Below are 110,357 nucleotides of genomic sequence, written 5' to 3'. Positions count from 1 at the left end.
TCCGCGCACCTTCCCCGCTGGCCTGGTCTCTCCGGACACACCACCATCCAGCAAGCCCTTATCAGATGAGCCCGGCGGGTCCAAGCCGCGCTACTCGCCCCGCACACGCGGCCCTTCGATTCCCGTCGCCGCTGGCCTCTCCGGCCCGCGCGCCAGCGGCGAGGCTCGCACCACCCATGCCGGCGCCTTCAGACACCTCCCCCCCATCATCAGCCTCAACGGGGTGCGCTACCTTATCTTCCAGTTCCCGAAGCTGCGGGCCAATCCCAGGGTGAAACCTCCAAAGCCAGTGGTACCAGGCCTCATGACCATTTGATGGCCCCAGCCGGTGGTGTCCAAGTTATTGGGCTCATGCAACAACCCCAACTATCTTGTTTTATTGGGAGTACAACTTGGTGTTGAACTTGAGTCTTGAGCTCAAACCTACCCCAACATGAAATTATGCTGTTTGTGAAGCTTTTAAGGTCAAACAAACTTTGAATATTGTTAAAGGTCAAGTGAATTGAGTCCTGGACTCCATATATTTGCAGCCCAACAATCATGAATCATCAGTCAAAAGGGAGAAAAAAAACAATCCTGAAACTGGACAGAATTTTGACTGGAATGGAGGCTCATTTTTATAAGCTGCTGAATTTTCTGTCAATGTGAATTACAACTGGTTCCACTGAAAAAGTGAGGATAGGTTCCTGCAACACTTGATGAATGACAAAAAGACCAATGTGGCTGTAGCACATCTGAAAATGTGTATCTTTTGAGCAGTACTTTACATGCAGGCAGTGAAACAAGAGGGGTATTCACAGTCAAATTTTACAAAACTTTGGAGCTAGATTTAAGACCTACATGACCAGAATTCAAGAATTTTGGTAAGATGGAAAGCAGCAGGTGATACTGATCAATCAATGCAATGAATCAACTTTTGAAAAAAAATGTTCATGAATACCTTAAAATTTGTCCTACAAATTTCAATTGTGAAACCCCCTAATTATAAAACACTCATGCTTGTATTTACCTTGATATCTGTGAGCCTGTGTCTCTAAAGTGACAACAGGACACAAGTAAGTTGGGTGGGCACTGACTGAATTTCTTGGGATAAAGAAATACAAGCAGTAGAGAGAGATGATCTTTTATTAAGATTTAATATGGGCCCAGCTCTACCTGGAAATGTAGGCTGCCAAATGTGCTGAAAGAGTGCAACAGTCTCCACTCACACCAAGGAAACGGTGGTGGGAATCAGAAGTAGGGTTTCTACTCTGCTCTGGTTTTTAAGGTCTTAACAAGAGATGGGTCAGCCTAAATGCACTCCAAACTTTTACTTCATGCACTCCACATTTTTGACTTTAGGGGGCCAGCACTCCAAAAAAGTTGGAGTGCCTTGATTTTGTACTCCCAAAACATGGAGTCCCCAGATGGGCACTCCATGTTTCTTGGAGTACACAACTGGGTAATCCAAAATTGACCAAAATAGGGGAGTGCAGCTAGATGCACTCCAAAAAAAATGGAGTGCAAGCCCAAGCACTCCACCTTTTCAGTGAAGGATTTTGGCTTTGCACTCCAGCTAGCAAATACCAAATGGAGTGCATTGGGGTGCACTCCAAGTCTCCTTTTCTTTGGAGTGCCCACAGCAATCACACCTCTCGATGAGGGGACTCACACGACCGGTCATCCAGAGGACTCATACCTCTCAATGACCGGCGCGGACCGGTCATCAGTCACACCTCTCAATGACCGGTGTGTACCGGTCAACAAGGGGAGGTGCTACTCTCGATGACCGGTCTTTACCGGTCATCGAAGGGACTCCCACCTCTCGATGACCGGCGCGGACCGGTCATCAGTCACACCTCCCGATGACGGGCACAGTCCGGTCATCGAGAGGACTCACACCTCTCGATGACCGGTCACCACCGGTCATCGAGGGGACTCACACCTCTCGATGACCGGTCATCTCCGGTCATCGAGGTGAGTCACATCCCTCAATGACCGGTCAGACCGGTCATCGAGGGGAATAACACCTCCTCTGGATGACCGGTGTGTACCAGTCATCGAGGGGAGGCGCTACTCTCAATGACCGGTCGGTCTGACCGGTCATCAAGAGGAGATGTTACTCCCCTCGATGACCAGCACAGACCGGTCATTGAGAGATGTGACTCACCTCGATGACCGGTCATCACCGGTCATCAAGTGTTATTACCCTCGATGACCGGTCTGACCGGTCATCGAGTGGCGTGAGCGGTGTGAGCCCTCTCGATGACCGACCGGTCATCGGGAGCATCGAGAGGTGTGAGTCCCTTCGATGACCGGTCTGTGCCGGTCACCGAGGGGAGCAGCACCTCCTCTCGATGACCGGTCAGACCGACCGGTCATTGAGAGTAGCGCCTCCCCTCGATGACTGGTACACACCGGTCATCCAGAGGAGGTGTTATTCCCCTCGATGACCGGTCTGACCGGTCATCGAGGGATGTGACTCACCTCGATGACCGGTCTGACCGGTCATCGAGGGATGTGACTCACCTCGATGACCGGTCTGACCGGTCATCAAGGGATGTGACTCACCTCGATGACCGGTCATCACCGGTCATCGAGAGGTGTTATTACCCTCGATGACCGGTCTGACCGGTCATCGAGAGATGTGACTCACCTCGATGACCGGTGATGACCGGTCATCGAGAGGAGGTGTTATTAGCCTCGATGACCGGTGTGACCGATTATCGAGGTGTGAGTCCCCTCGATGACCGGTCTGTGCCGGTCATCGGGAGGTGTGACCGGTCCGCGCCGGTCATCGAGAGGTGTGAGTCCCCTCGGTGACCGGCACAGACCGGTCATCGAGAGGAGATGTTACTCCCCTTGATGACCGGCACAGACCGGTCATCAAGAGGTGTGATTTCTGTGATTTCCCTCAATGACCGGCGGTCCGGTACAGACTGGTCATTGAGAGGAGATGTTAATCCGCTCAATGCCGGTCTGTACGGGTCATGGATATCAGGAGGATCAAGTGGGGTTTGTTTGTACATAGCCCAGTTGAAGTTGTAGGCACTCCAGCTCTGGCTGGAGTGGCTGGAGTGCACAGTACTGCACTCCCCTTTTGAGGAGGAGAAACATCAGGAATGGAGTGCTGGGGGAATGCACTCCAATCCGATGGAGTGAGACTCATGGGCACTCATTACATTTCCTGGCCACTGAAGTTCTTTGTGGTGCACTCCAAAGAGTCTTGAGTCCCCGGTTCTGCACTCCAATTGACTTGGAGTACTCTAGTCTGTACTCCAACAATCATTGGAGTGCACACTCCATACACTCACTTTTGGAGTGCTTTTGGGATTTTTTTGGAGTGCATTTAGGCTGACCCCAAGAGATAACCTGATTGATCTTTGAGGGTTGGAAGAAGGGAAGAGAAGTCAAGAGCAACAGGGTTGAGATAAACAAGGTCAGTGAAAGAGGGTACTTACTGTCAATTAGAGATTGCCGAGTGGACCCGGGTACTTGTGGCGGGTGCGGATACCTGCGGTCATTTTGGGCATATTTAGATACTCGGACTTGGACCCAGCACCCGTAGGGCGGGTACCAGCGGTACCTGTGGCGGGTATCACGGGTACCGCCTACGATTCAACCCTCTAGCCGGTCTATGCCGGCTTTGAGGGTGGTGTAACCTCTTGATGACCAACACAGACCGGTCATCAAGGGTGTATATACCCTCTCAATGCCTGACCTGGGCCGGGTATCAAGAGGGTGTATGTATACCCTCTCAATGTCCGGTCTGTGCTGGACACCGAGAGGGCATACAGTCTTGATGACCGGCACAGACAGGACATCAAGAGGGTGTGTGCATACCCTCCCAATGTCCGGTCTTAGCCGGTCATCAAGAGTTTACACCACCCTTGAAGCCGGCATAGACCATCATTGAGGGTGTATATACCCTCTTGGTGCCCGGTCTGGGCCGGATATCAAGAGGGTATGTCTGTGTGTGAATTCTTGAGGTCCGGTCTAGGCCGGACATCAAGAGTGGATGCCCTCTTGGTGTCCAGTACATACCAGACATCAAGAGGGCATACATACACCCTCCCGATGTCCGCTCTGTGCCGGACATCAAGAGTGTATGCCCCCTCGGTGTCCAGCACATACCAGACATTGAGAAGAGGGCATACATACACCCTCCCAATGTCTGCTGTGTGCCGCACATCAAGAGTGTATGCCCCCTTGGTGTCCAGCACATACCAGACATTGAGAGGGCATACATACACTCTCCCAATGTCCGCTCTGTGCCGGACATCAAGAGTGTATGCCCTCTTGGCTTCCAGCATGTGCTGGACACCGAGAGGGTTAGGTTAGCGGGGGCCATGATTGCGCTGCAAAAGGTCGTCCGCGACTGCTTGTCTCCAGACATTTTGCAGCGGGTACCTGGACGGGTACCCGCCATCCAAAATTTACATACCCGGACCCGCACACGGTACCCGCCGAGGGCTGGCGGGTACCCGCCCACGGATACCGGGTACCCCCCACGGGCGATCTCTACTGTCAATATCCTGTGGTGATACTGGGAGTGAAGTGGCCTCTGGTTAGTTATCCTGGGTTGTCTCTGGTGGTTTTTCTGGTGTGCTGAAGTCTGTGTATCCTTCAGCTGCATGTGGGATCCTGACTTCAAATGTTTTCACAGTTTGCTTACATAATTATATATGCAAAAGTGGTTGGAGCACCTGGTAGCGCTTAAATGTAACTTCTGCGCATGCGCGTCACAACTCAAGAATTCTACAAAGGAGGTACAAGTTGTTGGCGCGCCTGGTAGCGCTGCCATGTCACAATTGCGCAAGCGCACCATAACTCAAAAACTCTGAGAAGGAATATAGTTACAAATAATTGGTAAGCTGTAACTGGGGTTAAAATTGCATGAGAAAAAATAATCTGAAGTCAAAACAAAGATATCTCTTAAGATGAAAAAGATATAAAGGAGTTTTAGAATGAAAGGGTAGAAAAGGCAGAATTTAGGCCAGCTGCGCTGGCTCTAAGGCTGGCAGTATTGAATAATATGTTAAGAACAGTGTTAAATTTTGATGTTGATCTAACATGACAAATTTATTGGCATTTGAATTCAACTTGCAATGCTATACAAACCTAACCAAGCCTCCCTTGCCCGAGCATTCCCAGAAGTTTCAAATTTTTACTAAAGGTGAGACCTGCATTCTGTTTAAATAATGTTTACATCATTATGATTTGCTTTTGATTCAAATGAGGTCTAGGACTCAGGGCTATACTTGATTCAGGCCCCTTGGGAGAAGCAACAGGAGGCCATGCTGGCTCATGCGCCTGGTCGCGGATGAGGGAGAGGGGTTAGACAGATACCCTGAAAGTGAAGTGGTGTAGCCGCCTTAGACGCCAAGGCTTGAAATGCACGCTCCCCCTTCTCTGTGCTTTCACTGTTCCGGACTCCTGGCGAGCAATCTGGTTGCCGGCGGGGCATTGCCAGATGGCTGATTAAAATGAGCGTAAAGCCTGCGGGGGTGTCCGTTGCGCGGGTGGCAACCTTTTGTGCCTTTGGCCGCTGGGCTTGGGCCTTGGGCCGGCGGTGGGCTGTGGAGTTGACGCCCTGGGGGTGCGGCGGCGTAGCCGCCTTGTACTCTAGTTGTGTTTGATTACTGCCGAGTACTCTTCCGCCTGTGGAGAATGCTGAATCTGATGCAATTAATTTCATCAGAGTCATAATCTGCTTTGTCAGACAAACTGGGAATCACGGCCGTGGGTTGTTTTCTCTTGGGCTGTTGCATTGTTGGGTTAGGAGTCGGAACATAGGATGGGGCTGGGCTGGTGGATGCCAATGTTGGATGGGTGAGGGGATATCTGATATCCTGATTACATCTGACTTGATTGGGTCAGGGTTGGGTCATCAGGCCTACCCAAAAAGGAATTTGCCCGCCCAAACCCAAACCCAATTAACAATTGGGTCTTGCCGGGTTGGGTCGGAAATTGAGTTTATGACTATTAGGCTACCCAAACCCAACCCGAGACCCGTTGGGTCTTGGGTCTCTGTTGGGTTGACCCAAACCACTTGCATCCTGAGTTTGAAGTTAGTAATGCATGATGACTAACGTGCAGCCCTTGTCAGAATTTGAGCTTCAGAGTCTGCTCACAGTCTCTTTCCTGTTCCTGTCCCGTCATCCTATCCTGTCCTGTTGTCCTGTCCTGTTCCCTGTCCTGTCCTGTTCCCTGTCCTGTCCTGTCCCTGTCACCTGTTCAGTTAAATGTCCAGTACCCTGTTCTGTCCTGTTACCTGTCTTTTCCTGTCCTGTCCTGTCACCTGTCCCTTCATGTCTTGTCACTTGTCTAGGCCCCCTTTGGATCTTGTTGAGGGGGCTCTCTAGTTGTCTTCTTAAGTTTGCTCCTCACATTTGAAATAGAGTATTGAGTCTGATTCCCAATCATCCTCCTTTAAGTGCTCCTTGTTCCTATCAGTGACCCCAGATAGTCTCTCCCCCTTCGTTGCCTCATCTTGTTGAGCTGAAATCTTAACAGCCCTCATACGTAATGTTCTGATGAAATAATATTGCCATAATTTTCATAGCACAGAGTATATATAAAACTAGAGTACAAGGCGGCTTTTCTGTCGCACCCCCAGGGACACCCATCAACAAAAACTCACTCCCTCAAAGCTAAAAATTACATTTATTTTTAATTGCTATCCAGTGCTAAAAGTATTTGTTGGGATTCGAACTGAAGAAAGCAGAACAAAAGAACACAGAGACAAGCCTATGGGCTTGAGAAAGGACAGTGACACCAGGGATGTTTCCATGGCACTTGCATGCAAGTGCTTTCATGTAACTTTTTTGAGTGAACCTTCCGCTTCTAGGAAGGAGGTATGAAGTTGGTTGTAAGGCATTTGGTTCTCAGTATGATGTTATGTGTAACTTGGGTTGATATATAAATCATTCATCATCATCATGTGTTGTCAACATCAAACGGATGTCATATCCTACTTATCATGGAAAACTTGGATTGCAAGAACAGTTGGGAAAAATGTTATATGTATATTTTGGACTTTCCCAATTTTCATTGCAACACTATCTTCAGCCTCAAACCTACAGCATATGCAGAGAAATTATACAAAATAGATTATAGTTCAGTGATGAGAAATGATTTTGGCAACGGTGGGTAGTTACGGTACGGTTATTGGTAACGTAACAATATTGTAACAGGTTTTCTCTTGTTACCGTTACCGTTAACCGTAACAGAAGTGCGTTACAATATTGCACACCCAGGATGTTTGGCATTTGACATCCGTTACGATATCTGCCCGCACGGAGGGGCAGATATTGGACTGCATATAATCCAGAGGGGGCCATTTGCCCCTCTTTATCTTGTTAACCGGTGGTTAATGCGTTACACTACTAGTAACGCAAGTAACGCATCAAAAAAATCAGGCCTGTTACAATACAGGCCCGGGGTTACAACTAGTTGTTACTAGCAGCAATAACGCACAAGCGCAGTAACGGCAAGCGTTACGCTGCGCAGATAACGGTGGTTATCATAGCGTATCGTAACTACCCACTGCTGATTTTGGTTGTTCTGAGATGCAAATAAACCTATTTTCAGATATGATCACAATTGTTTCAACTGTATTGGTTTGAGTCACTTTAAGATCAGATCAACAATACCAATCCAAATTAAAGCCCTATCCCTTTGTAAATACCTTACAAGATGTGATTTCTTGAATCCAAAAATTTCAATGAGAGAAATTTGCAAGGATTGAGTTAATATAGATTATATTCCAATTCATCTTCAGGTATGGTTTGGAACATAGTTTAGATTCAGCTGCAACCAGGAGGAAAATATTGCAGAACTTAAGCAGTCTCCTTTTGTAAGTAAGACTTGAATTAGATTTTGATATCCACACACCCTCAAGTGCAAATAGAGACTGATAGAGTTATACTTGTTCAATGTGGGGAATTTATTTGCTCTCCATAGGAAGGAATTATCAAGCCAAGATACTCTGGGTGGGCACCTCCTCTCACAAATCAATTCCTCTGCATATCTATTATCTGTGAATTGGAATTTGGGTGTAATGGTTTTAAGGCAAATTTTTTATCAACAATATAATTCCTTCTCATGTTTGACCTCATGAAAATGAAATCTTTCATGCCCCCCAATAAGGCATGCAGGGATTTTAGACAACACTAGAGGCCAAGGCGGCTGCGCCGCTGCAAGGTTTAAAACCCTGAAGACCAAGAACCATCACATTCTATTATTCCTTTTGAGTAAAAGTTGAGTTAGGGGCCAGATGGAGGTGATAGGAAGGGTAATCTTCAGTTAACGTGAGGCAAGAATTGGTGATTCAGTGTTGTGCAGTTTGATTATGAATTGGGCAGTTTTGTCTTGTGATTTGTAACAAGTGAAACATGCATTGTGGATTTTGATCTGAAGAAATTCAATCTAGATAGAAAGCAGATAAAAAATTAACACATCCATTAGTGGATCAGTCAGACTTACATTTGGTGTGGGAAGGGGCAAAGTATAGACACCAATTAATGACCATTGCCTCTCATTTAAGTTCCTATGTGGAAAGGTTAATGAATGGGTTTTCACAGTATGCAAAAGTGATTTATGGAGGTTTTCCATACAAGAATCATCAGTTAAATGGAATTGCTGTCAATATTAAACCCCAGGCTCTAGAGGCCAAGAATCATTTGTCTCTGGTTCAAGCATCTGTGTGTTAAGTCCCCCAATCAGTGCCATCATGTGAGCCCATGTACAATCTTCATGAGCAATTTCTTCTTCATTGAATTGCCATTTGTCCTGTTGCTGAGTTGGATCAGCCTCCAGAGGGGGTACCCGTGACCTCCTCAATTCATGGCGCTGTTGGACGTTGTTCTTGTGTGCGGCATTTTTGACATGCTGTTGCCAGTCCTTTTCTTGCTTGGGGAAATACATAGCATGTAACACTCTCTTTGTGGGTTTAGTCTTTTGACAAGGAGGAATATGTGAGCCTGTGGGTCACAAACAACTGAAGTAGTGGAGAAAAGGCATACCTGGCTCATCAGTGGGGCCCATATCAGCCGCAGATTGATGATCTTGTGGTCCTGCGCGGGTGAATTTGTGAAGTGGGGTCTGAGTGGGTTGTTTTGGATGAGAAGCGGGGCAGAAAGTGTTTATGGTTTCACCTCACCAAGTGCTGGGGAAGGAAGCGTTACAGTTTCACCTTGCCTCACCTCTGAGGTGAAACCAAGGGTCTCTTCAAGGTGTTTATGGGGGTTGTTGAATGCAAGCGCCCTCCGCCCACATCCCACACCCCTTAAGGCTGCCCTCATGGCTCGCCCGACCCGGCTCGAAGGCTCCGATGGGGCCTTTCTGGGCCTACGCCTCAACAGGGCGGCGGTACGACCGTGGAGTCATGTGGCCGACTCCCGGGCGACCCCGGGGCCATAATCACCCCAAGGCGCCCCCCGTCCTGCCGGCGGCCAACCTTGGCAACGCCATGATGAACCTCAAGGGTCTCTTCAAGGTGTTTCTGGGGGTTGTTGAATGCAAGCGCCCTCTGCCCGCATCCCACACCCCTCGGGGCTCCCCTCATGGCTCGCCCGACCCAGCTCGAGGGCTCCGATGGGGCCTCTCTGGGCCTACGCCTCAACAGGGCGGCGGTACGGCCGTGGAGGCATGTGGCCGACTCTTGGGCGACCCCGGGGCCATACTCACCTCAAGGCGCCCCCCGCCCTGCCGGCGGCCAGCCTCGGCGACGCCATGATTGACCCGCGGGGCGCCCCCCCTGCCGAGGCGGCGTAGGGGTGCCAGATGGGGGCGTCCCTGGGGCGCGCAGGTCAATGGCAATCCCATGTTGCACATGAGGGCGTCACCTCAACCGGTGGCGCCCCGGTTCATGACAGGGGGCGTCACGATGACTGTGTGTCCTCATGAGCCCCAGTGGCGCCAATGTGGCGCCTGCACTGCTGGTGCGCCGGCTGGGCGCCCCGACTCTGCCCCGCTGTGTAGCGAATGAAATGCGCGAGGCGAGCGGATTGGGTGGCGCGGCATGTAGCAACCATTGTGGCAAACCTTTGTAGTAGGGGCAACCCGCTGCCTTGGACCATAGTGACTGGTACAGCCAGTACTCAACCCTCCATGGTACACACAACATACAGCATGGAGGGCGATGCCACCGCCACGCTGCTGTCTTGCGACTGCCCACACAGTTCTTGTAGACATACATACCCAAAAACTCAAGGTGGGTGAGTTGGTTGGGGTATATAAACCTGGGGTTTGGATTTTTCTAACCCCAGGACGTTCTCTGCCACTGCACTTCCAGCTGGCAGCTTGTCCTCAACCCCTCCGCTGTTGCACTTGCGCAGTTTGAGGGTTAATTCTCGATGACCCCCCTTTGCAATTGCCTTAAATGCGGTGCGCTGGGGGTTATCTGCCCAATACTTGCAACCTCTCTAGAAAAGGATGGGTATTGGTTCTGGTGTTGTTGTTTGACTTTCTTTTTTTTCTTGTTATTATTTTGTAGGGGAAACCCTTGATCTTTGTTTTTGTGATTGTCTGTCTTTAATAAACTTAGATTGGCTGCAACTCTGCCTCCGTAAGAGCTACCACATCCATTTGAGTCATAAATTTAACCTCTGCTTTCAAATGGAAGTTAGAGCAAGTGATGGACCAGAGTGAGTGTCTCATGATTCCTATTTCAATTTTTTGGAAGATTGAAAGGGTTGTTTGAAGTTTCTCCTGAAGATTGGTTTGTCTGTAAATATGTTTTTGTTTGGAGACAAATAACTTTTCAGTATTGAATCCAATTGGTAGATTAAAGTCCATTTTAGACTGTTAAACAGTTCTGGAAACCTCACATTTGGACTTAATTTGAAATGTGTCAAAATAAAATGAGGAAAGGCATGTATAAGTTTTGTCTGGAAAGCTAGATATCAAATCAAAAATTTGGGGAACAAGAAGCTCAAGTAAAATTTATTTTGAAGACATAAAAAGGCAAGAAAAGAGATAAAATTAAAGAAAGGAGAATTAAGCAGTCAGAAAATATGAACATATTACAACTTCTTCTGAGCATTTTCTATTTGTTTTTGTTGGCCAGCCACTTCAAGGGAGGGAGTGATGTGATTAATGTAAGCAAATACAGCATTAGACATAGCTTCAGACATTTGAAAAGAGAAACCTATACAAGTGTACTTGTCTGATGGAGAAGCTCCAGGAAGAGTCTGGTGTATGTGATCCCTGGACCTGAAAACACAGAGAGTAATACCCAAAACATGGTGCAAGTCCAAGGAAAGCTGAAACTTCCTAAACGTGAATTGACCTCCTACCATATCAAACCCTTCATTGGCCAAAATTGGGTTGTCTTTTGAGGCGGTCCTTGGGTTGAAGATGGGAATCCAGCAAACAAGAGTCCAATGGTTGGCATTGGTGTCAACGTGGGGTCTGTTGTGGAAGTTGTACAAGGTGAAGGTAAGAAAAGAGGCAAAGTCAAGAGCATTGTGAGGCATAGGATAATCCTTGTGAGACATGGATGGCAAGTTGTTCTTGATGAGGGTTTTGCGGCACGATTCAAAGACGCCAGGGGCAAGGGGTTGGAGCTGGAGTGAGATGAAATCACCTGCTTCTTTGATTGAGTTTGCCTCATCTTTAGTATTTTACTTGGCCAGGATCATCATCTTGAGGAGTTTACCAACAGAGCAATAACATCCAAACAAATTTTTCTTGCCATCCTTCCATTTGAGGCACGTTGTTTTTCACCCACTCAGCATAGTGCATCCTGTCAAAGAAGTGACCAACTAGTTTCTCCCAACCTTGAATCTCTTCTGGAGAAATTGAATCAAAAGGGACATATTTGAACTTGCAGAATGCCGGCTGACCGTGAGGCAAGGCAATGCACATTCTGTGAGTGAAGTGATGATACTGTTCTAGCGTTTCATTGCTGGTGATTGGTTCTGAGGGTTTGAGGTCTTCCTGGCGGCTAGGAGGCACAAGGTAGAAGTAGATGTTTTGGTAGTATTTTTGTCATTGTTGTTGGGATCAGGAGTAGGAATTTATTTGGTACCAACTTGTTCTGGAGTCTCACTAGTGGAGGCAGATGCTTGAAACAGGGCAACAGAAATTGCTTTCTTCAACACCCATTGCTTATTTTTTTTCCCTGGGAGCAACCTTTTGCAGGATGAGGTCCTGTGTAACCAAATTTGATACAATTTAGTTGAGCCTTGGCATCTTGAGAAAGATTTAGGTTTATAGAGAAAAAAAAAATGTGGGAAAGGGCCAGGACTGAATAGTTGCTCATTCCAACAGCAACCCTCCTCCAATAGACTGAGAATACACAGTGGTCAACCGGGCCTGAATGGATGCTCAGGACAACAGCATTGGCCACCTGCTCATAAACCAGCAATAATTTAAAGGAGGACGAAAAATATTGCTTACTCTTCCTCTCCATCGTCTGCAGATTGCTTGTTGGGTTGGCTAACGTTGGCACTAGGATCCTGGGTGATGAGCTGCGGAGGCACGGTTTTATGTCAGTTCTGCATTGTGGAATGAAGCATATTTTGTCTTTCAATGAAAGCTATGTGACAATAGTGGAAGGTTAGAAGAATCATATATATTGTGTTTCCACAAAAGCTTGGATTGGAGCTGCTTTTTTATTTTTTTATTTTTAGAGTTTCCCCACTAGTGGCAGCCAGCTGGAAATCCATATGGCTGCCAGCTTTAAAATCCCTGCCTGGTCCTCCACCGGAAATGTGAGCAATCAGGGTTGTTCCGCACCAAGTCCACCAATAAACTCAGACTCAGAGCTGAGCTGACCCAAGAATTCCGGGCCAAATGCATCATGCTCAGAATCCTCAGCCAGCCTGTCCAGTGTCAACACACACCATCACTCTTCAGTCGCACTGTCCACCAAATGTCCCCTCAGGCTTGAGCATATGTGGTTTTCCTTTATTCCACAATCCAAACATGTCCAATTCTGTGGTTTGTCACACCTGATATTTTATTTGTCACAAGCTTCAACTTTTCCACGGATACCCAGAAACCAATTGAAGTGCTAGTTGCGTACAACAAATCATCAAATGATACCAAAGTTGGACTTGCTCCTCTTCACTCAATATGTTACCCTGGCCAACACAAGAACGGTCAAATGGTCCTCTTAGTTTACAAAAGCCCCCAGCACTCGCTCATCACAATCAACACTCACAAAACAACCTTTGAGGAATTCCAAGATATGGTGCTTGCTTGTATTGGCAAGCACAAACCGCGACTGCCTCAACTGATTAATGAAGAAATGGGATCTGTTTCCCCTCGGAAGTCTTGGGGTTTGAAGATTGACAGCAATGAGTCGGCTCTGTTCCGCCAATTTGTCACATGGAAAACCAAAGATGACAAATTATACAACCAATGGCGCTGGGGTCTCAGTGTGACCAAAGAGGGCAACGGGGTAGTATCAATAGATCAAAAAAAAAAACCAGACTCAAACGTTTCTTTGACAATGGTATGATAACCCCAGGCCAGCTTTGATATCTCATTTTTGCTGAATGCATTCTGTGTTGTCCCTTAGCTTGCGAAAAAACACAGTCAAAACACCGAGATTGAGAGTCAAACAATTGAGTGCACCAATAAGGAAATCAACCCAATTGTAAGCCTTCTTTTAGCTAATATTGTCAGACATATCATCTGTTGATAAGCGCAACCACCATTAAGCGACTACTTTGAATACTGTGATATCAGTGATGTTGTTGTTGACAGCCTTCTGGTCTACATCTGTGTGGAGCAGCACATTGATTGCTACCAATTATTTGCCTCTCCAATAGTCATCACTATGCTCCAGAATCCAAGATATGCAGTCCCCGCTGGACTAATTGCCATCCTGTGTGATAATGTAGACAATTACCGACTCCACTTAGAAAGAAAACAACCCAGTGTGTGACCTCTCAGCATCCTTTTTTTAGTAGTATTGTGTTCAACTAGAGCCCATGTTACTTGATTCCAAAGATGTTGTCTCTTTGCTATACAATCTCAATCCTATTTTACAATTTAAGACTTATTAGCTCAATCAATCACTTCTTATTGTTTCTTGGTTGATTTAAACTTTCAGCTATGGAAAATAGATGGCCAATCAAGGAGTACAAGATAAATCCCAAATCAGGATTCTGCAGGGACAGCATAGCAACAATGATGGTATAGCTTGTAACAAAGATCTTGGGTGATCAGCCCGGCAAACAAATCCCTGATTGCCCATTCAGGTTGAGAGTATAGCTGAGTATCTGAGTTGCGCGGAGGTGAGCCTTCAGGGTGGCAAAGCAGAGCTCAATGGGATTGAGCTCTGGACAGTAAGGGGGCAAAAATTGGAGTTGAACTCCAACGGCATCACATAGGGACTGAACTCTATTGCCCCTGTGAATACAAGCATTTTCCAGAACAAGAACAGAGTGTACCGCAGGATATTGGTTCATTCTTGGAAGCTAAAATACCAGTGTGCACATCAGTATGATTGGCTTTCACTGAGACCCATCAGGAACAGGGCTGCATGACTCACCAAGTCCCACTTCAAGAAGTGCTCAAAATTGGGTCCATTGAACGTATCTTCTCTGACCGTCATAGCAAGCACACCGTCAATACCAATTGCGGGTAAGAGGCTGAACCGTTCGGCATTCTCTTGGACGGTCATGCGGGTCAAAGGGGTCCCTTTTTTGGATCTTGCAAAAGTTCTGAGCAAGTTGCGACTACAGATGGCACTCTCATCTGCGGGGATCTCTCATCAGTATTGAACTGTTTTCAGTTTGGGATCGGAAATGCAGCTCACCAGTAAAGACCAAGAACTCTGCTGGGAAAAACATCATCTCTTCAATCAATGATTGTTTTGTGACCAGACATTTGCGCACGTGGGAAGCATTGGCCTTCTTCAAGGTGAAGGATAAGTGGTTGACCAAGTTTGTATGGATGGCTTGGACACTCATCAAAGGATTGCCGTTATCGTAGAGCTTCTCTCGGATCTTGGATAAGAAAAGGCCTGGCTCATCTCGCACAAGAGTTATCATGAAATTGCAATCTTCCGAAGTAAGCACGTGGGGCCTACCGAGTTCCTCATAAGTGTCTGGGTTCCTGATCACACTTTGGGTTTGTTCATAGAGGACAATCCAACGAGTAAAAGAACGGGGAGAAATTTTGTAGCCAAGAGAATCACATATAAAGGCTTTTGGATGCCCTTGTAGCAACATCCTGACCGCGGTGACCTTTAATGTTGAAAGAGACTCAGGAGAAGAATTAAAATTTTGAAAAGCATAACTCGGAGTGGGTAAGAACTGACCTTTGTTCCCGGAGAATAGGAGACAAATCCCGTTGTCAATAATTTTTCTGGATCAAAATTGGGAGTAAAATCCCTGACCTGCCAATGGTGGCGCGCTTGAGGGTATGGCGACTGCGGTGGTGGAGGTGTGTGATAATGATTGTGTGGCAAGGCCTGAGGGCACATTGGTGTTGAAGATGCATGGTTAAGTTTTTATTAAACTTGAAACTCAGATGCTACTGTCATCACCAACATTTCGGGTGGATGACCAGGCAGGGATTTTCAAGCTGGCAGCCATATGGATTTCCAGCTGGCTGCCACTGGCGGGGAAACTCTAAAAATAAAAATAAAATAAAAAGCAGCTCTGATCCAAGCTTTTGTGGAAACACAATATGTTAGCTTCCTCTAGCAAATGGTGATTATTCACCATTAGGTCATTTGATCAATTGATCAAAATATTGAAAGGAAGGCAAGCGGATGCTTCAACTCACTTCCTTATATGTAGGTATGTTGAACAATTGCTTGTTTTTGCACTCTTGAAGCCAAAAAAGAAAGCCAGGTCCTAGCAATGACGCTGTCAGAACCTGATCAAGGAAATTTTTCAAAACAATATATATTGAAGCAAGGGAAGATTTTTGTGTCAGCAAATTTGAATGGTCAGAGTGGAAGGAGTACATACAAGGGGGTGAGATGAGAATGATTGGCCCTGAAAGAGACAAAGCATCATGGTCAGTTGGAGTATTAATTGATTGATCAATGAATGGGGAGGAAGCAAAGATTCTAAAGTTTGGAATGGAATGAAGAATGTTATACATAAACAGTTTCCGAGTCAGGAGGAGCTGTTTACCTGCGGTTGCTTGAAAGATAAGCTGTACGCGCGATCAATCAATTCATCAATTGTTTGCTTGTTTGATTGTTCAGTAGTTTGTTTGTTTGATTGGTTGAATTGTTTGCTTGATTGTTGCTCTGCAGCGAGAGAGATGAGCTACCAGTCAAGAAGGTTGATTGATTGGAGCAAGGCAGGGTGGTGATTGGGACAGCAGGTTGTTTCAGAAGTGCAGGTGAGGTTTTGGAATTGTGAATGCTGACACATGAAAAGACCAGTCAGGATTTCTGAGTTCCAGCGAACTCGAGTTCCTGCAAATCGCGTTTTCAGCTGCAACGTGGAGGGGGCTTGAGTTAAGCCATCTGAGCATCCTGAGTTCGAGGCACCCACTGTGAAATTTGGCTTGCTTCAGCAGGAAAGCAAATAAATTCAGGATCAATGTACCAACTTGCACATTTCAATTGCAGGACCAACATTGGGCACTGCCACTTAGGCTTCCACGGTGTGGAAATCAACCTGACAATTACCATCAAAAGGATGATGCATACAACGTTCTGCAATTTGGAAGACAAAATGAGGGAAATGCTGTTGCCAGGATACTAGATGAGAACAAATCAAAAACTTCAAGTTTCACATCTGCAAAAGGTGAAAAAGGTCTCTATGAGATGGAAAGCTGGACAGATGCACAGATTTTCAAGTTGAAGCGGGCAGTGGCTGTTGCATTTCAAAGAGAATAATGAGCTGTGTGATACCGTGAATACTCATGAGCCAAGATGTCCAGCAACAAAGTGTTTGCCTATTTCCATCAAACATATCAAATTTATGCAATTTTCATTAAAAACTTGAATTGTTGCAAATCCGTAAGGGAGATGACAGGAATTCCATGGTACTCAACACAGTACCAGCCTGCAAAGTGGGGTGCTTGGTGAGTGAGCAACTATGTACATATATGGGAGTAGACAAGATCAGTGGGTCTATGATTTGAAGTATGCCAGTTTCTGAAGCATGCGCCTGAAAATTGGCATTGGGTGAAGAGGATTTTGCTGTGATTTTGATCAGTATTGAAGCAGAAGACATGTTCCACATAGGTCAACTGTTGATCAAATACAATCCTTCAACCTGACAAGAAGCCCCACAGTCATGAGGAAAATGGGACATCAACAAAATCACACAGCTTTTGGATGAGTTGAGATGCTTTTGAAATAACCGTCCAGGCGCGAATAAAAATGAAAATCCAAATCACTACTTTGGGTTTGCATGAGAATAACATGATCTTTCACATACAACTGAAATGAAGCACCAAAATGCAAACAATCAACCTGAAATTGAGGCAGGGTGCTAGTGAAACAGAGGAATTTAAGTATCATTTTCCTGATGGGAAAGCTGGTGATACTCTTTTGGTGTGTGGCTTTTGCGGTGTTGGTGCAGTGGACATTTATCAAATTTGAGATGAGCTGAAAGTGGTGTGGCAAGAAACAATCCCATTCCTATACATGCTATGGATTTATGAGTCTGTAGATGGAATAGGTGCCCCCCTGGAAGTCTTTTGCGGAGGAAGGATCAGATGCTATCCTGGAATCAAATACAAATCCATGGCTTCAGCTCTTGGTCCTGATTTTCCAGTCTGTTTGGAGATGATTCCTTCAATCCAACTGCGGATTGGATATTGCTGAGGAGGGTTTGAATCACAAGAGGAAGATGTGAGGAGCTGGCACAATCAGCTTTGGATGCATGGAAGTCAGGCCACCGTCAGTGTGGTTTCTTTGACCAAATAAACTTAACACAAAAAGACAAAGCAGCTATGTTTTCATAGGCTTCTGACTGAACCATTCTGTGACAACACCATAGATTTTCTGGGGGGGATCTGCCCTGGAACATGCCAGCATTAAATGACCAGACACTTGTTTCTGACAAGGAGGGATGCACTGGTGTGTAAAATTGAAATTTGGTGTGGAACACTGGTGTTAGACATTGGGTGACAATATGTTGAAGGAGGGATATCCATTAACGAAATTCATTTCAGACAGCTGGGATATATGTCTTAAATCCCCCAAAACCTAGATCCATAGATCTACGTTATGGGCTGTTTTGACTCCAACAACAAAAAAATAACAGCACACGTTGAAATATGCCCAAAGGCCCTATGGATCTCCAGCTGTGCAGCAGGCGCAAAAGAGGAGGCTTGTGCAGCCTGTCCTGCGAGGATTGTTGTCCTGAAACACGTGATTTTTGAGGCGCGATTGCACGAGAAGCGTGCGCGTCTGTGGAGAGAGGGTGCATGAGGCAGCAGAGGCAAGCTGTGTGCCGCAGCCGCAGGGAGCTCTCACGTGACACCTGGCCTCCCGCCGCCAGCATCCAACGCCCCCCAACCCACAACAACACCAGCCTAACTAAGCCTCCCAAACAGAGGGGGGGGGGGACCCCAGGTCCTGCAGGGACTCTCCGCAGGAGAGGCTTATGACTTATGCCATACTTTTTGCCGGAGAGTTTGGGGCTTTTGTGGCTTTTGATGCCCTTTTTTCCTTTTGACCTCCACACAGCAAAAGCTGACAAGCCTCTGCTGGAGCCCTGAAGAGTCGATATAGCTGACCATCTTGGCTTCACATCCATGTCCTCATAAGGAGGCTTGGATGGATGAGCTGGATTGGCCGAGGCATATTGACCAGAGCTCGGAGAGCCTGGATCCTGTGGAATTGAATTGAATGAGCATACTGTTTTCCGAGGCCAGTCCAATCCACACATGTCAAACAGCCCAGAATACCCCAAAAACCATAAGTTTGGAGGGGCATGGGAGGAGAACGCTGGAACTTCCAGAGACGTGTGTAGCGGCCAAAGAGAGGGAAGAGTGAGGCGAGTTTCGTGATCCAAAGGGCACGCCTGGGGCCCTTTGGGAACAGGGTCCAAATTTGAATGGCACAAAACACCCACCAAAAGGCCTCAAACCGTCAGGCCAAAAAGTGGACATTAGTCCCAAGTCCCTCCTTCGGAGGTCGCGCTTCGCGCCAGCCCAGGCTGTACCAGGGCCCTCCGAAGTGGGGGACTTGTGTTAAGCTAGACGCCAACACCAAGCCCAGCGGGGCGTGCGCCAGACACACGCCCCGGACACGACCATATATAAGTACTGTATATTACGTACCGGAAGACGCACAAAAGGCAGAGATAGAGGGGAGAGAGGGAGAAGAGAGAGGGATTCAAGAAGAAGAGGAAGCAGGAAGTGGGCCGGAAGCGGCGCCGTCCGGTACGCCGGCGACGCCGCCAGTCGCAGGAGCAATCGCAGTAACAGTCGCAGTACCAGTAGCAGTCGCAGGAGTCGCAGACGGCCGGCCGAGCGCGGCGGCGGGCGGGGCCCGGCCGGACCCCAGCGGGCCATCCACGGCGGTCGGATTTGCCGCGAAGTCGGTCCACTGCGGCTTGACGGGCAACGGGTGATGGTTGGTTAGCGGCTGGTGGCAGAAGCGAGCGGGCAGGTGTTGGCCGGGCCGGGGGCCGGGGGACGCCGGCGGGCCCGGGGAGGCCAGAGTGAGGTGTGCGACGGCGGCGGCGATGGGAGCCGTAGTAGTCGAGGAAGAAGAAGACGACGAGGCAGGGTCGGCGGAGGGGTCTCGGAGGGCGTCGTCGTCGGAGGATGAGGGGGGCTGGGAGTCTGCGGGCGGGAATCTAGTGGGGAGCTGGTGTTGGTGCTGGTGCAGCTGTTGGTGGGGATGGTGCTGGAGCTGGTGGTGGGGCTGTTGGTGAGGGTGTTGGTGAGGGTGTTGGTGATGGTGGTGGTGGTGGTGGTGGGGCGGCGGGGGAGCGTTATTCGCGGGCCAAGTGAACGCGGGGGCGAGGTCGGGCTGAGGAGGCGGGGGCGGTTTAGGGAGGAAAGGGATATGGAGGGGCGCCCTCGGCGGGAGGCCGAAGCCGGCGGCCTGTTGCTGCTGGTAGAGATAGTTGGGGCCGAAGGGGGGGTCGGCGGGGCGGGGGAAGGCGGGGGCGGGGTCGGGTCTTCCGGCGGCGTCGTTGAAGAACGGCGGTCTGTTGGGGGGCGAGGGGCGGTGGAGGAGGGGGAGGTGGTGGAGGGGCGCGAGGGGGACGGTGCCGATCATCGTAGGCGCGGAGGACGACGAGTCGGGGAAGGGAGGGGCGCCGAAGAGGGAGGGTGCGCGATGGGTTGCGGGCGGACAGGGGCCGGCGGGCGGGGGGAAGGCGCCCAGGCGGGGGTCGCGGGGCTGGAAGCCGTGCGGGTGGTGGGGGAAGGCCGGGTAGGCGGCGGCGGGGCCGTAGACGCTGCTCGGGTCGGACGGGTAGGGCAGGGTGATCGAGTGGTCGTCGACCTCGATCACCGTCACTTCCTCGTATCCGTGCGCCTTGGCTCTGGGGTCGAAGCTGGTCGCGCTGGGCCGGAGCTTGGCGGCGAGCAGCTTGCTGTCGGCCGTCTTGTTTTTCTTGAGCTGTTGTGGGTGGTGGGGGTGGGGTTGAGTGGGGGCGGGGGGTGATGCGGATGATGATTTTTTGGAGAGGCTGGTGGGGCTCCGGCGGGGGTCGTCGGGAGGGGGCGCTTGTCCGGAGGAGGAGGTGGTGGACCCGGCGGTGCTTTCGCCCGTCGTGCTGGTCTCGGCGGAGGAAGCGGTGGCGGCGAAGATGCGGTTGCGGGCCTCGAGGTAGGCGGCCTGGCGCTCCTCGTAGCTCATCTCGTTGCGCTTGGATTCCGAGAGGCTGCAGTCGGTGGAGGAGGCGGAGGAGGCCGTCGAGGGCATCTTGGGCTGCCGGGCGAGTGCGCGGGACATGATCTTGAAGGTCTTCGGGGGTCCTTGCGGGGCCGGGTTGGGTGGGGAGGGGGAGGAGGTGGTGGGGGATGAGACGGCGAGTGGCTGGTCGGCGGTGGTGGTGGCTGGTGGGGTGGTTGGGTTCTGTCTGGCGATCAGGGTTTCCAGACGAAGGGTGGGCCTGAGTGGGGTGTGTCAGCAGCCTGGGCGGTGTTGGGAGAGGGGCTGTTTTGGATTCTTACCAGGCTGAGTGCGGTGTTCGTTCGATGTACATCTGGCCTGATTCGAGGGTGCGTTTGATTGCGAATGCGTCTCCGAGGCGGTGGACGAGCATGCGCTGGTAGGAGTTGAGTGAGTTTGAGAGGGATGAGCTGAGTGGCTGTCGCTGGAGACTGTTGTTTTTAGTTAGTTTTCTGTTTGTTTCTGTTTGTTTTTCTGTTTCTACTGACTTTGTTCCGATGAATCTGCCCATCTCGCTCTCTGCGGCCAGGAGGATCTGTCTGTCTCTGGTCGTTCCGTTGTTGATGGCTTCGATGAGTGTCTGGTCGAGTGGGCTGGGCTCGGCGGGGGGTAGGTTTTCAGTGGCCATGGTCATGGTCATGAGGGAGTGGGAGTGGGTTTTTTTTTTTTTTTTTTTCGGTTTTTGTTGGGAAGAAAGTGTCTGAGTCAGCCCCGATGGCTTAAGTACCCCACCGGACACTGCGGCTTACATAAGCACCACTCATCAAACTATAAAAAAACAAAAACAACAAAAACAACAAACCAACAACCAACAATGCTCAAGCGGACAATGACAAGCACCTGTCTGCTCACCGGCCTGCCCGCCAGTCTGCTGCCGACCGACCTCCGGGCATTCGTCGCCAAGCGAATCTCCCACCCCGCCGGGCTCCTCAGAGGTAAGCACTCACCACACATCAAACCACCACAAGAGGCTGACGAAGTGTCCATGCAGTCGTCCAGGTTCCGGAGCAGACGTGGGCCGTGCAGACGAACATCCTGATGTTCTCGAGCCGGGAGCCGATCGACGAGCTGCGCCGCTCGCTAGCCGCCGGGCACGGGACGCATGGCCCGGGAGTGGCGGTGGTCGAGCTCGCAAAGGCGGCTCTCGGGCGGGCGTACCTGGCCGCCGTCGAGCGCCAGGCCAGCCTGCGCACCCGCATCCTCGCCCAGCACGGCCTTGCCCCGCCGCCAGCACCCGAGCCGTACATGCCCGGGAAGGCCGTCCTGCTCGCCGGCCTGCCCGCCGCCTCCTGCCCCCTCCAGATCGAAAACACCCTCCGCAACACCGGCTTGCCCCTCCTCCCCGCCCGCGCTATGCCGCCCCTCGACCGCCTCTCCCGCGCCCTCTACTGGCCCCTCCTCGACCCCCCGCCCCCGTGAGATTGCCTCCCCCCCTCCCTTCGCAAAAAAAAAAAAACAACCGACTGATAAACCGATGGATATTCCAGATGTAGAGCAGCCATGGACAGCAACAAGACCACGCGCGCCCAGGTCCTCTACGCCCCCTCCGCCGCCACCGCCAACCATCTCGTCGCCGAGCTCAACCACCTCGTGCCCTCCTGGCTCGGCTCCCGAGCGGCCGCCGGCTGGAAGCTGAAGGCCAAAGTCCTCTACTGAACTACCACCCGTGTACACCACTATGTATCCTTCATTATTCTTCCGTGGGGCGTGGCCGCAAGCAGGCCTGGGGTACCCTGGATGGGTGCGTTGGGCACCCGGACCCGGCAATCCTGCCGGAGCACCAAAGCCTGACACCCGTGCTGCCCCCTCCCACAGCCAGTGCTGTCTGCCTGCGCACATCCACCGCCCCCGGCCGCAAAACAAAACGCTTCCCGACACTTGTTGCCCGGGGGGCTCTATGCGAGCGTGGTACCTGCCACAGCGGAGACTGTTTTCATAACCAAAAACAAGCACCGAGGAAAGCGTGCCGACGCCGAGCGGCCCCGGCTGGTGGCTCGGCATCATCCCCGGACAGGTCCGTGGGGATGCACACGACACCATAGGAGTCCGATCGCATAAGCATGAGGGTTTCGACTTGCAGGCCTCTGGGGTCAGACACTCGATCCAGCATGGGAGAATGTGCACACGGTGGCCGATTGGGCGAAAGCATGCCGAACTTACCGCCTCCCCCCTGTGTTGCCTGCGCGCTCCAATCACCCCCTTATGCGGAGCCACGATGCGAGTTGTTCGGCGGGCCGGCGGGAACGCCGCAGGCCTGCCATTCCTGGCCCGTCCGTGCGTTATCTCCCATGGAATGGCGCGGGTTGGAGGCCTGGTGTCCGCGATCCAAGACCTGCGAAGGTGGGGCGGATCAGGAGCATCCTGCTGCGCCCCACAGACCCGCAAACAGCTGGGGTTGATACGAGCAGGGGTTGGACTTGGCTGTTGCATGTTGCAGCTTGTGTGCACGATGGGCGGCTGGTTTTGCTACGAGCCCGAAAACACCGCCCTTGTTCACCAGCTGTGAACACGACTGGATGCAAAAAATAATCAAAGTGGCATTCTTGCTGGGCCAATGTGGGGACGAAGGCTCGCTTCGCGGGTTCAGTCTACCCCCGGGGGCCCGAAGTCTCGAGAGACTCTTTGCTAAGTTTGGTGGCATACTATGCGGGTTCAGATAGGTTCAGATATGCAGTTGAAGGAAGATTCGGCCGAAGACGGGCACAGGCCCAGATGCTATAGACGGCGACTTCGCAGCGCCGATGGCGGGCGGACTCGGGAGCAGGCGCTCTAATGTGGTCTATTGATTGGTTTGTTGCGATCGAGAAGGGAATTAAGCGCTCGCGAAGCACGCCGAGCAGGGAGAAGAGAACGGCCAAAATCGGGTGGGAGGATGGGAAAACACAAGCGGTCCGAAGCGAGGAGCGCAGATCGTGTGGATGGTGGGTTTGTGAGGAAAATCGGGAGGGGCGGAGAGGAGAGGAGTCGCACACACCGAGCAGAAAGAAACGGCCAAAATGGGGTGGGGAGACAGCAGGTCCACAGCGAGGAGCGCAGAGAGAATAATGTAGATGGTGTGTGTGAGGAAAAACACGAGGGGCGGAGAGAAAAAGGGTAGAAAAGTGTTGGTCTTGTGTCTATGTGTGGATCCCGCTTGTTCAGCGAGATCAGTAGCTGCCGTAGCCTCCACCACCCCCGCCGAATCCACCTCCACCACCGTAGCCTCCACCTCCTCCACCGTAGCCTCCACCTCCTCCACCGTAGCCTCCACCTCCTCCACCGTAGCCTCCACCGCCAACAAACCCTCCACCTCCTCCACCTCCGCCCCCATAGTAGCCTCCACCTCCTCCACTGTAGCCTCCACCTCCTCCACCACCTCCACCATAGTAGCCTCCACCACCTCCATTGTAGCCTCCGCCTCCCACAAAGCCGCCCCCAATGCCGCCTCCAATGCCGCCTCCAATGCCTCCGCCAATGCCTCCGCCGAGCTAAACACAGAAATGGACACACAGGGAGAGAGGGGTCAGCGCCTGAAGAAATCAGAAGCGCCTGAAGAAATCAGAAGGAGGAGAGAGCACGCACCCCGACGCCCACTCCGAGGCCCCCGCCGTATCCAGCGCCCAAGCCGGCTCCAAGGCCGGACGATGCAGCGGCGAAGCCGTTTCCGAAGCCGGTGGCGGCGTTCTCTGCGGCGCCATTGACGGCGGCGGCGGCGCCGGCGCCGGCGCCGTATTCGCGGCTAGCGGCGCCGGAGGACTGGGAGGAGGTCCCGGAGGACTGCTCGAAGGAGGACGAGCTGGACTGGCCCTCGCTGGCGTCCCGGCCGCCGCTGTAGCCCCCGTTGAACCCGCTCGCCCCGCCCCCGCTCGCGCCGTACTGGCTGCCCCCGTACCCGCCCCCGCCCATCCGCGTCGTCCCCACGTATTGCGGCGCCGGCAGCCCGCTCACACTCAGCGCCGCACACACGCCCACTAGCAGCGTCATTCGTCCGCAAACCATCGTCGCGAGCCGCTGATGCTTGGGCGTTCGTCGGCCTCGGAAATTAGTGAATAGATTAGATAAATAGGATAGATAAATAGGCGGGGCAGGCGCGAGGGAGGTGGCTGTGTCGGATGGGAGAGATGAGGCCGGCTCAAGAGGTGAAGATGGATGGGGATTAAGTGGGGAAGATGGATGGCGATGATTAAGTGGTGAAGATGGTGGAGGAAGCAGAGACGACGACGGGGCGGGGGCTCTTATACCCAGCCTGGCCAGCGGACACGCGACTCAGACGGTTCTGAGCGAGAGAAAGGCCATCGTCAGAGGAGGAAGGCGAGGCAGAGGAGCCAGGCTACGCGTGCCGCGGCCTGGGCCTGCTCGACGCCACAGCCCGGCCCATCGACTGCGCTCGGCTTCCTACGGCAGAGCGTTGGTCTCTGCCTGCTTCGTGCCGCCGTGGCCTCCACATCACCCAGACTCGTTTCTCAACCTAGCATCCACCCTCGACATCACACACTCGTCATCTTTTCGGCTTCCCCTTCAAAGGAAAAAAAAAAAAAAAAAAAAACAGGGCCAGACGGTAGACCACTCACCCCCGCCCTTCGTTTTTTTCTCAGGAAAGACATCCCGATGAAACTGGTCCTGAATGAGCAAGAGACAACACGCGTGCCAGCCATGGCGAGCTTAACAGATACACGATGCTCGCGCACACGATGCTCGCGCGGGCGACGCCGGCGGGGGAGAGAAAGCTTGCATCCATGCTGGTCAAGGACAACGAGTGCTCGGCCTGGCGAGAGGCAGTCTGTGTGTCCTTGCGATGTCGCGGCGGGACTACATACAGACGGCACATGAAATGCATCCGTGTCCTGAAGAGAAGTCCCCCAACATATCGCTGTCTGAGGAGGAAGAACATGACGCGGGGCCAGATACAGCGTACTCTTGCTGAGAAAAGTCAGGGTGTTCAAAATTGATAATGAATAGATTTATCAAAGTTTTGAGATGTGTTTGAAATGAAGAGAACCCTCAACTGTCACCCCGTCAGAACTTTGGACATGTAGATCTTATGATTTTATGTAGAAAGTGGTCTGAAAATCGATTTTGCACACCATAAGTGAAGCCTCCTTCACGGCTCATACACCATTGGATCTAGTTTTTCAGCGAATTACACATTTGTTCAAAGCCTTATCACGGTCAAAAGGGAAGTGGCGAGATTGGTCTGGAGTGGCACCTTGAGGGCACACAATATTGTCCGGGAGATACGTACAACAAGAGGTCAAAACCTGCGCTGCACATCCATTTCTCTTCAAAGGGGTACAAACCAACACGAAGAAAAGCGGACAATTGATCGGCTTTCAGAAAAGGAAAGCCAGGGAAACCGCAATGAGTACTTGCTACACTAGCTCTAGTATTATATAAAATCGTCAAAATATTGTGGGGGATTGGTTGTTTAGAAGAAACGAAAACGCGATTAATTCTATATGCCGTGACATGTATGACTTAAAATGGGGCCACATGAATTTGTCCTTGTATGTGTTTTGTTTCGGTGTTCTTGTTGGTAACGACTTTCCAAGCGAACTGAAAGACTGAATCTTTGTGAGAGGTGTTTTGCTTCAGTTTCCATGCGGAAAAGCGGGCCGAGTCGGATTCAAAACGAGCCGAAAGAGAGACTGAAGGAGCCCAAGGTCTTGTTATCATCCACCAGGTCTTCGATTAATTTCCGACGATAGACAACTGCGTTTTGCAAGTTTTTGAGGACGGTGAGCGTTGATTCGAAGTCGATACAAGCATCCCTATCGAGTGTTTAGCCGAGCAAATAATCAGCTTCCGAGGTTCGTGCAAGAGAAAATAGGTTCACATCTCGACATTTACGTGATAGATACTCCATGCTTCAAGGCTGCTGGGCCTTTTGATGGGAGGTCTTGGCGGCCCTCGTTGATGTTGGATTCGAGCATCACACCACCGATGAACGGGTTTCCTGCCTTCAACTGATCGCAGATGCTCTGCGCAACTTTGAGCTGGTTGCGGTGATTCTTTTCGGCTGACCAACGACCAGACATTGCTCATCAGACGAATTCCTGACCAGCAAGCATGGTGGGACTTACAATTTCCGTGAGAGCAGTCGATCATGATAGACGGATGTGCGAGGGGAAGCTGCTTTGAAATCGACTTGATGGCCTCGGTGACATGGCTTTCGGAGTAGTTGGGGCCCCTGGTTCCGCCCCGGAGGATGACATGGACGGTTTGGTTGCCTTTGGTCCGGATAATACTCGCCAATCCTTCGTGGTTCATGCCCACAAACGAATGCGGCGAGGAGGCGGACTTCATAGCGTCAATAGCCACACCGATCGACCCGTCTGTTCCGTTTTTGAAGCCCACCGGATGCGGCCTTCCGGAGGCCATTTCACGATGCGGTTGAGATTCGGTGGTCCGCGCACCAATCGCTCCCCACGATATGAAATCGGACAAGTATTGTGGACTGGTTGCCGTAAAAGTAAAAAAAAGGTAGTTGCAGGAGACACAATCCAAAGCTGCGTCAATAGTTGCGCCCCAGATGTGAGATGCAGAGCTAGTCTGGTTTACCTGAAAGTATCCAAGAGCTCGACAGCAAGTGGCAAGCCCAGCTCGGTCAAGTCTCTGAGCAACTTCCTCGCGGTAAATAAGCCTTTCTTGATCTGGAAGGTGCCGTTGAGATCTGGATCGTTGACCAATCCTTTCCACCCAACGGAAGTCCTAGGCTTTTCAAAATACTAAAGATCCCGCAAGAGGCTCAGCATTATCCTTGAAAACCAGGAACACTGGGCTTGGCTTACTGAACGCATCAAGATGACAAGGTCGGGGAACAAGCTCAGGCTGGCCTTCAATTTTCTGGCATATTCCAAAGCTTGCTCGGGGTCTGCGCAAAAGAGGCGGTGTGCCGTGAAAGTAACATCGACTGAGTGTTTTTCCCCCTGAGGCGTTATTATGGAATGGGAGTTTTTTTGCTGACCATGGATTGAGCAAGGGCCAACAACAACGATCAAGCGGTCGTCCTTCCCTGAAATGATTTTTGCACAAGCATCACGGGCCGCCTGAACAGTCTTTTCAGCCTTCAAGCTGAGTGGGATCTCCTGGGACATAGCTACAGGCGACGGTAGTTTTTCGGACTTGGTGAAACACGGTTATGTCAGTTCATATTTTGCCCCTCGGGATCAAATTTTACTCACACTGTCGGAGTTTTTACCGTCAGCACGTTTGTCAATGCCTTTGAGAGGGCTGGAAATTGACCACGGCATTGCTCCGCTCATAATGACGGCTGTGAGGTCTTGGAGGTTCTGAGGGCTAGAAATTTGTACGATGTGTGGGAATGAAATTTGCTAGGATGGTCGAATCTGGTGTGTAGGAAGCACGATGGCAGTATTAAGGATGATGAGAAAGGGTAGGATTGCAGGCGTCGCGACGTTCTTTTATACCTTACCAATGCCGAAAAAAGCCTTGCCTTCAGGGCGGCTTGCCTTGAGAGGGCGGAGTTCCCGACGAGAAGTGAAGCCGGAAAACACAGCATGGCGGGCTTACTAAAGGCTGGTAGACATCTGCTCCCTGCAAGTGAAACTCTGTGCTCGGGTATCGACATTCATCAAAGTCTGTGAGCGGAGGGGGGTGCCGAGAGCAGCACACGGCTTCAGGCTGTCCTGCAGCCCGGCTTGTCTTGAGGCAGCTCCGGTCGATCAACGTGGATCAGCATTCTCCGGGTGGAGTAATGCCGGGACGCAGATATCCAGTCTTTTCTCGGATAGCACAACGGCTGGCTTTAGATTGCCCAGCGCTGGCTGGCACCGAGTGCGGTGTACCCAGCGGAGAAAGTTTCGCGACCAGAGACGGATAGCACTGGCTCGTTCTCCGAACAAGCCGTCCCTGTAGAGACTGGCTCACACTCAGGACCCGGAGTCCGCCGCGGCGTAATCTCCGCCAAGGACTTTCATCTTGAACTAGAGCCGGTCGTAATAGTTTCCGAGCACTCGATCTCCGACTCCGGCATCAACACCTGATGCGACTGAGCTGTGGATCGGATGCGCTCGACGGGCGAATAACACTCGCCATGAGTCAGGAAACGTGCGCAATAGCCAGGTCGATCCGGCCTTGTAGTGTTGTTTGTCTGATCGGGGGGCGGAGTCGCATTTTGCGATGGAATCAAGCCAAAATTATGTAGCCGGAGGGCCCGAGGGGCGACGATACACATGACTGTGGTCTTGGCATAGTTTCCCGGGCTGGTCCCCTCTCGCCTCGCACCCGTCGAGTCCTGTTGAACCTCAGAAAGAAAAACACTTCCAACTCTGTGCTGGAGGCTCGAGTGGGTCCCTTTGGACCGGTCGAGTCCTACTCCTAACTCGCAAGGTAAATGGGGGGATCAACGTTCATCACCTAAGTGAGAAGCAACACAGAACTGGCAGGGGTGTCATCGTCTTAAGAGATAAAAGAACTTTTGAGTTGATCAGTTAAATGTGGGCACAGAAGCACAAAATCTTATAGGTTTACACTGCAGTGGAAGAGCAAATTGTCAACAACACCGGATGCGAGACTCGACTGATTGAGGCTGTGAGATTAACGGGTTAACAAGGTCGGCGCGGAGTGCCAACAGCATTTCTCAATGTCCAGAAGATGTTCTAGCTATGCATGTATTCAACTTCTTCTCAAAGGTTTGTTTGGCTCAGCCTCCTCCGCTGGGTCGGCAGTCGCCCAGTTGGCCCCAAGCTTTCAGAGCGATGATCACTGCATCACTAATCCCTCTGATCTTGCTCTCTGTTTTCAAGAGTAGTAGAGCCTCCCGGTCTTCAAATCAAACCCACGTGTCGCGAGCGGAGTTCCCGTGTCACAGCTGGCTCCGAATTATTGTCAAGCAAGATGTATTTCCAACTCTACCATTTTCATCTCCAGTAATCTTCACAAAAAAACCCCATCCGAATTAGACGATCTTGTTCCGGAAATCTTACCGTCAGAAGAGGATCATTCTGCTAGCTTGTAGACCTAAACGAAGGCGATTTCGATTTGCGTGGCAAAATGACGAGCTTGATTCCAGGTGACGTATCGAAATACAACAAAGATAGAAAATGCCGGCAAGTATGATGATATTCATTATCGACCTCTAAATTTAAAAGAAGATTAAGAAGCATTCGAGGAAGTAGCCCAGACTTTCGATCACGGACCACCTCCAAACCCAACGACCTTCATCATGACCAGTATCAGGCTTGTGAGGCCTATTGCGGATGTCGATGAGCTGTTTGGAGATGCAGTTCGGTTATATCGATCATCTCAATCATCAGCACATCAAAAGATACACATCCGGATAGAGAAATAAAAAAAAGGGAATGTTCAATAGTTCCTTACCTCGGTATCAAAAACCAGATCAGCATTAGGTGGAATTGGCGGACTGGCTATATAGGAAAAAATCATTATTATACTTAGAGTTACAAGAAAAAAGTGCGAGTAAAAAGGATAATACTAACCAGATGATTCACCACGAGCACCATACGCCATAGAAGAAGGAATGACCAGTCTCCTTCGTTCGCCAATGCACATACTAAAATTGTAAGATTAGGAGGGAACAAATAGCAAAACGAGGAAGCTCAAAGTCAGCTCCCCATGTGGATGTGTGTACAATTTATACGCGAACGCAATCACCCACTCTTTCAAGCCTTGATCCCATCCCTTGATGATAAAATTCATTGATGTTTGTTGCGCGTGAACAAGAAAGTTCAAGTCAGGAAGGGAAAAAAAGAACATCCGGCTGAGCTGAGAACGGTTTTCAACTTGCCTGGATAACCTGACCAGCTCCGAGTTTGAATTCGAAAGGACTATGTACAAAAAAAACATGAGCAAATCAGGCGTAACGGGGGCAGATGAGAATCACCTACTGGTCTGGGGTTTTGATGGCGTCGAATTGAATCCCATTAGATTTCAACGTTCCGACATATGTCATTCTAATGGCTCACCCGGAGCAAACCGACAAAACAGTCACTTGAATATTGTTCAGAAATAAGGGTTTGGAGAATGAGATTTTGTGGATAAACTGACGCCATTTGATCCCCATCCCTGGATTTCATCGGACAGGAGTCAGGCTGAAACGTCGTCTGAATCTCCAGTTTACTTGGCTTCGATTTTCGGTTCTGGATTTTGATTAACTGGGGCGGATACACACACAAGCTATGCAAAATCAGTGTTGTCTTCTGCGCTGCAAATTAAGAGAGGCTTGTGGAATTTTCCCAATGGTGAGGAGGGTTGGTTGAAAGGACTTACTTCGACCCGGAATGTTAATGGTGCATCTGGAGGAATATCATTCCCGGCTGATCACGTCCAGGGCAATTAAAAGAAAGGTGAACACGCAGTCAAAACGAGATTAAAAAGTGTATAGATAACTGACCACCACCATGTCCATAAGCCAACTCGGATGGGATTTTCAACACCCTCTTTTCTCCTTCACACATACTTTTTGAACAAAACAACACGCCGCTAGACAATCAACACCCAGATAAGAGCCTGATAAATAATACTTGCCATAAAACTTCACATACCCCATCATTCCTTGATCCCAACCCTAGCAATAAAACCAAAGTGTTCAGTTTTTTTTTTTTTTTTTTTTTTTTTTTTTTGAAATATCTCGAGAGGAATTCAGATAAAGGCGTCTTTTTCAATACCCACTTTGATAACCTCTCCAACGCCGAGTTTGAAGACGAATGGACTGTATGAAACAATCAATCAGCAAGTTTTTTTCAACTGAGGAGAGGTGGGTTACAAAAGAAAGAGAAAAATGATGACCTATTGCGGTCCTCAGCAGCGTCGAATTGTTTTCCGGTATCCGTTAACGTTCCTACATACGTCACCCTACGTAGACAAAAAAAAAACAATTAGATTATGACGATCAAAGTAAGGAAAAGGTTCTTATCAGAAAATGATAAAAACATCCATATGAATGGCCTTGTTGTGAATAATGAGGAGGAAAGAGATGCAGCCCTGATTTGAGAACAAATGGAAGCTTGGACCGGACAGGTAAAAAAAAAAACTGAGTGATTCACGCTAATTGGTCGTCGACTTGAGAGGTAAGCAGACAAGAAGAAGGTTTGAAGAGCGTTTCGACCTGGACTTTGGGAGGAGGAGATCTCGCAAAGAGTGAGTCCGATCGACGAAGATAATCGTGTTGAGAATCCAAACTGATCGTCCTGTCGACCAGTGACAATAGCAGCCAGCATGAACAGCACAGGGAAATTCTCTTCGCTCTTGCCATTCCCTCCAAAAAATTGTGGTATTCTTGTTTTCGATTCCTTAATCTTTCTTTTCAACCGTTTTTCGAGGTTCAAAATTGTCGTAAATTCATCTATCGATTCTTTGACGGTTATTGAATTGCTCTTCAAGGTGCCAAGCTCTGTGTCCCTCTAGGCGTGTGTTCTATGCATGGATACACACGGGGCATCAGCTGTGATGTTGTTGCTTCAGCGATTTGTGAACGTGGACCTACTGGGGAATCAAAGAAACCGAGCTGCATATACAAAACGAAGAAGATAACAAGTGTCAGGATGTGCGTGTACATGCAAACCAATGCTTCTCTTTGGTCTCGGAAAGGGAAACTCACTGTGGGTCTTCTTTTATGTATCGGTCACTCTGCTCGCAACTGTCATAAAAGTTGATGTATCCACTCTGGGACATCATCCTGTTACGGGACTGTTCCGCTGCGAGTCTGTGACAGTTGGGTCGAGTGCGTGACCGAGTCACACTCTTCCCATCCAAAAACATTCGCCAACCTGACTTCCCACCGAAAAACCTATCTACCTATTTACACACTTGGAGGACGGTATCATTCAAGGCTCAATCTCAGGATGTTTTCGTTCCTCGGATTTCCGACCAAGACCAATGTCAGTCATCACAGTAATCTACCAACAGATGATGAAAGGAGGACGACCGGGGAAGACTGTTCTGAAGCCCCGCCTATGTTTCCAGCCCAGAACTCGATCCAAAGAGCTACCACTTCCACCTCCACTGCCACCAAACATTCTCCAGCAGGAACCAATAATCATCCGATCTTGAGAATCGACTCCCCCGAGGACGACGACGAGAATGACCCGCAGGAGGATGATGACGATCACTCAGATATTCATGAGCTCGACATCGATAATCTCGCTCTGCCCCATTCCACTCTCAAGAAACCTGTCAAACCGCGTAAGAAGGTTCAATTGATGCCCGGGTTCAGTCAGCTGGATTGGGCTAAACTCAAATCTAGTGGGGCTAACTTGAGAGTGAGTTCCTTACATTCAATATCCTCCCAATTCTCTTCTGAAAAAATGAGTAGAGATACACAGCCAGCTGAAAAAGGGGTTTGGTCTGATTTACTCAGGGAGAAGACGTGACGAGCATACGCAGGATAACGAGGAGCGAATTGGCCGAACACAGGTCGAAGGAAGATGCATGGTCTAGTTTCAACGGAAAAGTGTACAACATCACGCCCTATCTCAATTACCATCCGGGAGGCGTGCGAGAGTTGATGAGAGTTGCAGGAAAGGACGGGACTGAGCTGTTCATGAAAACGCACGCTTGGATCAGTGTGGATGGGATGTTGGACTCTTGTTTAGTCGGCTTTCTCGTCAATGATTAGCGATCCCTTCGTCTCTGTCTTCACACCAATATTCCACCCTCTCTGCCTCTCGCTTTAGTCCCTCCTTGATTACCCACCAATCCCCATGATTCGGACATTATATCTCCTTAGAAATTGCCCTTTCAAGCCATTTTTCGCTCACCCTTGTTCATCCACATCTTTCGTTTTTCTGGAAAGTACACTCAATGTATCCCCCTTGTCTTTTTGGTGGACTATCCTCTCGCCACTTTTTCTTCTGACATCACTCACCAAAGTGATTTGACTTGCATCGTCATTCTGTCACTTGCCTCATTCCCAGGCTTCTCTAACGCCGCGCAATCGACCACCCAATTCAGATTGGCTCAAACAGCTTTTTTCTCCAGTGAGCTACGTAAATGAAACCGTAATTTACGTGGGGAACAGTCGGGGAAAAAAGATCCTGGCAGCAAGTTATATGCACCCAGCGGGCTTCGTCGCATAGATTTCTCAAGAATCGTCGTCGGTGTGTTGTATCTGAACGAATGTTCCGGCAATGGGTTGGTCTTGTTCCAGCCAATCATCGACCGAATCAATAGATCGCCAGAGAGAAGCAAGAATTGATGAGTCTTCATGATGTAGAAACACCCAGATGGGAGCAAGGATAGAGCTCCATAGAAAATCTAGACTTACGGAGGCCAGACTGGGAGATGAATTCTTGAGTATTGAAGCCGGCCCGAGAGGTGGTGGGCCGTTGGAGAGGAGCGGTGGATGCATGCGCAGGCAGGCCGGGACAGAGCAGGAAAACGTAGCGATGGGGCCCAGTCCCGGCCGGCGGCTGGGGCGGCATGTATGGCACAACAACCTCGGCGGACATCTCGAGCTTATATCTCCATGATATAACGCTGTCTGGAATCATTCGGACTTTGGTGGCCAACAAGTGCAGAAACGCTCTGGTTAAAAAACCCATCGATTTCATTCATCAGTAAGTATCACTCCAACGTCAGCGAGGGCTATTTCAGCTTACCGAGAACTTGGGTTCTTCCGGCTAGGTGCATCGGGATCAACGATCAGCAGCGTGAATTCCGAGGTGCTTGGGTGGGTGAGGTTGAATTGACCGCTGCCGGCTTGAGGGATACTCAGAAACACTTGAGGCTGCTGGAGACCGAGCTTTTCAGGAATACTTTGGCCCGGTTGGATGACTGTCTCAGACGGAAGAGTCCCCGATGGATAGGCAACCTAATTTATCATCCTCAACAAATCGTTTGGCTCCTCATTCATCTTGGATTTATGTATTCAGCATTGCACCACTCACTGACATCACCATCTGTGGATCGAAGTCCGCCAGGACATCTGGCACAATTCCATCGCGGACGAAAGCTGCATAAACCAATTTTCAAAGATAAGACAACCTTTAATTTACGATTATCCCTAAAACCTTGCGATAAATCGGATTACACCTTACCCTGTCTGATTCCAGAAAGCTCTGCCTGGGTTGGCTGGCCTGGCAGTGGCCCTGGGACGGGCGTCTGGGCCGTGCTGGATTGGCAAAGATGCCAGTAGAGAAGAGAGAGGATGATCACCTTCATATCTTCGGCTCAAGCGTCACTGTTCCCGGTCGATTTTACTTGAAGACTCAGGTAAGGAAATGGGCAGGGCGCTGCCAGGAGCTGCCGCACTCGTGGGCAACTGAAACACAAAGGAGTGATTACGATGCAAGGTAATACAGATAAATAAGGTTCTTATGTACCGATGTTTTGACACTCTTCATTCCCTGAAACAGGTTTCATCAATATTGGTGATATTTCAAGTGAAAGGAACGATATCTACTCAGGGACTTTTTTTTGGCTTGGTCGCAGGTATGATGAGGTTGTGACAACGCGCCGATCTGATCAATGGATTAATGGCAACAAGGGTAATTGTGAGATTTATGTGTGGGCGAGAATACATAGAGAAGAATGAGAGACACATTTTGATGCCTTTCAATGAACGAGACTTTTCGCTTCGTCTTTCGAATTTTCAGTGAACATGAAGATCCCGGCAATCGGGCCACCTGCAGGATGATGGACACCGATACACGTCGTGATTCAGCTTGGGTTCAACAGAGGAGGATGAGAGAAGAGGTTGACGAGGGAGGGGGGAGACTAACAAAGACCAGCATCGGCCACGAACTGGCGCAAATTGAAGTTGTATCGAGAGGGATATTTTTTATGGAAATCACGGATTGATTCAGGTGAGGGCTGGCCGGGATAAAGCAAGAAAGTGTATCGATGGAAGCCCGATGCTTCTGGTGGCGCTGGCGGATGGTATGGGCTGAGCATTTTATCGGGAAACTCCAGGTCGAAGTAAGGCTCATTGGGTATCAGCTTGACGTCGGTTGCTAGCATATGACGGAAAGGTCTTCCGTTTTTTTCCAAGCCAATCGTATTTTTGTATGAACAGGGGACGGGGACAGATGGAGCAAAAAAAAAAAACAATCCGAGCCAGTTAGTTCCGCTTGCCATCATGAGCAAGAAGAAAAAGGGGTGGAGAGCTGGGATGGTTTACCCGCTGGTAGCGTTAATTCTGCTTGGCACATCCGGATCAATCATGATAAATGTGTAATCAGAATCTGGAGACAAGGCTGAAGGATCATGAGGCGGCGATCGAATCCTAATTGTGGGCTGCTCGGCAGTCAAGGATTGGGGGACGCGCTGGCCGGGGTAGTAGACAGTCCCGAACGGGTTGGGATGATAGAGTAACTGGAAAGAGCCTTCTCCAGATCAGCGGCAGCTAAAAACAAAGGACAGACACACCCCAAGGGCTCGTCCTTCGAGCCCGACGGAACCACACTCACTCTCATCATGGCCACTGGCCTGAATTCGGGTAACAGGTCCGGGACGACGCCTCCGATGACAAATGCTATTATTAGAGCACAGATCCCCAGTCAGTCTTCAGGAAAGTCTCCGGGCTTGAGGATTGTAGTTACATACCGTTCATCGTATCCTTCAGAGAAGACGCATCTGGGACTTTCTGGGGCGGGCAGGACGGCTTGCCACAGATCGGGAATGGGAATAAAACAGCTAGCTGAATCAGCACTGCCACAGGATTGAGAAGCATCGGGGCCAATCGAATGTTCTGGGGAACGAGGTCGGACTCAGGCGCTAAGGCAGGAGAGGAGGAGAGGGGCGTGGACGGGAGTGTGTTGGCAGAGGTCTGCCTTAAAGCCTCAAAGAGACTCGGCGAAAGGCTAGGGAAAAACTTCAGTGATGCCAATCAAAGGGAAGTCAGAGGCGAGGAAATCAACACGACGCGTATTATAACTCCTATAAACCTTTCTCCTGAAATCTCTCCTCAAGACAACATGACCTGATTAACAGCTGGCAGTCATCACACCCGTGATCAGTGTTCTTCATTCGAGAAAATTGAAACAAATTCTTCGACTAAAAGTTATTCTTTCGTAACTGATTACAAGATTAATATCTATCATATTGTCTGCATCTGAAAATCGTCCCTTATCTATCGAGCAGGAGTCGACCGAGCTCTCACTGACTCGAATCCTTGAAAACTGCCTATCGATTCATCTATTTATATGAGCAAACTGGGTTTGACCCCTTTAAGTCCATCCTCCAATTAGCGAAACTTGGTTGTGAACATCAGCCGTCTACGGGTATGTAACCCGTGATGACTGGAACCCCAACCAAGTGAGGAAGCATCAAGCTGCCGAAGAATTGCTTCGAGTCTTGGTGGCAAATTTGATGTACATGTATCGATGGTTGTTCAATCAACCTCCAGAGAGACAGCCCTTGAAGTTCCGAGACAAGACTACTACATACAAAGCTTTGGAGCTTCTTCAAGCTCGAAGCCGACAGTTCGTGAAGGGGGAAGGATGTTCTAGATCTCGGCGCCCAATCCGACCCTCTTATCCAGGGAATCAAAACCAGCTTCTGACTTAAAATGCCTGATGGACTGTGGTTATCAAAGCATCCATCACTGTGGACCAAAAAAAACAACGACTTGAATTATTGCGCGAGGCTTTGGCTTGAATCCGTGGCGGCAAAGCGCCATGCAAGACGGACTTAATTCGAGGACTAGATTGCCATCAGGCATTATCAGGCAAGACAGGATGGGGGAATCCCAATTGCCTCGACCGTGGTGTTGCAGCGCTGCCATAGACCAGAGAATGTGAATCTTTCAATGCCGCGGTTTGACCTAGCTTAACACAAGCTAAGGGCGGGTGAAACTCGAACTTATGTAACACAAGTCCCTGCTCCTGCCTCCCGCGAAGGAGCTTTGCACGCAATAGGGGGTTTCAAAGTTGGCCAGATGCGACTTGCATGCACTTTTGAAAGTCGGTGTTCAAGTTCATTCTTGAACACCAAGTTGAAAAAGTGCATGCAACCCACGCTGCACTACACCCCCTAAGCCTGCTTGAATGTTTTTTTGGAATTTGGTGTTCAATAAAAGCCTTGAACATCAACTTGAAAAAGTGCATGCAAGTCGTGCATGGCCAACTTTGAATCCCCCTAATGTAGTTCAATGAGGTCTTTTCAATTGCAAACACTTAGAAACCAGTAGTAGTAAATCTTAAAAAGAAAACAAATGTTAATATAAAGAGGTCAAACTGAAAACAATAAGTGATAACCATTTTACCTAGGTTGAAGAAGTTAGTTTTTTGTCAGACTAAAATGAGATGTTCAAAATTGGATTGAATAGACAACTAGAAGGAAAATGATCAAGACACAAACTAGAACATAAGCATATGGAAAGATTCATCAGACAATAATAGAACTCAGGTACCTATCCTCCTCCCCCTGAACAATTTACCCCTGCTAGCAAGATAATCCGTTCTTTGGACACTGGGCTGTGAATTGGAATGGAAGGTGTGAGTGATCAAGACTTGAATTACTGATTTTGTTGGAGTTACCTTGCGTTGTAGCTTTAGCTTGGTGATGCGTGGTTTGGCTTGTTGACTTCTTGAGAATGACTAGTGGTTTTGGTTGGAAACTGAGGGATAGCAATGAGCAGAGAATTTTCTGGAACTGTACACGCGCACAAACACTTTGGTGACATTTCATCCAACACCTAATGTCGAGGTTCTTGACTCCTTGCCAGCCAAATGGCTTGACAGACCATACAAAGGGGGGTTTCAAAGTTGATGGCAAGCAACCTGCATGCTAACTTGACACAAGTCACCCACATCGGAGGGCCCTGGTACATCCGTTTCTCAGACAGACACCCTGCGGGCCCCACCTTTGGAGGCTTCACAACACAAATGTCACCTCCCGACACCCTCCCGATTCCCGATTCCTCTTGACCTCCATCAGAACGGGGATCATATAGCAGGGATGGTGTGTCAAGGAGGTAGGGAAGAGTGTCAAGCAGGTGGGGAAGAGTGTCAAGGAGGTATGAAAGAGTGTCAAGGAGGTATGGAAGAGTGTCAAGGAAGTAGTAAAGAGTGCCAGGAAAGTGTGGAGACGCAGGAAGGGATACACCCGGCGATTCCGGAATCCGGTACCAGAAAGTTGAAACCAGAGGATTTCAATTTTTGGGACATGTTCTTGCAACTGCTCAGCTTACGGCTCAAGACTCTATTTATATCCCAGCGGCATAGGCACAAATTGCCCAGGCAGGCTCGTGGTTGTGTAGTCCTGTGTCCCCTTTTCCAAACAGTATTAAACCTTTGCCCTTAAAATCCCTGATTCGACCAACATCATGCGTGCTGCATCACATTTGGTGCTTTCCGCCTACTGCACTTTCTACTCATCAATCTCAGTTCTGTTGGGATTGATCATTGTTCAATGTTTCTGTCTTCCAATGCTGAGAGACTTAAATGAAATCAATCGCACTCCAACACTTGCGAAGGGAGTAGGGTGTACGTAGCCAAAGACCAACCCATATTTTTCATTTGACCAAGAACATCAGAAGCTTATACCTTCAAGCTTCTTGTTACATCACTCACCCAATAAAATTTTACCTTCCCCAGCTGATATATACAAAAACCCTTGGAGCAGTTTGTCAGTAAAGAAATTGGGTAGCAGTGAGTATATATATCACAATTTTAAACCCCCTTGAATTGTACACCACGGGTTTGTTTCCTGGAATGCACTGCGTTGGCCCGGCGGCGGGGTCTAAAACAGGGCAGGCTTGACCTGTCCGTCTTGCATCTGACAGCGGGGGCAGGTCAACCGCTGTAAGACTCAAAAGGTGTTGTGAGACCCTTTTGCTGAATGGCGAAAGGTATGGATGAGGTGCAAACTCTGCCTTTCTGGATATCAGAAAACAAGACCACCAAGCTAAGCTTGGCAGTTTTATTCAGTGATAAGGATATGTTCAGAGATGAAGAGTATAGTTGGATTGTATGGTGGAAAGTTCTGAGTGTCTAAGAAACAGATGAGGAGTCTGAAATGGGCAGAAAATACTGATGACTTGGATGGGGCTTGAACCCAGGTCTGTGAGCAGAGGGTATATAAAGTAAAAAAAGAGAAGGTCAAGGTTTGAAAGCTATGCTTCCACCAGGATTGGAACCCAGTACCTTGAGAGGCTTGTGAAAGGTTTGTGAAATCAACTATGAGTGTGAATTGCAAGTAACTGTGATATGTATGTGTAATAAATAACTGTGACAGGTGAGTAGATGGATGATGGGAGCCAGATGGCATGAGGGAGGAAACAACTGGCAGGAAGAGGCCTCCTTATATAGTAAACTGAGAAGGGGTCTAACTTCTAGGGGGTTACATAAGTTTCATGTGTATGCAATATCAAAACAGTGGCCAACTTGTGGTTGAGTGGAATAAAAGGAAGGAAATAAAAGAAACAAAGGAATTCAATATGAGGTATTCAATATCCTATGCAAAGTATCCTAGAGCTGAGTTGTGTGTGAAATCATATGTGAAATACTCTGTGAACTGTCCCGGACTAGCATGTGAAAGGTGTGATCCGTGTATCTTCTGATCCAGTAGAGATATGAAGGTGGTTCCAGTTGGTGACTAGGGGTTATTTTGGACGTAGATTCCATTTCTGCCGTCCATTTGTTCCTATCTTGAGGCGTTTAGAGAGTACCAATAAAATTTTTGATTTTTCTCCTACAAACACAGGAATAACGACTACACCGCAGCAATGGGTCAGATGTACGTTGGTCTGACCCATCTGACCCAAGCGTAATGCCAACCCTGCCGGCCACTACATCGGCATTGCACTTGGGTTGAGCGGGGGTAACCCAACTTACCCAACCAACATGAGGCAGCCTCGGCGGGCAGGCCAACAACCTCAGCTCCTGAGGGACTTGTTGGCTTAACCAGTTGGTCAAGCGCGAGTCCACCAGGACTTGCCAGCCGGCCAGGGCTTATTTCACCTAGGCATTTCCTTTGCAACTCATCTCAGGAGTGCGCCTCCTTGATTATGAGGTCTCGCACTGATTCAAGTTACCAGACACTATACAAGAATTCTATCTTTCTTTGGGAGGGGTGTTGGGATTGCCAAGACTGCACAGGTGGAGAAACCTGGACCTGGGAGGGGATGAATTCTACCTTATCAAACACTTCATATACTAACTGCTTGGTCAGTTTTGTCCGAGCAGTGGAGCAACTGGAGGACTTCCCATTAGATTAAATAAATCTGGAATTTCAGATATTGCAGGGAAATCTGAAATCTGGAACTCTGGATCACTTTGGGGATTGTTGGGGACCTAGATTTCCCTGCAAAATCTGAAATATGTTGGCTCAGATCTGACATTCCAGATTGACAGGAAGTCCTCAGTCATCAAACTGATTTTTTCTAACAAGTTCCACAATTCTGAGCCGGCACTTTGCAGAACTTGTCGGACAAAATCTGTTCAATGACTGCTTGGACAGTTTCTTTATACAGTGACACTCCCCTCATTTCAGGGGCCGGGGGACCCGGCGCACTGAAGGCACCTTGCAAAGCCAGGAAGAGCACAAAGAAGAAGGAATAATGAGGCTTGACCCAAGCCAGTCAGGCTGGCATGAGATCTTTGGTAATATCAAAATAGGATATGCTGTTGAACATCATAGCTAGAAAAAGGTGGTGACGCTCTTGGCATACCTTGAATCTGTAGCTGTTTGCAGCCATCTTGTATAGAGTCTCATATCTTGTCTCTCCTACTCTTGTATATCAGATTGCCAAACTTGGGCCAGACTTCCCCAAGTCCAGCCAACTCTTTGTATAACTCCTACATATTACCGGGGGTCTCATCTGATGAGACTCATCCCTTTCCTCTTGGACACTTCTCTTATCTTTTTCAATTGTTTGTACTATTGGTTTCACACCCTTTGCTCATGTTCACTGTTCAATGAATCCTCTTCTGCTTTGCAAAATCAGCGCAGAAACTGTTGTACCAGGAAGTGTGATTGCATTTCTGTTGGAAACACAGATCCCCGGGACCCAGCCCTCCAATACCATTGGCCATATATTATTTGCAAGTCCTTTGCAGGGAGGGTGGTGGTATCTCTGGATACTGCTCCAGCACATGAGTTCAGTTATTTGAGATGCTGGCACAGGATTGCTTATGTGATGGCCCTTTTCCTACATGGTGGTCTGATCAAGCCTTCCTTGAAGGCCTTGGCTTCCACATACAACTGCAACAAGATGATCTGCGGAAAACATTATGTGAGTATAATCTGGCCTACTCAATCCACCTGAATCATCTGCAGAAAGCTGATTATCTGTCTTGTGATCACTCCTTCTAGGCTTTTCTTGCCCCTTGTGATAATATATCCATTGGTCATGAATCTAAATACTGTCTACTTGGATCATCAGGGGAGAATTTGAAGCACTCTCCAGAGAGTGCCTGACTGTAATTTTATGTTGTTCTTGGTCTGATGTCAGTCAGATGTGTATTAGGAAATGATTGATAAATTATTCAGAAGTCAATTGGAAGTCTGTCATAATTTCTGAGGAAGTATCACAGGACCTCATGCAGCGGTGGGTAGTTACAATACGCTACAATAACCGCCGTTATCTGTGTAGCGTAACGCTTGCCGTTACTGTGCTTGTGCGTTATTGCTACTAGTAACAACTAGCTGTAACCCCAGGCCTGTATTGTAACAGGCCTGATGTTTTTGGTGTGTTACTTGCGTTACTAGTAGCGTAACATGTTAACCACCAGTTAACAAGATAAAGAGGGGCAAATGGCCCCCTCTGGATCATATGCAGTTCAATATCTGACCCTCTGTGCGGGAAGATATTGTAACAGATGTTAAATGCCAAACATCCTGGGTGTGCAATATCTTAACGCACTTCTGTTACGGTTAACGGTAACGGTAACAAGAGAAAACCCGTTACGATATTGGTACGTTACCAATAACTTTACTGTAACTACCCACCGTTGCCTCATGCAATCTTGTATAGAACTGTTTTATTCTTCAAGGATAACTCAATTACAACCTATAATGAAATGATATTTACTCAATGCCTAATTATCAATCATTGCTGGTGAATTTATTTTGACCAATTTCTCTATGTGCAAGGTGTGTCACACAACTTAAATGTGACTAGCTGGGGCTTTAATGGCTTTCTGACCAGTTTTTACTTGTCATGGAGCTGTGAAAGTCCCCTCTGGTGATCTGTCACCCCAATGTACACGCGTACACAAAGGTGACATTGTCAAAATGGAAAACAGCTCACATGCATGTGCATGGAGACATTGGAAAACAAAAAACCATAAAACAGACTCACAAGCTTATATGTGTTAAGAAGCCAATTTGTTTAGCTGAAATCTGGTACCACAAACCTCCAAGCTTGACTTGAAACATACTTTCACCCTATTTTCATCCTTTGTTGACTCAATTATAGATGATACCTGCCTTTTTCAGGGAAATATGACAATTCAGGAAGGCCTTTCACATCATTCTTACCGGTGTGTATGTGTTGTTGATCTGAAAGAGGCCCAGCCTGCAATTTGTAACAACCTTTTATGCGCGCACATGAGGGAAAAATTAGCAAAGTGAAAACAATGAACACCTTCATGAGCATGTGAATAATATGAATTGAACCCCAAGAAATCATCCCAATCAACAAACAGGTCAAATTGAGTTATGATGCAATTGTGGCCATTGTGTCTTAGTGGTTTAAACTGTGTTCTGATTGAGTTCCAGTTGAGTTCTGCATGACTTCTTGATGATTTAAATCCAGGATCAGTTTCAGAACAGTTGTGGATGAGTGCAAGCATTGTTCATTATTTCTTACACTACTTTCGCCAAAAGCATCCAGCACCGTTCCGGAAAAAGGGTACGGTATGGCACTCTCTGGAGAGTGCGTCAAAATCAACCCTGGTGGATGGTATTAGCTTGCGCCTTGCGCCTTTGTCCCCGCTCTCCCCATTGTAGTCAAAAAATTTTGAACAGACCACATTCCTTGAGCCAGGACAACCACCCACTTAACAGTTCTGGACTTTCAAGACATTGCGTAAATTGAGATGCTAAGTTGTGGAGCATTTTTGACACCAGCCATCTTTTGATACTCTTATGATGCCCAAACCAGATTTGAGCAGGCGGGCCAGGCCAAGTAAAGCTAGCACCAAACAGATTTTCTGAAGCCTGGGGGCATATAAGACTGCAGGAATCAAGGATGGAACCAATCAAAAACAATAGTTATCCTGTTTTTTGACCATTATCACATTATTTTGTGTGTGTGTTTTTTTTTTTTTTTTTTTTTTGCAAAAAAAAAAGTGGTGTTACTGCTGGGATCAAGCAGGAGAAAATAGATAAAGTTATGTTTCCTCAGCTCAGAGTTATTGCACAATGCAGATAACTTTAACCAGGAAAAAAGTAAAAAAAATAGTTATGTTACTGAAATTGTTCCAGATAACTTAACAGCAGTAACTTCCCATTGTTGTTGGTGAGAGTAGGGTTGAAAGTGGGTTGGGTCAACCCTTTGGGCACCTTCCCCTTGTTGGGTCTGGGGCCGGGTTTGGGTTGGCTGACGCCTCCAAAACTGAAATTTAAATAATATTTCCACCCAAAGCAATTCAACTCAAGCCAAAAAAATGTAAAAAAACAAGCAAGATTTGGAGGACAAATGCACACATTAATCCTTGTTATTAATACCATTTCAGCCAGAAATGGGTTGACCCAAGCCCTGACCCAAGACCCCCCCAACCCAACCTGGAACCAAATTCTTCAAAATCAGGGTTAGGTTTGTGCAATGTTAACCAGTATCTGACCCAACTCACCCCAACCCAGAATTATTTACAGGTTGGGTTTGGGCACTGTTTTCCAACCCAAACCCAACCTGGTTTCATCCCTAGGTGAGAGCCCCGCAGGGAAGACCTGCAAGGTCTCTTTCTCACAGGGAGACTTGCACTCAAATCCCTGTGGATCATGTTGATCTTCACCAAAACATGGACCTTTTTGATTGTGTATACAAATCATTAAAAATTCCAAATAAAAATCTCATGAAAACATCAACAGTGGTCTTCAAAATTGAACCATAACTGTGTAAAAATAAATAATCAATGCAGTGAAACAGACCTAAATAAAAAAGCTATATTTGCCCTGATTTTCCACAGATATTGGAGTTACCACTCTCACATGATAAGATATAAATGGGTAGGCTGGTTTCAAGTGAGTGGAGGTAATATGTTGCAATAAGTTAATCAAAATATGAAAGTTGATGTTAACAATCCTGGAGCTGGATATTTACAAATTCAGGGTTGCATCTTCATAAATAGCAAACAGTTTTGATAAGGGATGCACTGTTTGGATGATATAAATGGGCAAATTCATAACACATGTCCCAAATTTTGACCCCCATCTCCACCAAATTCTAGAACCCCTGCGTGTCACATATCATCAATATGCCCATTTATCACACATAATGGTACATCCAAAAAGGGAATAAAGAGTTCATAACACAGGTGCAGCGTGTTACCATCAAGTGGTTGATATTTTTTTGAAACCTGTTAAAGCAATCTAACTGAGAGTGTGAAATTGAAATTGGATGATCTAGGCAGCTTGGACAAAATTGTGAGAAAACAAGTCCGGCTAGCCTGTCAAGGGGGGATAATATGCATTTTGGTTTTGCAGCGGGGGAGCCGCCTTGGCCTCTAGTGATTTTAATAAGGTTAGGGCGGCCTGGAGTGGCACAGATGCCTCATGCATGCCTTTGTCAGGAAAAATGATGGGTTTACAACATGATATGTCTTAAGGTCCTCTGTTAAGTTTGAGACGGGCACACGACCGGTGCAATCAGGCAGTTTTCAGATGTTGCGATAAAAATCGGGGGTTTCAGGGACTGACCCCGGCTGTCCGAGTCGCTACGGGATAGCCCCGATTATGACCCCCGGGTCGGGGTCCGGGGATGACGTCAGTCCAGGCGGCACCACTGGGCCCAGCTCGATATGTACATGCTCATGTGTTTTTGGTCGCAAGAAGACGACGACAGACGATTTCAAACTCCGAGATGGACCCGATCCCAGGACCAGATTGGTTTCACGTTCCCCTACCATGGCCGCTCAGTTACTTCCCATCGATCTTCCGGTTCCTTTCGCTCGTCTATATCGCCCCTATCATCCTCTTGTCCGTCATCGATGTCGGTACGTTTACTCTCTTCGAACTCCAAGCTCCCAAAAAGATTTTCTATTCTCTTTAATAGGGGTTTCAAAAACCAAAATTTTGATTTGCCTTCGATCTTGACATGATAATCAACATTCAGGAGGATATTTGCTTTTTAAACTGTTTTATAAACCATTCGGCAATTACCCGATGTACTCCTATTTTAAGCAAGTTGAGTATCACGAATTTACTTCACTGAAGCATAACGAAACCATCACGAAGAAAAAGAAGGGCAATGAAGTTGATGTTGATTAACTAGGCGCCACCAAGAGAGGATGGAGATTCAGAGCCGAATTCACCGCGTATGAAAGAGGGGAAGACGGTGAGAAGGGAGTGTACATCGTCGTCCTCAGAGGCGTCCTCGACGCTATCATCTCCGATGATCCAACCCACCATCAGACTCGACTCGGGCCCCTTTGGTTTGGCCAACGAGGACGAAGACAGCCATCAACCCGTCCCACTCCAACGTAGGAATTCCTCTCTCCGCCGCAGAGGCTCTAAGAAGAGCAAGAAAACCGACCAGGCCGAGGCTCATAGACATCTTATCGGCTTCGAAGGCCCCATGTTGGACTTCAAAAGCCCCACCGCTTCAGATGTTTGTCTCTACTCCTACTCTCGCTTCGTTTCGCTTGTTTTTTTTTTTGTGTGTGTTTGTTTGCTGACATCTCGAAATCGCTTCGTTCTCAGTACGAAGAATAGAACACTGCGATCAAGCATTCAAGGTGGATTCTATATCCGGCTCTACAGGGCGACCGGCCTATGTTGTATTGTAGATTTCAGCCCAAACAGATAATGTTTTTTTGTTGAATAGAGGACAAGGCGACTTCGCCGCGACTCTCTGACGTCCCATCCTTCTCTCTGGTACCAACCCAACTTACACACGTCCTAACTGTGGGAGTACGTGTATACAAGGCAGCCCTTCCGGGTACCGTAAAGCAGTTTGTCTACTTCTCCTTTAAAGCACTAGTACTAGGAATACCCCATTGCCGGCCGGCACCGTTCCGTAGAATTATTTTTTATACCCCAGATTGCAGTTATTGTAGCGGGTTCTCCCCTGGCTACTGCGATAACACGGGTAAAAAGCGCAGAAGTGTTTTTTTTGTCTGAAATCCACTCATGGATATCCCCCAGACCAAGCAGCGCTGTCGCTGACACCATCAGCACCATAACTTGACCCAATTCCCTTGAGAACACATTTCAATGGCTTGTCCCAAGGGACTTTCCTAGTAGTACAGGCTCTGGAAGTTGAAGCAGGATTTCACTGGGTCCCCTCAAGCGAGCACCCTGACATTAGTAACAAGTCCCTTCCTCCGGTCGGTGGCACTCTGCTCACCCTCAGCCCCGCAGAGGGACTTTGTCTGGTTTCTCTTTTTTTTAAAAATCTGGACACCACGTATATAGCTTGCCAACGGTGATGTTCTCGCTGCGCTACTGCTAGATATATAGAGCTTTGCGCGACGCAACCGCTGATTTAAAGAGGCTTCCCGATACTTGGCCGCATAATTTAGCGCGCTCACGGAAACTTTTCTTCGGGGATTTGCAAGCGGTCGTGATCCGCAGCCGTGCAAAAAAAGCCGCTGCGCTAACTACTTTTCCTGCAGCGCGAGTCGCAACATTGATTATCACTGTGATTGTCAAGTGACATTGCAGAAACACCAATTACGAAATGGGGTTGAGTTACAATAGCAGTCATGATCTAAACTCTATGTCACCGGCGGTAGTGACATGCTTGAGTGAATCTTTAAGTATTTGTCGACCTTTGTGCAGTCGAGCTTCTTTATCGAGTTTTTGCTGAGTAGTCGAATAATGGTTGTTCTGCAATGCATTCACAGCTTCTCTTTCATAGATCTCCTTGTCAAATGGTCTGCGAAGATGAGGACTGGTTGTCGAAGCAGCGGTGTGGATGAGGCCAAGAGCAGATTCTTCATGCCAAAACCCAATCAAAGCGATCGCAGCCTGCAAGCCCACTTCCTTGCAAATCACTTTATCAGCGCGTAGTACATCGAGTAAAAGTTTCTGAGCTTCGCTCTTGAATACGCCACCAAAATATGTTGGGTTAGCCCCATGGCGAGTGATTTGGCCTAGTAGTGGCCATCCTCCCGTATCAGTTTCTTTGAATAAAGCTGTGAAAAACCATTCAAGCAAATCTTCATGCTTTCCCCCCATCTCTAGTCCACCTAACCGTAATAAATTGTGATAAAGGCCAAGAGCTTTGACGATCCTGATGACTCGACCACGAAGGTCATCTGTAGATATGAGGTTTTTATTCTTCGTCAGTCTAATCTGGTATTCGTGAATTTCGGGCGCGCCTTCGGGCTCATCTAATCGTACGATCTTGGCGATTTGAATTGGTAAGCCGTCCAAGAGTTTGTATCCCATCAAACGCATATTCTTGATCTTATACCATTCTTGATCGATGAGTTTGATGTACTTTTGATTAACTGTTGCATATTCCTGACTATCTTGTATCTTAAGCCTCTTGACCGCGAGAGCATGGATATTCCACATATATTTATGACTGTTGTATAATTCCGCCAACGTATGCCACCCGAATTTATTTCCTATTGGTTCAGCTTTTGAGTGTTCCTCCAGTACGGAATTGGACTTTTCTTTCTGATTGACGGTCTGTTCAATTGGTTCTGGATACAACGAGAGTGAAGTTCGGATAAATTATCAGCTAATCAACTTGGCCGGAAGAGTGTCGCATTGATAGGAATGCGCTTGATCTCACCTTCGTAGGCATCGGCATCATTGACACTCCTCAAATTCACACTTGTTCCTGATGGTGATCCAATACTCTCAGTTACTAGCTCCCAAGGGTTAGATAGTGCTGGTCCCATCCCGCCCTCGGTAATTTGGTCTAAAAAGGACTTTTTCACATCAGCAGGGAAGAAACAAATGACACGTGCTGAGGACATACCATGTGGAGATATGAACCGTGCACGTCTATGTATAGGATCATCACGCGAATAGAAATAAGCTGAGTGCGGATGTAGAATACTATTGTGGATCTCCTGATCAGCAAGTGTTTTCCGTTTTTTACGCTGAGGTTTTAAAGATTCTGAGTGTTCAAAAGCATCAGGTTTCAATTCCGGAGTCTCTCGAACTCTGGTTCCGGTGATGAAGGGCGGCGTAGCCAATGCAGGACTAAAAATGTAGCTCAGTACCATGCCAATGACGATAATTGACCGTGGCCATTGTAGAGTCATAATCGGAGGGCGAAGACGAATAAACAATCAGAAATTGGCTCGGGTTTCCAGCGGAATTGTGCCGCCGTACGATGGAAGCAAGTTGGTGCTCAAGGGCGGACACTCCAGACCACAAAAGCCCCCCAATCCATCTGAAAACACGTTTGGCTTCGTGCTTCATCCCTCACAACATTCGAGATGTTTACAAAATTCCCAACCCAACAAAATGTTTTGTTGAAACAAGTATCACTTTTTACCCGACTGACCTGGCTCAAGTTGGACATGACTTCAGTTCCCCAGAGTAGGAGAGGGTTGAATAATCAAATCTTTGTGAAACCATAGGCCGCGTTGGTTGCTTCTATCAAAGATAGAGGCAGAGCAGCAAGCCACTTTGGAGAAAAATGTGACCTAACTCCTGGTTGTTATATTTTTGGGCTGTGATGGGCAAATGGAGGACTTCCCGTCAATCTGGGAACTCAAATTTTTCTAGATTTTGCGGGGAAATCTGGGCTTGATCGTCCCAAATCCTAGATCTGCCTAGATTTCCCTGCAAAATCTGGGAAAATCTGGGTTTCCAGATTGGCGGGAAGTCCTCCAATAGAGGAAGACTTCCCGTTGATCTGGGAACCCAGATTTTGCAGGGAAATCAAGGTAGATCTAGGAATTGGGAAACTTTAGCCTAGGTTTCCCCGCGAAATCTGGAAAAATCTGAGTTCCCAGATTGACGGCCAGTTGTCAAAGGTTAGGCAACGGCTGCTAGTACAGGTTGGACCTGACCTGCTGTGTGCTCATGTCTTCTTGCTTGAGGCAGGTGAAACACTGCCCGGTGCTCGCGGAGCAAGCCCCTGAAAGAGGGGCTTGTATGTGTTAGAGTTAGCGGTGGGCAAGATTACAAACTTATAAGCTAAGTAATATAGTTGTACGCGCATAACTAGTTCATCATCACTCTAGACCTAGTTACTGTGGCACTAAACTTGTACATATTCTATCACCTTTCTCTCTCTTCATCCAGTTTTGAGACCAATACCCGTGCCGTGCCTATGCTGATACAACATTTTCCTTGTTGTCAGGCTCACATTCTAGTATGTTATCACCAACTTGTGGGGTGAGCAGTTCCACTTTTTTGGTGGGAGAAATCACTGCCTTCGCCCCATCTTCCAGTGGGAATCAAACACTGCCGGTACCATTTGAAAGGCCTAGATCTAGCCCATGCCATACCCAAGCATGGATGAAGTAGCCAAATTACCATCCCAGTGGAGTTTGAAGAATGATTTTTTGAGACCTCCAACCAGCTCCAACCAGTGTGATGTCAATTTGTTGAGCTGTACCAAACCCAATACACTGCCATGATACTGAATTAAAACTGTACATCAAGTCCAAGGAAAGTAGTAGTTTCCCCAGCAAAATTGAATAAAAAAATACTACCAGGAAAGCAAGACCTGATGCTCACTTAGGTTGCAAGCCCCTCTTTCATAGGCTTGCTTCAATGCTTTGCAAGGTGCCCCCGGCGCGCCAGTCTCCTGGTCCCTGAAACCAGGGGATTGTGTTAGGCTAGATGTGGCTTGGGGGAGCTGGGTGAATGAGGCAAAATCCCCTCACATGGTGAAGAGTTAAGTGTTGCATTTTTCCGTGCAACACCCAGACAAATTGACACGCAGTCACTGCCAACGTTGCACAGTCACTGTCCATGCAACCCCAACCAACTCGTCTGGGTGTTGCAACACATGATTTGTCACTAAATTCCTCACCGTGTCAGGCAACCCCAAACCCCCAATGAAAAGCCAGGTTCTGTGGGTAGTAGCAGATTTAAACAAATTTTGATGCAAATTTCATACATTTATGTGATGCTTAATGCCTACCTTTATGGGTTTCAATTCAGTGCCCCTTCATACCAACTTCAATATGCCTACCATTTTGCAAAAAATGGAGAAATTTGTACATTTCATTACACACCTACTTGGGTTTCCAAGGTCCTGGAGCTGTGATGTTTGTATGTAATTATGGTGTTCAAAGTTGGTTTGCATAATTTTATGCATGCATAAATCATAAAATCATAAAATCTTTTTTGCAGGGGATATGACTGTCTGATTATGTGATACAAAATTTCCTCACCAAAATATTTTTATGATTTTATGATTTATGCATGCATAAAATTATGCAAACCAACTTTGAACACCATAAATAATGTTGCACCACATCATTGAAGTACTTGTTGTCAAAAGGTTTTGGTTTGAGATCGGTTATGGTGTTCAAAATTGCATAAGATTTTTTTACATAAAATCATAGGCCCTGTTTGGCACTGATATAAATATAGGTGATATAATCACTGGTTAATTCAATAAAAAATACAAAATTCAACATAAAGCCTCCAAATTGTTTTGTAGGCAACCTACAGTGCTGGTCTCTTCAACTGTGAACCCAGAATCCAAAAGTGATATAATGGTATTATGGTGCTGAAGATGGCTGAATCAGTTGAATCTGATTTTAAAGTTGAAGAGACCAGCACTGTAGGTTGCCTACAAAAAAAATTTGGAGGCTTTATGTTGAATTTTGTATTTTTTTATTGAATTAATCAGTGATTATATCACCTATAATTATATCGGTGCCAAACGGGGCCATAAACTGCAATTTTGGCTGGGAGATGTCACTTTAAGTTTTATGCACGCTGACATCTCCCAGCCAAAATTGGCTTTATGATTTTATGTAAATAGTGACATATGCAATTTTGAACACCATAGGTGCCTTTGCTGGTTTTCTTCAACTCTTTGTTTATTTCAAAACTGGTCATCTCTTGAATTCCTTTGGCTTGAATTTTGAATGCATTGTTGGCATGATGTTGGAAAATCTCCAATTTTTGCCGCCTTGTTACATAGCAGGATGGTAAACCCCAGCCCTTGGATTGAAGATGCGGAGTAAGCGGTCCTGTAGATGTTCCAGTTTTTCGGTAAAATGATCTTTATTATCAACTATGATCTTGATGTTGGAGTGCAGAGTCATATCCCTCGTAACCAGCATAAGTATGGGCTAGGTTATCCGTGTTGCGCTCCATAAGCGAATGGACGGACTCGACTCCTTGATGCTTGAGGGCTTCTGCCACTCCTCCGAGCTGTGGAGAATCGAGATCTCGGGCCTGGTTGGCTGCAAACAACTCAAGACAGAAAATAAGCGGGAGCAACCCTAACAAATAGGCTTTCTTTCCTTCATTGGCTCAAATTTCTACACATCCCGGAGGGCATGCCGTCTGGTAATAATGGTATTCAACCATCGGTATGTGATACATATGGGTACCGCATGTGAGGACTGCTGCAAGAGCAGGACCCGCTGCAAAGAGGATTAACAAGGAGCCGCACACAGAAATTGTAAGAATGTAGCGGACGGCTTGGATTGCATGCTGATGTATTTTACAAGGTTTAATCCTAATAAATTGAAAAAAAAAAACTGCTTTCACTGCCAGGATTCTAATCTTTTCATTTCGACACCCGGCTGGTTAGTGACTTTCCCAATTTGATGGACCCCAATCAGGCGTTTGGGGTCATGAGATTCCAAGAGAGAGGTGACTTTGGAGACAGACTCTTTCGAGACGATGAGAACCATCCCGATTCCGCAGTTAAATGTGCGGCACATCTCGAGTGGAGCTATGTTGCATTGGTCCATGGCCCATTTGAACGGCGCCGGAAGCGGGTAGGACCCGGCGTCGATTTCACATCCGAGTCCTGCCGGCAAGACCCGGGGGACGTTTTCTAGGAATCCGCCGCCCGTAATGTGGCTGAGTCCTTTGATCAAACGGTCTTGAGATTTGAGAATCGGTAGGAGCTGCTGAGTATATAGCCGTGTGGGTTCTAGAAGAGCAACTCCAAGGCTTTGATCGGGCTGCCAAGGACACGGGGATTCGTAGCCCAAGCCTGACCTTTCAACGACCTTGCGAACCAGGGAAAACCCATTGGAATGAAAGCCGCTGGATGTCAGACCGATCAGGACATCCCCGACTTGAATCTCCTCCAGCCGAGGTAAAATGAGGGATCGCTCTACCACCCCCACGGCAAAGCCAGCCAAATCATAGTCGTCTAAGGAGCAAAAAAAAGGTTAAATAATCATGGCTCGTTTTTGCTAAGGCTTGGTTGTCGTACCTTCACGATACAGTCCAGGCATTTCAGCCGTTTCGCCGCCGATCAAAGCACAGTTAGATTGTTTACATCCATCCGTTATTCCCTTGACGACGTCTACTGCCACGTCGACCTTGAGATGATTGCACGCAAAATAGTCGAGGAAAAAGAGGGGTTCTGCTCCCTGGACCAACAAGTCGTTGACACTCATTGCGACCAAATCGATTCCTGTGCGCGCAAGTCGACAGTAAGCGCCTTTCTAAGCTTTGTGGATTAAAAGCAAGGATTTGGGAAAATCGAGTAGATTATGAATCAATGGGCAACTTACCAACTGTGTCATGTTTCCCAGCTTTTTGCGCAACAATGAGCTTCGTGCCGACGCCATCGGTACCACTGACGATGATAGGATCCTGGTAGCCGACGCTTTTCAAGTCGAAAAGTCCACCAAAACCGCCAATAACAGAATCGCATCCCAAGCGGGCGGTGGCCTTAACCAGCGGTTTGATCCGTGCAACGAGCTCGTTACCAGAGTCGATTGAAACGCCGGAGTCGAGGTAGGTTAAGCCATTCTTCTGTTCCGGTTGCGACGAACTAGTAGTTTTCGGCTTCAGGGCCCTGGGTAGAAAGATGTTAGTTAAAATCCACGGAAAGCTCATCCTTCTCGGCGTGCTGACCTGTGGGCAATGTCTTTGCGGTACGTCATTCCCTCAAATTTCACACAACTGACCGCTCGATAGGCCGTTTGCGCTGCCATCTCCAGAGTCTCCCCCGTCCCATTGACCGCGAGTACCCTCCCGCCTGTGGTACGAAGTTGACCCGATTTCTTCGCAGTTCCAGCGTGGTATACAAACGAATTGGTAGGTAAAGCAGCATGGTCGATGGTGATTTCCAAGCCTTTGGGATATGAGTTGGGGTAACCTGGCGAGGCAATAACAACAGTAACCGAGTACGAAGCTTTGAAGTCGATTTTGACCGAATCGAGTCGGCGATCACAACAGGCCTGAAAAATTCTGTAATCAGTATTGTGAGAGTGACTCCGGGCTATTGTCAGTTGCACATGAGAGAGCCTGACCTACCATAAATACTTCAGCCAAATCGGTATCGTCGGACAACAAACTCATGACGGTCTGCGTTTCCGGATCTCCGAACCGGACGTTATACTCGAGGACTTTTGGGCCTTGCTCAGTAATCATGAAGCCAGTGAATAGACACCCAACAAAGGGCATGGCTGCAGACAGAGAATCACATGCGAGTTAGCCGCAATGGAACATGCGGACGATAAAGAGAAGGATTTGAGCCCACCATCTTTCCGCATCCCGTCGATAGTTTTCTGAATTATAGACTTCAAGGCAGTTTTCATACGTTCCGAGGATCCTGTAGGTATGGGCGCATATGCCCCCATCCCGCCGGTGTTTGGTCCCGTGTCGCCTTCTCCGATACGTTTATGGTCTTGAGCTCCGGGGAGTAGTACAACAGTGTAACCGTCGCTGAGAGCCAGCACACTAATTTCTTCGCCTTCCAGATATTCCTCAATCACAACCTCGTCGCCCGAGTCGCCAAATATCTTCTTCACCATGACGGCTTCTAGGGCTTCCAAAGCTTCTTGCTGGGTTTCTGGGATGAGGACACCTTTTCCCGCTGCAAGTCCGCTAGCTTTGATGACCACCTTGTAGTCGATTGAAAGGATATGGTTTTTGGCTAGCGCGAAATCAGAAAAGTTGGCGTAGCGCGCCGTGGGGATGCTGTGCTTGGACATGAAATCTTTTGAGAACGCCTTGGATCCTTCCATCTTTGCTGCTAATTTACTCGGGCCGAAACATGGCACCCCAATCTTTCGGAAGTCGCCTTCTATTCCATGGACCAGTTCTTGTTCCGGTCCTGGGACTACTAAATCTATCTACTCCCAGCATACGTTAAGTCGTCTTTGTTAGTGCATTGATAATCTCGGTTTATTTCGTAGTTGCGCAGAACTGACTTCGTTCTTGGCCGCAAAATCAATGAGTTCTGGGTATGATTTGTGCCCCTCCAAGTTTTCGCATTTGGGGTTCCCATCCGTACCTCCGTTACCTGTGGGGTTTTTTTTTTTGGGGGGGGGGAGGACAAAAAAAATTGCATATGTAGAATGAGGAAATGTTAAGTCATACGACCATTTGTTTACGAACAGGAATCAAACCAAAAACTCACCAGGTGCAAGGTATATCTTGGTAACCAAATCAGATTTTGCCAATCGTTCGGCCAAAGCGTGCTCCCGTCCACCCGAGCCGATAATTAGGATTTTCATCAGGGGGTCACGTGTTCGTTCGTCTGGGTGGATACGGGGGATATGAACAAATGTGGGTATAATACCAAAGTAAAATGGTATATTTGTATCAGCCACCCCTAAATTTCCCGAAAGGTGGCGACCTTCTGGCTTTAGGGCTAAGGGCTTTCGGGCTGCGGCTGCGCCGGTGCCGCCCTGAAAATCCATGGCTCCAAGTGCAAACCACAAGTGCGCCGAGTCTATGTACTCGCGGGCGGTGTTTTTTCTCGGCCGCAGCTGGCGCATACACCCTTGTCTCCTCCGCAAACAAACCTGGACATCAACACTCTTGAGGATACACCTCCAACTGCAGCTTAACCTCACACTACCTTAAAAACGCATCCCAGCTGAAGCAAAGCAGCCAACTTTCACCCACCCCCACAAACACACACACATACACTTTTCGACATGGGATTTGGCGACGGAGGACGAGGACGAGGTGGTTTTAGAGGCGGCGGCGGACGAGGAGGCGGTGGTGACCGTGGTGGCAGAGGGCGAGGTGGGTTTTCCGACAGAGGCGGACGAGGTCGAGGCGGAGGAATCGCTAGTCGAGGCGGTCGAGGTGGGCCTCCTGGACGCGGTGGCCGTGGAGCACCACGAGGCCGGGGTGGTCCTGGCGGTGGTCGGGGCCGGGGCGGATTAGGAAGTAAAGGCGGAGCTCCCAAAGTAATCATTGAAAAACATCGTCACGATGGCGTCTTCATCGCCAAGGTTTGTCTCGAACATTTTCTTTTCAAAATTTTGCGAGCTGTGTACTAACTAGCACGTTGCTCACCCACTCCCTTCCAAAAGGGGAAAGAACATCTACTGGTCACCCGAAACCTCGTTCCCGGAGAGTCAGTATATGGAGAGAAGCGAATAACGGTCGAAACCCCTTCAAGTTCCCCAGACATGCCGGCCGAGAAGATCGAATACCGAGTGTGGAATCCGTTCCGATCTAAATTGGCCGCCGGTATCCTTGGGGGCTTGGACGACATTTACATTGCCCCCGGAAAGAAAGTCTTGTACCTTGGAGCGGCCAGTGGTACTAGTGTCAGTCATGTCGCAGATGTTGTCGGCCCTACCGGAACGGTCTATGCCGTCGAATTCTCTCACCGAAGTGGACGTGATCTGATCAACATGGCGAAGAAGAGGACAAATGTCATCCGTAAGTGCACTGCGACCATCGTCTATGATTCCTCAGCCGCTTTTTTTGATATCATTGTCTTTCCCTATGGATTCGATTTTTAGCCATTGTCGAAGATGCTAGACACCCCAACAAATATCGAATGCTTGTTGGAATGGTCGATGTGATCTTCGCAGATGTAGCCCAACCGGATCAGGCTCGAATCATCTGTCTCAACGCCCACCACTTCCTGAAACATGGCGGAAATATCCTGATTTCGATCAAGGCCAATTGTATCGACTCGACTGCTCCTGCCGAGGCCGTCTTTGCCAGTGAGGTCAAGAAGATGCAGAGCGAAATGATCAAGCCTCACGAGCAGCTCACATTAGAACCTTACGAGCGAGATCATGCCATTGTTGCTGGTACCTATCTTAGACACACTTAGGGCCTGTACCATACAAATTCTGATTCTTTTTGGTTCTGAGAAAATCGTTTTTTATTCTGCGCTTTTCTGTTTATTCACAAAACTGATTTCTGAAAAACCAGCTTTTGATACCCTGCATCTACAGAAAGCTGTCCCATTTTGTCCTTTCTGATGTCTGGTTAGTCAAATTTTGTGTCCCCATTTTCTACTTTTGATTCCTCTTTTTTCTATCCTTGTCCTCTCTTTAATATTTCTGTCCTATGTTTCAATAAAGTTGGCCTCCTTTTCAAAAATTCTTGTCCTGATATTCATTTTTTGTCTCAAATTAACCTGGACCTGCTACAAGAAAAAATCATGCAACTGCTGCCAGTTGACATACAGCACTTACCAAAAAGCTTGCTTCGAGGGGGGCACCAGGAAAAAAAAATAGTCACTTGATGACAAGTGACATCATGCCAGCTCCAGTGGGCTACCCACCATCTACCCATCATCTACCCACCGTCTACCCACCATCTAACCAGTTTAAGAATTTCCACAGGAGATCCTAAGTTTTTGCTGGGCACCACTGATCCCCATTTCTGGTCAGCTGATACTCAGCTTTAGCTCCCAGCTTATGCTCAGCTTTGGTGCCCAGCTCATGCTCAGCTTTGTTGCCCAGATCAGAACCAGTCCTTGCCCAGCTTATTTTCAGCTTTATTCCAGTCATGGCTCAGCTTAGACTCAGATTAGGACTATCATTGGCCCAGCCAATGCTCAGCTTTGGACCAGTATTGGCTCAGCTGATTTTCAGCTTTGGATAAATCTTGGTCCAGCCAATGCTCAGATTCTGAGTCTGACCACTCCTGTAACAGCTTATGCTCATCTGTGGACCAGCCTTGGCTCAGCTGATGCTCAGCTGTGGACCAAACTTGGCTAAGACAATGCTCAGCTGTGGACCAGCCTTGGCTCAGCTGATGCTCAGCTGTGGACCAGCCTTGGCTCAGCTGATGCTCAGCTGTAGACCAGCCTTGGCTCAGCTGATGCTCAGCTGTGGAACAGCCTTGGCTCAGGTTATATTAATCTTTTGAATAGTCTCAAAACATCTGATACTCAGCTTTAGAACAGCCTTGGCTCAGCCAATGCTCAGCTTTGTACCAGCATTGGCTCAGCTGATGCTCAGCTTTTGAAATGTTTTGGCCCAGCTGGTGCTAATATTTGGAACAGTATTGTCCCAGCTGATCCTAAGCTCTGCACAAGCCTTTTCCAAGATGATGCTCAGCTTTGGACCATTTTTGGCTAAGCTGATGCTCAGATTTGGAATATTCTTGGTCCAGCTGACACTTGGATTTGTTTCACGCTTGGAATATCCAATGCTCAGCTGTGGCCCAGGCTCAGCCAATGCTCAGCTTTGGCCCAGGCCCAGTCAATGCCTACTGCTCAGCTGTTCCTGGGAAAAAATTAGGATCAGCTGACTGTGCCACATTGAGTGCTCTGGTGCAGTCCTGCAAGCTCTACAAGTGCTGGTGGAGCAGACTTTGAGCAGCGCTGGAGTAGCTCTGGAGCAGAAACCAAAGCTGCATCATGTCACTTGCCATCAAGTGACTATTTTTTTTTCCTGGTGGGGGGGGGGGTCAATTTTGAGTTTTTCTGCTTTGTATGCCTTCCTACCCTGTATTGAACCCAGTATGACTACAGCTATTGTGGGAAGAAATTGCAACTTCTACAATTTTGTGATTCATGGGCTGGGAGCTGGACCCTTGGAATCCTCTCCCTTTATAGGAGCTAGGGGCTTTGGCAGGTCTGTGGCCTGCTGCAGCTGGCTCCAGCAAGCAGGTTGCAGTTGCTCCAGTGGGGACCCAGCAGCCATTTCCTATCCTGTATAGCCATGTGTACATGATGCAAGGCTGAAGATTACAGTGGTGTAAAAAAAATCTTTCAAATGGGAGCGGTCCCAGGAAGCAAGCTTTCTGGGATATGCTGTATGAGATGCCCCAGGCAGCACTGCCTAAACTATCAGTAATGTGTACATTCTGCTAGTTTAGCATTGTTTAGTTCTTGTCACAATGCTGTTAGTGGTAGCACCATTATGACCACTACATTACACCAACAGGTGCTCAAAGTAATACGTCAAAAGTGTAATATTGCTATTATGGTGCGGAAGATGGCTTACAAGCCAATTGAATCTGATGACAATATTAGCCCGGTTCAGATTAGGGGGGTTCACATTAGCCTGATTTCCAAATCAGTCTACAAACCTTGCTAAAAATCCACTGGCTGCTCATGCAGGGCAATGCAAGGATATTCCAGAAAAGAAATAGAGTTTCCAGCAAGACCTCATCTTTTTTTTTAAAAAAAGTGCAGATTTGATTTAACATTGTGCACTATGCACATTCATCTGGCTGACAAAAGCCGTTGTGTGGTAACAACCAGTAAATATTAATAGAAGGAAAGAGTAACAACTGATTTTCTGTGAGGGTGATACTATAAGGAAATTTGAGAAGAAAAGAGAAAAGAAAGAACAAGAAAAAGGATGGGGGTTTTGAGAAAAGAGGAAGAAGAGAGGGGATTCAGAGAAGCATTGACACTGAAGTTGAGTGGAGGTCATTGGAGGGTTCCTTTAGTGTTTCCTCCCCGCAGAGACCTCAGCTGTAAAGGCCTTGCTGAAGGGAATGCTTATGCAGTATTTTTTTAAGTTTATGCAGGAAGCGTGCATGAGATTCCAAACCATCTGTGAAAAGCAGTCAAAATCAGGCTCATGTGAACCCCCCTATTGGATTTTTGATGCTTGTTCTATCACAGCTCCTGTTACAGTTTTTCCGCCCTTTTCAAGCTGCCCAGATCGTTCTGGAACCAATGTTTCTGAGAGTCAAAAAATTTGGCCAAAATTTATGATAAAATGAAAAGTGGGCTCAAATGTGAACTAGGCTATTGATGAGACCAGTAGTTCATCTTGCCTGTCAAAACTGGATACCTGATTGCAAATAGCGTATTTACTGGCTGATTTTTGATTGGGCAATATTACACACACACACACACTTAGGTGCTGTTTGGTTAGATTGTTATATGTCACGAATCTTTATAAATGCCTCTACTTATGAATAAACTCCGCCAATAGCTCCCGTGTGCATGGTGTAAATTTGCCCTTTGTGATGTATAGCAGGGCTTTATGCAAGAAGCTGGCTCCAATCATACTTCCCACTGTTTGAATAGTGGGAAAACTAAAAACCGTGAAACTGTTCCAGACTGTTCCTCAACAGATTTGGGAACATCTGGGTGCCTGGTCCAGCTAAGCTTACATGGAATACCTCAAGTTCAATGAATAGCCCGATCGATGTCATCCCCAAACGGGCCAGTCTTTTAAGCAGATTAGCCCCCTCGCCTGGCATCAGGTTTTAATGTTTTATCATCAGAGTCACAGCCAGTGATCTGCCTTTGTTCAATGGAGCATTTTATGGGCACCTCTCAGGATGAATCAAGGGCGTGGAGTTGCTCAGGTGGCGTGAGGCTGGAAATTGCATGAACACAAGCTACACAAAGGATGTTTTCTTGCGGCGTAGATCGAGATCGCAAGAAAGCTGGAGAGCCGGCATCGGAGGTGGCTGTTCCGGCTGGATATCGGGAGAGAGCTGTGTCGGCCCGCAGCCTCACTCTTTCACCAGGTCACGTTTCTTCTCAAACCAGGTCTCGTTTTTGAGCCGGGCCCATTCCTTCAACCGGACGACCAGCGAATCCAAGTCGTCTATCGCCGGCCTGACATCTACCACAAAAGGTGTTGCTGTTAACTGATGTTACTATAGTCGGCAAAAGCCAGGGGGGGGGGAGACCAACCGAAATGGAAGACAGGATTGCCGTCTTCGTCGGTCCCGCCGTTGTAGTAATCGATCACGTATCGACAGAGCTTCGATTTCTCGACCTGTTGGGCGTCGCTATTGCGCAGATGTTCGCGAGAGATCGACCAGTCGTGGCGGTCGAAGGGTTTGACTGGGTTGTAAAGGTTGGGGAAGACCATCGACAGGAGGATGTTGAAGCGGGCCTTGGGCGAGAGCTCGTTCGGGCGGCCTTGGAACTTGACCAGGGTGATTTCGGGCTGTGTGCGCGGGGGTGCTGTTGTTTCTTCTGATCGTTGTTGCTGCTGTTGGATCGGGGTGGTTGATGAGGATGGCGGATGGTTGGGCTTGAAGAAGTATCTCGATTCCCACCGTAAGACCTCGTTCCAGACGGCCTCGTTCATCCAGTTGTGGATATCGACCATGATCGGGATGGACTCTTCTGGCGTCTCCCATCCCTTCCGGACGAGTGCATTATAGAACTGCTGTGGGGAGGGATACACCCAGGTTTCCTTCTCCCCGGCGGTACTCGGGTCGCTCTTGTGGGCTGGACATGAGCTGATGTTCGAGCTGTCCCCGTCCTGGGAGGGTGGACGAGGGATGGATGAGAATGTGCGTTCGAGTGAGAGCTTTGTCCTCTGTCCTGGTGCAGGTGTTTGGGCGAGTTCTGGGATATTGTTGCTTTCGTTTATCTTTTCGTGGGCGTCGTTCGTGTTGCTGCTGTTGCTGACTTGGTGGATGGGACATTGGCTGAGTCTTCCGGCGTCCTGCTGCTGCTGCTGTTGTGCTTGGATGGGTGTTGACTGTGAGCTGCCCATGGTGTGGTGGATGGTGAAGGGCTTTCGTTTGTGGCGGAAGATCGAGATGGAGCTGGCCAATCAGGGTGGCCGGGTTCTGAAACAGCACCCAAGTTTCACATCTCCGCAAACGCCCTCCTTGATGGGACCAAGCTGCTGTCAAGTAGTTTCCTGCAGTCACTAAAAGCTTTTGTGAGCTGTGCACTCAACATTTATCGGATCCTGGAATTCAAGTTGAGGTTTTGATTACATTTTGCTCTGAGCAAAACTCCATAATCATCACCTCAGCTTGACCTGGATGAGAAATGACAGCCTGAGCTGTGTTGGGCAGGAAACCAAAACTTCACCAGTGCTCTCCACTCTAAAGCAGTAACTCACAGTGGAAAACAGCTTGAATCATTCAAGCTTACATGAGTGGAATCACAATAGATGGATTTTCCCGTCAAGATCTGCGGAATCTAGAGCTTTTGGGTCTAAACCAACATTCATTTCCTCTTTGACCCTTTAAATTTAATCAAAAAACCCACCTTTCATTTCTGCCTGTCATTTGGTTAAGCTTCAGCTTCTCTTGCATTTACTGTTGTGAGAATAAAAGCTGGTAAGCCGGTGGAAATGTCCGCTAACCACCTTCTTCAAGAATATTAGTGTCCGGGCTGTGTGATTGTTGGTGACTCGGCTCCGCACTGCTACTATCTGCTAGCCTTCAGCGCTCCTCTCTGAGCCTGATCTATTGCGTAATAATCCGCAAGTGAATAAAGCTCTGCACTCCGTAAGCACAGAATCCGCAAGTAACTTCTGAAAGTAAAGATAAGGTCACAAATATATCTCCTAATACTCTAGTATGTTGTGATGCTAAAACCGGGTTGGGGACCCAAATTGTCCGCACGGGTTTGCGGAGGATGCGGGCTGCGGATTCCGCAAGGCTGGCGTGGAGCGGCACAGTGCGGAAAATGTTCATGAGGCGGTGTGCGGGGCTATGTCAACGGCGCGGCGGCGGAGCTGGACTCAACTTAATCAGGCCTGTGCGGACTGGATAGTATAGGCTGTGACCGGGGGAAGCCGTGGCAGCCAAAGTGGGCTATGTCAGCGGGCGTAGCTGGGGCAGAGGCGGCGAGTGGGATCCCGGCATTGAAGGCTAGACAGGGGCAAGGAAGCTAAGGCAAGAGGAGTCCGACGGTGGGCAATGACGTGCGGCGACGTTGACAGAAGATCCGTGTGAGAGCGGAATGGGCGGATGACGTGCGTGGTTGTGGGAGCAGGGCTTGGCGTATGGCATGCGTGAGAGGCAGGCGGAGGAGGGTGGTTTTCTTTCTCACATTGTTTTTTTTTTCCTTTTTGTACGGAGGGGAGGGGAGTTCCCCCCCCCCCCCATCAATCCATCATCTCAGGTGGTTTTTTTTTTTCTTTTGGGGACGGGCTTTTTACTTCATTCTGGTTACTCTGATACGGATTCTTTACGGCGGAGTTGTTTTGACTTGCAGAGTTGTCTTTTGTGTATTTTATGGCGGATTTTACGGTTTATTGCGGCTTTTCTATGTGTCTTTGAAGTGAAATGATGAGTAATCCGTAAGATGATAGGATAATAGGATAAGGAAAGAGAAGAGAAATCCATGGGCCCTTTTCCCTGTCCTTCCCTCCACGCACATCGCCGTTCCCACCTGATCCTGCACATCTGACACTTTCCCGCACTAGTCCTCCAGCTCCGCCAGCTCTTCCGCACGTCACTCTCCCAGACTCCGCTCATCTCCAATGCTTGACCTCCCACCGTCCTCTGTCCAGCCCCCCCCAGTCGGTCTCTCACCACCGCCTCCACCCCGGTTCCACCCACTGGTGGAACCCGCTTTAGCTGTTGTGGCTCACCCACTGACGCGCCGCTGCTACCAGTCCACGTGTGTAGTCCGCCGCAGTCCAGCCCTGTCTTTTCCGCTCCAATCCGCAATCCGTGCATTCCAGTCCGCGCGTGACTTTCCGTAAGCTTTCCTAGCGTGCTTTTCTGACATCATCCTCAGTGCTTATGTCACCAGAAAGCACTCTGCCTGGGCCGCTCTTGTGCATTCCCGCCCGCGCTATCCCCAAGTGGACATTCTACCACGCTCACCTATATAAATCACCACACTGTGTTCTTGTGTCTTTACCTCTGCTCTTAGGTTAGAGCCCAGTGGTTATCTTTCTGTGTTTCTCATCTACTGATTCACTGCAAGTTGACTATAGAAGTATGATCATGGTGGTCTTAATTCTTCAAGTTTCCCTTTTTCAGTATCTTCACCATAGATAATGTAAATCTGGAATATCAGATTTTGCAGGGAAATCTGAAATCTGGAAACTGTGGATAGTTGGATTGGAAACCCAGATTTTCCCAGATTTTGCGGGGAAATCTAGGCATATCTAAGTTTTGGGATGATTCACCAGGGAAGCTTTGGGGGCACTCCTCAGGGAGTTTCACAGCTCAATTTGGTGTTAGTTTTGGTCTGAACTGGGGCAGAAGTGCTCACAATGTGATGTTAAATTGTTTAATTACTGGGCAAGAACTATAGACCAATCTAATTTGGAGTGAAATCAGGTAGCTCTTGCATCACCACTTTTTTAAATTGGGGCAAGCTGCCTTCATCAAGTATACATCATGCCTGAAACACAACTGCCTAGAATTGGATAAAAAAAATATCAGAAGTGCAAACATGTTTAGTATTAGCACAAGTGCAGGAGAACCTTTATGCTGTGTGGGTACATGAGGGTGACACAGTTCATAAACCACTCAGCCCCAAATGCCCCTCTGGTCTGAAGTCAGAGTGTAAACGGGTTGGGTTTGGGTTGAAAAACAGCACCTGAACCTGACCCAACATTTAGCGCAGGTCGGGTTGGGTTGGGGCAGATTTTAAAATATGCTGCCCAAACCCAACCCAATGTCATACTATTTTGGGTTGGGTCCGGGTTGGTTTGGTTTGGGTCTTGGGTCGACCCAACCTCAAAGCCCCAAACTTGACTGTTGGAGGTGTCATAGTCGGGTCGCAGGCTGACCCAATTAGGAAATAGGCTGCTTGAACCCAACCCAACAATTTTACAAGTCAGGTTGGGTTGGGTTCGGGTCATGTCATTTTCTTTAAGAATGTGCCCAAACCCAACCCAAAACCCAACAGGTCTTGGGTTGGTTTTGGGTTGGCCTGAACCATTTACACCCTGAGTCTGAAGAATGTGTGATTGTTGTGTGATTTGTAACCCTATTGTATGTGCATACAGTAGGGTGACAAATCTCACAGTTTTCAGACCAGAGGTGATTTTTTCCCAAGTAGATGAGGGTAAAATTTAAGAAAAATTCATTGGTAACTGCCCTGATGGACTATGATTTGTCACCCTATTGTACGCATGGACAATAGGGTAACAAATCACACACCAATCACATTCTGTTGAGGCCACAGCAACAGGTACATGAGAGTGAAATGGTTCCAACACCATTCAGATTGATGTCACCCTCAAGTACAAATAGTGTGTGAGTGGTGCTTTAAACTTTAGTTCAACTTTGGTTACAGACACTTTGTGTTCTGTGGTCCAGTTTAGTTACTACTGAGTTACAGAGTTCCAGCTGAGTTATGGACACTTCATATATAGTTGTATATCATTTCATGTTTGATTACATATTGTGTTTTGAATAATGCTTTGATCTTTCCTCAAATTTTCTAGTTTCGTTATGTAGTAACTTTATTTTAAACTTCACACCAAACTGTAAAAGCTACACCCAACTTTAAACAAAACCTTGAAATTGACTTCCGCCCAGGATGTCTTTGTGTCACAACCCAGCGCTTGGCCGGCCCCTCCCTGCCCGGCCCATACTGGCAGAGGGCAACGGCCGATGCTCATGGTCTGTGGATGGTAGGGTAAAGAAAACACTCCGGTTCTGAAAATGAACTCGGTATTTCTCTAACCCAACTTTTTCACCCCCTACTGGAGGAAATTGGCTCCGGGGGTGGATTTAGCCTTGGGCCTCATCTGACATCTGTCAAAATGCACCATGTGGAAAGGATATCAAAAATATGGAGTTGACCTTGTTCAACAAAACCGGAAAAATTGACAAATCATCCAAGCTTTATTCAAAACACTATATGGTGTTGCAAGCCCGTCTGGGCACTCACCAAAGTTTGGCCGAAAAAAGGCCAAGCGCGCGTGGCCAACCCTAAAGCCCGTCTGGCCGATCCTCAACCCCGCCTGGCACACTCCCAACCCCCGCTTGGCACATTGCAAAGTGGGCGGGGTTTGGCACAAAGCCCCACTGGGCCAATTTCAAGTGAGGGTGCCACGCACGCCAAACGATGTGCTGGCCATCAAGGAGAGAAGTTTCCCTTCTCGATGGTTGGTCTACAAACTGGTCATTGAGAAGGGAAGACTCCCTTCTTGATGATTGATACAAGTATTGACCACCGCGAAGGGGGTCTTTCCTCCCCAATGACCAGCCTACAGACCGGCCATCAAGAAGGAAAAGCTCCCTTGTTGATGTCCGATGTGTGATGTCAAGAAGGGAGAACATTTCCCCTCCTTGAGGGCACATCGTTCTTGCCTTTCAAGGCAGAGACAAGGGCGGGCGTCTGATGACCGGCGTGTTGCATGCCAAGTCACAGATCCCATCGGCCCAGAGCTTGATCTCGGCCAAGCGGGACTTGGCTGTGTGCCAAGCTCTGCCCCCCGCGCAACCTGCCCAATCAAGCCCGCTGGGCACATACCCAACCCCCGGAGGCACTCGGCCAAGCGGGAGTTGGGTATGTGCCCAGACGCACTTGCAACACCATATGTGATGTAGTAGACATTGCACCCAGTTATGAAAAAAAATCAAGGTAGGGCACTCCCCAGCCCCCCAAGCTGCCCTGGTGTCAGGTGACTGAGCCCAGATTTTGCTGCAAAATCTGGAAAAATCTGAGTTCCCAGATTGACAGGAAGTCCTCCACTTTGGGGAAGGACCCTGGAAACCCCCGATAAATGAGTGGCATGAAAATGTATGAAATTTTGCATTTTTTTTGCAAAATGGTACGCACAAAAATGGTATGAATTGGCTGTGAAGCCCAAAAGGGTACGCATGAAACACCACATAAATGTATGAATTTCCAATGAAATTCAGGTAAGTTGGCTAAAACCCCATTCCCCAGTGCCCCCCGATGTGTGAATTTAGGCAAAATTGAGGATTTTACATGCCACCCATTTATAGGGGGTTTCCAGGGTCCTTTTGGGGAGCTTTGGGGACCTACATTTCCCCGTGAAATCTGAAATCTGTTGGCTCAGCTCTGACTTTCCAGATGTACAGGAAGTCTGTCTTGGGGGGCTGGATCCGACGGCGGAAAGCGCCGTGCAAATCCAGACTGTTTCCGCGCAGGAATTCACCATCAGGGAACAAAGAAGGCAAGTGAGAAAGAGACAATTGGGGTGTCAATGAGCTCGACTGTGGTGGCGGAGCGCTGCCTTGGACGAGGAAGCAACCAATCGGATCGGCATGTTGAGCAGAAAAGACGCCCGTTCCTCTGGAGGCCAATCCCAACCCTAGGAAGTCCAGCCTGACAGGATCCGACGGGCGAGACCGGCCGATTCCACATCGGAAGTCGTATGTTTGTGAATCGCCGGCCCAGACCCAGTCCTTCCTCCAACACATAGATGTTCTCTGGATGTGTCCGGCTCGAGTAAGTCCTGTTCTTCAGGATTCTACTGTCAGCCTATCCGTGCATCCATAAGCAAAGAAAAAAAAACCCGGCTGGGGCGCGAATGCTTTGATCTTGGACTTGCAGGAGGCTCTACCTACCATCGTTGGGGTTCTTCGCCTTTCTTTGTTTTGAAAGACAAGCGAGTAAAGAGCCATACATCCCTTGCCCGATGGGTTCATCCAGCGAAATCTTGGAGAATTAGAGTCAGATCGGCACGATTGATCATATCGTTTTCCATGGGACATATCCTTTCCAGATTCCGATCCAAAATACATAGCAAGCTTCTTTCGTCTTTCCGCTTCTGGTGGTGTAGTTGTTAGCCCTAGCCGAGGTCTAAAGACTGTGACTACAGAGGCTCTGTGTTTCTGAGCCCGATAATCAGTGCTTCGCCTGTTTTCATTCATCTGGATTGACACAAAGCTGGCTTACACGTGTTGGTATAGAGCTGGATTGCGAGCGGGTTGATCAGTGATCAGAACCTGAGACCATGACACCGGTCCAATACTTTGACTTGCAATCTGAGGACTGGGCACTGGTTAGATATCCATATGGGGCTTGGTTGTGTCAAGGAAACCTGGACAGATACCGATCATTCAGCTTGGTCATAGTCAGAGTACTTCCTAGTCGGAGTCATCCTCTGATTTGCAAGGATCTAGCGGTCAGATTTACGACGCTACGCTCACCTCACAACTCACGTCGACTCATAAATAAACAGGAGAGCAGTTCTTGGAGTGCCTGTGCTAAGAAACCAGCCTGGCTGATCGGACCCAAAAAACGACAAAGTAGGGGGTACATCTCGTTTTGCATATTTCTGGATAGACATGAGCCAGGTCTTAGGGTATATTACATCACGAGTCGTATTCATTTCTTGTTTTAAAAAAGAAAAGGAGACGTAGGCTGGAAGCACGGGGAGGACGGAAGAACAACTGAGTTGGGAGCACACAACACAAAGGAAACTTCGCCCGGCGGGCGGGGTATGAGATGTCTCAGAGGAAACACTTAGGATCGATCATCTTCGTCTCGTGGACTCAAGAAAGAATGAGAAAATAAAAGAAGCAAAGACTCGAGACTGGAGCGGAATCGGATGAGCTGGTGTCGGGGGGAGATTAAACTCGCAAACCTTGACAGGCAACCCGGGCCAGTAGCTTAGTAGCTATTTCCAGCGAGATCACTTAAAGTAGTACGCTTTTTTAATCTCAGTTTAGTTGGCGGCCGTCATAGTAAAAAATAAATGGGGGCGCGAGAATGAACATACCTTTAAGGGGGTTGATGTCAACCGTCTTCAAGACAACTTTGCCATCTGCGTCCTTCCCAGTTTCTGGGTCGGTGTTGACGAGAAGACCATCGCGATCGATGATGATCGGGTTTTGGTCGCGAACTTTGCAGATATCTTCAAAGAAGTTCTAAGAAGAAGAAAAACCCAACAATCAGTTTGGTGAATTGGACAAGAATATCGAAGAACGTGAATGTAGAAAGATAATTACGCGGCATGGAATGTCAGAGTCCTTTCTGAAGACAGAACAAGTGAAGATCGCCGCATCACTTTCGCCGGCCTTGACGTCCATCGTGTTGTCGATCTCGAATCGTGCATAACGCAAGGGTGATCTGGGGCTGGTCGTAACGTTCGTCAGAGGGACGAAGTTGGAGAAAGTGAGCGGGGATCGGACGGTGACTGAAAGAGACGAGTGGATGGCTTCCAACTGCAAACCCCAGCAAAACAAAATTATCAATTTCTTGTCCGATTATTCAACTCAAACATAAATCGTCGGTTTGAAGATTTTGTCTTACTCCGACGTATTGCTTTTGTTCTTCGAACGATTTCAACATCTTAGCGAAAATGAATTCGATCGATGTGAGCACTAAGTTACGGGTTTGTCGACTGGTAGGTGTATAAAAATGATTGAGACCACATGTTTGGAATGATAAATATTCAAGCAGCTCTCCGTGTTTGATCTTGATTGATATCAAGAATGGAATCGAGTTCTCCCTTCAAGTGTTGGAAAAGAATAGTGAGAGTGTTTATAGGTACTGACCTGAGGCACAACAAGGCGCCGATAGAGCTAGCGGGTAAGCCCTCGAGGCACAATTCGACGATCTCCACGGGAAGCTGTTCGAAGGTTGAGTACTTGGCCATCTTTAGATAGTTCTAAGCTGTTGGCGAAGAAGGTGTTTTTTTTGGGTACGTGTAAAAACCTAACAGACTTTTTGAATGGAAGAAAGCAGGGTAAGGGGGAAGTCAGACACGAATTCTGTGGGCGCTTAAAGGACAGGACCGCACCAGCAGCAGACCTCGGGCTTTTGATTGGGGAAGTAGATGTTCCTGGCCGATGTGAGTTGGGGGAGGAGAGAATTGAAGTTGAGACAACGGCTCAGTGTGTTTGGCTGAGGAAAACCCAAGGGCAGCTGATGGTAGCCGACTGCCCAGTCAGCAGCCCAGACCCCTTCTTTGCCCAACTGGACCCCCCTCAACCCCGAAACACACCCTCCAGTTTGGAGCGCTTCCACCGCACTCTGCAGGCCGATGTCGGCACGGGGGGCGGCACATGTTGCAAGGAGAAGGAAACAATTGATTCCACTCAAAGAAGCGCTGGTCCGTACATCCATACATAGATTCGAAACGCTGAAAGCGTAGGAAATGGTAAAAAAAGGACGTGGTCTTCCGGGCTGCAGTGGAATGGCGAAAATAGGAGACCATCAGCGGCTCCGCCGGGTCAGCTCCATGAAAGCCTCCCGCCAGCTCACATCTGCAGGGTCCCTCGGTATACATAATCCCGTTTTTCTTTCGGGGCTCCATCGGTTGCGACCTCTGGACGGAAAAGACTCCTTCCCATATTGCCTGACGCCCACCCGCACGCCCACCCGCGGACTCTGCGCTCCAATAATCCCGGTCTTGTGTGATGACACTTAGAGTGAGACCGCTGTTATGCATGGTAAACTGGTCCCTCTCTTTCCTTTTGATTCCATCAGGACTGCGACTGATTCTTGGAATCATTCCCTGGATGTCTACGTATTCCTTGGGACTACTGACCCGCTCATTCGCATGGCTTGGGTTGGACAGGTTCTTTTGGCCGGATGGTTCCACTTTGGACTGTGCGTTTCTCCAACCTTCGATTGGCGCCAAACAACCAGGGTCTGTTACACGCTGGATTTCAATCCCGAAAAGTCCGCCGGAAAGTGGCCTAGGGTGTGTTCATCGGAGAGAGAACTTTTTTATTCTCATTCCATGGAGCTGTAGTGCTGACAAGGCCGAGTTTTCTCTAACTTGTCCCGGGGGTGGAACGACTTTTTGTTTTCTTCTATAGACGGTCGCGTTGATTAAAGCGAAGTGGACTGCGATGGTCGGACGCCCAACCAAGTCGAAGGGGAGCCACGGAGAGAATCAACACGCATGTCCCCTCTGTGAGCAACATTACGAGCCAGGAGCCGACAAAGTGGCCATCCTACGGGGCTGTCCACACCACTTCCATCCAACCTGTCTAGAAGAAAACTTCAATAAACAAGTAAAGGGCCGTCGTCGGATCAATCGTCTCCCGTTCATTGTCGTCTCCTGTCCCCAGCTCGGCTGTAGATACCTCTATCGAATGTACTGGCCGAACGAAAAACCTTCTTGGCTCAAATTATTCTTCACGAAACTCAAGGATTCGCTCAAGAGACTCTTCGGAATCAAGTCAACACCATACAGACCTCCAAAACGTACACCGTTAGCGGTCGATTCTGTGAAATTGTAGCCTTTTCTCCTGGTAGTCTTTTCTCCTCCTACTACATACGAACACAGTTTTGCCAAATTTAAAAAACTTGAGAATATGTTAAGGTTGCTCGTTCTTTATGTGTGTCCAAAATGTCTTGTTATAACCTGATAAAAACTGTCCAGATATTAGGGGGGTTCACAATAGAACTTTAAAAAACCTTTGGGGCTTATGATAAGGCCTTTATCATCTCCCTCTCAAGATCAGTCAAGTTCAAACTGGATTTCAGTGTCTTGATCAATATTAATTCAACATGGTGAGTTTTATTTGTATGTAGATTCAACGGTGGAAGGCTACAGTGCCCCGCATCTCTTCTCAACTACCCCGCGCCCGCAAACTTTTTTTTCCCCCCGTGATTTTTTGACCATCAACCCTATAAATCCATACAACACATTTTTGAGCTCTGTGGAGCTTGTAGAAAAGGATTTTATATAGCACATCCCTTGGGGATGTCTCCTTCAAAAGTTATCATTTTTTGGGTGGTCAAATTTGGAACACTTGCCTATATTATGGGTTTAAATGTGTGTACTATGGGTTTATAAAGTATGTTTTATGTACTTAATGAACTTATTATGTATATAAAACACTTTAAACTATATGATTACGGCATTTGGCAAGTGCAATTGGCTGAGTTCTTGCCGGTGGGAATTGATCTTTGTCAGTATTGCAAAAAAATTGTTCATCAGCCCGTTCACCCTCATTGGAAATCTCAATAAGAAAGCTTTGATTGGAATTCAATTTTTGCTTTTTGATCGTGCGGCCAACCTTCTTCCTCAGCATTGATTCACATTTGCGGCAGGCTCTTTGTGCTTTAGAAGCTTTGCTAGCAGGCGCCATTGTGAGTTGTTTTTTTGAAGGTCTCTTGATTTGCCGAAGCCAGGATGCCAGGAGACCTCACAACAACCATGATAGGGGGGTTCAAAATTGAATTTTATAAAACTTTAGAGGTCAATTTAATGCGTTTCTGAACATAATTTTAAAATTTTGGCAAGATGTCCAGAAAAAGGTATGACTGGTCAATCAGTGCAATTTATCAACTTTTTAAAAATATGTTCATAAACAGGTTAAAATGGGTCCCAAAGTTTTACAAATTTTAATTGTGAACCCCCCTAATATGTACACTTATGTAATAGGGGGGTTCACAATAGGATAAAAATAAAACTTTAAAGCTAATTTTAAGGCCTTTATGAACAATTTTTTAAAAAGTGAAGAAGTTGCTCTGATTCTCAGGGGACACCCAGTCCTGCACATCTTGCCAGATTTTTAAAAATTTGTTGATAAAGGCCTTAAAATTGACTCTCAAATTTTATTTTTATCCTATTGTGAACCCCCCTAATATATTCAAATATGTATTACAATGTATGTATAACACTTATTTCTCAGGCTAAAAGTTCTAACAGCTGTTGTACAGCATCATTTTCCCCTAGAAACATCAGAAATCATCAGAGAAAAGCCCCCGCGCCCAATTTTTTTTGGATTTTTCTCCCAAAAAATTTGGAACACCCCTGTAGGGGTAGTCGAGAAGAGGTGCGGGGCACTGTACGCTGCGCTACAAAAAGTCCACATACAAGCGCAGCGCCGCGGGTACGTGCCAAAGCGCCATAACCTGCTGCGCTACGGCTAAACGTAGCTCGGGAAAAAGCGCAAGCGCAGCGCAAATAGCGGCGCTTTTGCTACCAAATAGCGGAGCGCAAAAATGCTTTGTTTGCACTTTCTGTGCGCTACATATGATTTTACGCTACAAAAGCGTAGCACCACAGCAGCCTCGCGGTGCTACGCGCGCTTTCACGCTATAAAAGCATAGCGCCGCAGCAGACCTGCTGCGCTAAAGGGACAAAAGTGATCCGGAAATTGTGGAAGCTACCGACTTCCCCCGCAAAAGAATAGTGTAAAAATAGCGCTTCCAAAGCGCTATAAAATTGCATTGTTCGCTTTTTGAGCGCACTTTTGCGCTATTTGATGGCTAAAAATAGTGGCTATAGCTTCAAATGCTAAGCGCTTGGCCCAACAAGCGCAAGCGTAGCCACAAAAAACTGCAAAGTAGCGCAGCGTAGCCAGGCCAAAAAGCGCTGTGCTTCCCGTAGAAAAAGCCTTTCACTGTTGAGAATCTACTATCAGAGTATGAACCTAATTCTTGATCAAAAGTCTCTGACTGCTTCTTAGAACATGTTCTGCATTAGTGGTTTTACACTACCAGCATGTCTCAGTTTTGGCAGATTGTGTTAATATTATGCAAGAAATAGAAATACACAGTTTCTTTCCATACATACCATGGTGAGTTCAGGTCCTTGCTTGCTGAGTTGTTGTTACATGTGTGAAGCATGAATCAAGTGTCCCTTTTTTCTGGTTGCATACTGTGTTTTATAAGAAGGAGAAAATATTCAATTCACAAAAAGTTGCTTTGTTTGATTGGCATTTATTTCTGTCATACAATCACATGCATCTGATTAATTGAAGTTGCTCCTACTGTAGTTCAAGAAAACACGCAAAAAAGATTGTGTCTTTTGTTTGATTTTGGAATTCCTTGGGAGGTTGTTATTGATCTGAAGAGAAATGAGCAATTTTTTCCTTTGTTCCACTTACATATAGCATTGATTAAAAATTGGGTCCCGAACTCCATGCAGAAGTTGCGGGAGGGGGGATGCATTGATGTGTCCAGATGGAGCAAAAGAAATGCGTTGTAGGGGAGTCGAACCCCTGACGAGGCCACACGACCTTGGCAAGGCCCCAGTTTACCGCTAGCCTAACAACGCTGAGGTCCAAGCAGGTAAGTGGGGTTTTCACTCCTTCTCGCACGGTGACGCGTGACGCGTCTGAGTGAGCTGACACGCGCCCGCAAGACGACGATTGCAACCGAGAACAACCAACGGCACGATAACTCGCTTGGACATGTCCCCTCTCTCCCAGGACCAGACCGTCTCGGCTACCTATGTCCACACCGAAGGCGCGGTCTCGTTGGCCTACTCGCCAGACGCAAGGTGTGTTGCACGCTCCCCATGTAGATGTATTCCGCATTCGAGCGCGCCTACTGACTCCCCAAAGCGTTCTTCTGATCTAGGTATCTTTACTCCGGCGGCGCAGACGGGATTCGGTGCTTCGATCTGACGCAGTCGGTCGATGCCGCAAAGACCATCGAATATCACAAGGACCCCGTAACCGACTTGGATTGTTCGGTGAGATAGACAGTACGCTGCTTCATTCACACAAGCTGAATAGAATTGCTATCTGCCTCGCACAAACAGTTCGACTTTCTTGCCTCCTGCTCGGAGTCTGGCGAGACTGTGCTGCATGAGCATGCGGCGTCATCAGACCAAACCCCACCATTCAAATCCCTCATCACCCGGACCTCGCTAGCCACGCGATCGATCAGATTCTCTCCCAACCAAAGGAAACTCGCAGTAGCCTCAGACGAACTCTATATCAAAATCGTCGATGTCCAGGATCCGCTGAACTCGAGTCTTTTAACCGGCCACACCAAATCGATCAAGTCCCTCTCCTGGTCGCCTGATTCGACTCTCCTAGTCAGTTCTGGCTGCGAGGGCGTCTTGAGGATTTGGAACCTCCCAAAACAAAACCCGTCTGGCGAAATCCCATGCTCGCAAGAGATCGATAATATCCTCCCACCGGTCATACCGGAATCTCACAAGTCAATAGAGGCTGTCTGGCATCCATCTGGCAAATATTTCGTCGCCCCGAGTCGGGAATCCGGACTGGCGATCCTGACCAAAGCTGGGCCGGATAATCTGTGGAAGCGTTCGAGGACCGTCTGCCAACCTGAGGAGTCCAAGCAAACCAAGCCGATTACTTCTCTAAGGTTCTCTCTGAACGGCAAATATCTTGCTACCGGCTGTCAAGACGGGATAATCGTCGTTTGGTCGACTCAGGCTTGGACGGTCGAGAAGAGTATTCAACCTGAGGCTGATTGCCCGATCACCGCCATCCAGTGGCGTCCCCAAGCCAATTCCATCGTGGCTGCGAACCAGCTTGGACAGGTCATCAACTGGCACGACGTCGTCCCATCCACCCAGCCTCCTCCCTTTAATCCTCCCTCGCTAGCAGAACCCACTCGCGACGAGGAGCACGGGGATGCTGGTCTGCTTGGAGAGGACTTCGACCCTTTCGAAGGAGAGGTTGGTTACGAGAACGAGGACTGGGTGATCGATGATCTTGATACTGCAAAGAACACTCACCGGTCAACCACAGCCACAAAGCAAAATTCATCCACCCATTACCATCAGTCTTCATCCCGAAACCCCAATCTCACGTATCACGTCTCTGCCGGTCATGCTCAAGAAGCTTTCCAACCTGGTGCGACTACCCTCAAGCATCGCTCTCTCGAAACTCGAACTGCCAGGCGATATCTGGCGTTCAACTCACTAGGCCGAGTGCATATACTCGAGAAAGAGGAAGAGAACATTGTGACGGTAGAGTTCCATGACCAGGGTCGACACAGGGGATACCATTTCGCGGACCTGTTCAAATTCAATCTGGGCTCGCTGGGTAATCTGGGTCTTGCCTTTGCATGCAGCGCGACTCGGTCGAATCCATCGGTGGTCCGATATCTGCCCTTCGAGTCCTGGACCACCGGAGGCTTCGCATTTGGGGGCTCGGAGACGATCGGGGTGGATGAGGAAGCCAGCTGGGAGTTCGAGCTCCCCAACGCGGAGAGCGCGACGTGTGTTGCTTGCGGAGGATGTGCCAATGAGGACGGCAAGATCGATCGGGACGGCTTGGCGGGATCGGGCACGGTGGCCGTGGGGACCAACCTGGGCTACGTCCGCCTGTTCTCAGGAAGTGGCATACAAACTTACGTCTGGAACCTGGGCCAGCAGATCGTCAGCTTGGCATGCAGCCATGAGTTTATCTTTGTCGTCCACCGGCCTTCGATCCTCCCCCAAAACCATCCACTGAGCTACACCCTCATGGACAGTAGCTCGTTCGAGATCGTCCAGGAAGGCACCATCCCACTCCCCAACATCGGCGTCGTTCTCTCCTGGATCGGATTCAGCCATCCGCATTCAATTCCTGCTTGCTATGATTCCACGGGGGTCCTCTCCTTCTTGGACAAGGCCCGAAGACCTCGCCAAGGCCGTTGGGTTCCTATGCTGGCCACAGCCTCGCTCAAAACTGAAGGGCAGTTGGATCGAGTTTACTGGCCAGTTAGCGTATCTGACTCTCAGCTGTCTTGTATTGTCTTCAGGGTATTTCTTTTTCTTTTTTCTTTCTTGATGTCAAAGATCTATCGCTCTTACTAACGGCCAGACGTTATTTTGCTTCATATGTAGGGAGGCGAAACCCAGCCCACTATTCCAGCCCCAATACTCCAGCATGTCCAACTCCAAATGCCACTCTTAGAACAAGATTCGCCGCAAGGTCAACTCGAAGAAAGGTGTGTTCCGCATTCGTCTATCCAAAAACATTGTTATGAGTGCCAATTCTTACGCGTACATTTTCCTTATTTTAGCTATCTACGTGGCTCTTTGATCCATCATCACCGGGCCGATCTAGCCAAGCCGGAAGATACGTTGCTGAGCTCTGAACTGAGTACCAACCAACTCGAGCTAGAGAAGCAACTTTTGAAATTGATTGAGACTTGTTGCAAGGTTGAACCGGAGCCGTCACTACAAAAAGCGCTGGACTACTCGATTTGTCTGAAGAACATGAATACATTGGAAGCATCGGTGAAGATCTGCAAATTCTTTAATCTAGCCGGATTGCAGGAAAGGGTTTCCAAGTTACGCGATGCAAGAGAGCTCGAAAACGATTTATCGGACCCATCTGGCCTCAGTAAACGGAAGTCGAAGTATGCGCATCTTGAAGATTACGAGATTATCGCCGAATCCAAATCGTCATCGAAGCGGAAAGCGAGCGATTCGGCCTTCAACGATATCTTCCTGAGGCCGTTCGAGGCTTCGTTGTCTGCTCGTCCCGCGAGGGTCTTCAACCAAGCCGACATCTTCAAAGCCCCGGCGCCCGTCCGAAGGGCCGACCAGGTCGCAGCTCAGGAGGAAGGCGAAGAACCCTGGAGAGACGAACAACTCGATCTAAGCTCGACTCTCGAAGTCACAACCGATTCTCTCATGCATGATGCTGATGATGACCTTGGAAGTCTGAACAGTAGCATCAAACGTCCCAAGCTTAGTGAATATAGTCTCAACAGTCAGGCCCAAAGTACCCCCAGGGAATGTAAGCCAGAGCTCACACAAGTTACATACCTCTTGACATGCAACTTAGTCTCGTGTTAACACTCTCTTGTCTTCCCCCCCTTTTCTTTGTAGCGACCAATCCGTTTGCGAAGAAGCCGCTCCGGCCGGCAAGCACGAACCAGTCGAACACGAGTAACTTATTCGGGACGAAGACGCCGGCGACGCCGGAGCTGAAGAAGCCGGGCAAGTTCTTCGACCGGGTGGATGAGCGGAACGGCGTCGCCAGCGTCGGCGCCAAAAATAGCCTCATCAACTCCAACGTCAAGCGCAAAGTCAAGCAATCTACTCTGTTGGATTTTGCGGCCAAACCCGCTCCTGCGCCGCCAAGAGACCAACCGAAAGACCAGTAAAAAAGGAACACAACCTTCTGCTTGTTCCCCTTTGTTGTAAATTAGTTTCCGCTTACTTTTGGTAGTGTCCTTGACCTCTTCAACGATTGTTGGTTGGTCTCTCATCAAACAGGTTTTAGTGATATTATTCAGGGAGAGTTAGATGTTTGTGGATGCATTTTTATTTATTTTTCAATGTCTCCATCAGACTCTTATGGATGAAACACCCAAAAAGTTTAGATTTTTGCAGGGAAATCTAGACTCTAGATCACCTCTGGGAGGCCCGCAGATCTTGACCGGAAGTTTAGGGTATGTAGCAGATAATTTATAAAGAAACATATTAAGTTTGGAGTTTAGATACAACCTTCCTGAACTGCGCTTAGCCAGTGGATTTCACAAAAGAATGATACACGTAAAACAGAATGTTGCCACTCGAGAACAAAACCATTAATCAGGAATTTCTAAATGAGGAAACATAGTCAAACCAAATAATTAAATTAGAAAAATTGAAGTACGATTGGTATATATCTTAAGTAAAGTTCCTATAAATTTATTAGCAAAACAAACAAGAGAAGCGCTTGATGTTTTCTCGATAATTAAACGATCCGATTTCTTAAGCTAATTTTGACAGGCTTTCGGCGTTATGGATTTCTGTTTAGCCGAATCGAGTGTTGACTTAGCATCCATATCAGGGTTCCTATAGGTCGAAAAGAGCTTATCTGTCCAAGTGAAATATTGGCCGTAGTTGCAGTTAAAATACATGTGATGGAGAGTGTGATGGGTTGGACCGTTGATGTGATTTTCTAATCTATGACCGACGATTAATTCTGAATCATGAATCTTGACAGAGCAGGTTATCGTTGTTTCATCTTCATCAGTTTTTGGGTCCGCACTCACGAAAGCCCCCAAGAAATACACGGTCCAACACGAGAGATAGTCAAAGAGAACTCACCAGGATGGTCCAAACGATAACGAAGAGGAAAGCAAAAAGGTAAAGGAACCGATGGAATGGAAAGATAAAAACGAATATGTGGTGAGGCACTGATTGTAAGAAGCCATCCAGTGGGTGGAATGCGTAAGATGCGAAGGGAGTCGGTATCACCCATTTGTGATGGGTCTTGTGAATGTGTTTATAAATGAAGGGATGATGTTCAATTCTGTGGATAAGATACTGAGTCAAAATATTGAAGCAACCGCAAAATTTCAGCTGACTGAGTAATTTTCCTGTGAAGTAAGGGAGACTTGAGGAGCAGAATCACGCTACTCACCACTGTAAAATCAGTAAATATTAAAAACAAGAAGTAGCTGAAGATTAAATAGGACCATCCGCCCCCGAAATCATAATAAAGAGTCCTCCGAAGTGCGACTGCGAGTTGCTTGACTGTGTCATCGACCAGAGGATATTGCGATAGAAGGCGTGTGGGTAGCGCGGCTCCAATCTGGTCTTGGAATTTCTCGGTCAAATTCAAGTAATCGAGCATTGGCTTGATCAATGTGAAGCACGAGACCCCTTTGATGTCCGAAACATGAGTATATACTACTTCGACAGTCAAATATTTCAAGAGATCAGCTCATCCGTTATGAAAAATCCCTATGAGCGGAAATGTTTTGAGTCGAGATATTGTAGTGCTTTCTTCATGAGGAAGGACGTGGGGCTCTGGATCTAGGTAAGGCAACGATCTGAATATGTTGGGGGAAGGAAAGCTTGCTGGTCCCCAAGAACAGCTCAGTTTCTGATGCGGACTATGGCCCATTACGAGATAACGGTTGACGAGTGATGGCTGGTACTAGTAGAAGAGTGGGGAACTCAAAAAAATGATAGTGGCTATGTGAAATAAGGAGAAAGTAGCTTGCTCACACTTGCTATGACCACGAACCTGAGCTAAATGGATAGGTAAGACCAATATATCGATCGGACCAATAGCTTTCAAAGCACACAAAATTTCCATCTTGACTTGGTTTTTTAAGTACTTGGGATGCTTTTTCAGTCGATGATCGAAGATGAAAAAGTATGACACTCTAGCGATTCCACGTCCCCAGGGACAGAAAAGTGAGAAGGACGTTAGGCTTAGTGTTTACCAGGAGAGGGAGGTGATGGCCCTCCCAACCATGAACTGACAGAAAAACGAAGGAACCCAAAGACTTACGCGCTGAGAAAGAAGTACATGAAAGAAATTCCAACAAAGATGATGACAAAGATGGAGACCGCTTGTCGAAATAGGTGCTCTCTTCCAAATCTACTTAGGCATCGGCGGTGACAAGCTCCGATATTGGACTGGTTCCGAGTTGCTACTGTTGTTGGTGGTGTTTTTAGTCCTGTTTTTGGTGGTAAGGGGAGATCGGTTCTTTTCAAGTCACGGAGATCGATTGGGAAGATTCTTGACCAACAACAATCCAATACAAGCTGATCTGCTAAGTCCAAGATGATGTCCATCGGAAGGATTGTCTTTTCCAAGAAGCTTTCACTTCAAACATCGTTGGATTTCCAGCGCGGAATATCCGGTGGCGGTCACATGATATCCGGTAAATACCCGGAATATCTGGTCGGATTCTCGGATTGGGCTCCCCACTCTCACGCCCATCGGGCCCTGTCTCGCACACATCTCAGATCATGGATGCAAAGCTGCCAACTCTCTTGCATCCATCGGGCCCTGTCTCGCCCACATCACAGATTGTGAAACTACCATAAAACCCCCAGTTGTACGTGCGACTTGCACCCAGACAATGGAGCACTTCCCTTTGATTTACACAGCCGTGTAAAGTCAGATTTGGCACTTGTAAAGCCAGATTTTTACACCCTGGTTTTACACGCACTTTTCAGGGGCTAGATCAAACCAGAACATCCCTCTCAATGGCCGGTACAGACCGGTCATCAAGAGTACACAACCCTTCCGATAGCTGGTCTGTACCGGCCATCCAAAGTACACAACCCTCTTGATGCCCGGTACAGACCAATCATTGAGGGGACTCAACCCTCCCAATGCCCGGTACAGACCAGCCATTGAGAATATGCAACCTTGATGCCCGTTCTGTACCGGTCATTGAGAAGATTCAACCCTCTCAATACCCGGTATAGACCGGCCATCGAGAGGATTCAACCCTCTCGATGCCCGGTACAGACCAATCGTTGAGGGGACTCAACCCTCCCAATGCCCGGTACAGACCAGCCATCAAGAGTACACAACCTTGATGCCCGGTCTGTACCGGTCATCAAGAGGATTCAACCCTCTCAATACCTGGTATAGACCGGCCATCAAGAGGATTCAACCCTCTTGATGCCCGGTATAGACCGGCCATCAAGAGTATGCAACCCTCTAGATGCCCGGTCCAGACCGGCCATCAAGAGTACACAACCCTTTTGATGGCCGGTATAGACTGGTCATTGAGAGGACACAGCCCACTCAATGACCGGCCTGTACCTTGAGAGGACACATCCCTCTTGATGGCCAGTACAGACCGGCCATCAAGAGAGAGGGAACCACCCTCTGGCAGATCTGTGCCGGTCATTGAGAGGACACAACCCTCTTGATGACCGGTACAGACCGGTCATCAAGGGGGTACATCTGTACTGGCCATTGAGAGGCTTGAGTCCTCTTGATGACCGGTGTTGTGTCCTCTTGATGTCCTACCCACCGGTCATTGAGAGGCATGTGTCCTCTCAATGACTGGTACAGAGGACACCTCTGTACCAGGCATCAAGAGGACACTGTACCCTCTCAATGACCGGTCCGTACCGGCCATTGAGAGGGGTCTGTACTCTTGATGACCGGTCTGTACTGGCCATCAAGAGGGATGTGTCTTCTCAAGGTACAGGCCGGTCATCGAGTGGGCTGTTTCCTCTTAAAGACCGGTCTATACCGGCCATTGAGAGGGTTGTGTACTCTTGATGACCGGTTTAACAATGAGGGATGAGGCCCGAGTTGCTGGAATACCTGGGGTTGTAAATCTGGCAGGTATTCTGGCATCTCAAGCCTGCGGAAAAGCTTCTAAAGCTAAACATTACAAGGTGAGTCAGATCTGGCTTTACAAGTGCCAGATCTGACTTTACACGGCCGTGTAAATCAAAGGGAAGTCCTCCAATGAAAATAAATGAAATAACAACAGGCCATGAACGGGTGAAGGGGCTTCTTTTTTTTTTTTTTTTTAAGTGCAGATTTGATTTAATATTGCGCACTTTGCATATTCAACTAGCTTACAAATTTAACTACGTAGCAGAACCACACAGCCTTACAATTGAAAATAGAGGGGAGAACTTGAACGGGCTTTCTGGAAGTTTGCCTTTGAGAGTTTTTTTTTTTGCTATTTATTTAGGGACTTGGAAAAACGACTCCCGTATTTTGGGAAAACAACTCCCATACGTCGGCGCGGCTATTTTTTGACCAGCGCTCAACATTGACCTAGACCCTTTTTTTGGGAGTTGTCAACCCAAAATAATTTTTTTCTGGGAGTTGTTGTGCTAATTTTTTGTATTATTTTTTAGGGTCTTGGAAAAACGACTCCCAACTTTTGGGAAAACGACTCCCATACATTGGCGCGACCATTTTTTGACCAGCGCTTGACGTCAACCTAGACCCGTTTTTTGGGAGTTGTCGACCCAAAATAATTTTTTTTTGGGAGTTGTTGTGCTAATTTTTCGTATTATTTTTTATTATTCTTAATATGTGTAAATTTTTTGTTCCACGTACTAGAGACATAAAAGTTTGAGAGCACAGAGATTTATGCATAAATTGTACCCCCTGAATTTCCTAGCAATAGTGTGTCATCAGAACATGTCATATAAGGGGTGCGCGTGGGGCTTAGTAGGAAAATGACCGCCAACCATATAACTTTTTTGTTGCACACCCAAACAGTCCAAAACTTTCAGGAATCTTTCCATGATGCATATATTTTGTGCTATAAAATTATTAGCAATAGTGTTCCATTGTACAATGATGTATAAGGGGTGCGCAGAGGGCTTAGTAGGAAAATGACCGCCAACCTCATATCTTTGAACGGGTCTATTGTAGAGCCGACAGGTTAAAAACAGCTGTCCTTGGGGTACAACTCAAAGGCCACATCACTTACAGCACTTTTCCAGTCGTTGTGCCTCATCAAAACTTCTAGGTCTTCTTGTGGTGATCTGTTGAGGCCCACTCCCCGCACTCTCTGAGTTTCCAAGATGGTGCCAAACCCAAAAGCAATCACCTTCCCAAGGAGTTTGGAGTGATTTTGTTCATCAATGTAAGCGGATGAGTTCCCTATTGGAAGGGTCAGGCTTGGCTTGTAGAAAAAGTGGAACCCGTTGGCACCCTTGAGCAAGCGGCCTCCAGCAAGATACACCTTGTCCTTATCCAAAGTTGTTGCCCTGGAGCCGTACCCAGACAGATCCACTGCGCAGTTCGTCTCCCCATCTGTAGGGTGTGTCACCACCATCAAAGACAAATAATGGAACAGACCATAATCTTGGCCTGCTCTCAGATCATTTCCACTCTGTGCATGCAGTAGTCCAAGAATTGTTGAGCACATCACTTTTAAACGATTCAAACTTAAAGTTTGGGAGGAACTCTTACAATTTCAATAATATCAAGTGGTCCCAAGGTGTACATTGGTCGGGTAGGGGATTTCTTTTGTGGTGTCAACATTCTTGCGGAAGTTGGAGGAAGTAAGACCAAAAATGCACAGTTTTTATGGGCAGGACGTACTTGGCCGCTTGCCTTGACGACTCGGTTCAGCAATTGAGCACCCACTATTTTTGTGCTCAGTTTGACTCACATGAGGTGTCCACTCTGTGTAGCCGGTGCACAACCTCCTGAGCTATCTTTGTGCTCAGTCTAACTCACATGTGATGGGAACTCTGTAAGGCATGTGCACACCCACAAACAGAACACTTGGACCTTGATTCCGAGGACCACTTGATCAAGCAGTGGCAGCATGTCAAGATGGAAGGGGCAGCATTTTGCCGACGCTCACTTGTTAATCTTTGTGATGTTCTGCCCCAGTGGCACATGTAAGCAAGTTCGGCCCCCATTCCCAGGTATAACGGCCGGTGCTTGCTTAACATTCCTTGCCATGTTGTGCCCCAGAGGTACTTCCAAGCAAGAGTGGGTCACAGTTTTGGCTACTTGTGGTCTAAAGGCGGAGATCACAGAGTTTCTGCTATACTCTAAAAATAGCGGAGACCACATGTCTTTTGGGTTGAGCAATGGACCCAAAGCGGCCTCCATTCCCGGGTATAACGGCCGGTGCCTGCTTAACATTCCCCACCATGTTCTGCCCCAATGGTACATGCAAGCGAGTTCAGGTGGCAGTTGCGGCTATTGTCTAATGTTTGCCAATAACATCATCTCAACATTTGCTGGAGCTTTATTTGTATTCCCACAACATGTCATCCGCACAGCTTTGCACCTGAGCCAATTGTGGGTTTGGGTTGGTAAGATGGGCCAAAAGGGAGCCTCACGGATCCTATCAGCCCATAAAAGGTGGTGTTGATGTTGCGATGGCCCCCTCACTCACCGATTGGGTGAACCAAGATTCTGTGAGCCAATGAATAAAATGAATGGAATATATGAACTGAGTTAGAAAGGAAAACAAAAAGAGGAAACTTGAGCTTGGGAGTTCAAGATGGGGACGGGAGCTCTTGAGGTTGAAGTTGTGACTGTGGCTTGAGTGGTTGAGGTTGAGAGGGCAGGAGCAGGATTTTTTGAGGGCGAGGCAGGCATGTTTGAGGTCGCGGCGGCGGGGGGTGATTCTGGAGAGGGTTGTGGGGTGGAGAGGGCTTCAGAAGGCAATGAGGGCAGTCAAATATTCACCTTGGATAATCTCCTGCCAATAGGCTATCAAACAAGGGTCCAAATTGTTAGCAAAGCAAGCAAACCAATAAACAGAATATGTACTTGGACTTACAGGTACCTCATCCTTGAGCTCAGAAGCTGTGTCTTTCCTGTCGTTGCTTGAAGAGGAGTCTTGATGAGCCTTGCTCCCAGAGGGTTCTTTTTTGATTGTTTGGATGAAGACCAAGAGTGATCAGCATGCCTGGCCTTGCGCTTTCCATTTGCTGAAGAGGCACCTGAGGAAGACAGGCAGGGCTGGTTAGGCAATATTAAATATTGAAGGATATGATGGGAAGGAAGACGTACCCTTGGCCCTCTGTTCCTTTGATCCGTTGGAGTCGCAGATGCCTTTGAGATGTTGAACGTCCAGTTTATGTCTGGGCCCATCTGGAAGAGCGAGATTGGTTTTGGACAAATGGCAGCCCAGGCCCGCAGCATGCGTTTACTTGCAAGAGCCATCAAACCATTTGTCTTCCAGAAGGTCGAAAGGGATGATGTCGATGAGGTTGCACTTGACAGCTGTTGCCCGGCAGCCGTTGCATTTTGGGTTGGACAGGTTAACTCTACTAGGGGCAGCCAGTGACTTGTAACAGATCCATTCCAATTTGGTAGTGTGCCAAAGCACACTCTGTTATAGGAGTGTGCCAAAGCACACTCTGTTATAGGAGTGTGCCAAAGCACACTCCGTTATAGGAGTGTGCCAAAGCACACTCTGTTATAGGAGTGTGCCAAAGCACACTCTGTTATAGGAGTGTGCCAAAGCACACTCCTTCATAGGAGTGTCCCAAAGCACACTCCATCATAGGAGTGTGCCAAAGCACACTCCATCATAGGAGTGTGCCAAAGCACACTCCATCATAGGAGTGTGCCAAAGCACACTCCATCATAGGAGTGTGCCAAAGCACACTCCATCATAGGAGTGTGCCAAAGCACACTCCATCATAGGAGTGTGCCAAAGCACACTCCATCATAGGAGTGTGCCAAAGCACACTCCATCATAGGCTTGTGCCAAAGCACACTCCATCATACGAGTGTGCCAAAGCACACCCCCTCATTTGAGTGTGCCAAAGCACACTCTGTAATGGGAGTGTGGCAAAGCACACTCCATAATGGGAGTGTGGCAAAGCACACTCCATAATGGGAGTGTGGCAAAGCACACTCCTTAATGGGAGTGTGGCAAAGCACACTCTGTAATGGGAGTGTGGCAACGCACACTCCGTAATGGGAGTGTGGCAAAGCACACTCCGTAATGGGAGTGTGGCAAAGCACACTCCGTAATGGGAGTGTGCCAAAGCACACTCCGTAATGGGAGTGTGCCAAAGCACACTCCGTAATGGGAGTGTCCCAAAGCACACTCCGTAATGGGAGTGTCCCAGGGCCAAAGCACACTCCATAATGGGAAATGGAAGTGTCCCAAAGCACACCCTGTCATAGGAGTGTGCCAAAGCAAGCCCCGTTCATAGGAGTGTGCCAAAGCACACTCTTTCAGCACATGCTGTTCATACAAGTGTGCCAAAGCACACTCCATCATAAGATTGTGCCAAAGCACACCCCATCATAAGAATGTGCCAAAGTGCACTCTGTCATACAAGTGTGCCAAAGTGCACTCCTTCATAGGAGTGTGCCAAAGTTCACTCCGTCATAGGAGTGTGCCAAAGCACACCCCATCGTAGGCGTGTGCTGACGGAGTGTGCTTTGGCACACTCCTATGACGGAGTGTGCTTTGGCACACTCCTATGACGGAGTGTGCTTTGGCACACTCCTATGACGGAGTGTGCTTTGGCACACTCCTATGACGGAGTGTGCTTTGGCACACTCCTATGACGGAGTGTGCTTTGGCACACTCCTATGACGGAGTGTGCTTTGGCACACTCCTATGACGGAGTGTGCTTTGGCACACTCCTATGACGGAGTGTGCTTTGGCACACTCCTATGACGGAGTGTGCTTTGGCACACTCCTATGACGGAGTGTGCTTTGGCACACTCCTATGACGGAGTGTGCTTTGGCACACTCCTATGACGGAGTGTGCTTTGGCACACTCCTATGACGGAGTGTGCTTTGGCACACTCCTATGACGGAGTGTGCTTTGGCACACTCCTATGACTGACGGAGTGTGCTTTGGCACACTCCTATGACGGAGTGTGCTTTGGCACACTCCTATGACGGAGTGTGCTTTGGCACACTCCTATGACGGAGTGTGCTTTGGCACACTCCTATGACGGAGTGTGCTTTGGCACACTCCTATGACGGAGTGTGCTTTGGCACACTCCTATGACGGAGTGTGCTTTGGCACACTCCTATGACTGACGGAGTGTGCTTTGGCACACTCCTATGACGGAGTGTGCTTTGGCACACTCCTATGACGGAGTGTGCTTTGGCACACTCCTATGACGGAGTGTGCTTTGGCACACTCCTATGACGGAGTGTGCTTTGGCACACTCCTATGACGGAGTGTGCTTTGGCACACTCCTATGACGGAGTGTGCTTTGGCACACTCCTATGACGGAGTGTGCTTTGGCACACTCCTATGACGGAGTGTGCTTTGGCACACTCCTATGACGGAGTGTGCTTTGGCACACTCCTATGACTGACGGAGTGTGCTTTGGCACACTCCTATGACGGAGTGTGCTTTGGCACACTCCTATGACGGAGTGTGCTTTGGCACACTCCTATGACGGAGTGTGCTTTGGCACACTCCTATGACGGAGTGTGCTTTGGCACACTCCTATGACGGAGTGTGCTTTGGCACACTCCTATGACGGAGTGTGCTTTGGCACACTCCTATGACGGAGTGTGCTTTGGCACACTCCTATGACGGAGTGTGCTTTGGCACACTCCTATGACGGAGTGTGCTTTGGCACACTCCTATGACGGAGTGTGCTTTGGCACACTCCTATGACGGAGTGTGCTTTGGCACACTCCTATGACGGAGTGTGCTTTGGCACACTCCTATGACGGAGTGTGCTTTGGCACACTCCTATGACGGAGTGTGCTTTGGCACACTCCTATGACGGAGTGTGCTTTGGCACACTCCTATGACGGAGTGTGCTTTGGCACACTCCTATGACGGAGTGTGCTTTGGCACACTCCTATGACAGAGTGTGCTTTGGCACACTCCTATGACGGAGTGTGCTTTGGCACACTCCTATGACGGAGTGTGCTTTGGCACACTCCTTTGACGGAGTGTGCTTTGGCACACTCCTTTGACGGAGTGTGCTCCATCCTATGACGGAGTGAGCTTGGGCACAATCCTATGACGGAGTGGGCTTGGGCACACTCCTATATATAACGGAGTGGGCTTGGGCACACCCCTATAACGGAGTGGGCTTGGGCACACTCCTATAATGGAGTGGGCTTGGGCACACTCCTATAACGGAGTGGGCTTGGGCACACTCCTATTAGAGTGTGCTTTGTCACACTCCTATTAGAGTGTGCTTTGTCACACTCCTATCTATTATAGAGTGTGCTTTGAGATACAGGGTATCCTTGATTTCTTACTGGATATCTCACTCACGATATCTGGTAGTGGTTGAACGTAAGTGTTTGACCGGACGCAAAATTCTTTTGTTTTGTTATGTATTTGGTAGGATTTGGTATGTAGGCCACAAATCTCGATTTGCCAGTAACCATCCAAGCCTATCTAAGCGGGCTGGCTCGGCCTGGCTCAGCTTTGGAATCCAAAGACAAAGTTTGCATTGGCAGATAACTGTATGTATAGAGATAATCTTGAGGGGAGGTTATGCAGACTGCAGGAAATCAAAAAGGAAAATTCCACATGCCATTTCTCTAATGCCTTACATCAAGCTCCATTTGGCAGGCATGGACTTGAACTTGTGTTCATTGCTAATGGCCCAGCCCCTGGATTCAGAATACATATCATTGTAGGAGGAGAGAAGTAATCTGTACGGCTGTGTGGTGCTGCCTGGTTCAACATTGAGGATTGAACAACTGCAAATCATTCCCACAGAGTCCGTATATTTCCATGTTTACCCCTGTGTTCTAGGTTTCTGTCAGCAGGGCTACTACATTAAGTAGAGCCCAGCTAACTTTTTATGTTAAAATAATTTGAAAATAAATTGCAGCGCAACAGCTCCTCATAAGTAAAAGGTAAAACAAAAATAAATATTGTATTAAAATGTAATATTACATATAAGCACCGGCGCAAGAGCGCCGCGCCTTAGAAATGAAAAATAGAGACCAAACCATCTATCTCTAGCCCCCCAAAAGGTGTGTACTTTAGTGTACTTTACAAAAAATAATGGGCTAGATCACGAGGTAGCCCTAAACATGACCAAGATTGTGCACGCGTGGTTCTGATAATAAACTGCGCGCGTGCTTGATCTAGTACTTAGAATTGAGGTCAGGAAGCTTGGAAGATACCATGCTCCGCGACTTTGCAAGAAGAAATGGATAAATAATCTTTGACCTAGATCCCTGGTAAATACCAGGAGATCTAGAGCCAAATAGTTTAAAGAACCCTCTGGGTTACGACCTTGGGGAACCAAGCCTATAAGCGTGACCAAGGATCGGTGTGGACTTGCGAAAATGGTGAGCACACACGATTGTTATTGCAGACACATTAAGACCGATAAGGCTATTTTGAGACTCCTACAATGGACTCGTGATCAATAGATCACGAGTATCCCAGAAAAAGTGTGCAACATTTGATCCATCCTGTGAATAAAAAAGCCCAAGACCTACCCTGAAGATAGCAATGAGGCCGCACCCAAGTTAAGGGCCAATATGATCCGGAGAATCTAGCCTTGGCCCCTGACTAACAACCGTGCCTTACCAATAAAAAGAAATAGAACTATGCTCTGATCTCGTGCGCAGAACCAGACAAGATCATCAGCGTAGCCCCGGCCAATAGGCTGAGGGACTTGGGGACTAGCGAAGAAGTTTGTTGCAGACTCTTTGACTCCTAGGAGACAGAGAACAATATAAAAGGTGGGCCTTCGAGCAAGTGAAGGCCTCCCAGAATCGTCAACCACTTCATCGCACTGCCAGCCTCGAACCCGTCTACTCAAGACTTGTTTGCCCGCTAGCTCTCCGCTGAAAACCTGACCCAATTCCCTGTTTTTTCCTAAGGATTCCCTCCATCGAGTGAGTCCTTTGTTTCTTTTATTCTCTATTGGAGCAATCTCCAATACTCCTGGGAACTGTATAGTTCAAACACCCCTGCTTAGCAGGCCCCAGACGTACAGGCACCTAAGCACCCCTGCCCAGCAGGCCCTGTAGCACTCCGGAGGGCACTTAAATACCCCACGCGCTCGTGGCCCCTCCGTTAAACCCCATCTAAAAATAATAATATTATTTTTTTGTATCTTGCGCTCCTCTGAGCGCTACTGAACGCCGTCGCCGGTGTAGCTAGAAGAGAAGTATTTCTCTTGGCATCACCCGAGCCTGACAGTTTCCCTGTTTTTGATTTTAAGGTGGGTCTGACCCCCGCCCTCCCAAGGCTACAATCAACTCTGTTGCAGCAATTATGCCTTGGTCTTGGTTGGGAGGTGCGGAGAACCAAGTATGTTTTGAGACCTTTTCAAATTAACATTTTAAAATGGTCCACATCCAACATTTGTTATCTTCACCAGGGGTGGTATGCGGAATGCCAGGTTGTGGAGGAAGTCATGAGGAGAAGCACTATTGGTGAGTTTCCATAAGAAATTGGCAAGATTTCAGGACTCTGCTGGCAGCCAGCCAATTATTGTGAGAGGCTGAAAAGTCTGGGTGGGGGCGGCTTTGCCGCTGGCCAAGGCAAGCCTCCACTGACCGCACCCTCCTGCTGGGGGAAACAATCCGCCACGGCAGAAAAACTATTCATGAAACTCCAACAGTTACTTGGTTAGCTCGCGAGTTGGTAACGGGGCAATCTCGTGGAAATCAAGAAAGCAGGCAACAGTGTTGCTATTGAGCACTGAGTCAGAGTACAAGGCACTTTCAGATTTGTGCAAAGAAGGACTATGGCTACGCCACATTCTCACGGAACTTCACCTTTGTCCTCACACAGCTCTACCTCTACCTGTCAATAACGAAGGAGCAGAAGCACTTGCAAACAATCCTGAACATCACTCACGGACCAAGCACATCAACGCTTGTTATTACTTTGTCCGGGCATGTGTCAAAGACCGCAAAATTGAAATTTTCCACGTCTCCACACACAACATGCTTGCCAATATGCTCACAAAACCGCTCCCGCATGTCCTGCTTGAGAAACACAGGACCATGTTTGGCATAGTTTAATTCTATTCTTTCCTCATATCTTTCTCTTTGTTTGTCTTTCTATTCCATCTCAGGTTTTCAGCAAGGGGGGGTGTTGAGGTGGCTCATCTTGTAGTGTGCTTCAATCTTTTGTGTCATGTACATATCACAGACTGTGACATCCTTTTCCTCTTCTCTCAGATCTCTATATAACCTGGAGCAGCAGTGTTGGTCAAATCCTTTTCCCCATCCTTCCAACACACTCTCTCCGCTCGTCTTTGCTGCTCCAGGTCAGTATCTTCTTTCTCTCTCTCTTTGTTTTCTCACTTCATTCCTATGTTCAAATCAATCCTTCCAACACACTCTCTATGCTTGTCTTTGCTGCTCCAGTCTGTTGCAACACCCACAGTCATCCCATTTCTCATATCCTCCTCCTCCCATCATGAGTACATTAGATACCTTCAGCATCAAACTAGTCACTGAGAAGCTGGATCAAGACAACTTAACTAGTTGGCGTTGGGCCATAGTAACCACCCTTGGCTACAAAGGTCTGGACGACTGCATCCTTCTCAAACAAACCGACGAGATGAAAAAGAAGCCTGAATATCAACAGCAAAACAAAATGGCTACCAATTTCATCAGGATGCATCTTACGACTGAGAATCTGGAGAGATTTGTACCAAACATTATGGACTACAATGCCACGAAGCTCTTGGACACCATTGAATCCCACTTTGTTGCCAAGAGAATGCAGAACGCGGCGAGCGCGATGGATAAATATTTTGATATTCACTTCAACAAAAACAACATGGACAAGTCAATTTCAAACGTTTGCCACGCGTATCAACATCTCTGTGAAGTTGGAGCTTCCAAGTTTGGCAAGCGCGGACTCACTGCAATGGCCGTCGTCTTTGCACTCTGGAAACTGACATCCTCCTACAATACGTTTCTAAAGAGGCTTGAATATGTAAATAGAGAGAGAAGTAATTGTAGATTGCATAACCAAAGAGAGAAACCATAATGTGCTAGAAATACAAGGTATTTATAGGACACATTATGTAAGAGAAAAACATGACAGATGACAGAGAAGAGTGTGAGAAACCTAGATGACTCGTCGAGATATGTTGTGAGTGTTACTCATGACGTGACTGTAGTGAGACGCAATCTGTGGTTACGTAATGAGCTACAACACCCCCCCACTCAACAAGATGTCTCCCTGAACTACAAGTTTTTGATTTTCATGAACCAAAGGACTGAGGTTCTTTGTGAAAATTTTGGCAAATTTTTCCTTGTTGGAACCAACACTGGGTAGTTACGCTACCCGTAATGGTAGAGTAACGGTAACATAACAATTTTTGGACCATTATTGTTACCATTTATTGTTTTTGGGGGAGGATTGCCTTCAACGCCTTCTTGGCCTCTGCGAAGTCTCCAGTCAAAAGGATATCTTTGCGAAGCCACATCATGTTGAGCTTGGCTCATCTTGTTGTCTGCTTTGATCTTCTTTCCTCTCTGTTCATCACCTATCACACACTTGTTACCGGTTTCACAGTTCATCACTCAACTACATAACCTGAGGCAGCAGACAGTGGAAAGGCTTTCTTCATCCTTTCCAACTCACTCACCATCTTGTGTCTGCTGCTTCAGGTCAGTTCTCTCTTTCTCTTCCTTTTTCCTTTTTCATATGAAATACAACATCCTTTCCAACTCACTCACCATCTCGTGTCTGCTGCTTCAGTCTTATATATTTCATCAGGTTATGAGTCCCAGTTGCTCTTCCTAGTAAAGCGCAACATCCAGCACGTAAAACACTCAGACAAAAGTGTGTTCACCTCAACCAAAGGATCACCCAAACACTCGCAATGGCAGACGCCGCCGTTCAAGACAGCCCGGACAGCTCATCGTCCCTGAAGGTCGCCGGAATCCCGCAACTCAGCGCTCCGGATCCTTCCTCCAACTACCTCAACTGGAGTTTTGTGGTAACCGTTCACCTCGGCTCCCTCGGACTCTCCTACCTTCTCAAACCGGTCAAACCCGAGGAACGACCAGCCAGGTGGGCAAGAGACAACGCCGATGTCTGTTCATTCATCGCTCGAACTGTCCATCAAGACAATCTTTGACTCATTAGAGCCTTTCCCAAGGATGCAAAGGCTATGTGGGATGCTCTGCAGGAAACTCACCTTGACTCAACAGCTGGTGGTCACATCTACTGGCTCCGCAGGCTAGTCACCACTTGTATGACCGGTGATGATGTCGAAACCCACATCAAGGAAATGGCTCTCAGCGCCGAGAAACTAAACTCCTTAATCACTGCCGACAAACCCCTCACTACCGATGACATTCACGCCGCCTCGCTTCTCGGTTCCCTCCCGGTAGATTGGCTCCACTGTGTTTTGTCCATGCTGAACGAGGACTCAGTCACTTCAGCTCGCATTGTGGCGGCACTCAAAGCTGAAGCTCTCCGTCGCAAATCTCATATCGAGGAGGATCTGTCTATCTCTGCTGCAAGGGCATCCCCTTCCACCGGAGGAAGATCTTGTCTACCCTTCAACGACTCACTCTTCTGCTCATTCTGCCGTATCAAAGGCCACGAACTATCGGTCTGTAAGAGCGCGGCCAAAGTCTTGGGTGATCATCAACGCGGCCGCAGGTCGAACACCGAACCAGGCCGTCGCTCTGACTCCGATAAAGGCTCCTCCGTCGACAATCGAGACAAACGCTCCACCTCTGGACGCAACCACCCAACACCCAAGCCGGCCGCCAAGGCTGGTCTCACCTCCGTCGTTGAGCTCGGCAGCGACTCATCCTACAAGTCGGACCGCTCCGACTCTGAATACGCCAGTGCTGCGTCCGGACTTGTCGTTCCAACCACGGCTCTTCAGGTGTCGGTCGATGCCAACATCAACTCCGGCTGCTCCATGAGTATGACCCCGTATGCTGAGGACATCTCTCACATCAAAGCTACCTCCACTCCAGTCCGCCTTGCCGACAACTCGGTCGTCTCAGCAACCCACAAGGGGTATTCGACCCTCCCTCTGGACATCACCAAGTCCGTCAAAACCCTCGTGGTTCCCGATTTGCACAAACCGCTCCTCTCCGTCGCAGGCATGGTCAATGCTTCTCTCCGAGTCGTGTTCACCCCGGACTCCTGCGAAATCTACGACGTAAAAGACTTCAAAGTCTTGGGCTCCATTGTCGGGCAGGGATACAGAAAAGGGAACCTTTTCTACCTTCCCTCGGCGGAGGTGACGTCCAATTCCGCCTCCCTGGTTCCCGGACAACTGGCTGATAATTCTCTTTTTGGGTATCACCAACGCCTATCTCACATAGGTCTGAAATCCCTGCGTCGATTTCTCAAACTACACCACATCAAGCCGAGGTCAATGAATGAGGTCGATGTTCGCAAATGTCCGGTATGCATACAATCAAAGATGCACAGATCGCCCTTCACTTCCCGTTCTCCCTATCGCTCCAAAGTCCCCAGAGAGCTCATCCACTCCGATGTGGGCTCGTTCGAAATCGCATCCCGCGAGGGATATAAATATTTTGTTACATTCATAGATGATTTTTCAAAGTCTCTTTCCGTCATGCCACTGAAATGCAAAAGCGATGTTTTTCGCTGTTTCAAACTTTTCAAATCTTCCTTTGAAAAGGATGGCCGCTTTACCATTCGCGCGTTACGGTCAGATAATGGCGGAGAGTATCTCTCCAAGGCCTTTGAAAATTTCCTTCTTGATTCGGGCATCACTCATTCTCCGGGTCCACCTCACTCTCCCGAGCTCAATGGTGTTGCGGAGCGGGCAAACAGGACCATAGGCAACCTAATCCGGTGCCTTTTAATCAGCTCCAAACTCCCGAAATCTTTCTGGGTGGATGCTCTCCGTCACATTCTTTACTCCATCAACTCCATCCCCTTCTCCACCCCTACTGGTTTCCATTCACCTCAATCTCTTCTTGGTCGGGACTCAGTAGTTATTGACTCCCTGCATCCTTTTGGCTGTTTGACGTGGTATAAGGTTCCTGAAGCAAATCGTAAGAAACTCGACCCAAAGGCCCGTGTGGCTCTGCTTCTCTCATATCTTTCGGACAGAAACGGTTACCTTGTATGGGATTTGGAACGGCGTCAGGCGGTCAAAACCCGTGATGTGTTATTCGACGACTCCACCTTCCCATACGACTTTTGCAAGGTGGGGCCATCTCCGACGGTCACGATTGAACTACCCTGGCCGTCCTCTGAAGCTCGCGCTCCGATGCCGACACCTGTTTCATCTCCGGTCCCTGTTTCTCCTCCAGCGGCCCCTGCCGCCGCTGTTCTACCCACCTCATCCATCCTCGAATCGCCACCCCTGGACATACCTCTCCAGCCCTGTTTTGATCAACGGCTAACGGCCTCCATACACGCGCCACTGAACAGACTGCGTGAACGGACCCCGTCACCCGAGTTATCTTCTACTGACTCAGTTTCATCTGACGGTAAGTCTGCCCTTTCGCCGGTCTAGCTCCCATCGCCCTTTCTTCGCCCTGCTTCCCCTCCGTCCCTTCTACCATCCCCTCCGCTTCTTCCCGTCGCACGAGCTCCTCCTGAGGTCATCCCAACCCCGTCATCTCACAGGTCTCCCTCTCCGGCGGTACCTCATGCTCCTCCGACCGCAATGACGCCTCCTCCAGTCCCTCCGACTCAGTCAAACCTCCCACCCTCACCACTCCCGGCCCCGGTGCCGTCGAGAAGTCTTTCCCCGCCGCCAATTGGCCCTGCCTCCGTTCCCCTTTCTCCATCTCCCCCTTCATTACCGTCTCCGCCGCCGGTCAGACGTTCCAATTGTTCTCGACAGGCTCCGGATTGTTACGGACACTGGTCCAAATCAACATCGGCTCCGAGCGACGTTGACACACCCAAAACCTGGTGTCAGCTCCAACGTTCTCCGGATAAAGATAAATGGATGAAAGCCGCAAATGAGGAGTTTTCCTCACTCCTGGGGATGGAAACATGGAAATTGGTCCCGCGACCGGAAAAACACCGCATCATTAAATCGAAGTGGGTCTTTAAAGTCAAACGCCGGCCGGACAAGACCATTCAGAAACTGAAAGCTCGCCTCGTCGCCATGGGCTATTCTCAGATTCGTGGCCTTGACTACAATGAAGTATTCTCGCCTACTCTTCGCATGGAAACCTTTCGTCTCATTTGCAGTCTTCTAGCTGTGCGTCGCTGGAAAGGACGTCAGGTGGATTTCAAAACTGCATTTCTCAACGGTCATCTCGACGAACCAATTTACATGGAGCAACCTGTTGGCTTTGAAGACTCGGCGCATCCTGATTATGTGTGTGAAGTTACGCGGTCTTTGTACGGACTAAAACAGTCCCCCCGTCAGTGGAATCAAGAGCTGCATTCGGCTCTCCTTGATCTTGGAATGGAACAGTCCAAGTATGATCCCACTCTATACTTTTGCCTTGTCTCCGAGAAACTTGTTTGCGCCGTAACGGTGCACGTTGACGATCTCACGGTGGTGGGTGAACCTGCTCAGGTTGATGGGCTCATAAAATCCCTGGGTTCACGCTTTCAGATCGGTGCCGACAAGGATTTACATCATTTCCTGTCAATCAAGATCACACAGGATGTTGAAAATTGCCTTCTGTATCTATCTCAAGCACATTACATTGACAATTTTGTCTCTCGCTTCCTGCCCAACGGTTCAACTCCGACATCTACTCCCACCAATTCCTCTTTCAAAGACCTGCGCAAACGCAAACCCAGTGATCCTGCCTCCTCAGGACCCTATAATCAACTAATCGGCTCGCTGCTCTGGGTTGCTCAATGTACAAGGCCCGATATCTCTTTCGCCGTGAATCGACTTTCCCAGTTTCTCAAAGATCCCTCCGATGATCACTGGCTGGCAGCAATCCGCATACTCCACTACCTTTCCACCACCAAAAACCTTTGACTTCGCCTCGGCGGCTCAATGGTTTTCAGTGGTTTCTCCGACTCAGACTGGGCCGAGGATCGCGAGGATCGCCGATCTACCTCAGCATACACATACCGCCTCGGTGAGGGGTCTGTCTCGTGGAAATCGCGCAAACAAGCAACCGTGTCTCTGTCAAGCACCGAGGGTGAATATAAGGCACTCTCTGACTCATGCAAAGAGGGCCTATGGTTTCGAAACGTCCTCACCGAATTACGTCTACGTCCTAAACACGCCATTCCGCTTCACGTCGATAAAGAGGGTGCTGAGGCTCTTGCAAACAATCCCAAACATCACTCAAGAACCAAACACATCGATGCGCGTTATCACTTCGTACAGGAATGTGTAAAGGACTCAAAGATACAGATTCTTCACGTCTCCACACGAGACATGCTCGCCGACATGTTAACTAAGCCGCTCCCTCGAATACTCCTCGAAAAACACCGTCTTATGTTTGGGATAGTCTAGATTTTTTTTCTCATGTTTTCCTTCATTTCTTTTCTGGTTATGTTCATCTCTCAGATTCTCAGCAAGGGGGGGTGTTGAGCTTGGCTCATCTTGTTGTCTGCTTCGATCTTCTTTCCTCTCTGTTCATCACCTATCACACACTTGTTACCGGTTTCACAGTTCATCACTCAACTACATAACCTGAGGCAGCAGACAGTGGAAAGGCTTTCTTCATCCTTTCCAACTCACTCACCATCTCGTGTCTGCTGCTTCAGGTCAGTTCTCTCTTTCTCTTCCTTTTTCCTTTTTCATATGAAATACAACATCCTTTCCAACTCACTCACCATCTCGTGTCTGCTGCTTCAGTCTTATATATTTCATCACATCAGGTTGCTAACACAGCGTGACATAGTTGAGGGAAGTAGGCTCCCGCGTCGACTGCTACACACATCTGAAGCTTCCAAGAATAATCTCTTGACAGCACAGGAGCTCCCAGCAGCTCCCAGATAGGTGCGGGCCATGAAAGCCAGTGTGGGGTAACTCCCCTGGTTTGCCTTTCAATAATAAACAATAAATGAGTGTATGCAACACTGCTGCTAAAAAGGCAAGTAGATGAAAAGAAAAGAAACTAACTTTTCACCATTTCAAAGGAGTGTTCTTGTGGTCTATGGACCCTTGCTTGAATGAAAGGTTCGGGTTGAGGTACGTCTCAATCTCATTGTCCTGAGGGGTTGGTTGGTGTGTCATCCACGAAGCGAGGCGGGCCATGAGCGACGTGGGTTCAAGAGCAGCCGGTTTTTTTATTTCAATCACATTGGCATCCGTCGCATGTGTGGTGGCATGTCTTTGTTTTTCCTTTTCAAGTTTGAACCCAAGAGTCAGAGGATGGGTTCACCATATTTGGTACGGTTACTACAGAAGAAGAACGCCTTGAACGGCGCGGTGCAGCCGTGGATATATCATTTCATTTCCATATCCATCAGTTACAGAATTGGCCAACTTCTCTGCTCCCTTGGGTTGTGTTGAGTGGGATTCTAGGACCATGGTATGTTTTTACAATGAGTGTGATACGGGTGCGATTGTAAGCAGTTACACCTGCTATAATTTCGGAAATTATCGTTGGGTTAGGGCTGTTTCACTCCTGGATAATGGGATAACAAAATATCCAGGGGTAGAGCACTGTACAGCAGGGCATAGCACATTGAATCAAATTGATTTGAATTTGATTCAAGTCAAATAATGCCTGGGCAAATTTAAGATTAAATATTTGAAAAATTTTGAATAATGGCTCAAAGGGGCGCGTAGAGGGCCAATGCAAGCTTCTCGGGGGCTCAAAGGCCCCAGATGAGTTTGCACAGGCCCTCTACCAGCCCCTTTGGTGCAACACAAAAAAAAATCTGCCTCTGGCACTTTGAAAATTGTGTCTGCCACTACAAAAAGTGCGTCTGCCACTATGAAAAGTGCGTCTGCCACTTTGAAAAGTGCGTCTGCCACTATGAAAAGAGAGTCCGGCACTATTGAAAGTGCGTCCAGCACTCTTAATAGTGAGTCTGCCACTATCAAAAGTGCGTCCAGCACTATGAAAAGTGCGTCCGCCACTATGAAAAGTGAGTCCAGCACTATCAAAAGTAAGGATGGCTATAGGGCGGGCTGCCCAATGGGCCGCTCAAACACGGCCGGGTTTGGGCTGGTTTTGGGCCGGATTATCCAAATGATTAGAAGGTTTGGCCCAGCCCACCAGACCTGCTTGCTAAACAGGCTGCCCATGGGCTTGGGGATTGGGGACTCGGAGTCCAGACACTGAATGAGGAATCTTCAGAATCAGTCACGAATCAACAAATACAATCAGTGAAAATCTAAAGACTCCAAGTCTCCAACCTCCGAGCTACACAAACCAGTGGACCCAGTTCAGCTACAAGGTTTGTCAGATTCAACCCACGGTCAACCGTTCTTCCCACTTCCCCTACACCAAATGGCGAATTCTAAGAAGAAGACAAACCCCAAATTGTCCAAACAGTCCAATGACAAAGGCAAAAGGAACCACATTTGGGTCCCCAACAGATTTGAACCAGAAATACCAACTCCCGGCCACGGCCCTCAAGCTCATTGGCAGCTGCCTACCACCAAGAGCCCAGGCTCACAAACAACAGGCGCTGCCAACAGCGTGAATGGATCTCAAGATCTTGAGGGGAGCTCAGTCAAGAGGCGTAAGCTCACCAGCGGGGTGCAGGAGCACTTCAGGAAGGTTGGCAATGGTCAGTACTGGACTTTCTCACCCAAAGTTTCTGCAGCTATTGATATGAGACTGACTATTTTACATTGTTATTGATCTTATTTAGGAGGTGTACCAAGGGCTATATGCAATTATTGCCACAAAAAACTTTCAGCAGCACCATTGTCAGGAACAACCCATCTACGAGGACATTCTGACTGATGTATTGCAGAAAATGAAGCGGTCTTTCAACCTGGGCTTGTCAGCTTCAACGGCTTGACTAGCAACCGGGCTTGGGTATTTTCTCAAGATAAAAATTGAGGGAAATTTGCAAAGGCAATAGTTGAACACAAATATACCTTTGCAATGGCCAACCACAAGGGATTCCAAGAGTTCATGCAATTGGCACAGCCCAATTTTTTCATTCCCCGACGCAAGGCCGTCCAAACTGATTGCATTAGCATTTACAACAAAATGAAGCAAGCTGAAATGGCGAAGATGGTCTCACTAACAACTGACATGTGGACTGCTTTGCATCTCACCGGTTATATGGTAATAACTGCCCACTTCATCACCAAGAAGTGGGAAATAACCAAGTGAATCATCAGCTTTTGGCCCCTCCCGCCTCCGCACTCCGGCCACGCAATCTCTGAGCAACTCTTCCACGTTCTGAATGAGTGGGAATTCTTGAACAAGCTTGGTTTTGTAACTCTTGATAATGTGGCAAATAATACCTCTGCTCTGATCCAATTGCAGCAATTGGTTAAAGATTGCTCCACAACTAGTTCAACTCCTGCTACAACATCGCCCAACTTCCATGTTTGTTGCTTGGCCCACGTTATTAAACTTGTGGTCAAGAATAGGCTCAAGGTTGTAGGTACTGCAGTCAAGCTACTCTGCACAAGTGTGCATTACATCCATGGATCGTAATCCCGGATGGATGCTTTTGACAAGGCCCTTGTTTTGGTTAATCTCAATGAATCAATGAAGCACCCTTCAAAAGATGTTCCAACAAGATGGAATGCAACCTATTTAATGATCAAGTCCTTGATGCCATGCAAGTCAGCCTTCCAGCAACTTGAACTTGAAGATGAAAAGTTCAAATCTTGCCCAAGTGAGATTCAATGGGAAGAACTGAAGGAAATCCAGCTATTCCTCGAGCCATTCTACCAAGGCAAGCCTCAATGTTTTTTTAGAGTTCTACCAAAATTTTTACTGACACGTCTTGTTCTCAATTTTTCTCTCACTTGCAGCAACTGTTGTACTGAGTGGGACCCATTATCCAACCATCAATCATGGATACCGGGTTATGACAGCCATTGAGAAGCAGCTTATCTACTACTCCAAACCTTGCACCAACCCCAGTTAGAGATGGTCACTTCAAACCCGCTGCGGGTATCCGCTATCCACTGGCAGGTATCCACCAGAGTGGGCGGATACCCGCCAGCGGATGCGGATGTCTGAGATTCCGGCAGAATCCAGCGGGTACCCGTGTATTCCAGTGGGTATCCGCTCTCCCTAGGGCATGGGAGCTGCGGCGGTTGGCAGCCATGAAGCCGTTCTATGTTGCTGTTGATCGGGGGGAGTCCCTCCTGGTCGACAGCAACATACAATAGTCGACCGGGATGAGTCCTTCCCGGTCAACAGGCATATGTATCGAGCAGTTGACCGGGAGGAGTCCCTCCCGGTCAACAGCCATATTGAGCAGTCGACCGGGAGGAGTCCCTCCCGGTCAACAGCCATATTGAGCAGTCGACCGGGAGGAGTCCTTCCCAGTCAACAGCCATATTGAGCAGTCGACCGGGAGGAGTCCCTCCCGGTCAACAGCCATATTGAGCAGTCGACCAGGAGGCGTCCCTCCTGGACGACAGCATTATGCAGCAGTCAACCAAGAGAAGTCCCTCCCGGCAACGTTGGGCCGCTACGCTACACTAAGCTACCGGGCCACTTAGCATTAGCGTAGCGGCAAAAAGCGCCCGCCCATTTTGAGTAGCGTTAGCGCGCTGTTAGCGCCGCTACGCTGCGCTACATTTCAGCGGCGCTAACAGCGCGCCAATTGTTTGTTAGTGTTAGCGCGCCGCTACAGTCACTACGCTGCGCTACAGCGCTTTTAGCGTAAAAAAAGGCCTTTTTTCAGCTGAAAGCACTGTGGCGCACGGTAGCGCGCTCTCTTTTGCGCCCTGCGTGTGTAGTGTTAGCGCAATTGCGCGCATCTGCGCTAACGCTACGCTAACAGCTAAATTAGCTGCGCACCCTTTGCGCGTAGCCTTAGCGCAGAGAAGGCGCAATTCCACTAACGCTACACTAAAATTTAGCGGAATTCCGCTACACTACGCCACGCTAACGCTATGTTTAGCGTAGCTGGCCCACCGTTGCTCCCAGTCGACAGCCATATAGAGCAGTCGGCCAGGAGAAGTGCCTCCCGGTTGAATGACATATGTACCAGTCAACCAGTAAGCACGTTTTGAGGGGCGGGTATCTGCCCCAGAGAGCGGGTACCCGCTGTTGGATGCGGATGTTGGGATATGGGTTAAAAACACCGCGGGTACCCGGATGCAAAGTGACCACCTCTAACCCCAGTGAAGCAGAAGATCAACTTTGCAAGATGGTGAAGCCCATGAAGGACAAGTTTGACAAATACTGGGGTCCGGCAAAGAAACTTACAGCTATCGGACTCGTTCTAGACCCTCAATATAAAATTCATTATCTCCGCTACAGCCTTGAGCAACAGTCACTTGTGCTGTCTGAGGTGGATGCTTTCTTGGGAGAAGTTAGGTCCACGATCTTATCACTTTGGAAACAATTTGTTCCGCCTGAATCACCTGCCTCCAAGCCAGCCACACAAGCCACTTCAACTGTAAAGGTTAAGAAGATCAATGAAGATCTCTCCAGGTTCAACCAATACATAGCAGGCACGATTGGCGGATATCAAGTCAATGCTCCCGGGGCTGAATTAGATTTGTACCTTGAAGAACGTAACATCTTGTGCAAACCCAACTGTGAGGAAGAGAATTTCAGTGTTCTTTGCTGGTGGGAAGGGAATTCCTCTTGATTGCCATCATTATCTCAATCTGCAAGAATCATGCTCATGATTCCTATGTCATCCATTGCCTCCCAGTTGGCTTTCTCTACGGTGGACGATTATTGGTTGCGTCTTAACAACAAGACAGTTGATGCCTTGTTGTGTACTCAACATTGGATAAAAGCGGCTTGGAAAATAAATTCTTAAGACTTTATTTTACGTTTTGTTCTTGCGCAACAAATCCCCCCCCCTCCCCATCATTCTCCGCCAAAAGATTGTAATTGTAAAATTAACCTACCAAGCTGGGATTGCTGAAATTCTGGCCCATGGGCAGCCTGCAGGCGCCCATGGGCAGCCCAGATTCCCAGAGCCCATGGGCCGGCCCATTGCCCATCTGGCCTGTCCACTCAGCCCGCGGGCCGCAATGGGCCAGCCCATGGGCTGCCCGGACCCGCCCTATAGCCATCCTCAATCAAAAGTGCATCCGGCACTCTGAATAGTGGCCATCCTTAATCAAAATTGCATCCAGCACTCTGAATAGTGAGTCCGCCACTATCAAAAGTGCGTCCGGCACTATGAAAAGTGTGTCCGCTATAGGACTCAAAAGAGGTTGTGAAACCCTTTTGCTGAATGGTGAAGGGTATGATGGAGGTGCAAAACTCTGCCCTTTTGCTATCAGATAACAAGACCCACCAAGCTAAGCTTGGCAAGTTATGATCAAGTGATAGGTCTGGTCTAGTTCCAGATGAATTTGTTTGATGACAGGTACGTGAGAGTTGAGAGTGAGTTCAGTGGTTATTTGCAAATATGAGGGTTGTGGTGAGGTATAGATGTGATGGTAAGTGTGAAGGTGGTATGTAAATAACTGGGTAATCCTGAGCTGAAGGAAAAACAACTGGGGCGGAGAGAGCTCCTTATATAGACAAATGTGAGGAATTTTAGCTACAAGGGGGACCCTGGATGAGGGATTTTACCTTGTGGGCTGCGTACAAGTGGTGTCAGAAGATACTAAATACAGGTAAAAAGTGGGGTGAGGAATGAAAGATGATGTCTTACTAATGCAAGGAGTCAAGGGTGAAAGCGCTGCGCTTCAAAAAGCGCAGCGCAGCGGTTTTGGTGGCCGCTGCGCTGCGCTGAAAGTAGCGGCCCCGCCTGCTGCGCTACCGCTTTTTGGGTCTGGCAAGAAGCAGGGACCCGCTACTTTCAGCGGTAGCGCATCAGAACCATCGCTGCGCTACCGCTTTTTGAGCTGGCCGCGTAGCGCTCCCCCGCTGCCAGCCAAAAAAGCGCAGCGCAGCTGTTTTGGTGGCCGCTGCGCGGCGCTGAAAGGAGTGGCCCCGCCCGCTGCGCTACCGCTTTTTGGGTCGGGAAAAAAGCGGGACCCTGCTATTTTCAGTGGTAGCGCAGCGGGACTGGCGCTGCGCTACCGCTTTTTGGGCTGACCGCGCAGCGGTTCCCCGCTGCGCTGCGCTAAAAGACCGCTTTTTTGTAGCGCAGCGCAGCGTTTCAGCCTTGAAGGAGTGCATAAACAAAGCAGGGAAATGTCAAATACAGGAGTACCTCATGCAAGGGGTGCGTGAGTGGTGTCAGACTAATGCAAGGAGTGCAGAAATGAGGTCAGAAGACTGCATGCAGCTGCAAGGGGTACATAAATGAAGTGGGGACATGTCAAATACAGAAGAAATGGGGTTAGTCCCCTGCATATGCAGTGGAGATAAGAGGGATTGAAAAGAGCATGTGTTTGGCTGGGGCTGAGTATGCGTATACCTGGCAGAGGTGACTTGAGGGTTGTTACAGGTTGATGACTGGAGCTGACCGTGTCCATGAGGGTCCAAGAGGGTGTAACTTCCAATCCAGCGGGGTTCCAGTGACGCTTCCAGTGGTGACTAGGGGTAAAATTGGCCATAGAATCCATTTCTGAGGTCCAAGTTGGCGGTATCTTGAGGCCTAGTGTCAGTAAATATATGTATGAGGAAAAAACTTTTGATTTTTCACTTTTCCGTCTACCCCACTGCCACTATGAAAAGTGAGTCCAACACTATCAAAAGTGCGTCTGGCACTATCAAAGGTGCGTCTGGCACTCTGAATAGTGCATCCGCCATTATGAGATATGCCTCCGGCAACATTATAAGCACCTTTGGCACCATGATACTTTTGACGGATGACCCCCTCAAAATTATATGGCCCAGAAATGGGCCAAAATAATTCAAAAACACAAAAAATGTAATTTTTTGGTGTTTGTAATGTATTTCAGAAGTTTTTTTGTCAAGTATCTCCAAATACTTGAATATTCAACGAATCAGTATCTGAGGGGCCCAAAAAACGCGTCAAATACCACCATGCTATGCCCTGCTGTACAGCATCTAATAACACATTATCCAGGGGTGGATAAATGTACAGCATCTGCTTCACTGCAGTAACACACTTTCCTGGAATATTATCAATACATTATCTGTTTCTGGCGGCCAAAATTAAAATGTGCAGTTACGTTACGGGTGCGCCAAGAAATCAGACATTACTGATAGCAGTATTAACATAGCCGGGTGGCAACTCAAACCCCTACATTACTGAAATAGCGTGGATAACGTTACCCAGTGTTGTTGGGACCCAAGTGACAGAAATTTTGTTTTTGGAGAAAGCCTGGTTTATGATGTAGAATTTGTGATCTGTATGGCGGACGCGTTTTTTAGACGTGTCATTCAAGCTGATTTTGACGGTGGCCTGGTTGTTGCATTTGATGTTGCCCACATAGGGACTAGACCTGATATTTGTTTCGCTGTTGATTTCTTGGCGCGGCTCTCTAAGTGTCCTTCTACTACGCACTGGACTTGGCTGAAGAATCTCATCAATTATGCTGCGACAACGAGGACGCGTACCCCAACTCTCCAATCGCGGAAGGACAGCCCTCCTCTTCTGGGTTATGTTGACACAAACTGGGGGGGTGAGTTCTCTAGATCTAAGTACGGTCTCATTATTCTACACTTTGGTTGTCTGATAGCTTGGGTCTCTAAGAGGATCACAACTGTAGCATCTTCAACAGCCCATGCGGAATATATGGCCTTAGGAAATTGTACTAAACAAATACTTTGGATTCGTAATTTACTCTTTGACATGTACAGCGTATGATACCGCGATGTAACTGAGAATCCCGACAACAGAAAGGAATTCAGAAGGGAGAGTACCAGATCCTTCCGTGTTCGTTAATGTAAGATTCTCACAAGGTAGTGGTGTGGTACTTCGCGTCACCCCGTCCCAGTGGTCCTCAAGCGACTTATTAATAAGTTTAGGTTGACATGGGCTGAATCCTGAGTCGGTTCTGATGATGGAAAGGCCTACTATGTCTGTTAATGAACACTCCCATTTAATCCGAATGGTGGCAGACAGGTTCTTCTCCAATTGTCTCAAAATTGCCTCATTGGGCGCTGTGAAAATCCCATTGTCTACGTGAACCCAGATTGCCCCGCCATTGGATTTTTTTTCAATAATGTACATGCTGGAGTTGTATTTAGAGGCTTTGTATCCAAGGCTGTCTAGCGTCTTTGCAAGGTCGCGCCACCAACATCTCGCGGCCTTGTTAGTCCCGTATAGTGCTTTTTTGAGATGGCAGGCATGGCCGGCAGGAGTCAATAAGCCTTCCGGAGCTGAAACCCATAGATCTTCATCTATTGGAGAGTTCAAGTAAGCGGCCACAAAATCAAAAGAATGAACAGGCCAGTCATTCAATGCGGCCATAGAAAGTAACAGGCTCATGGAAACAAATGTTGCAGTGGGTGCAAAAGTCTCACCATATTGCAGGCCAGCTATTTGAGAATAACCTTGTGCCACATAACAAGCCTTATACCGGTCCACTGTTCCGTCCGCTTTTAGTTTCTTTGTAAACACCAATTTTGCAGTCATGACCTCTGTTCCTTCTGGTACCTTCACAACAACCCAGACACCCAAATCATCGAGATTGTCGATTTCCTCATTGAGAGCCAATACCCAGTTTTCACTTTCAGAACTCTTGACCGCCTGCTTGTATGTACGTGGAACATCAGCAGCAAATACCTCCGGAACAGATAATGAAATTAGATCCACCAAAGCATCTTGTTCCACCGCCATATCCTCATTGCGGAAATTTCCCAGACGGAGTTCTGACATATCTGCTAGGGAAAATTGAGGGGCAGAGGCGTCCTTTGCAGCAGGGTGATGACAAAAGGTGGCTACGTCCAAATTAATAAAAAGAGTTATATGGGGGTATCCAAAAGCACCAACCCTTGGAATGAGGAAGGATAGAAACCACATGAACCGGTACGGCGCGCTTGTCCAGGTTTTTTTGTTTCTCCGCAGATAAGTGGATTTACGCCTTATTGCTGAACACCCTGGCAGTATCCAGCAAAGGCCTGTGCCCAAAAAATGTTCAAAAGGAGTAATATCCCCACTTGCTCCATTAGGAATACAATTCAAGAGATAACAGGCTCAAACAAAAGAAAACACCCAGAACCGCTTGTCCAGACCACTACCAAGTAGAAGGGTACTGTAAGGAGTGGAATCTCCTTCACTGTTGAAGTGGCTCAAAAGGGGCACAAGGGCACAGTTTCTATGACCAGGGACTGTATTTCAGAATGAGCGGGAGCTAGCTCAGAGAGATGTGTCAGTCTACAGGGATCTCTCTATACAACTGGTGAGAAGAGGGAAAAGAGTGTATAAAGTGAAAGGGGATAGTGGCTTACCTAGATCAGAGAGATGTGTCAGTCTACAGGGATCTCTGCTGAGCTAGGGAAGGAACAGGCTGAGACTAAGTATCAGGAGGATTATGTAATCTACTGATGACTATGTGACAGCTTTGTGAGACCCCAAAGGAGGGGGCTTACAGGTACGTCCCATATCCTGCAAAGTCCTGTTGAAATGTTCTATAGTACCATTTTGATAATTGGAATTGTCTTTGTTGCTGGTCAATTTTATTGAGTAGCAGTGTTTCTTGACAACACCTTTCCTTTGAGGGCTGGACGACTCAAATAGAGTTCTGGACCCTGATCTTGAGGAGCAATGTGGGCTCAAATTGTCGGAGCGCACGCGTTTGGTTGCTCTGGAAGACAATTGTGAAGACGTAGCAGTTGTGATTTGGACTATGTTGATGAATTTGTCATCAAAGTCCAGATGGAGCTGCCTGATATCTACTGGCCCCAGGTAGCGACTTGGGGTGGTGATATTCTTGATTGCCGTTCTCATCCGGGGATTCAGCTCCAGCCTAAACCTTTGTTTGGCTAGTCTCTCCTTGCAGTTCGTCCAAGGCCATGTGGTGAAAACATTTTTGGTTTTTTTAGCTGGGAGGAAGGCAAACCAGTCAGCAGAAATGAATATAAAGTAGCAGTCAATCAGCCTATTCCACTGACCAGCAAGTTGTGCCATACGTGTGGTCACCTTCAGTGAATGCTTGGAGTTTGGGGGGTCTGGATCAAGTGCTGAGGAAACATAATCAGATGTATGGCCTACAACCCACGCATGCAACCAATTCCCAAAAGTATTCGGCCCATCTAGATCCTCAGTGGTTTGAACAAACGGGGTGGCCCCGTGGGTGGTTCTTGTCAGTTGATAAGATTGGCGGCCAAGATATTTTGATACTGTAAACAGAATCATCTCGCAATTGTATTTTTTTGAAACACGATTTGCCTGATTGCAAGTTGATCAGGCAAAACATCCGAATCACAATTTGAAACATTAAAAAATGTACCTGAATCACCCAGGCATCCAAGAAATCTTGAACATGACCTGATACTTGAGCCAGCAAAACAGTGGTCTGCAATCCTGGAGGACCAACCCTAGAAGAGGCCACCAGGAAAAGAAAATAGGCAGTTGGTGACAAGTGACATCACATCAGCTCCAGCCAGCTACCCACCATCTATCCAATATCTATCCAATATCTACCCCAATCTCCCAACCATCTCCTCAACTTCCAAAATTTACCAAGGATGTCCTGTTCAGTTTTTGATGAGCCCAACTGATCCTCAGTTCTGTCCAGCTGATACTCAGCTTTGGTACCCAGCTCATACTCAGCTTTTTTTCCCAGCTCATACTCAGATTTTTCACGCAGCTCACTCTCAAAATTGGAATAAAGCCTTTTGACCAGTCCTTGCCCAAGTGATGCTCAGCTTTTTACTAGTCCTGGCGCAGCTGATTCTCAGCTTTGTACCAGTCTTTGCTCAGCCTTCCTGTCCCATCTGATGCTCAGCTTTGACCTAGTCCTTGACCAGCTGGCCCTGAGTATCAGCTGAGCCATGCCAGGGACAAAGATGGGCATAATCTTGGAAAGGACCAGATACAAAAATCAGCTAGGCTAGGGCCAAAGCTGAGCATCAGCTGAGCCACCACCAAGGCTGAGAATCAGCTGTGCCAGGGACAAAGATGATCATCAGGTGGCCAGTGCCAAAGCTGAGCATCATCTGAGCCAGGGCAAAAGCTGAGCATCAGCTGAGCCAGGATAAACGCTGAGAATCAGCTGGGCCAGGGCCAAAGCTGAGGATAATCTGGTTTTGTCACATTGAGTGCTTTGCTCCTGAAACCTGTCATGTGGGCCCTAGATGTTCTGGTGGAGAGGAGCAGCATTGGAGCAGTGTTGGAGCTGAAATAAAAGCTGCATCATGTCACTTGCCATGAAGTGATTACTTTTTTTTCCTGGTGGGCACAGGATGCAGCGGCCACCCCACTATCGTTGTCTGCCTCAGAGCTGTTGTCAAGCGCTAGCTCAGATGGGGTGAGTAGATTGGATTAATCACCAGCTTTGGATGGTCTATCCTCCTTGGCGTCTGCAGGTAGCTTTCGTCCAGCTGCCTCATAAAGCTCTGATACCCAAGCCATACCGTCTTTCTGAGCAATCTCCCCCTTGCCTCCTGAGTAGTACATGTAAGCAATCAGTGTATGGATTGTTACAATTGTAGAAAGGGAATACTTACAACCAAAAAAGACATCACAAGTGGGCTGTGTCTTCCAGAAGCAAGTCCAATTGGATGGCTTTTGAATGGGTAAAGATTTGCCTCTGCACATGAAACACTTTGTCTCAGCTGTCAAGAGAAAATGTGACTGATGCAAGGCATGAGGTACTTACAAGTATTTGTCAATCATTTCAACAGAAACCTTGCGTTCAATTGCCTTTATAGCCAGCAGCTTACGTTGCTCCATGTGAAACTCAACAAAGAAACACCAATCCGCATCAGACATTGCACCTTTCAATCTTTCCTGAGCCTCAGCCACCAGATTGCCAATCGAGTCCTTCAGGAGTTCGGAGTAGGATCTTGGTGCTGGGAGGACTTTGCGACTGTCTTCACCCTGGCTTCAATCACACTTCTTGTTCTTTCTGGGGAGTGGATCGGATACACCTTTGAGAGGCAGGGCTGATCTCAGACCTTGCTGAAGGGATGGGGCAGGATTGTTGCGAGATTGCTCATCTACATGAAGGAATGGGGCAGGATTGTTGCAAGATGGATCATTAGCATTGGGGGGAAGAATTAGGGAACAAGACTCATTTGCTGCCCCCTTGAGTTCGGTAATAACACCTGATCGGATTGAGGCGGGAAGAGGATGGTGACAACCATCAGCAGCAGGAGCATTCTCCTCAAGTGTAGGTTTGGGAGCATTCTTCCTGGGAGCAGTTGCAGCTGTTTGAGTTGTTGAACCAGAGGTAGCTGCTTGTTTCTTGCGCTATTTCTTAGGTTGTGGCTTGGCGGATGGCCGAGGTGGCGGGTTGCGAGGCCAATCGCCCACCGGGTCAAGACTACTGCAAGTTGGCTCAGGAGAAGGATAGATAACACCACGGCTTGCTTTGTGATGGTGATCTGTGATTGGGCCGGGCGCACTGTGAGGATAGCAAGTGCCATTTCCCGAGTTGCTTCCCTGGTGATAAAATGACCTACAGGTAGAGTAAAAGTAAGCTTACAATTGTCCATAGGATTTCGCGTTCCTACAATGTGATATGATAAATCTGAGGATATCGAAATATTCAAAAAAAACACAAGAGCATACTGGTTGTGTGATGGCCAAAGTGCTGAGGAGGGTTTTGTGAAAAAGCAGTGGTTCTTTTGATATCACGGTAAAAACAGGGCTGAACACCTGAATTACTGGGCAAGAGCGAGCAAAAGGACACTGTTTGTTTTGGGTTTCCGGTGAGACGTGGGGTGTTTTCTTGATTGCTATACATGGTTTGTAAAGAT

The 110,357-nt window shown here is 48.1% G+C and overlaps 19 protein-coding genes across 19 annotated transcripts; 6 read left to right on the top strand and 13 right to left on the bottom strand.

Moving 5' to 3' along the window:
* Window positions 1-16,417: 16,417 nt before the first annotated feature.
* On the bottom strand, window positions 16,418-20,830 carry PtA15_16A292 (uncharacterized protein; the record flags this gene model as incomplete). Its single annotated transcript, XM_053163968.1, has 4 exons — window positions 16,418-16,453; window positions 19,439-19,699; window positions 20,330-20,494; window positions 20,603-20,830. The coding sequence occupies 4 exons, from the start codon at window positions 20,828-20,830 to the stop codon at window positions 16,418-16,420; spliced, it is 690 nt and encodes a 229-aa protein (XP_053027940.1).
* A 217-nt stretch (window positions 20,831-21,047) lies between these two features.
* PtA15_16A291 (uncharacterized protein) lies at window positions 21,048-21,398 on the bottom strand (the record flags this gene model as incomplete). The annotated part of the gene is made up of 2 exons (XM_053163967.1): window positions 21,048-21,201; window positions 21,259-21,398. The coding sequence occupies 2 exons, from the start codon at window positions 21,396-21,398 to the stop codon at window positions 21,048-21,050; spliced, it is 294 nt and encodes a 97-aa protein (XP_053027939.1).
* Window positions 21,399-21,599: 201 nt separating this feature from the next.
* PtA15_16A290 (uncharacterized protein) lies at window positions 21,600-22,426 on the top strand (the record flags this gene model as incomplete). The annotated part of the gene is made up of 3 exons (XM_053163966.1): window positions 21,600-21,705; window positions 21,762-22,185; window positions 22,258-22,426. 3 exons carry the CDS (start codon window positions 21,600-21,602, stop codon window positions 22,424-22,426), a joined length of 699 nt encoding a protein of 232 aa, XP_053027938.1.
* A 1,490-nt stretch (window positions 22,427-23,916) lies between these two features.
* PtA15_16A289 (uncharacterized protein) lies at window positions 23,917-24,748 on the bottom strand (the record flags this gene model as incomplete). The annotated part of the gene is made up of 2 exons (XM_053163964.1): window positions 23,917-24,237; window positions 24,332-24,748. The coding sequence occupies 2 exons, from the start codon at window positions 24,746-24,748 to the stop codon at window positions 23,917-23,919; spliced, it is 738 nt and encodes a 245-aa protein (XP_053027937.1).
* Window positions 24,749-26,372: 1,624 nt separating this feature from the next.
* On the bottom strand, window positions 26,373-27,999 carry PtA15_16A288 (uncharacterized protein; the record flags this gene model as incomplete). The annotated part of the gene is made up of 7 exons (XM_053163963.1): window positions 26,373-26,517; window positions 26,597-26,765; window positions 26,830-27,203; window positions 27,308-27,474; window positions 27,538-27,620; window positions 27,714-27,870; window positions 27,931-27,999. 7 exons carry the CDS (start codon window positions 27,997-27,999, stop codon window positions 26,373-26,375), a joined length of 1,164 nt encoding a protein of 387 aa, XP_053027936.1.
* A 1,853-nt stretch (window positions 28,000-29,852) lies between these two features.
* Window positions 29,853-32,404, bottom strand: PtA15_16A287 (uncharacterized protein; the record flags this gene model as incomplete). Its single annotated transcript, XM_053163962.1, has 15 exons — window positions 29,853-29,978; window positions 30,089-30,135; window positions 30,208-30,281; window positions 30,387-30,409; window positions 30,516-30,555; window positions 30,616-30,681; window positions 30,776-30,882; window positions 30,998-31,044; window positions 31,122-31,186; window positions 31,273-31,295; window positions 31,400-31,439; window positions 31,517-31,582; window positions 31,774-31,917; window positions 32,214-32,234; window positions 32,328-32,404. The coding sequence occupies 15 exons, from the start codon at window positions 32,402-32,404 to the stop codon at window positions 29,853-29,855; spliced, it is 966 nt and encodes a 321-aa protein (XP_053027935.1).
* Window positions 32,405-32,571: 167 nt separating this feature from the next.
* On the top strand, window positions 32,572-33,344 carry PtA15_16A286 (uncharacterized protein; the record flags this gene model as incomplete). The annotated part of the gene is made up of 2 exons (XM_053163961.1): window positions 32,572-32,988; window positions 33,087-33,344. 2 exons carry the CDS (start codon window positions 32,572-32,574, stop codon window positions 33,342-33,344), a joined length of 675 nt encoding a protein of 224 aa, XP_053027934.1.
* Window positions 33,345-33,809: 465 nt separating this feature from the next.
* Window positions 33,810-34,888, bottom strand: PtA15_16A285 (uncharacterized protein; the record flags this gene model as incomplete). Its single annotated transcript, XM_053163960.1, has 5 exons — window positions 33,810-33,865; window positions 33,993-34,252; window positions 34,327-34,538; window positions 34,615-34,679; window positions 34,765-34,888. 5 exons carry the CDS (start codon window positions 34,886-34,888, stop codon window positions 33,810-33,812), a joined length of 717 nt encoding a protein of 238 aa, XP_053027933.1.
* Window positions 34,889-35,281: 393 nt separating this feature from the next.
* On the bottom strand, window positions 35,282-36,398 carry PtA15_16A284 (uncharacterized protein; the record flags this gene model as incomplete). The annotated part of the gene is made up of 5 exons (XM_053163959.1): window positions 35,282-35,352; window positions 35,449-35,699; window positions 35,847-36,040; window positions 36,136-36,200; window positions 36,272-36,398. The coding sequence occupies 5 exons, from the start codon at window positions 36,396-36,398 to the stop codon at window positions 35,282-35,284; spliced, it is 708 nt and encodes a 235-aa protein (XP_053027932.1).
* A 9,297-nt stretch (window positions 36,399-45,695) lies between these two features.
* On the top strand, window positions 45,696-46,546 carry PtA15_16A283 (uncharacterized protein; the record flags this gene model as incomplete). The annotated part of the gene is made up of 4 exons (XM_053163958.1): window positions 45,696-45,828; window positions 45,948-46,018; window positions 46,107-46,442; window positions 46,535-46,546. The coding sequence occupies 4 exons, from the start codon at window positions 45,696-45,698 to the stop codon at window positions 46,544-46,546; spliced, it is 552 nt and encodes a 183-aa protein (XP_053027931.1).
* Window positions 46,547-47,536: 990 nt separating this feature from the next.
* PtA15_16A282 (uncharacterized protein) lies at window positions 47,537-49,056 on the bottom strand (the record flags this gene model as incomplete). The annotated part of the gene is made up of 3 exons (XM_053163957.1): window positions 47,537-48,486; window positions 48,579-48,707; window positions 48,768-49,056. 3 exons carry the CDS (start codon window positions 49,054-49,056, stop codon window positions 47,537-47,539), a joined length of 1,368 nt encoding a protein of 455 aa, XP_053027930.1.
* A 3,423-nt stretch (window positions 49,057-52,479) lies between these two features.
* On the bottom strand, window positions 52,480-55,419 carry PtA15_16A281 (uncharacterized protein; the record flags this gene model as incomplete). The annotated part of the gene is made up of 8 exons (XM_053163956.1): window positions 52,480-53,099; window positions 53,163-53,366; window positions 53,467-53,753; window positions 53,813-54,138; window positions 54,215-54,366; window positions 54,441-55,035; window positions 55,114-55,205; window positions 55,323-55,419. 8 exons carry the CDS (start codon window positions 55,417-55,419, stop codon window positions 52,480-52,482), a joined length of 2,373 nt encoding a protein of 790 aa, XP_053027929.1.
* Window positions 55,420-55,845: 426 nt separating this feature from the next.
* Window positions 55,846-57,149, top strand: PtA15_16A280 (uncharacterized protein; the record flags this gene model as incomplete). Its single annotated transcript, XM_053163955.1, has 4 exons — window positions 55,846-56,148; window positions 56,230-56,584; window positions 56,668-56,964; window positions 57,112-57,149. 4 exons carry the CDS (start codon window positions 55,846-55,848, stop codon window positions 57,147-57,149), a joined length of 993 nt encoding a protein of 330 aa, XP_053027928.1.
* Window positions 57,150-60,589: 3,440 nt separating this feature from the next.
* Window positions 60,590-61,590, bottom strand: PtA15_16A279 (uncharacterized protein; the record flags this gene model as incomplete). Its single annotated transcript, XM_053163953.1, has 3 exons — window positions 60,590-60,702; window positions 60,774-61,498; window positions 61,577-61,590. The coding sequence occupies 3 exons, from the start codon at window positions 61,588-61,590 to the stop codon at window positions 60,590-60,592; spliced, it is 852 nt and encodes a 283-aa protein (XP_053027927.1).
* Window positions 61,591-68,350: 6,760 nt separating this feature from the next.
* Window positions 68,351-69,378, bottom strand: PtA15_16A278 (uncharacterized protein; the record flags this gene model as incomplete). The annotated part of the gene is made up of 5 exons (XM_053163952.1): window positions 68,351-68,415; window positions 68,500-68,647; window positions 68,729-68,944; window positions 69,033-69,123; window positions 69,278-69,378. 5 exons carry the CDS (start codon window positions 69,376-69,378, stop codon window positions 68,351-68,353), a joined length of 621 nt encoding a protein of 206 aa, XP_053027926.1.
* A 906-nt stretch (window positions 69,379-70,284) lies between these two features.
* On the top strand, window positions 70,285-70,972 carry PtA15_16A277 (uncharacterized protein; the record flags this gene model as incomplete). Its single annotated transcript, XM_053163951.1, has 2 exons — window positions 70,285-70,428; window positions 70,547-70,972. The coding sequence occupies 2 exons, from the start codon at window positions 70,285-70,287 to the stop codon at window positions 70,970-70,972; spliced, it is 570 nt and encodes a 189-aa protein (XP_053027925.1).
* Window positions 70,973-73,879: 2,907 nt separating this feature from the next.
* Window positions 73,880-77,546, top strand: PtA15_16A276 (uncharacterized protein; the record flags this gene model as incomplete). The annotated part of the gene is made up of 6 exons (XM_053163950.1): window positions 73,880-73,968; window positions 74,049-74,163; window positions 74,233-76,191; window positions 76,276-76,379; window positions 76,455-77,176; window positions 77,269-77,546. The coding sequence occupies 6 exons, from the start codon at window positions 73,880-73,882 to the stop codon at window positions 77,544-77,546; spliced, it is 3,267 nt and encodes a 1,088-aa protein (XP_053027924.1).
* Window positions 77,547-78,143: 597 nt separating this feature from the next.
* PtA15_16A275 (uncharacterized protein) lies at window positions 78,144-79,692 on the bottom strand (the record flags this gene model as incomplete). Its single annotated transcript, XM_053163949.1, has 5 exons — window positions 78,144-78,365; window positions 78,478-78,696; window positions 78,794-79,062; window positions 79,384-79,544; window positions 79,673-79,692. The coding sequence occupies 5 exons, from the start codon at window positions 79,690-79,692 to the stop codon at window positions 78,144-78,146; spliced, it is 891 nt and encodes a 296-aa protein (XP_053027923.1).
* Window positions 79,693-84,281: 4,589 nt separating this feature from the next.
* On the bottom strand, window positions 84,282-84,876 carry PtA15_16A274 (uncharacterized protein; the record flags this gene model as incomplete). Its single annotated transcript, XM_053163948.1, has 4 exons — window positions 84,282-84,326; window positions 84,408-84,493; window positions 84,641-84,721; window positions 84,852-84,876. 4 exons carry the CDS (start codon window positions 84,874-84,876, stop codon window positions 84,282-84,284), a joined length of 237 nt encoding a protein of 78 aa, XP_053027922.1.
* Between the last annotated feature and the right edge of the window lie 25,481 nt (window positions 84,877-110,357).

This window comes from Puccinia triticina, chromosome 16A, assembly GCF_026914185.1.
Source record: "Puccinia triticina chromosome 16A, complete sequence".
In the NCBI taxonomy this organism is placed as follows: domain Eukaryota; kingdom Fungi; phylum Basidiomycota; class Pucciniomycetes; order Pucciniales; family Pucciniaceae; genus Puccinia; species Puccinia triticina.
The sequence above is the reverse complement of the archived record's forward strand: the minus strand, read 5'-3'. Positions and strand labels throughout refer to the sequence as shown.